We start from the raw sequence: 144,179 nt of genomic DNA, 5'->3' as shown, positions 1-144,179 counted from the left end.
CACGGAGAACACCCACGGAGAACATACAAACTCCTTGCAGATGTTGTCCTTGGTGGGATTTGAACCCAGGACCCCAGCGCTGCTGCAATGCTAACCACTGAGCCACCGTGCTTACATTATCTAAATTGCCAACCACAGTTGATGGCTGCAGAACGCTCTGTGTGTCCATAGCTTAGGCACTTTCAGCAGAATTCTGGATTCAGAAAAGATATATATATATATATATATATATATATATATATATATATATATACACTCACCGGCCACTTTATTAGGTACACCATGCTAGTAACGGGTTGGACCCCCTTTTGCCTTCAGAACTGCCTCAATTCTTCGTGGCATAGATTCAACAAGGTGCTGGAAGCATTCCTCAGAGATTTTGGTCCATATTGACATGATGGCATCACACAGTTGCCGCAGATTTGTCGGCTGCACATCCCAAAGATGCTCCATACAAGGCAGGATGGATCCATGCTTTCATGTTGTTTACACCAAATTCTGACCCTACCATCCGAATGTCGCAGCAGAAATCGAGACTCATCAGACCAAGCAACGTTTTTCCAATCTTCTACTGTCCAATTTCGATGAGCTTGTACAAATTGTAGCCTCAGTTTCCTGTTCTTAGCTGAAAGGAGTGGTACCCGGTGTGGTCTTCTGCTGCTGTAGCCCATCTGCCTCAAAGTTCGACGCACTGTGCGTTCAGAGATGCTCTTAGGCCTACCTTGGTTGTAACGGGTGGCGATTTGAGTCACTGTTGCCTTTCTATCAGCTCGAACCAGTCTGCCCATTCTCCTCTGACCTCTGGCATCAACAAGGCATTTCCGCCCACAGAACTGCCGCTCACTGGATTTTTTTTCTTTTTCGGACCATTCTCTGTAAACCCTAGAGATGGTTGTGCGTGAAAATCCCAGTAGATCAGCAGTTTCTGAAATACTCAGACCAGCCCTTCTGGCACCAACAACCATGCCACGTTCAAAGGCACTCAAATCACCTTTCTTCCCCATACTGATGCTCGGTTTGAACTGCAGGAGATTGTCTTGACCATGTCTACATGCCTAAATGCACTGAGTTGCCGCCATGTGATTGGCTGATTAGAAATTAAGTGTTAACAAGAAGTTGGACAGGTGTACCTAATAAAGTGGCCAGTGAGTGTGTATATATATATATATATATATATATATATATATATATATATATATATAATTAAAGTTATACAACTTCTTGTACAAATTTTTCACAGATAGCTCTGCTTGCTGTCATGCAATAGCAAATTCATTAGTTCCAAGTCACTAATAATATGTCGTGTCCTGGTCATAAGACGGACACACTGGTGCAGTAAGCTATGCTTTGTAATAACCAACACATGATCAGAAGAGATTTTACCCTCTCAAGGTAAGTTATACATCGAGTACAATGAGAGATCTTGAAGAACTGATGCGGAAAGTACATAGGAAAATGTGATAACTTTTCATTATTTAAGAAAAATTTATTTAATAAAAATTATTTATTTGCTAAAAACTGGAAAATTTGGGATATGCATGTTACATTTTATTTGGAGGCCACTAGAGGGCAGCAAAAGATAACACTATGTTAATACATATCCCATCCGGTCCCTGGAATTTCGTCATCTGCAGTCCGTTATATTAAATAACAATAGTATGCGTCTGTATAATTCAAAATATATTGTTTTCTTCCCGTATTATTTTCCTTTCTGCTCTTATAATAGATAATTCCCTTTCAGAGTATTTTGCATTAATAACTGATTTACTGTTTGTCTGAAAACAGAATAATTCTAATCTATAATAGATGAAGCGAAATTAAAATGACTCGGTTTTCTTTTTTTTTTTTTTAATTTTAAATTACAAATTTAATTGATTTCACATTATTCCTCATTTCTGGCCATTTATCTAAATATAAAATTGTTTGTATTTAATATTTATTTCTGCAACATATTTTAACGCCGAGGAATTTATTATAAGATGTATGAAGATATTAAACTCATTTACAATGCAAATTATGCATCTGATTATAGCAAAAGCCGCCTGACGTTTGCAGGAGACGCATTGGATCTGCTTACTGAAGTGTGTGACATTTCCACATGCAGAAAAAAAAGGAGGCTAGATTTTAAAGGGGAAGTGGGAATAAAATTCATCCAGTATACACATGTACAGATGTGGAGGCATACGTTCTCTGTTTAACTCTTTGATCCATTCTTAGCGGAGAATGAAAATGGTTTTGTTAAAACCAAATTTAGCACATGGAAACTCAATATATATATATATATATATATATATATATATATATATATATATCTTATACAATGCCTCATGACAAACTGATTACAGCATTAATTACAGTTCTACACTACTGAGCATTTGCATATATCGTCATTATTAATGTTTTTTAATCATTATCTCAATCCAGTAGCCATTTCCAATGCAACTTCCACATTTTAGCACCATGTCATTATTTGGTTAAATATTCATTGCTGAATTAATTTATATATGACTTTATATCTTTATTGGAGCTCAGTTTTTTAGATAATGTTCCTAATAACCTAATTGGACACAGTTAACCCCTTAAGCAGGGCCGGACTGGGACTAAAATTCAGCCCTGGCATTTGAAGTTACACAGGCCCACTTGTCACATGGTGACTGTATAATATATTTGTACACTTGTAGGCAGGGCCGGTTTTAGGCAAAGTGGGGCCCTAGGCAAAGTTTAAAATGGGTCCCCAAATGCTAACATATTGCACATCACACAGAAGCCTTTCTGTTGTATTTACGTGCGCTGAGTTCAGGCCGCTAAACGAGTTTGATCGACAATACTGAAGTTGTTCAACGCTTGTTTCCCGGCCTCTTTCCACCAGCTGAGGAATAATGATGAGACAGAACGATCACTAATAGATCACTAACAGATCACCATACAGTATCATGTTTTCAGCAGCACATCTACAGTTTACACTGGCAATGTGCTGCTGACAACAAGGCTTTTTGTTCCAGCAAAAACAATCCGAATATGCAGCATTTTACTTGTTTAGTAAAATACACCCCATAGTCCTCCATATATTATAATGTGCTCCATAGTCCTCCATATAGTATAATACACTCCCTATAGTCCTCCATATATTAAAATACACTGCTCAGTCCTCCACATAGTATAATACACTCCTCATAGTCCTCCATATAGCATAATACAATCCTCATAGTCCTCCATATAGCATAATACAATCCTCATAGTGCTCCATATAGTATAATGCACCGCCACAGTCATCCATGTAGTACAATTCACTTCCCATAGTATAATGCACCCCATAGTTCTTCATATAGTATAACGTATTCCCCATAGTCCTCGATACAGTATAATGCAGCCCACATATAGTATAATGCAGCCACCCCAGAGTATAATGCAGCCACCCCAGAGTATAATGCAGCCACCCCAGAGTATAATGCAGCCACCCCACAGAGTATAATGCAGCCACCCCAGAGTATGTAACCCCCATAGAATATAATACAGCCCACCTCCCCATAATATATAATGTAGCCCCCCCATAGAATATAATGCAGCCCCCCATAGTATATAACGCAGCCTCCCCCATAGAATATAATATACCCCCACAATAGTATATAACACAGCCACATAGTACATAACATGGCCTCCCCCATAGAATATAATATACTCCCCATAGTATATAGCAAAGCCCGCATATTATATAGCACAAACCGCATAGTATACAGCACAGCCTGCATACTATAGCACAGCTCGCGTAGTAGATAACACAGCCCACACAGCAGTATTCAGCACAGACCACACAGTAGTATACAGCACAGACCACACAGTAGTATACAGCACAGCCCACGTAGAAGTATACAGCACAGTCCACACAGTAGTATACAGCACAGCCCACAGAGTAATATATACAGCACAGCCCACAAAGTAATATATACAGCACAGCCCACAAAGTAATATATACAGCACAGCCCACAGAGAACTATATACAGCACAGCCCACAGAGAACTATATACAGCACAGCCCACAGAGAACTATATAAAGCACAGCCCAGAGTACTATATACAGCACAGCCCAGAGTACTATATAAAGCACAGCCCAGAGAGTACTATATACAGCACAGCCCAGAGAGTACTATATACAGCACAGCCCAGAGAGTACTATATACAGCACAGCCCACAGAGTACTATATACAGCACAGCCCACAGAGTACTATACACAGCACAGCCCACAGAGTACTATATACAGCACAGCCCACAGAGTACTATATACAGCACAGCCCACAGAGTACTATATACAGCACAGCCCACAGAGTACTATATACAGCACAGCCCACAGAGAACTATATACAGCACACAGTAGTATACAGCACAGAGCACAGCCCACAGAGAACTATATACAGCCCACAGCAGTATACAGCACAGAGCACAGCCCACAGAGAACTATATATAGCACAGAGCACACAGTAGTATACAGCACAGAGCACAGCCCACAGAGAGCTATAAACAGCCCACAGCAGTATACAGCACAGAGCACAGCCCACAGAGAACTATATACAGCCCACAGCAGTATACAGCACAGAGCACAGCCCACAGAGAACTATATATAGCACAGAGCACACAGTAGTATACAGCACAGAGCACAGCCCACAGAGAGCTATATACAGCCCACAGCAGTATACAGCACAGAGCACAGCCCACAGAGAACTATATATAGCACAGAGCAGTATACAGCACAGAGCACAGCCCACAGAGAGCTATATACAGCCCACAGCAGTATACAGCACAGAGCACAGCCCACAGAGAACTATATACAGCCCACAGTAGTATACAGCACAGAGCACAGCCCAAAGAGAGCTATATACAGCCCACAGTAGTATACAGCACAGAGCACAGCCCACAGAGAACTATATACAGCCCACAGCAGTATACAGCACAGAGCACAGCCCACAGAGAACTATATACAGCCCACAGCAGTATACAGCACAGAGCACAGCCCACAGAGAACTATATATAGCACAGAGCACACAGTAGTATACAGCACAGAGCACAGCCCACAGAGAGCTATATACAGCCCACAGCAGTATACAGCACAGAGCACAGCCCACAGAGAACTATATACAGCCCACAGTAGTATACAGCACAGAGCACAGCCCACAGAGAACTATATACAGCCCACAGCAGTATACAGCACAGAGCACAGCCCACAGAGAACTATATACAGCCCACAGCAGTATACAGCACAGAGCACAGCCCACAGAGAACTATATACAGCCCACAGCAGTATACAGCACAGAGCACAGCCCACAGAGAACTATATATAGCACAGAGCACACAGTAGTATACAGCACAGAGCACAGCCCACAGAGAGCTATATACAGCCCACAGCAGTATACAGCACAGAGCACAGCCCACAGAGAACTATATACAGCCCACAGTAGTATACAGCACAGAGCACAGCCCACAGAGAGCTATATACAGCCCACAGTAGTATACAGCACAGAGCACAGCCCACAGAGAACTATATACAGCCCACAGCAGTATACAGCACAGAGCACAGCCCACAGAGAACTATATACAGCCCACAGTAGTATACAGCACAGAGCACAGCCCACAGAGAACTATATACAGCCCACAGCAGTATACAGCACAGAGCACAGCCCACAGAGAACTATATACAGCCCACAGCAGTATACAGCACAGAGCACAGCCCACAGAGAACTATATACAGCCCACAGCAGTATACAGCACAGAGCACAGCCCACAGAGAACTATATACAGCCCACAGCAGTATACAGCACAGAGCACAGCCCACAGAGAACTATATACAGCCCACAGCAGTATACAGCACAGAGCACAGCCCACAGAGAACTATATACAGCCCACAGTAGTATACAGCACAGAGCACAGCCCACAGAGAACTATATATAGCACAGAGCACACAGTAGTATACAGCACAGAGCACAGCCCACAGAGAGCTATATACAGCCCACAGCAGTATACAGCACAGAGCACAGCCCACAGAGAACTATATACAGCCCACAGCAGTATACAGCACAGAGCACAGCCCACAGAGAACTATATACAGCCCACAGCAGTATACAGCACAGAGCACAGCCCACAGAGAGCTATATACAGCCCACAGCAGTATACAGCACAGAGCACAGCCCACAGAGAACTATATATAGCACAGAGCACACAGTAGTATACAGCACAGAGCACAGCCCACAGAGAACTATATACAGCCCACAGCAGTATACAGCACAGAGCACAGCCCACAGAGAGCTATATACAGCCCACAGTAGTATACAGCACAGAACACAGCCCACAGAGAACTATATACAGCCCACAGTAGTATACAGCACAGAGCACAGCCCACAGAGAACTATATACAGCCCACAGCAGTATACAGCACAGAGCACAGCCCACAGAGAACTATATACAGCCCACATCTCTTCTCTTCCTCCCCTCACCTCCTCCGAGAATGGCCCCACAGTCCAGAAAAAAAAAAAACTCTCCTCACCTCTCCTCATGCCCAGCGTTGCTTCCTGGTTCCTGCTCCTGTCTCAGCAGCTGCAGTCTGCCCGGGACACAGCAGGTGCGCGATGATATGATGTCATCGCGCACCCGCAGTGTCAGAGGCAGAGCGGGGAATGATGGGAGAGGAGCGTCTGTAGACGCTCTCTCCTCCATCATTGCATTCAACTGTACCGGCGTCTATACGCCGGTATAGTTGAATGCGACGGCGGGGGCGGCGGATTGAGCGGCCCACCACTGGCACCGGCCCTTCTGGCATTTGCCAGAAGTGCCCTATGGCCAGTCCGGCCCTGCCCTTAAGCCCCGAGGGTTGTTTGCACGTTAATGACCGGGCCAATTTTTACAATTCTGACCACTGTCCCTTTATGAGGTTATAACTCTGGAACGCTTCAACGGATCCCGGTGATTCTGACATTGTTTTCTCGAGACATATTGTACGCCATGATAGTGGTAACATTTCTTTGATATTACCTGCGTTTATTTGTGAAAAAAACGGAAATTTGGCTAAAATTTTAAAAATTTCGCAATTTTCCAACTTTGAATTTTTATGCCCTTAAATCACAGAGATATGTCACACAAAATACTTCACAAGTAACATTTCCCACATGTCTACTTTACATCAGCACAATTTTGGAAACACATTATTTTTTGTTAGGGAGTTATAAGGGTTAAAAGTTGATCAGCAATTTCTCATTTTTACAACACCATTTTTTTTAGGGACCCCGTCACATTTGAAGTCATTTTGAGGGGTCTATATGATAGAAAATACCCAAGTGTGACACCATTCTAAAAACTGCACCCCTCAAGGTGCTCAATAACCACATTCAAGAAGTTTATTAACCCTTCAGGTGTTTCACAGGAGTTTTTGGAATGTTTTACAAAAAAATGAACATTTATTTTTTTTTCACACAAAATTTACTTCAGCTCCAATTTGTTTTACTTTAACAAGGGTAACAGGAGAAAATGGACCCCAAAAGTTGTTGTACAATTTGTCCAGAGTACGCTGATATCCCATATGTGGGGGTAAACCACTGTTTGGGCGCATGGCAGAGCTTGGAAGGGAAGGAGCGCCATTTGACTTTTCAATGCAAAATTGGCTGGAATTGAGATGGGACGCCATGTTGCGTTTGGAAAGCCCCTGATGTGCCTAAACATTGAAACCCCCCACAAGTGACACCATTTTGGAAAGTAGACCCCCTAAAGAACTTATCTAGATGTGTTGTGAGAACTTTGAGCGCCCAAGTATTTCACTACAGTTTATAACGCAGATCCATGAAAATAAAAAATAATTTTTTTCCCTACAAAAATGTTTTTTTAGCCCCCCAAATTTTTATTTTCCCAAGGGTAACAAGAGAAATTGGACCCCAGAAGCTGTTGTCCAATTTGACCTGAGTACGCTGATACCCCATATGTGGGGGGGGGAACCATCGTTTGGGCGCATGGCAGAGCTCGGAAGGGAAGGAGCGCCATTTGGAATGCAGACTTAGATGGATTGGTCTGCAGGCATCACGTTGCATTTGCAGAGCCCCTGATGTACCTAAACAGTAGAAACCCCCCACAAGTGACCCCATATTGAAAACTAGACCCCTCATGGAACTTATCTAGATGTGTTGTGAGAACTTTGAACCCCCAAGTATTTCACTACAGTTTATAACGCAGAGCCGTGAAACTAAAAAATCATTTTTTTCCTACAAAAATGTTTTTTTAGCCCCCCAAATTTTTATTTTCCCAAGGGTAACAAGAGAAATTGGACCACAGAAGTTGTTGTCCAATTTATCCTGAGTACGCTGATACCCAACATGTTGGGGTAAACCCCTGTTTGGCCGCACGGGATAGCTCGGAAGGGAAGGAGCACTGTTTTACTTTTTCAACGCAGAATTGGCTGGAATTGAGATCGGACGCCATGTCACGTTTGGAGAACCCTGATGTGCCTAAACAGTGGAAACCCCCAATTCTAACTGAAACTCTAACCCAAACACTCCCCTAGCCCTAATCCCAACCACACTCCTAACCCCAACTCCAACACATCTCTAACCCTAATCCCAACCATAACCCCAACCACACCCCTAACCCTGACACACCCTTAACCCTAATCCCAACCATAAATGTAATCCTAACCCTAGCCCTAACCCTAACCCTAGCCCTAACCCTAACCCTAGCCTTAACCCTAGCCCTAACCCTAGGCCTAACCCTAGCCCTAACCCTAGTGTCGTGAATTCTGTTGCAGGTTCTGCTCTTGGGCTCCCTCCGGTGGTTATAAGTGGTAATGCTGCTGTTTGTCCTTCACAACAGTCATCATGTGCTTCCACTTTGGACGGGGCTATTTAGTCTGGCTTCACCCTTTAGTGAGTGCCAGTTGCCCATTGTTTTCTGGGGGATTCACATCTCTGCTTGGTTTCTCCTGCTGGATTGTCCAAATCATCAAAGATAAGTCCGGCTTTGTTTTTGCAGTCCACATGCGGTGGACTTTATAGTTGAGTGAATTGCTATGTTTTTTCTTGTCCAGCTTTGCCTGTGTAAGGATTTATTCAGCCAAGCTGGAAGCTCTGGAGTCGCAGAGTTACCCTCCATGCCTTTAGTTAGGTGTGGAGATTTTTGTATTCTCTGTGGTGGATTTTTGTAGTATTTTAATACTGACCGCACAGTACTCTGTCCTGTCTTTTCTTTCTAGGTAGCGTGGCCTCCTTTGCTAAATTCTGTTTTCAGTCTGCGTTTGTAATTTCCCTCTCCTCTCACAGTCAATATTTGTGGGGGGCTGTCTTTCCTTTGGGAATTTTCTCTGAGGCAAGATAGTTTTCCTGTTTCTTTCTTTAGGGGTAATTAGTCCTCCGGCTGTGACGAGGTGTCTAGGGAATGACAGGAACATCCCACGGCTACTTCTAGTTGCGGTGTTAAGTTCAGGGTCTGTGTTCAGTATAGAGGCCACCTACTCCAGAGCTCGTCCATGCTGCTCCTAGGCCACTAGATCATAACAGTACAACTGGCCGACAATGAGTTAACCGCATCTCAAAAGAAGGGAAAGAAAGTGCTGAACCATTTTTTTTTCTGTACTCTGTTGTGTTTTTTTTCCCTCTTCACCTCTGGGTGGCTCAGGAGTTAGGCGCTGACATGGATGTTCAGGGACTTGCTTCTTGGGTGGATCAACTTGCTGCTAGAGTACAGGGTATTTCTGATTATATCGTGCAGACTCCTGTTTTAGAGCCTATAATTCCTACCCCCGATCTGTTTTTTGGGGACAGGTCCAAATTTTTGAGCTTTAAAAATAACTGTAAACTGTTTTTTGCTCTGATGCCCCGTTCCTCTGGTGATCCCATCCAGCAGGTAAAAATTGTAATTTCTCTGTTGCGTGGTGACCCGCAGGATTGGGCATTTTCCCTGGAATCTGGGAATCCGGCCTTGCTTAATGTAGACACCTTTTTTCAGGCGCTTGGGTTATTGTATGATGAACCTAATTCTGTGGATCATGCTGAGAAAACCTTGTTGGCCCTGTGTCAGGGTCAAAAAGTGGCAGAATCATATTGCCAGAAATTTAGAAAATGGTCTGTGCTTACTAAGTGGAATGAGGATGCTTTGGCGGCAATTTTCAGAAAGGGTCTTTCTGAATCTGTTAAAGATGTTATGGTGGGGTTCCCCACGCCTGCAGGTCTGAGTGATTCTATGACTCTGGCCATTCAAATTGATCGGCGCTTGCGTGAGCGCAGAGTTGTGCACACTATGGCGTTGTCTTCCGAGCGGAGTCCTGAGCCTATGCAGTGTGATAGGATTGTGTCTAGAGCTGAACGCCAAGGATTCAGACGTCAGAATAGGTTGTGCTTTACTGCGGCGATTCTGCTCATGTTGTTTCTGATTGCCCTAAGCGTGCCAAGAGAATTGCTAATTCCGTTACCATCAGTACTGTACAACCTAAATTTCTGTTATCTGTGACCCTGATCTGCTCATTATCGTCATTCTCTGTCATGGCATTTGTGGATTCAGGCGCCGCTTTAAATTTGATGGACTTAGAATTTGCCAGACGTTGTGGTTTTCCCTTACAGCCTTTGCGGAGTCCTATCCCTTTGAGGGGTATTGATGCTACACCATTGGCTAAAAATAAATCTCAGTTTTGGACACAGTTAACCATGTGCATGGCGCCAGCCCATCAGGAAGATTGTCGTTTCCTGGTGTTGCATAATTTGCATGATGCTATTGTGCTGGGGTTTCCATGGTTACAGGTACATAATCCGGTGTTGAATTGGAAATCTATGTCTGTGACTAGTTGGGGTTGTCAGGGGGTTCATGATGACGTTCCTCTGATGTCAATTTCCTCCTCCCCCTCTTCTGAAATTCCTGAGTTTCTGTCAGATTTCCAGGATGTTTTCGATGAGCCCAAGTCCAGTTCCCTTCCACCGCATAGGAACTGTGATTGTGCTATCGACTTGATTCCAGGCTGTAAGTTTCCTAAGGGCCGACTTTTCAACCTGTCTGTGCCTGAACATGCCGCCATGTGGAGCTATGTATAGGAAACTTTGGAGAAGGGGCATATTCGGCCATCTTCTTCTCCATTGGGAGCAGGTTTTTTTTTTGTTGCCAAGAAGGATGGCTCCTTGAGACCCTGTATTGATTATCGCCTCTTGAATAAGATCACGGTCAAATTCCAATACCCTTTGCCTTTGCTTTCTGATTTGTTTGCCAGGATTAAGGGGGCTAGTTGGTTTACTAAGATTGACCTTCGTGGGGCATATAATCTGGTTCGTATTAAGCAGGGTGACGAATGGAAAACTGCGTTTAATACGCCCGAGGGCCATTTTGAATATCTTGTGATGCCATTCGGACTCTCTAATGCCCCATCTGTGTTTCAGTCCTTCATGCATGATATTTTTCAGAATTATCTTGATAAATTCATGATTGTATATTTGGATGATATTTTGATTTTTTCAGATGATTGGGAGTCTCATGTGAAACAAGTCAGGATGGTATTTCTGGTCCTTCGTGATAATGCCTTGTTTGTGAAGGGGTCTAAGTGCCTCTTTGGAGTACAGAAGGTTTCTTTTTTGGGCTTCATTTTTTCTCCATCATCTATAGAAATGGATCCGGTTAAGGTTCAGGCCATTCATGATTGGATCCAGCCCACATCCGTGAAGAGCCTTCAGAAATTTTTGGGCATTGCTAATTTTTATCGCCGTTTCATTGCCAACTTCTCCAGTGTGGTTAAACCCCTGACCGATTTGACGAGGAAGGGCGCTGATGTAGCGAATTGGTCCTCTGTGGCTGTTTCTGCCTTTCAGGAGCTTAAGCGCCGATTTACTTCTGCCCCTGTGTTGCGTCAGCCGGATGTTTCTCTTCCTTTTCAGGTTGAGGTTGACGCTTCTGAGATTGGGGCAGGGGCCGTTTTGTCTCAGAGGAATTCTGATGGTTCCTTGATGAAACCGTGTGCCTTCTTTTCTCGAAAGTTTTCGCCTGCGGAACGCAATTATGATGTCGGCAATCGTGAGTTGTTGGCTATGAAGTGGGCATTTGAGGAGTGGCGACATTGGCTTGAGGGGGCCAAGCGCCGTATTGTGGTCTTGACCGATCATAAGAATCTGATTTACCTCGAGTCTGCCAAACGGCTGAATCCTAGACAGACCCGATGGTCCCTGTTTTTCTCCCATTTTGATTTTGTTGTCTCGTATCTTCCGGGTTCTAAGAATGTTAAGGCTGATGCCCTCTCTAGGAGTTTTTTGCCTGATTCCCCTGGGATTCTTGAGCCGATTGGTATTCTGAAGGAGGGGTGATTCTTTCTGCCATCTCCCCTGATTTGCGACGGGTTCTTCAGGAGTTTCAGGCTGATAAACCTGATCGCTGTCCAGCGGGGAAACTGTTTGTTCCTGACAGATGGACTAGTAAAGTGATTTCTGAGGTTCACTGTTCTGTGTTGGCTAGCCATCCTGGGATTTTTGGTACCAGAGATTTGGTTAGTAGGTCCTTTTGGTGGCCTTCTTTGTCACGGGATGTGCATTCTTTTGTGCAGTCCTGTGGGACTTGTGCGCGGGCCAAACCTTGCTGCTCCCGCGCCAGTGGGTTGCTTCTGCCTTTGCCAGTCCCTGAGAGGCCTTGGAAGCATATTTCTATGGATTTTATTTCGGATCTTCCTGTTTCCCAGAGGATGTCTGGGTGGTCTGTGACCGGTTTTCTAAGATGGTTCATTTGGTACCTTTGCCTAAATTGCCTTCCTCTTCTGAGTTGGTTCCGTTGTTTTTTCAGCATGTGGTTCGTTTGCATGGCATTCCGGAGAATATTGTGTCCGATAGAGGTTCCCAGTTTGTTTCTAGGTTTTGGCGGTCCTTTGTGCTAAGCTGGGCATTGATTTGTCTTTTTCTTCCGCATTTCATCCTCAGACAAACGGCCAAACCGAGCGAACTAACCAGACTTTGGAAACTTATTTGAGATGCTTTGTGTCTGCCAATCAGGATGATTGGGTGGCTTTCTTGCCATTGGCCGAGTTTGCCCTTAATAATCGGGCCAGTTCTGCTACCTTGGTTTCACCATTCTTTTGTAATTCTGGGTTTCATCCTCGTTTTTCTTCAGGGCAGGTTGAGTCTTCTGATTGTACTGGGGTGGACTCTGTGGCTGACAGGTTGCAGCAGATTTGGGCTCATGTTGTGGACAATTTGGTGTTGTCTCAGGAGGAGGCTCAGCGTTTTGCCAACCGTCGTCGGCGTGTGGGTTCCCGGCTTCGGGATTTGGTCTGGTTGTCTTCTCGTCATGTTCCTATGAAGGTTTCTTCCCCGAAGTTCAAGCCTCGGTTTATTGGTCCTTATAGGATTTCTGAGATTATCAATCCAGTGTCTTTTCGTTTGGCCCTTCCAGACTCTTTTTCCATCCATAATGTTTTTCATAGATCTTTGTTGCGGAAATATGTGGTGCCCGTGGTTCCTGTTATGATCCTTAGTGGCTGAGGATCACAGAACTGACGAGCTAAGTAACTGAACATAGAACGAGCTCTAGGGAGGTGGTAACTGGACTGACCGCAATCCTGATCCTAACCAAACACACTAAAGGTAGCCGGTGAACGTGCCTGAATTCCTAGACGTCACGACGCAGCCTGAGAAACTAGCTACCCCTAGAGATAGAAAGTAAGACCTCACTTGCCTCAGAGAAATAACCCCAAAGATATAGAAAGCCCCCAACAAATAATAACGGTGAGGTAAGGGGAAAATACAAACGTAGAAATGAAAACAGATTCAGCAAATGAGGCCCGCTAGTACTAGATAGCAGAAGACAGATAGGAAACTGTGCGGTCAGTAGAAAACCCTATACAAAATATCCACGCTGAGAATTCAAGAACCCCCACACCAACTAACGGTGTGAGGGGAGAAACTCAGCCCTCTAGAGCTACCAGCAAGCAAGGAAATCACATATTGGCAAGCTGGACAAGGACAGATAATAAACCAAGAAACATATTGAACACTGATGATCAAAAAATGAACAAACAGAAACTTAGCTTCTCTTGGAGAGACTGATAACGAAGGTAGTCAGGAGAGATCAAAATAGCACTGAATACATCGACAGCAGGCAACAACTGAAAGTCCAGGTGAGCTAAATAGGAAACCAACTAGCAGATAACGAGACAGCTGATCCCAGCCACAGACCTGCAGAATGACAAAAAGAGCCACCAGAGGGAGCCCAAAGATAGCACTCACACAGTACCACTTGTGACCACAAGAGGGAGCCCAAAAACAGAGTTCACAACAGTACCCCCCCCTTGAGGAGGGGTCACCGAACCCTCATCAAAACCCCCAGGGCGATCAGGATGAGCAACATGGAAGGCATGAACCAAATCGGCCGCATGAACATCAGAGGCGACAACCCAGGAATTATCCTCCTGACCATAGCCCTTCCACTTAACCAAATACTGAAGCCTCCGTCTAGAAATACGAGAATCCAAGATCTTCTCCACTATGTACTCCAATTCTCCCTCAACCAGCACCGGAGCAGGGGGCTCAACAGAAGGAACCACAGGCACCACATACCTCCGCAACAAAGACCTAAGGAACACATTATGAATGGCAAACGACGCTGGGAGGTCCAAACGAAATGACACAGGGTTAAGGATTTCCAAAATCTTATAAGGACCGATGAAGCGAGGCTTGAACTTAGGAGAGGAGACCTTCATAGGAACATACCGAGAAGACAGCCATACCAAATCCCCAACACGAAGTCGGGGACCCACACCGCGACGGCGGTTGGCAAAGCGCTGAGCCTTCTCCTGTGACAACTTCAAATTGTCCACCACATGGTTCCAAATCTGCTGCAACCTATCCACCACAGAATCCACCCCAGGACAGTCAGACGGCTCCACCTGACCCGAGGAAAAATGAGGATGAAAGCCAGAATTACAAAAAAAAGGCGAAACCAAAGTAGCAGAACTAGCCCGATTATTAAGGGCAAACTCGGCCAATGGCAAAAAAGTAACCCAATCATCCTGATCAGCAGAAACAAAACATCTTAAATAAGTTTCGAAGGTCTGATTAGTTCGCTCGGTTTGGCCATTCGTCTGAGAACGGAAGGCAGACGAAAAAGACAAATCAATGCCCATCTTAGCACAAAAGATCCGCCAAAATCTGGACACAAACTGGGATCCTCTGTCAGACACAATATTGTCAGGGATGCCGTGCAAGCGAACCACATTCTGAAAAAATAGAGGAACCAAATCGGAGGAGGAAGGCAACTTAGGCAAGGGCACCAAATGGACCATTTTAGAAAAACGATCACACACCACCCAGATGACAGACATTCTATGAGAGACTGGAAGATCCGAAATAAAATCCATGGAAATGTGCGTCCAAGGCCTCTTCGGGACAGGCAAAGGCAAAAGCAAACCGCTGGCACGAGAACAGCAAGGCTTAGCCCGAGCACAAATCCCACAGGACTGCACAAAGGAATGCACATCCCGCGACAAGGAAGGCCACCAGAAGGATCTAGCCACCAAATCTCTGGTACCAAAAATCCCAGGATGACCTGCCAACACCGAAGAATGAACCTCGGAAATAACTCTGCTGGTCCAGCTATCTGGGACAAACAGTCTCTCTGGTGGACAACGGTCAGGTCTATCTGCCTGAAATTCCTGCAGCACTCGTCGCAAATCTGGGGAAATGGCAGACAAAATCACTCCCTCTCTGAGGATACCAGCCGGCTCTGAAACTCCCAGAGAGTCAGGCACAAAACTCCTAGAAAGAGCATCAGCCTTCACGTTCTTCGAACCAGGCAGGTACGAGACCACGAAATCGAAACGGGAGAAAAACAACGACCAACGAGCCTGTCTAGGATTCAGCCGCTTGGCAGACTCGAGATAGATCAGATTCTTGTGATCAGTCAAGACCACCACACGATGCTTAGCTCCCTCGAGCCAATGTCGCCACTCCTCAAATGCCCACTTCATAGCCAACAACTCCCGATTACCAACATCATAATTCCGCTCGGCAGGCGAAAACTTTCTTGAAAAGAAAGCACAAGGCTTCATCACAGAGCAATCAGAGCTTCTCTGCGACAAAACAGCCCCTGCTCCAATCTCAGAAGCATCAACCTCGACCTGAAAAGGAAGAGAGATATCAGGCTGACACAAAACTGGAGCCGAAGAAAACCGGCGCTTCAGCTCCTAAAAGGCTTCCACGGCCGCAGAAGACCAATTAGTCACATCAGAACCCTTCTTGGTCAAATCCGTCAAGGGTTTAACCACGCCAGAAAAATTAGCAATGAAGCGACGGTAAAAATTAGCAAAACCCAAGAACTTCTGAAGACTCTTAGCAGATGTAGGCCGAGTCCAGTCATGAATAGCCTGGACCTTGACTGGGTCCATCTCAATAGTAGAAGGAGAAAAAATAAAACCCAAAAAGGAAACCTTCTGTACTCCGAAGAGACATTTTGAGCCCTTCACAAATAAGGCATTAGCACGCAGGACCTGAAATACCATCCTGACCTGCTTCACATGGGACTCCCAATCCTCAGAAAAGACCAAAATGTCATCCAGATACACAATCATAAATTTATCCAGATATTCTCGGAAGATGTCATGCATGAAGGACTGAAACACAGAAGGAGCATTAGAGAGTCCAAAAGGCATCACCAAGTACTCAAAATGGCCTTCGGGCGTATTAAATGCTGTTTTCCATTCATCCCCCTGCTTAATACGCACAAGGTTATACGCACCACGAAGATCTATCTTGGTGAACCAACTGGACCCCTTAATCCGAGCAAACAGATCAGACAATAATGGCAAAGGATACTGAAATTTGACCGTGATTTTATTTAGAAGACGATAATCTATACAAGGTCTCAGAGAACCATCCTTCTTGGCCACAAAAAAGAATCCTGCACCAAGAGGGGATGAGGACGGCCGAATATGTCCCTTCTCCAAAGACTCCTTTATATAACTCCGCATAGCGGCATGTTCTGGTACAGACAAATTAAAAAGTCGTCCCTTAGGGAACTTACTACCAGGAATCAAATTTATAGCACAATCACAATCCCTATGAGGAGGCAGGGCACCGGATCTGGGCTCATCAAATACATCCTGGTAGTCCGACAAAAACTCAGGGACCTCAGAAGGAGTGGAAGAAGCAATTGACACCAAAGGAGCATCGCCATGAATCCCCTGGCAACCCCAACTTGACACAGACATAGCTTTCCAATCCAGAACTGGATTATGGGCCTGCAACCATGGCAGACCCAAAACGACAACATCATGCAAATTATGCAGCACAAGAAAGCGAATCACCTCCTGATGCACAGGAGTCATGCACATGGTCACTTGAGTCCAATACTGAGGCTTATTCTCAGCCAATGGTGTAGCATCAATTCCCCTCAGTGGAATAGGGAATTTTAAAGGCTCCAGGACCAAACCACAGCGCCTGGCAAACGACAAATCCATCAGATTCAGGGCAGCACCTGAATCCACAAAAGCCATAACCGAGTAGGATGACAAATAACAAATTAAAGTAACAGACAAAATGAATTTAGGCTGTATAGTACCAACGGTGACAGATTTAGCGATTTTTTTTAAGCGCTTAGAGCATGCTGAGATAACATGAGTAGAATCACCACAGTAAAAGCACAACCCATTTTGACGTCTATGACTTTGCTGCTCAATTCTGGTCAGAATTCTGTCACATTGCATAGACTCAGGTCTCTGTTCAGAAAACACCGCCAGATGGTGCGCAGATTTGCGCTCCCGCAAACGCCGATCAATCTGAATGGCCAAAGCCATTGAGTCATTCAGACTTGCAGGCGTGGGGAACCCCACCATAACATTCTTAATGGCTTCAGAAATACCTTCTCTGAAATTTGCAGCCAGGGCACACTCATTCCATTGAGTAAGCACTGACCATTTCCTAAATTTTTGACAATACACCTCTGCTTCATCCTGTCCCTAAGATAGGGCCAGCAAAGCCTTTTCTGCCTGGTTCTCAAGATTAGGTTCCTCATAAAGCAGTCCAAGCGCCAGAAAAAATTCATCCACATTCAGCAATGCAGGATCTCCTGGCGCCAGGGAGATAGCCCAATCTTGAGGGTCGCCACGTAACAAGGAGATAACAATTTTAACTTGCTGAGCGGAATCACCAGAGGAACGAGGTCTCAAGGAAAGAAATAATTTACAATTATTCTTAAAATTCAGAAACCTAGATCTATCTCCAGAAAACAACTCAGGAATAGGTATTTTTGGCTCTGACATAGGACTGTGAACAACAAAATCCTGAATGCTTTGCACCCTTGTAGCAAGATGATCCACACTAGAAGTCAGACTCTGAATATCCATGTCTGCAGCTGAACTCAAAGCCACCCAGAGATTAAGGGGATGAGAGAAGCTGGACAGACTGCAGCAAAGGGAGAAAAAAAAAAATTGCACTCAGGACTTCTCTTATCCCACTTCTGCGATGCATTAAACACTCTTTGGCCTGCTGTACTGTTATGATCCTTAGTGGCTGAGGATCACAGAACTGACGAGCTAAGTAACTGAACATAGAACGAGCTTTAGGGAGGTGGTAACTGGACTGACCGCAATCCTGATCCTAACCAAACACACTAAAGGTAGCCGGTGAACGTGCCTGAATTCCTAGACGTCACGACGCAGCCTGAGAAACTAGCTACCCCTAGAGATAGAAAGTAAGACCTCACTTGCCTCAGAGAAATAACCCCAAAGATATAGAAAGCCCCCAACAAATAATAACGGTGAGGTAAGGGGAAAATACAAACGTAGAAATGAAAACAGATTCAGCAAATGAGGCCCGCTAGTACTAGATAGCAGAAGACAGATAGGAAAATGTGCGGTCAGTAGAAAACCCTATACAAAATATCCACGCTGAGAATTCAAGAACCCCCACACCAACTAACGGTGTGAGGGGAGAAACTCAGCCCTCTAGAGCTACCAGCAAGCAAGGAAATCACATATTAGCAAGCTGGACAAGGACAGATAATAAACCAAGAAACATATTGAACACTGATGATCAAAAAATGAACAAACAGAAACTTAGCTTCTCTTGGAGAGACTGATAACGAAGGTAGTCAGGAGAGATCAAAATAGCACTGAATACATCGACAGCAGGCAACAACTGAAAGTCCAGGTGAGCTAAATAGGAAACCAACTAGCAGATAACGAGACAGCTGATCCCAGCCACAGACCTGCAGAATGACAAAAAGAGCCACCAGAGGGAGCCCAAAGATAGCACTCACACAGTACCACTTGTGACCACAAGAGGGAGCCCAAAAACAGAGTTCACAACAGGTTCCCTCTCTTGATCCTCCTGCCCCGGTGTTGATTGATGGGGAGTTGGAGTATGTTGTGGAGAAGATCTTGGATTCTCATTTTTCAAGACGGAGGCTTCAGTATCTTGTCAAGTGGAAGGGTTATGGCCAGGAGGATAATTCTTGGGTTGTTGCCTCCGATGTTCATGCTGACGATTTGGTTCGTGCCTTCCATTTGGCTCGTCCGGATCGGCCTGGGGGCTCTGGTGAGGGTTCGGTGACCCTTCCTCAAGGGGGGGGTACTGTTGTGAATTCTGTTGTGGGTTCTGCTCTTGGGCTCCCTCCGGTGGTTATAAGTGGTAGTGCTGCTGTTTGTCCTTCACAGCAGTCATCAGGTGCTTCCACTTTGGACGGGGCTATTTAGTCTGGCTTCACCCTTTAGTGAGTGCCAGTTACCCATTGTTTTCTGGGGGATTCACATCTCTGCTTGGTTTCTCCTGCTGGATTGTCCAAATCATCAAAGATAAGTCCTGGCTTTGTTTTTGCAGTCCACATGCGGTGGACTTTATAGTTCAGTGAATTGCTATGTTTTTTCTTGTCCAGCTTTGTCTGTGTAAGGATTTATTCAGCCAAGCTGGAAGCTCTGGAGTCGCAGAGTTACCCTCCATGCCTTTAGTTAGGTGTGGAGATTTTTGTATTCTCTGTGGTGGATTTTTGTAGTATTTTAATACTGACCGCACAGTACTCTGTCCTGTCTTTTCTTTCTAGGTAGCGTGGCCTCCTTTGCTAAATTCTGTTTTCAGTCTGCATTTGTAATTTCCCTCTCCTCTCACAGTCAATATTTGTGGGGGGCTGTCTTTCCTTTGGGAATTTTCTCTAAGGCAAGATAGTTTTCCTGTTTCGCGACCAATCACAGCAAGCCGTGACGTAATTTCAGGTCCTGTATGCCTAATTCTGCATTCAGGACCTGAAAATTACGTCACGGCTTGCTGTGATTGGTTGCGTCGCGGTCACATGAGCGGCACGCAACCAATCACAAGCCGTGACGTAATTTTAAAATGCGCGCGTTTCCTGCCTCCCGTGACGTCACGGCTTGTGATTGGTCGCGTCGCCCATGTGACCGCGATGCGACCAATCACAAGCCGGAACGTAATTTTAAAATCCTGAATGCCTAGAATTAGGCATTGAGGACCTGAAATTTACGTCACGGCTTGCTGTGATTGGTCGCGTCGCGGCCACATGGGCGGCACGTGACCAATCACAAGCCGTGACGTCACGGAAGGAAGTAAACGCGCGCATTTTAAGCAAAAAACGCTGCCGGTTCCCTCGGTGAGGTCCAGGCTGCGTCGGAGAGGTGAGTATAGCAATATTTTTTATTTTAATTCTTTCTTTTACACATTAATATGGATCCCAGGGCCTGAAGGAGAGTTTCCTCTCCTTCAGACCCTGGGAACCATCAGGGATACCGTCCGATACTTGAGTCCCATTGACTTGTATTGGTATCGGGTATCGGTATCGGATTAGATCCGATACTTTGCCGGTATCGGCCGATACTTTCCGATACCGATACTTTCAAGTATCGGACGGTATCGCTCAACACTATTCAGCAGTATGATAATAAAGCGTTTTTTGCCTCTTTTTTTTGTTAACGGTGTTCACTGAAGGGGTTAACTAGTGGGACAGTTTTATAGGTCAGGTCGTTACGGACACGGCAATAATAAATATGTGTACTTTTATTGTTTGTTTTTTTATTTAGATAAAGAAATGTATTTATGGGAATAATATATATATTTTTTTCTTTATTTAGGAATTTTTTTTTCTCACACAACTAAATATATTTTTTTTACTTTATAACATTACCCCAGGGGGGGCATCATGTTATAACGTCAGATCGCTGATCTGACACTTTGCACAGCACTGTGTCAGATCAGCGATCTGACATGCAGGGCTGCAGGCTTACCAGCGCTGCTCTGAGCAGGCGCTTGGTAAGCCACCTCCCTGCAGGACCCGGATGCAGTCCCGCAGCCATTTTGGATCTGGGCCTGCAGGTAAAAGAAGGTAGGAGACCCGATCACGTTGCTCCGAGGGTCTCAGGGAAGCACGCAGGGAGCCCCCTCCCTGCGCGATGCTTCCCTATTCCGCCGGAACACTGCGATCATGTTTGATCGCAGTGTGCCGGGGTTTAATGTGCCGGGGGGCAGTCCGTGATTGCTCCTGGCACATAGTGCCGTATGTCAGCTGCGATAGCTGACACCCGGCCGCGATCTCCTCGTGAGCGCAGATGATCGCGCTGAACGTACTATCCCATCACTAGGAATTAAGTCCCAGGTCACCTTGACAGGATAGTACATCCGATGGGATTAAGGGGTTAAGGAGACTTGTCGCTTGCTCACAAAAATTAAGTTACATACCTTGTAAAAATCTCTGAGCTCCCCTGCTTCTGCCGCTTTTTTCCGGCTTGCTCGACGTCGCTCCATTGCAGAGATATTCACATTTGTTGCTTTTGAAGTGCAATATGTGAAATCTTTGCTTGTAGTTCAACTGAATTTTCTTTTGAGGTTCATGCATTTTCATCACCCTGTCCCACAGTTGTATGCGATTTCCAAAATTTGGCACTTGCAATCCGGCGCTAATACAACTCTATGAGAAAAAAACAGATCCGGCGGAAAAAAAGATCCTTTTTTTTTCAAAACTCGCCGGATTGTGCCTGATGGCAAAAACCTGATGTGTGAAAGAAGCCAGATAGATATATGGATAGATATATCTATGTATCTATAGATATAACTATCTATCTATAAATATATCTATAGATAGATATATCCATAGTTATATCTATAGATATATTTATAGATATATTCATAGATATCCATCTATAGATATATAGATTTATCCATAGATATATAATAGCAAGGCCGATGTTGATTAACCCCTTTCTGACATCTGACGTACTATCCCGTCGAGGTGGGGTGGGCCCGTATGACCACCGACGGGATAGTACGTCATACGCGATCGGCCGCGCTCACGGGGGGAGCGCGGCCGATCGCGGCCGGGTGTCAGCTGCATATCGCAGCTGACATCTGGCACTATGTGCCAGGAGCGGTCACGGACCGCCCCCGGCACATTAACCCCCGGCACACCGCGATCAAACATGATCGCGGTGTACCGGCGGTATAGGGAAGCATCGCGCAGGGAGGGGGCTCCCTGCGGGCTTCCCTGAGACCCCCGCAGCAACGCGATGTGATCGCGTTGCTCCGAGGGTCTCCTACCTCCCTCCTCGCCGCAGGTCCCGGATCCAAGATGGCCGCAGCATCCGGGTCCTGCAGGGAGGGAGGTGGCTTACCGAGTGCCTGCTCAGAGCAGGCGCTGGTAAGCCTGCAGCCCTGCACAGCAGATCGTCGATCTGACAGAGTGCTGTGCACACTGTCAGATCACCGATCTGTAATGTCCCCCCCTGGGACAAAGTAAAAAAGTTAAAAATTTTTTTTTCGACATGTGTAAAAAAATAAATAAAAAATAAATTCCTAAATAAAGAAAAAAAAAAAATATTATTCCCATAAATACATTTCTTTAGCTAAATAAAAAAAACAAAATAATAAAAGTACACATATTTAGTATCGCCGCGTCCGTAACGACCCAACCTATAAAACTGTCCCACTAGTTAACCCCTTCAGTAAACACCGTGAGGAAAAAAAAACGAGGCAAAAAACAACGCTTTATTACCATACCGCCGAACAAAAAGTGGAATAACACGCGATCAAAAGGACAGATATAAATAACCATGGTGCCGCTGAAAACGTCATCTTGTCCCGCAAAAAACGAGCCACCATACAGCATCATCAGCAAAAAAATAAAAAAGTTATAGTCCTGAGAATAAAGCGATACCAAAATAATTATTTTTTCTATAAAATAGCTTTTATCGTATAAAAGCGCCAAAACATTAAAAAATGATATAAATGAGGTATCGCTGTAATCGTACTGACCCAAAGAATAAAACTGCTTTATCAATTTTACCAAACGCGGTACGGTATAAACGCCTCCCCCAAAAGAAATTCATGAATAGCTGGTTTTTGATCATTCTGCCTCACAAAAATCGGAATAAAAAGCGATCAAAAAATGTCATGTGCCCGAAAATGTTACCAATAAAGACGTCAACTCGTCCCGCAAAAAACAAGACCTCACATGACTTTGTGGACTCAAATATGGAAAAATTATAGCTTTCAAAATGTGGTAACGCAAAAAATATTTTTTGCAATAAAAAGCGTCTTTCAGTGTGTGACGGCTGCCAATCATAAAAATCCGCTAAATAACCCGCTGTAAAAGTAAATCAAACCCCCCTTCATCACCCTCTTAGTTAGGGAAAAATAAAAAAATAAAAAAAATGTATTTATTTCCATTTTCCCATTAGGGTTAGGGTTAGGGCTAGGGTTAGGGTTAGGGCTAGGGTTAGGGCTAGGGTTAGGGTTAAGGCTAGGGTTAGGGCTAGGGTTATTGCTAGGGTTAGGGTTAGGGCTAGGGTTAGGGCTAGGGTTATTGCTAGGGTTAGGGCTAGGGTTAGGGCTAGGGTTATTACTAGGGTTAGGGCTAGGGTTATTGCTAGGGTTAGGGTTATTGCTAGGGTTAGGGCTAGGGTTAGGGCTAGGGTTAAGGCTACATTTAGGGTTGGGGCTAAAGTTAGGGCTAGGGTTTGGATTACATTTACGGTTGGGATTAGGGTTAGGGGTGTGTCAGGGTTAGGGGTGTGGTTAGGGTTACCGTTTGGATTAGGGTAAGGGGTGTGTTTGGATTAGGGTTTCAGTTATAATTGGGGGGTTTCCACTGTTTAGGCACATCAGGGGCTCTCCAAACGGGACATGGCATCCGATCTCAATTCCAGACAATTCTGCGTTGAAAAAGTAAAACAGTGCTCCTTCCCTTCAGAGCTCTCCCGTGTACCCAAACAGGGGTTTACCCCAACATATGGGGTATCGGCGTACTCAGGACAAATTGGACAACATCTTTTGGGGTCCAATTTCTCCTGTTACCCTTGGGAAAATACAAAACTGGGGGCTAAAAAATAAGTTTTGTGGGAAAAAAAGGATTTTTTATTTTCACGGCTCTGCGTTGTAAACTGTAGTGAAACACTTGGGGGTTCAAAGTTTTCACAACACATCTAGATAAGTTCCTTGGGGGGTCTAATTTCCAATTTGGGGTCACTTGTGGGGGGTTTCTACTGTTTGGGTACATCAGGGGCTCTGCAAATGCAACGTGACGCCTGCAGACCAATCCATTTAAGTCTGCATTCCAAATGGCGCTCCTTCCCTTCCGAGCTCTGTCATGCGCCCAAACAGTGGTTCCCCCCCACATATGGGGCATCAGCGTACTCAGGACAAATTGGACAACAACTTTTGGGGTCCAATTTATTATGTTACCCTTGTAAAAATACAAAGCTGGGGGCTAAAATATCATTTCTGTGAAAAAAAAGAGGAATTTTTATTTTCACGGCTCTGCGTTATAAACTGTAGTGAAACACTTGGGGGTTCAAAGCTCTCAAAACACATCTAGATAAGTTCCTTAGGGGGTCTACTTTCCAAAATGGTGTCACTTGTGGGGGGTTTTAATGTTTAGGCACATCAGGGGCTCTCCAAACGCAACATGGCGTCCCATCTTAATTCCAGTCAATTTTGCATTGAAAAGTAAAATAGCGCTCCTTCCTTTCCAAGCTCTGCTATGCGCCCAAACAGTGGTTTACCCCCACATATGGGGTATCGTCGTACTCAGGACAAATTGCACAACAACTTTTGTGGTCTAATTTCTTTTCTTACCCTTGGGAAAATAAAAAAATGGGGGCGAAAAAATCATTTTTGTGAACAAATATGATTTTTTATTTTTACGGCTCTGCATTATAAACTTCTGTGAAGCACTTGTTGGGTCAAAGTGCTCAACACACATCTAGATAAGTTCCTTAAGGGGTCTACTTTCCAAAATGGTGTCACTTGTGAGGGGTTTCAATGTTTCGGCACATCATGGGCTCTCCAAACGCAACATGGCGTCCCATCTCAATTCCAGTCAATTTTGCATTGAAAAGTCAAATGGCGCTCCTTCTCTTCCGAGCTCTGCCCTGCGCCCAAACAATGGTTTACACCCACATATGGGGTATCGTTGTACTCAGGACAAATTGCACAACAACTTTTGTGGTCTAATTTCTTCTCTTACCCTTCGGAAAATAAAAAAATGGGGGCGAAAAGATCATTTTTGTGAAAAAATATGATTTTTTATTTTTACGGCTCTGCATTATAAACTTCTGTGAAGCACTTGTTGGGTCAAAGTGCTCACCACACATCTAGATAAGTTCCTTAGGGGGTCTACTTTCCAAAATGGTGTCAGTTGTGGGGGGTTTCAATGTTTAGGCACATCAGGGGCTCTCCAAACGCAACATGGCGTCCCATGTCAATTCCAGTCAATTTTGCATTGAAAAGTCAAATGGCGCTCCTTTCCTTCCGAGCTCTGCCATGCGCCCAAACAGTGGTTTACCCCCACATATGGGGTATTAGCGTACTCAGGACAAATTGTACAACAACTTTTGGGGTCCATTTTCTCCTGTTACCCTTGGTAAAATAAAACAAATTGGAGCTGAAATAAATTTTGTGTAAATAAAAATGAACATTTAACTTTTTTTCAAACATTCCAAAAATTCCTGTGAAACACCTGAAGGGTTAATAAATTTCTTGAATGTGGTTTTGAGCACCTTGAGGGGTGCAGTTTTTAGAATGGTGTCACACTTGGGTATTTTCTGTCATATATAAAAAAATTTGGTTCCAAAATTGTGCTGATGTAAAGTAGACATGTGGGAAATGTTACTTTTTAAGTATTTTGCGTGACATATGTCTGTGATTTAAGGGCATAAAAATTCAAAGTTGGAAAATTGCAAAATTTTCAAAATTTTCGCCAAATATCCGTTTTTTTAACAAATAAACGCAAGTTATATCGAAGAAATTTTACCACTATCATGAAGTACAATATGTCACGAGAAAACAGTGTCAGAATCGCCAAGATCCGTTGAAACGTTCCAGAGTTATAACCTCATAAAGGGACAGTGGTCAGAATTGTAAAAATTGGCCTGGTCATTAACGTGCAAACCACCCTTGGGGGTGAAGGGGTTAATGAACATGTTTAACTTAAAAAAAAAAAAGGAAAAAAAATGGCGTGGCTCCCACGCAATTTTCTGCGTCAGAGGGGTAAAGCCGGGGGGGCCGGGGGGGCCAATATTTGTGGGCTGGGAAGGGGGTAATACCAATGGCCCCTTCCCAGGCTATGAATATCAGCCCGCAGCTGTCTGCGTAGCCTTTTCTGGCTAAAAAAAAAGAGGGACCCCCCAAAAATGACGTGGGGTCCCCCTATATTTTATAGGCAGAAAGGCTTTGGAGACAGCTGCGGGCTGATATTCATAGCCTAGAGAGGGGCCATGGATATTTGCCCCCTCGGCTACAAATACCAGCCCCAGCCACCCCAGAAATGGCGCATCTGTGAGATGAGCCAATTCCGGCACTTAGCCATCCCTTCCCACTCCCCTGTAGCAGTGGGATATGGGCTAATAAGGGGTTAATGTCACCTTGCTATTGTAAGGTGACATTAAGCCCGGTTAATAATGGAGAGGCGTCAATAAGACACCTATCCATTACTCATCCTATAGTAGTGAAAGAGTTAAAAAAAGACACAGCCAGAAAAAAGTATTTTAATATTCTTAATTTACACCCTTTAATAAGAAGGTGAAATGCTTCTAATCAGTGCAGGAGTAGGAGGACTCAGACACTGTGGTATTCTGGCTCCTCTCTGCCGCGATAAATGCGTGACATATGCGATTTGTATACTTCTGGCCATATTCCAACTAGACGTGTCTGGCCTTGCTCAATTCATTTTAATTGAGTGAGGCTACACATGTCTAGTCGATACATGACTGTATGTATGCAAAACGCCAGCATGAAAGAATCCTGACAGTGTGCGGTTCGCACTTTGAGAATTCAGAAGTCTACAGTCACATAGAAAGACTACAGACTCAGTACAAACTTGTACAACCCCTTTAATGCTCCTAACATAAATAAAAACATGAGAATTAGTCAGTATCGCAAATAGCATTTACATCCAGGTACCTGATAGATGATGTTGTCTCTGGAGTGGTTCTCTTTCTTTTCTTCATCTTGCCCAGACTCCATGATGAGTTTCCTCATCCACAGTTCGTCTCTGCAGACTTTCATCTTCTCTGGTCCTATGCAGCACATCCCGAGACTATACCCTTAAAGATAGCAGTGTCATTATAATGCTCCTGAAAAAAATGATCTGCCCTACGCTGAGCCCCTGAATAAATAATTCTCTTTCACTATATTTCCTGCACAAAATATGATCCCCACACTATCCTGTCCTTTCCTTACTGGGCCCCTTCTTCACACTAGGTCTGGCCTATAGGGCCCAGTCTCTATATTATGTCCCCTCACCACACTCCCACATCCTTGGTATAATGTCCCTTCTTGGCTGTGCCCTTACACTGTTCCCACATGCTACCCCCCCACACAGGGGTGGATTAAGGGTAGCCAGGGCCCCGGGCTGTTCAGACACTGTGGCCCCCCCCCGGTCATGTGACGGGGGTCATGTGACGGGGGTCATGTGATACCCGAACCAGATTATTCCGGAAAAATGGCTGGGCCCTACTCTACTGTAACCTATTAAATATTTGTTGAAATCTGCAATACAATTTAGGTATATTTTGACCAATAATATCACATACAAGGAACAAATACCACCGCGCCGTGACCAGACCACAAATTACAACCACAGTGATCGAATAATATCACATACAAGGAACAAATACCACCGCGCTATGACCAGATCACATATTACCACCACTTGGTAACCAAATAGCACATTCAAGGGACAAATACCACAACATTTCCAGACCAAATATTACCACCACATAGTGACTGAATACTACAATACTGATTAGTAATTAAAAAAACAAACAAACAATACTATCACCATAAGTGCCAGTATTCACAGGAGATCTGTACTTAGTATGCAGTGTCTGTGTAGAGGTAATACAGAGATCACTGGTGACATTATACACAGGAGCTCTGTATATAATGTATAGGTAATACAGTGATCACTGGTGACATTGTACACAGGACCTCTGTATATAGTATACAGTGTATAGTGTCAGTGTATAGGTAACACTGACTCACCAGTGACATCTCTGGGTGAAGTCCTCCATCTTTCATCCAGCACAGACCGCCATCATTTCTTCCAGCCAGGACTCATTTCTGCAGGAAATAACACAGTTATCTAGAGCTCGCAGAACACATTACTTAATTTTTCACAACTTCTACATTACACCACATGGAGAAAAAAAGGCGATATAATGTCACTCTGCACAGTAACAGGACCGCCCCCCCTCCCATTTAAAACAGTGTACTCAATAAATAAAATAAATACATCACTGCAGTAATAATATCCCTTAATTAGCCCCTATGGTAATAATAATATTCCCCACCCTGGCCCCGTGTGTCTCATTCCTGGCTCCAGCCATATGTTCTCCCATCCTGCACTCATGAGTATCCATTCTACACCATATGATCTCCCCATCCTGCCCCATCTGTCTCCATCGTATCCATCCTGCCCCATGATCCAATCCTGCCCCATGTCTTTCATTCTGCCCCGTGTCTCCAATCATGCCGCGTGTCTACATTCTGCCCATGCCTCCAGTCATGCGCCCAGTGTGTCCAGCAATCTGCCCCAGAGTGTCCAGCATATTACCCCCAGTGTGTCCAGCATATTACCCCCAGTGTGTCCAGCATTGCCCCCAGTGTGTCCAGCAATCTGCCCCAGTGTGTCTAGCATATTACCACCAGTGTGTCCAGCAATCTGCCCCAGTGTGTCCAATTGTCCAGCATTGCCCACAGTGTGTCCAGCATTGCCCCAGTGTCTCCACACATTGCCCCAGGGTCTCCAGCATTGCCCCCAGACAGTGTGTTCAACAATATGCCCCAGTATGTCCAGCATATTGCCCCAGAGTATCCAGCATTGCCCCAGAGTATCCAGCATTGCCCCCAGTGTGTCCAGCAATCTGCCCCAGTGTCTCCAGCAATCTGCCCCAGTGTCTCCAGCATTGCCCCCAGTGTCTCCAGCAATGTGCCCCAGTGTCTCCAGCATTGCCCCAGTGTCTCCAGCAATCTGCCCCCAGTGTCTCCAGCAATCTGCCCCAGTGTCTCCAGCATTGCCCCAGTGTCTCCAGCAATCTGCCCCAGTGTCTCCAGCAATCTGCCCCGTGTCTCCAGCAATCTGCCCCCAGTGTCTGCAGCAATCTGCCCCAGTGTCTCCAGCATTGCCCCCAGTGTCTACAGCAATGTGCCCCAGTGTCTCCAGCATTGCCCCAGTGTCTCCAGCAATCTGCCCCCAGTGTCTCCAGCAATCTGCCCCCAGTGTCTCCAGCATTGCCCCCAAGTGTCCAGCAATCTGCCCCAGTGTCTCCAGCATTGCCCCAGTGCCTCCAGCATTGCCCCCAGTGCCTCCAGCATTGCCCCCAGTGCCTCCAGCATTGCCGTTCGCAAAAAAAAAAAAAAAAAAAGGGTTCTCCTCACCTTACCAGCGCTCCAGCGGTGAGCAGCTCCCTCCAGCAGCGCACACTCGCCGGCGACTGACAATGACGTCAGACTCCGGCGACGTGTGCGCTGCGGCCGACTTCAGCTGCCAGCCTCCAATTGGCTGGCGGCTGTTGTTAACCGCCGCAGCGCCGGAAGGGGCCTGGTGAGCAGATGAGAAGGGGCCCGATGCCGGCCCCCTCTCTCTGCCCACCGGGTCCGGGGGCACATAAATGCCGGCGGCGGCGGGCATTCACAGTACTCGGGCGCTCAATCTGTGCGGTAGCCCAGGGCCCCCCCCACACCACTGGGCCCTGGGCTACCGCCCATATTGACCCTCTTATAATCCGCCCCTGCCCCCACACAACCCAGTCTCTATACTGTACCCACTCACACTTTTCTTCCCCTATACTATCTCCTCGCACTATTCACCTCAAAAGTCTCCTAACATGTCTCACTCCCTCCTCATATATTTACCCTTTGACTTTCCATACTGCCTCCTCACACATCCCTTCCGACTCCACATACTGTGTCCACATCCATCCCATTGCCTTTGCTACCCATACTGTGACTGCATACATTTTCACTTCATTCCTCATAATGTGTCTGCACCCATGCCACCACTCTCCATACTGTGTCTGCCTCCATCCCCACCATATATGCCTCTCATCTCACCCCTTCCTCCTCATATTGTGTGTTCAAATTTCTCCCGCTCCCCATATGGTGTCTGCACCTGTCCCTTCGTTTGCTCCCTAAACTTGTGTCCTCAAATCATCCCTCAATTACACTAAATCTCCCCCAGCTCCATTACATTAAATACCCCCATCACAGTAAATCTCCCCCAGCCCTGTCACAGTAAATCTCCCCTACACACAGTAAATACCCCCCATACACAGTAAATAACCTCACAAACAGTAAATATCTCCCACACACAGTAAATGCCCCACACAAACAGTAAATACCTCCCACACACAGTAAATACACCCATACACCCTCCACCAGGGCCGGACTGGGACTAAAATTCAGCCCTGGCATTTGAAGTCACACAGGCCCACTTGTCGCATGGTGACTGTATAATATCTTTGTACACTTGTAGGCTACAAGAAGTGAGGGGAGTGTAACACGACTATATAACATATAATTACAGCTGTATCCAGCATTACAGCTCAGCCCCCATAGAATGTAATGCAGCCAGCCCCCATAGAATGTAATACAGCCAGCCCCCATAGACTATAATACAGCACAGCCCCATAGAATGTAATGCTGCACAGCCCCCATAGAATGTAATGCAGCACAGCCCCCATAGAATGTAATGCAGCACAGCCCCCATAGAATGTAATGCAGCACAGCCCCCATAGAATGTAATGCAGCACAGCCCCATAGAATGTAATACGGCCAGCCCCCATAGAATGTAATACAGCCAGCCCCCATAGAATGTAATGCAGCACAGCCCCCATAGAATATAATGCAGCACAGCCCCCATAGAATGTAATGCAGCCAGCCACCATAGAATGTAATGCAGCCAGCCACCATACAATATAATGCAGCACAGCCCCATAGAATGTAATGCAGCACAGCCCCATAGAATGTAATGCAGCACAGCCCCCATACAATATAATGCAGCACAGGCCCATAGAATGGAATGCAGCACAGCCCCATAGAATATAATGCAGCACAGGCCCATAGAATATAATGCAGCACAGGCCCATAGAACGGAATGCAGCACAGCCCCATAGAATATAATGCAGCACAGCCCCATAGAATATAATGCAGCAGAGGCCCATAGAATGGAATGCAGCCAGCCCCATAGAATATAATGCAGCAGAGGCCCATAGAATGGAATGCAGCCAGCCCCATAGAATATAATGCAGCAGAGGCCCATAGAATGGAATGCAGCCAGCCCCATAGTATGGAATGCAGCAGAGGCCCATAGAATGGAATGCAGCCAGCCCCATAGTATGGAATGCAGCAGAGGCCCATAGAATGGAATGCAGCCAGCCCCATAGTATGGAATGCAGCAGAGGCCCATAGAATGGAATGCAGCCAGCCCCATAGTATGGAATGCAGCAGAGGCCCATAGAATGGAATGCAGCCAGCCCCATAGTATGGAATGCAGCAGAGGCCCCCCCCCCATAGCTCCACAATCCAGTCAGACTCATCACTCATTGATAAAAAAAAAATTAAAAAAACCACTCTACTCACCTTTCCTCCTGCCCCGCGCTGCTCTGGCTCTGGTCTCAGCAGTCGCAGTCTGCCCGCCCGGTCACACAGCAGGTGCGCGATGATATGACGTCATCGCGCACCCGCAGTGTCAGCGGCAGGCAGAGTGGGGAATGATGGGAGAGGGGGCGTCAGCAGACGCTCTCTCCTCCATCATTGCATTCAACTGTACCGGCGTCTATGACGCCGGTATAGTTGAATGCGGGGCCGGGAGTGCGCCGACAGCGGGGAGAGTGTGCCGACAGCGGCACACTCGAGCGGCCCACTACTGCCACCGGCCCTTCTGGCATTTGCCAGAACTGCCCGATGGCCAGTCCGGCCCTGCCCTCCACACAGTAAATACTCCCCTCAAGCAGTGAATGCAACCAACTATGTGGAGCACTTACCACCAATGCTCTCCGCACCGACGAGTGATGTCAGCAGCATGATCACATAACCTGGTCACGCTGCTGACATCGCTCCGACCCGGCAGTCAGAGCTGTACTCGATTCTAAAAGACACAAATACAATTGTTCACTGGGAATCGGTGCACGCTGCGGCTTCTCTGTCAGCTTGACAGCTGGTTCAGAGACCTGCCGACTCCCAGTCCGGGCGGCGGCAGAATGCAGCTGCCTTGGAAGATACTTCGTACTGCTGCAATAGGTGTCCCGACTGCGCCCCCTGCTGGCTGCCCTGGCTGCTTCCCCCAGATACTCTGCCTCATACACAATATGATGGTTTCAACAGTACATTGTCCCTTACACAGTATGATTTCCACAACAACCACTTATACACAGTATTAGACCCCATAGCACCTCTACATACAGTATGATGCCCCATAGACCCCCCCGCACACAGTATAATGCCTCATATAAACAGTATGTTGTCTCCATAGCTCCATATACATACTATGATGCCCAATAGCACCTCTATAAATAGGTTTATGGATCATAGAACCATTACACACAGTATAAAACCCCCATAGCCCCTCTACACACAGTATAATGGTTCTTAACCCTCTATAAACAGTATGGGACCCCATAATTCCCTGTGCACAGTTTGATGCCCCATTTCACCCCTATGTATGGCTTGATGTCCCATATAACCCCTATACACAGTGTAACACTCTCATAGTTCCCCATAAGTGGCCACCTAAGTGTAGCAATTGATGCGGCAAATGTACCTTAAGACTTGGGGAGGCATAATGTAACAAGAAGAACCAGGGGTTATTAGTCAGTGCCAGTCACTACTAACATATAGAGAAGAAAAGCCAAATATTGTAATACTGGATCAGCAATCTTACACATAAAATATGCATACATTTGTACATTTTACTTCAAATATGCAATCAACAAAGTTGACTGTAGGAATTTATCATATTATGAAAATGGTATAATAAAATAATTTAATGGAAATTATATGAAATTGTGTGATCGCGGCTGGAAAGCACCTGGATTCAGATGAATAAATCATCCAAGCTTTAAATAATCCACCTGGTCTCCAAGCTCAGTGTAAACACATATGCAACTTATAATAGGAAATTACTATTTAATGTGTTTTTCAATTAGAAAAGGTTCTTTAGAAGAGGATCAAGTGATGAAATAATCTTAATATGTTTTATTAGGAAATCTTAATGTCATTATAGGGAATGCTTTCTCTATTTGCAAGAGGACCCAAAACTAAGGACATGGTCACACATTCATTTGAATACCATATTAATGTAATACCACAGTTCTCCTATAGTGGCCGCCTGCAGAAAAGTAATAATTACTATCCTCCGGGGGTCTGATCTCCCAGCAATCCTGAGAAAGGGCAACCTGTCATTTGACTCATGCTCACCAAACCACGGGCAGCATGAATCAGAGCCTGGTTGCACAATTGCAGTCAGGTATGTTTCTCTCTGAAACACTGCAGAGTTTCAGCGAAAATTAGTTTAAAGATCCAGGGACCATAGGCGGAGACAAGACTAATCCATCAACACCCCTGGATGACCTTTCCCAGTGCCACTAGAAGTGATTGACAGGTCTCTTCCATAGCGAGAGACCTGCCAATCATCTAGAGTGATACAGGGAGGAGCTGGGTGAAGATGGCGCCAGATTAGTCCTGTTGTCAGCTGTGGACCCCTTTACTGATTAACTTAATTTTTTATGAAATGCTGGAATGTTTAGGAAGAAATAAACTGTCTGCAATTGTGCAGCAATGCTCTGATTCATACTGCCTGTGGTTTGGCCAGAACTGATTAATTACCATGGCAGCCAGCGGCCTAATGAAAGCCCCCTGTAATTGCCATGTTTGTCCTCTCATGAAGCCCAGCCACAGGCTGAGCTCATAGGAGAAATGTGATTTATCAATATACGGTAATATTGTGGCATTGCATCATACACTGTATACAGAACTATTAGGCAGTGGGTAATTTGCCCACATCATTATTTTTATGCAGATTTTCCCACTCTGCGCTGTATAACCATGAATGCTTATTGGTGGAAGCAGATCAGGTGATGTGCATTTGTGTAATGAGGAGGATGAGGCCTAAGGAAACAATGCCATTTATCAAGGCGTGCAGAATTATGAGACAGCTTGTTATTCTTTGGCCAAATGGGCCAAAAACGAGATTTAACGGACTCCAAAAAGTCTTACAGGGGGGATACATCACTCTTGAATTGCTAAAATATTGGGGCGCGATCACAGGACATTCAAAAGTTTTGTTGCAAATAGTCAACAAGGCCACAAAAAACTCGAAGAAAACAAGAAAAAACGACGCACAGTAACTGAAGAATCAAAATCTGAAGCCATTATCCTCCAGTGCTGTCATATTCCAGAACCTCAGCCTCGCTGGAGGCCCAGAAGTACAAGGTGTTCAGCGCTCAGAGACATGGCCAAAGTAAGGAAGACTGAAACCTGACCACCACTGAACAAGACACAGAAGGTGAAATGTCAAGACTGGGCCGATGTTAGGAATTGTGGTTCTGTGCACCCACCTGGTTTGGGTCCCGTGCAACACTGCTCCAGTCGCAAGCGCCTCCATTGTCCTGACCCTGGTGGTGAAGGGACCACGCTCGCAGGGAAACTGTTCCAATTTCTTGGAGTGTTGTGTTCTGGAGTATTTGGATGTGTGGGGATGCGTGACACCATATCGCCCACGGATTTTATTGCAAGGGGAACATGGGACGCTGTGTTCCCCGCTTGCCAGGCAATGTCTAGTACTAGGCAGTGGTGGGATTGTGTCCATTCTGCTGTACAATTAGTAGGGAGTGATTATCCTGGGATGATTGGGAGGTATCAGGTGGGCTATTTAACTCTGCTCCCTGCTCAGGCCTTTGCTGCTTATTGCAGTTCTTATGTGCTTTGGAGGTGAGTTCTGGCAATACTGGTAGCTATCATTTCATGGTTTTCCTTAGGGTTCTTCCCCCGGTCTCTTTGTGCTACACTCCCAGGGGTTCTTGCAGAGGTACCCACCTGGTTCTCGACTAGGCACCGGCCGCGTCACCGGACACCAGCTGCCAGGCAACAGTGGGCTTGGGAAGGGCTCTGCGTCAGTCCCCATTCCATCTCTGGCAGCTGGGTGAAGGGTATTCCCGGCCCTCAAGGGCAAGTCTAGCTGGGCGTCTGAGGCTGCGTCTTTGCTGGCTTGGTGCCGGTCTTACTGGATCTTTCCGCGTAGCGCATAATAGCCAAGAAATATCTGAAGGCAGATTTTTCAAAGTTTTTATGGACTGATGAGATGAGAGTGACTCTTGATGGACCAGACGGATGGGCCTGTGACTGAATCAGTATCGGCACAGACCTCCACTTCCACTCAGCCACCAGCATGGTGGAGGTGGGGAACTGCTTTGGGCTGGTATTATTAAAGATGAGCTAGTTGGACCTTTTCGGTTTGAAGATGGACTTAAAATAAACTCCCAAACCTATTGCTAGTTTTAGAAGACATTTTTTATTAGCCAGGACAGGGCTCCATCACAGCATCAAAGTCTCCACTGCTCGGCTGCTAGTAAAGACCTTAAAGATGAAAGAATAATGACACGGCCCCTTCCTCATCTGGACCTAAACCCTATTGAGAATTTGTGGGACCTAACAAACTGGTAATCCCTGCATGTGTTGCGTCTGTCAAACAGCCGCGAGACATGCAGCTGCAGGGACTCGAGCATTTTTTCGAGCACGCCGAACATACTCTATTAGGACACAAGCATGCTCAGATAACACCTTATCCAGGCACGCTCGCTCATCTCTAGCTTTGATCAGACTGGATTTGGTCCATAAGCTGATATCCATCTGTCAGGGCGAAGGGTAGAAGTCTTGAAAAATAAGGGACAACACTAGAAAAATTGAGACTTTACATAAATTTGATGCATTTGCCAAGAAAAGTTTCAAAACTTATGAAATGCCAAGAATTGTATTTCAGTAACCAAAGAAGCATCCGACTAAAAGAGCAAAAACAATGAAGCATTAAACTGTAAAAAACTAAAATTGCATCAGTCACAAAATGTTTGCCCATGACTGTACATTTAGATCTCATCTTCCAGAGCCATATTGCAATGTAGTTGGTGACTCTAATGTAGATGGGGACTGATTTCTGAGGTAAGGATGGTTTTCAATTCTTAAACAAATAGATTGGGTTAACAGAAGCTATAAGATGGAGAACTAAGGTTCTTGTGACTGAAAAACCAAATCACTGTTTTTTTTGTAAGAAAACATAAATTCCCTTAAAAACATCCTATCGCTTGCCAAAAATATGTATTGTTTTATTTGGTCTAAATGATGCTTTCTTCCGGAATATGGATTTGTTTTCCTTTTATTTTCTTGTGTCCCTCCAGATATGGTCACCTCTTCCTTGCATGTAAATCTACTGTTGTTAGCCAAGGGGGTGTGGTCAAATATACTATGAGGTTGTTTTCATGAGGAGCGCACCCATTTGGATAGGATAAAGCTGCCGTCACACTAGCAGTATTTGGTCAGTATTTTACCTCAGTATCTGTAAGCCAAAACCAGGAGTGGGTGATAAATCCTGAAGTGGTGCACAGGTTTCTATCATACTTTTCCTCTGATTGTTCCACTCCTGGTTTTGGCTTACAAATACTGAGGTAAAATACTGACCAAATACTGCTAGTGTGATGGCAGCCTAACAATACTGAGAAGATGGGGTCATATCTCAGGAAAGTAGAGGCACAGAACAAGAAAAAAAAATGTCGCCAGATTCAGGAGAGCAGAGGCATCTAGACTAAATAAAACAGCTTCATATTTATTAGAAAAAAGGAGTTAGAAGGAAAGCACTGCTGTAACATATGCACACCACACCAATGTGAGCAAAATAGCGTACAAAAAATATTTATTATGAACATGAACACAGCACAATAATGAAAACATAATTAAAACCGAAATACATGAAAACAATCACCCCTCATAGTATTCCCAATGTAATGATACCATATGCTAAGCCTATGTAAAACATAAAACTGTTGGCTCATGAGGCCAGAAAAGGCCCTAAATCAGTAGTTAATACGGAGCAAAAATGGCCCCCATGGTCCAAAGCACAGGACCGCATATAATGAGAAATATGTCAAATAAACCCCATAAAGTGGCTCATGGAAGATCCTATGTGCATCTATATGGGGAGACAATAGACCCCATAGGGCTCAGAACAACCAAGGGTTATATTACCTGAAGTGTGGCATATGAAGAAGGCAGAGGATCGGAATCCAGGTCCCGAGAGGGTGGCAGTGGTGACCCACGCGTATCGCTCCCACAAGAGGAGCTTCATCAGGGTAGGATTCCGATCCTCTAAACTCTTCATATGCCACCCTTCGGGTAATATAACCCTGTGTTCATGTTCATAATAAATATTTTTTGTACGTTATTTTGCTCACATCGGTGTGGTGTGCATATGTTACAGCAGTGCTTTCCTTCTAACTCCTTTTTTGCATATGTCCTTATTGCTGATATTGCACTCCCATTTGATTTATAATATATATAGTAGTGCGCTGAGTTGTTTTTCATATTTATTGGAAGTGACGGGTCCTCTATAAAGGGGTTGTCTCATGAAGACAACTTCATATGGACATAATATCCTTCGGGTCCTTGGCTCTGGGCCACCCATTATGAATCATAATGGAGAGTTGTTGCCAGTTTCCTACAATAAACTAAGTGTGGAACACAACACAACCCTTTAGGGATGAACATTCATAATAACAAATTACCCAAAGGGTACATTTATCCAATGTAAGGGATATTTTAATTAAAACTTGACTTTTATTAGAATTATTTAATAAAGATGGTCTAACAACATTAAAAACACTAAATTCTTATTGCTATATTAGATTTCTTTAGGATTCCTATCCTATAGCTGACAATTCTACCTAGATTAATGGCTGAAGTCCCCTGGCCAGGGTAGCTAAGGATAATTCATAGATATCAATTGCAAGACCAATAAAGCTAATTTAAGATTTGCTCATAACCTCCCAGACATGTTTCGCCTTGATAGGCTTCATCTAGCCTCAGTCCCCTGATGAAGCCTGTCAAGGCGAAACATGTCAGGAAGGTTTTGAACAAATCTTAAATTAGTTTTAGTTATTGTAATCGCAATATCTCTTACATTATGTTCATTTATCCTTTGGGAAATCTATTGTTGCGAGTTTGGCACATGGGCAGCCATTTATTTGAATGGCCAGAATACAATGTTACAGGGAAAATCTATAGCCAAATGTGTCTTCATAAAGCAACCATGGTATTGTCAGTATAGAGAGCCCTAATGTAATAAGTGAGTAATATCTCTGATAGTAAAGCACCTTTAAATATTCAATTTTGGAGGGTGCAGCTTTTACATAATCGAAATGACTTGATCCTTAGCGATTCATTTACTGAAGATCATCGCACCCTATTACAATTCATGATTTACCAACATGACATCTTTAAACCGAGAGGGTTTGTCATTGAAAGAGATATTTACATTGTATAAATTCATGAGAATGACATAAACATGTACATGGTGTTCAGGACTGTGAAACAGCTGTGCCGCTTTATTCAGAAAAAAAGCTTGTTTTGGCTTTTGATAACTTGTCCTTGTATAATTGAAATTTCCTTTTTTTATCAAGATCTGCAGACTTCATATGAAACAATACTGTACTAGTCTGCTTTTCATGTGCCATTGTGTATTGCCTAAGATAGCACAAATACATCAGGTGCCTATTCACAATCAATCTGGGTTCCATTCACTACAATCTCTGCATATATTGGAGAAGTGAATACATTTAGCAGAGCTCCACACTGTACGCCCTCTGTCTATAGCATTTTTATTATTATTATTATTATTTATTTATATAGCACCATTAATTCCATGGTGCTGTACATGAGAAGGGGTTACATCAAAATACAAATATCACTTACAGTAAACAAAACTAACAATGACAGACTGGTACAGAGGGAAGAGGACCCTGCCCTTGCTGGCTTACATTCTACAGGATTATGAGGAAGGAGACAGTAGGTTGAGGGTTGCAGTAGCTCCAATGGTGTTGAGGTGGCCGTGTGGTCTTTACAGGCTGTAAGCTTCTTTGAAGAGGTGGGTTTTCAGGTTTCTTTTGAAGGATCCAAAAGTAGTGGATAACCGGATGTGTTGGGGCACTGAATTCCAGAGAATGGGTGATATTCGGGAGAAGTCTTGGATGCGATTGGGTGAGGAGCGAATAAGTGTGGAGGAGAGGAGGAGGTCTTGGGAGGACCGGAGATTACGTGAGGGAAGATATTGAGAGATTAGTGTGGAAATATACGGAGGAGAAAGGTTATGGATGGCTTTGTAGGTCAGTGTTAGTAATTTAAACTGGATACGCTGGGAAATTGGGAGCCAGTGAAGGGATTTGCAAAGAGGGGAAGCAGGAGTGTAGTGAGGAGAGAGATTAATTAGTCGGGCAGCAGCGTTAAGGATGGACTGGAGGGGTGTGAGAGTGTTAGCAGGTAGGCCACAGAGGAGTATGTTGCAGTAGTCGAGGCGGGAGATGATTAGGGCATGCACGAGCATTTTGGTAGAGTGTGGGTTGAGGAAAGGACGGATTCTGGAAATATTTTGAGCTGGAGGCGACAGGAGGTGGCGAGAGCTTGGATGTGCGGTTTGAAGGACAGGGCAGAGTCAAGGGTTACTCCGAGGCAGCATATTTTGGGGACAGGGGAAAGTGTGATTTCATTTATTTTGATAGATAGATCAGCATTACAAGCATAAGAGGATCTGAGAATGCCATATATGAGGCATGGTTATAGGACAAGTACACACGCAATGAAAAAACTACATTATATACAGTGGGTTCGGGAAGTATTCAGACCCCTTTAAATTTTTCACTCTTTTGTTTCCTTGCAGCCATTTGGTAAATTCAAAAAAGTTCATTTTTTCTCATTAATGTACACTCTGCACCCCATCTTGACTGATATAAAACAGAAATGTAGAAATTTTTGCAAATTTATTAAAAAATAAAAACTGAAATATCACATGGTCATAAGTATTCAGACCACTAGCGTAGCTATCGGGGGGGCAGGGGGGGCAATCGCCCCGGGCCCGGTGCTCAGAGGGGGCCCACCCGGAGCTACGCTACTGTAACTGTATCGGCGCACGCAGCACGCCGATACAGTTACCTTCTGTGGCAGAGCAGGGAGAATCGATCTCCCTGCTCTGCCGCCCGCTATAAGGCCCCTGAGCAGGGCAGGGGGGGCCCTGTACCAGTAGTGGGCCCCCCGCCCGTGACCGCACTGATGAGAGAAGGAGCGCAGCGCTCCTTCTCTCATCATCCCCTTGTCAGCCTCTGGCATCACCAACACTGACAGTGGGCGCGATGACGTCACCACCCGGCGCCCGCTGTCAGAAGATGAGCGGGAGGTCGGAGCACCGCTGGAACAAGGAGGAAGAGAGGTGAGTATTTATTGTTTTTTTTTATGTGGGCTGCCTTATACTTCGGGATCTGGCTATAAGGGTGCTGCCTTAAACTTCAGGATCTGCCTATAGGGGGGCTGCCTTATACTTTAGGATCTGCCTATAGGGGGGCTGCCTTATACTTCAGGATCTGCCTATAGGGGAGCTGCCATACTTCAGGATCTGCCTATAGGGTGGCTGCCTTACACTTCAAGATCTGCCTATAGGGGGGCTGCCTTATACTTCAGGATCTTACACTTCAGGATCTGCCTGTACGGGGGATGCTTTATACTTCAAGATCTGCCTATAGGGGGGCTGCCTTATACTTCAGGATCTGCCTATAGGGGAGCTGCCTTATACTTCAGGATCTGCCTATAGGGGAGCTGCCTTATACTTCAGGATCTGCCTATAGGGGGGCTGCCTTATACTTTAGGATCTGCCTATAGGGGGGCTGCCTTATACTTCAGGATCTGCCTATAGGGGGGGCTGCCTTATACTTCAGGATCTGCCTATAGGGGGGCTGCCTTATACCTCAGGATCTGCCTATAGGGGGCTGCCTTATACTTCAGGATCTGCCTATAGGGGGGCTGCCTTACACTTCAGGATCTGCCAAAGGGGGTACTGCCTTTTACTACAGGGTCTGCCTATGGGGTGCTGCCTTATACTTCAGGATCTGCCTGTAGGGGGGGCTGCCTTATACTTCAGGATCTGCCTATAGGGGTACTGCCTTATACTTCAGGATCTGCCTATAGGGGGCTGCCTTATACTTCAGGATCTGCCTATGGGGGTACTGCCTTTTACTACAGGGTCTGCCTATGGGGGTGCTGCTTATACTTCAGGATCTGCCTATAGGGGGGCTGCCTTATACTTCAGGATCTGCCTATATTTTGGTGACAAATCTTACAGACAACATGAGTTGGGTCATCCTTTGCAATCTCAAAAAATGCCCAGGCTATGCAAGGCTTAGAGCCCTTGCGACCTGAAGAGCCACCACGACTTGTGCTCAGAGGCACAGTTGAGGTTGAGGATGCAGTTGTTGATGTGCTTCCAGGACTCCATCTCTGTCCAGGAAGGCGCAACCTAACCTCGTCGTCAGACTCGTCACTAGCATCCTCCTCCACCTCCTCTGCTGACCTCATGGACTGGCGGACTGTGGGTTGACAGTAAGTGGGGTCTCCATCCTCATCATCATCACTCTGTGTGTTCTCACACCCGTTGTCCTCAGAGCCAACCTCTTCCTGCCCTAACCGAAAAGTCAAGTTTTTGTTCCCATCAGGTATCTCAGTCTCATCATCATCTTCCTTATTGTCTCCACCAACAGGAGTTACAATCTGGGAACTAGGGTCTACATTATGCTCGGAACCTTCTTCATCTGTGCCTGGATCCGGCTCACAAAGATTCTGGGCATCAGTGCAGATCATTTCCTCATCTGGAATCACAGAAGCTCTGGAGCAGACCTCTGATTCCCAGGCTATAGTATAAGTAAACAGCTATGCAGACTCAACCATCTGTGTTACCCCATACTCAGATGGGCGGCTGGAGACTTGGGAGCTGTGAGGAAGCAAGTGCGATTGGGGTGACACCTCTGAGGACTGGAGTATTTGTGATGTTGAAGTTGAGGTGGAGGACAGCCCACTTGAACGAGCACTTCATATCCGTTCAAGCACCTGCTGTTTTTGTGCCTCATCTGGAATTTGTAGCGATGCTCGTAGCGATGGTCGTAAGAAAGGGATCATATCAGATTGTCCACGAAAAGAAGTAGACATCTTACTTTGGCTGGAAGATGGTCTTTCTTCTGCAGATGTTACTGTTGCTTTACCACCTACCCCACAGACACAACCTTTTTTTCCCTTTCCAACACGCCAATTCCCCTTTCCACCAGCAGCAGGCCTTTTGCCACTCATTTTGGTGCTTTACTAATTGGCAACTCTGTATCTGTAGTTGTTGGCACAAAAAACGATGGATGGAAACCGAGCAGAACTGAGTGACCAAACTGTGCTCCTAGGCCCAAAACGATTTACTGGGTTAGATGCAGTAAAAATTTAGATACACAGGCAGTGTAGCTTCACAGGTGGGCTACTCCGCTGACGTGCAGACACTGCTCCTAGGCCCAAAACTATTTACTGGGTTAGATGCAGTAAAAATTTAGATACACAGGCAGTGTAGCTTCACAGGTGGGCTACTCCGCTGACGTGCAGACACTGCTCCTAGGCCCAAAACGATTTACTGGGTTAGATGCAGTAAAAATTTAGATACACAGGCGGTGTAGCTTCACAGGCGGCCTACTCCGCTGACGTGCAGACACTGCTCCTAGGCCCAAAACGATTTACTGGGTTAGATGCACTAAAAATTTAGATACACAGGCGGTGTAGCTTCACAGGCGGGCTACTCCGCTGACGTGCAGACACTGCTCCTAGGCCCAAAATGATTTACTGGGTTAGATGCAGTAAAAAGTTAGATACACAGGCGGTGTAGCTTCACAGGCGGGCTACTCCGCTGATGTGCAGACACTGCTCCTAGGCCCAAAACGATTTACTGGGTTAGATGCAGTAAAAATTTGGATACACAGGCGGTGTAGTTAGCTTCACAGGTGGGCTACTCCGCTGACGTGCAGACACTGCTACTAAGCCCAAAATTATTTACTGGGTTAGATGCAGTGAAAATTTAGATACACAGGCGGTGTCGCTAGCTTCTCAGGCGGGCTACTCAGATGACCATCAGACAATGCTACTAGCCCAAAAGGATTTGCTGAGCTAGATTACACCAAATGCTGTGACAAACACTTGCACAGCACTGGCACAGACCTGCCTGGCAAAAGTGATATGAACTGCTGTAACTGTAATAGAGTGCAAGGTAGACTATGTCACCACAGAACAGACAGACCAACTCCACAACATGACATCGCTCCCCGAGAATTTTGGCAGGTTAGCTAACATGGCTCCCAGGGAGATGCTAGACCTGGGGCCTCCCCCAACTGCTTGGTCTGCTCTTTCTGCGCTACCATGTGACATCCTGCCGACTACGCCAAGTGTAATAGAGTGCAGGGTAGCCTATGTCACCACGGAACAGACAGACCAACTGTTGAGGGGAATTTATTAACAGGAGTAAGATTCTCCTCGCAGGGAGTAAATAGGGGTTTAATAGCGATAAAGCAAACAATAAACATTTAAGCGGAATCAAAATGGTTAACGAGTGTTCTTGTAACTTATCAGTCCAGGGAGGTCCTGACTGAAGGGTCCTTATTCCAACGTGGGTACAGTCACCAGCAGCGTTTGAGATCCTGAAATCTCTCCTCTGTCTCCTGGTAACTGGAGACTCCGAGGTTAAGTCTTTGCAGTCTTTTCTCCCAGTGAAGCTGGAAGCAGGAAGTAACACAGCCACTCTGCTGCACAGTCTCTGTATATTAACCTGGCAGTTTTTCTGCAGTAGCAATGCTACACACACACACTGAGCAGTATACTTGTCACACTCAGGGGTCCTGGCTAGTCACTGCAGTCACCGGGGCTGCGCGCTCAGGTCACTGTCAGGGGATACGTCTTCTCTGATTACTGAGGCTCCCAAGTCCACACTCTCACATCCAGCCTTCACTACGGCTGGTATCTCAGCCTCAGTGCTTTCACAGGGAGCCCTCTCTCATGGTGAGCGCGGCGCTGCAGCCTGCTTTCTCTCTGTCACACTGTCCCCTCTGTCTCTTGTGCTCTGCTCTCCCGTTCTTTTCTGACCACACCCCTCTCTCTTCCTCTCTGCCCCCAGCAGTCACATGGTCCCCTCTGTCCAGGGCAGAAAGTCCTCCCCCAACAACCCAGCTGTCCGACTAAGTGGTTCCAGGTAAGGAGCAGGGAAAGCAACCTCCTTACATAACCCACCCTGAAAAGGGCTGATATTACAACTAGTCCCGACTCCCAACTCCCTAAACCTATCTCTCAGAAAATTCGCTACCAAAAAAGACTCTTAGTCTGTATAGTGCCCACAGCAGCAGCGGTGCCGTCTAACACTAAGCTGCAGCAGTGAGGAAATGGTGGCGACAGGGAAAATGGCTGGTTCTTATAGGGCAAGGACATGTGACATACACAACCAATGACACATGCCCTGCACCGCCCCACTGTAAATGCGGGAAAGAAAAAAATGGAGATCGGCATTATTTCAGCACAGATGTATCCCCCGCCCCCCCGCCCACTATACACTGAAACCGTCTATTAACAATGATAAACAGTTATAATGTGCAAATCAAGTTAGGCTTTTGGTGAACTCGACCAGCCGAATTTTAAGCAAATTGTTCGAGTTCGTCGAACGACTGGAACACTGCCCAAAAGAGCTCGAATTTGAAATTGGCAAACAGTTCGACTCGAACACCGCTCATCTCTAGTAGGAAATGAAGGCCCCGTCTCACATAGCGAGGTCGCTAGCGAGATCGCTGCTGAGTCACAAGTTTTGTGACGCAACAGCGACCTCAGTAGCGATCTCGCTATGTGTGACACGTACCAGCGACCAGGCCCCTGCTGTGAGATCGCTGGTCGTGTCGGAATGGCCTGGACTTTTTTTTGGTCGTTGAGGTCCCGCTTACATCGCTGAATCGGTGTGTGTGACACCGATCCAGCGATGTCTTCACTGGTAACCAGGGTAAACATCGGGTTACTAAGCGCAGGGCCGGGCTTAGTAACCCGATGTTTACCCTGGTTACCAGCGTAAATGTAAAAAAAAATCAAACAGTACATACTCACCTTTCGGTGTCCGTCAGGTCCCTTGCCGTCTGCTTCCTGCTCTGACTGAGTGCCGCCGTACAGTGAGAGCTCAGCACAGCAGTGACGTCACCGCTGCGCTCTGCTCTCACTGTACGGCGGCACTCAGTCAGAGCAGGAAGTAGACGGCAAGGGACCTGACGGACACCGAAAGGCGAGTATGTACTGTTTGTTTTTTTTGGTAACCAGGGTAAACATCGGGTTACTAAGCGCGGCCCTGCGCTTAGTAACCCGATGTTTACCCTGGTTACCCGGGTGCTGCAGGGGGACTTCGGCATCGTTGAAGACAGTTTCAACGATGCCGAAGTCGTTCCCCTGATCGTTGGTCGCTGGAGAGAGCTGTCTGTGTGACAGCTCCCCAGCGACCACACAACGACTTACCAACGATCACGGCCAGGTCGTATCGCTGGTCGTGATCGTTGGTAAATCGCTATGTGAGACGGGGCATTTAGGTATAGTTGGGATGTGAAAAAAAAACCCAGTACACAGGCAGAGATGCTTACCTGTCCAAGGCCTCCAAACAATTGCACTAACAAAGGTGCAGCGGACCCAAGTTAAGATGGCAAACGCACAGGTGCAATAATACCGATAATGCAACCACCCTACAATCAGGAATTGGCCGCTTGGTGCACCTGTGCAAACAAATAGTCTGTATGTGGCATGTTCACACAGGAATGCAAAGTATATGGCTCCAAGCCTATTAATGACGCCATGTAGCGGGCTCACCATAATGCATCCTGTGTGAACAGAGGTGTTGTGAATTTGGATTCTGGGCTCCCCCGGTGGCTACTGGTGGAATTGAACTTGTGACATCATCTTCCCTGTTCACCTGTTCTGATTAGATCTGGGTGTCGCTATATAACCTGGCTTCTCTGTTAGATGCTTGCCGGTCAACAATGTTATCAGAAGCCTCTCTGTGCTTGTTCCTGCTCCCAGACATCTATTAGATAAGTTGGACATTCGTCCATGTTTTGTTTTTGTATTTTGGTTCCAGTTCACAGCTGCAGTTTCGTTACTGTGTCTGGAAAGCTCTTGTTGATCAGGAATTGCCACTCTGGTATTATGAGTTAATGCCAGAGTCCTAAAGTAATTTCTGGATGTGTTTTGTTAGGGTTTTCTACTGACCATGAAAGTATGCTTTCTGTCTTCTGCTATCTAGAAAGCGGACCTCAAATTTGCTAAAACTATTTTCCTGCTGCGTTTGTTGTTTCATCTCATATCACCGCCAATATATGTGGGGGGCTTCTGTCTCCTTTTGGGCATTTCTCTAGAGGTGAGTCAGGTCTTATATTTCCCTCTGCTAGCATTATTTAGTTCTCCGGCCGGCGCTGGGCATATAGGGATAAAAAGTAGGACATGCTACCTGGCTACTTCTAGATGATGCGGTAGGTTTAGTTCATGGTCAGTACAGTTACATCTTCCAAGAGCTTGTTCCTATAGAGGCTTATGCTAGTTCTCTGGCCATGGAGATCATGACAGTTTGACCGGCCCACTAAAGGGTTAAAATCCTTGGCTGAGAAAGGAGAGAAATAAGAAGTCTGCTGAGAGTTTTTTTTTTTTTTTTTTTCCTCTGTGCTCTTAATTGGATCACTTGCCAGTCTGTCTATGCTGCAGTCTTTCTTTTTTTTCTCTCTCCTTATAATCTTTGAATGGCTTTGTGTTCACCTGTTAATAATGGATCTTCAGAGTGTAACTGCAGGTTTGAATAATCTCACCACGAAAGTACAAAATTTGCAAGATTTTATTATTCATGCTCCGGTATCTGAGCCGAGAATTCCTTTGCCGGAATTCTTCTCAGGGAATAGATCTAGCTTTCAGAATTTTAGAAATAATTGTAAGCTATTTTTGTCCCTGAAATCTCGTTCTGCTGGAGACTCTGCACAGCAGGTTGGGATTGTGATTTCCTTGCTCCGCGGCGACCCTCAAGACTGGGCTTTTGCATTGGCACCAGGGGATCCTGCGTTGCGCAATGTGGATGCGTTTTTTTTGGCCTTGGGCTTGCTGTATGAGGAACCTCATTTGGAACTTCAGGCAGAAAAAACTTTGATGTCCCTATCGCAGGGGCAAGATGAAGCTGAAATTTACTGCCAAAGATTCCGTAAATGGTCTGTGCTTACTCAGTGGAATGAGTGTGCCTTGGCGGCTACTTTCAGAGAGGGTCTCTCTGATGCCATTAAGGATGTTATGGTGGGGTTCCCTGTGCCTGCGGGTCTGAATGAGTCCATGACAATGGCCATTCAGATCGATAGGCGTCTGCGGGAGCGCAAACCTGTGCACCATCTGGCGGTGTCCACTGAGAAGACGCCAGAAAGCATGCAGTGTGATAGAATTCTGTCCAGAAGCGAGCGGCAGAATTTTAGACGGAAAAATGGGTTGTGTTTCTATTGTGGGGATTCTACTCATGTTATATCAGCGTGCTCTAAGCGTACTAAAAAGCTTGATAAATCTGTTTCCATTGGCACTTTACAGTCTAAATTTATTTTGTCTGTGACCCTGATTTGCTCTTTGTCATCTATTACTACTGACGCCTATATCGACTCTGGCGCCGCTTTGAGTCTTATGGATTGGTCCTTTGCCAATCGTTGTGGGTATGATTTAGAGCCTTTGGAAACTCTTATTCCTCTGAAGGGGATTGACTCCACCCCATTGGCTAATAATAAACCACAATACTGGACACAAGTGACTATGTGTATTAATCCGGATCACCAGGAGACTATTCGTTTTCTAGTGCTGTATAATCTACATGAGGATTTGGTGCTGGGATTGCCATGGCTGCAGTCTCACAACCCAGTCCTTGACTGGAGAGCTATGTCTGTGTTGAGCTGGGGATGTAAGGGGACTCATGGGGACGTACCTTTGGTTTCCATTTCATCATCTATTCCCTCTGAAATCCCTGAGTTCCTGTCTGATTATCGTGACGTCTTTGAAGAACCCAAGCTGGGTTCACTACCTCCGCACCGTGAGTGCGATTGTGCTATAGATTTAATTCCGGGTAGTAAATACCCAAAGGGTCGTTTATTTAATCTGTCTGTGCCTGAACATACTGCTATGCGAGAATATATAAAGGAGTCCTTGGAAAAGGGACATATTCGTCCATCGTCATCTCCCTTAGGAGCCGGTTTTTTCTTTGTGTCAAAAAAAGACGGCTCTTTGAGACCATGTATTGATTATCGGCTTTTGAATAAAATCACGGTTAAATATCAATACCCATTGCCGTTGCTGACTGATTTGTTTGCTCGCATAAAGGGGGCCAAGTGGTTCTCTAAGATTGATCTCCGTGGGGCGTATAATTTGGTGCGGATCAGGCAGGGGGATGAGTGGAAAACCGCATTTAATACGCCCGAGGGCCACTTTGAGTATTTGGTGATGCCTTTTGGTCTTTCTAATGCCCCTTCAGTCTTCCAGTCCTTTATGCATGATATTTTCCGCGATTTTTTGGATAAATTTATGATAGTGTATCTGGATGATATTCTGATTTTTTCGGATGACTGGGACTCTCATGTCCGGCAAGTTAAGAGGGTTTTTCAGGTTTTGCGGTCTAATTCTCTGTGTGTCAAGGGTTCTAAGTGCGTTTTTGGGGTTCAGAGAATTTCCTTTTTGGGATATATTTTTTCTCCCTCTTCCATTGAGATGGATCCTGTCAAGGTTCAAGCTATTTGTGATTGGACGCAGCCCTCTTCTCTGAAAAGTCTTCAGAAATTTTTGGGCTTTGCCAACTTTTATCGTCGATTTATTTCTGGTTTTTCGGATGTCGTTAAGCCATTGACCGATTTGACTAGACAGGGTGCTGATGTTGCTAATTGGTCCCCTGATGCTGTGGAGGCCTTTCAGGAGCTTAAGCGCCGTTTTTCTTCTGCCCCTGTGTTGCGTCAGCCTGATGTGACTCTTCCTTTTCAGGTTGAGGTCGACGCTTCTGAGATCGGAGCTGGGGCAGTGTTGTCGCAGAAAAGTTCTGACTGCGCCGTGATGAGGCCTTGTGCCTTCTTTTCCCGTAAATTTTCGCCCGCTGAGCGGAATTATGATGTTGGGAATCGGGAGCTTTTGGCCATGAAGTGGGCGTTTGAGGAGTGGCGCCATTGGCTCGAGGGGGCCAGACATCAGGTGGTGGTATTGACTGACCACAAAAATTTGATTTATCTTGAGACCGCCAGGCGCCTGAATCCTAGACAGGCGCGCTGGTCATTATTTTTTTCTCGGTTTAATTTTGTGGCATCGTACCTACCAGGTTCTAAGAATGTTAGGGCGGATGCCCTTTCTAGGAGTTTTGAGCCTGATTCACCTGGCAACTCTGACCCCACAGGTATTCTTAAGGAGGGAGTTATCTTGTCAGCTGTTTCTCCAGACCTGCGGCGGGCCTTGCAGGAGTTTCAGGCGGATAGACCGGATCGTTGTCCGCCTGATAGGCTGTTTGTTCCTGATGATTGGACCAGTAAAGTCATCTCTGAGGTGCATTCTTCTGCGTTGGCAGGTCATCCTGGAATTTTTGGTACCAGGGATTTGGTGGCAAGATCCTTCTGGTGGCCTTCCCTGTCACGAGATGTGCGAGGCTTTGTGCAGTCTTGTGACGTTTGTGCTCGGGCCAAGCCTTGTTGTTCTCGGGCTAGTGGATTATTGTTGCCCTTGCCTATTCCTAAGAGGCCTTGGACACACATCTCGATGGATTTTATTTCAGATCTGCCTGTTTCTCAGAAGATGTCTGTCATCTGGGTGGTGTGTGACCGTTTTTCTAAGATGGTTCATTTGGTTCCCCTGCCCAAATTGCCTTCTTCTTCCGAGTTGGTGCCCCTGTTTTTTCAAAATGTTGTTCGTTTGCATGGTATTCCTGAGAATATCGTTTCTGACAGAGGAACCCAATTTGTGTCTAGATTTTGGCGGGCATTTTGTGCTAGGATGGGCATAGATTTGTCTTTTTCGTCTGCTTTTCACCCTCAGACTAATGGCCAGACCGAGCGGACTAATCAGACCCTGGAGACATATCTGAGGTGTTTTGTGTCTGCTGACCAGGATGATTGGGTTGCTTTTTTGCCATTGGCGGAGTTCGCCCTCAATAATCGGGCCAGCTCTGCCACCTTGGTTTCCCCGTTTTTCTGTAATTCGGGGTTCCATCCTCGATTTTCCTCCGGTCAGATGGAATCCTCGGATTGTCCTGGAGTGGATGCGGTGGTGGAGAGATTGCATCATATCTGGGGGCAGGTGATGGACAATTTAAAGTTGTCCCAGGAGAAGACTCAGCTTTTTGCCAACCGTCACCGTCGTGTTGGTCCTCGGCTTTGTGTTGGAGATTTGGTGTGGTTGTCTTCTCGTTTTGTCCCTATGAGGGTCTCATCTCCTAAGTTTAAGCCTCGGTTCATCGGTCCGTATAAAATATTGGAGATTCTTAACCCTGTTTCCTTCCGTTTGGACCTCCCTGCATCCTTTTCTATTCATAACGTTTTTCATCGGTCGTTATTGCGCAGGTATGAGGCACCGGTTGTGCCTTCCGTTGAGCCTCCTGCTCCGGTGTTGGTTGAGGGTGAGTTGGAGTACGTTGTGGAAAAAATCCTAGACTCCCGTGTTTCCAGACGGAGACTCCAGTATCTGGTCAAGTGGAAGGGATACGGCCAGGAGGATAATTCTTGGGTCACTGCATCTGATGTTCATGCCTCTGATCTGGTTCGTGCCTTTCATAGGGCCCATCCTGATCGCCCTGGTGGTTCTGGTGAGGGTTCGGTGCCCCCTCCTTGAGGGGGGGGTACTGTTGTGAATTTGGATTCTGGGCTCCCCCGGTGGCTACTGGTGGAATTGAACTTGTGACATCATCTTCCCTGTTCACCTGTTCTGATTAGATCTGGGTGTCGCTATATAACCTGGCTTCTCTGTTAGATGCTTGCCGGTCAACAATGTTATCAGAAGCCTCTCTGTGCTTGTTCCTGCTCCCAGACATCTATTAGATAAGTTGGACATTCGTCCATGTTTTGTTTTTGTATTTTGGTTCCAGTTCACAGCTGCAGTTTCGTTACTGTGTCTGGAAAGCTCTTGTTGATCAGGAATTGCCACTCTGGTATTATGAGTTAATGCCAGAGTCCTAAAGTAATTTCTGGATGTGTTTTGTTAGGGTTTTCTACTGACCATGAAAGTATGCTTTCTGTCTTCTGCTATCTAGAAAGCGGACCTCAAATTTGCTAAAACTATTTTCCTGCTGCGTTTGTTGTTTCATCTCATATCACCGCCAATATATGTGGGGGGCTTCTGTCTCCTTTTGGGCATTTCTCTAGAGGTGAGTCAGGTCTTATATTTCCCTCTGCTAGCATTATTTAGTTCTCCGGCCGGCGCTGGGCATATAGGGATAAAAAGTAGGACATGCTACCTGGCTACTTCTAGATGATGCGGTAGGTTTAGTTCATGGTCAGTACAGTTACATCTTCCAAGAGCTTGTTCCTATAGAGGCTTATGCTAGTTCTCTGGCCATGGAGATCATGACACAGAGGCCACAGTGTACAGAGCCATCTAGGGCCCAGCCGCACCCAGGAAAAATATACAGTGCACCAAAAACATAACAATGTATGCAAGGTATCGGTCGATATTATGGCCACCATATTTAAGCTGCCAACCCGCGTCAAGGGTCCTTACATATTGGCAGTCCTAATCTAAAAAAACACCATAAGAGGAAAGACCTCCACTATTCTAGACAAAAAACACCAGTACACAGGCAGAGATGCTTACCTGTCCAAGGCCTCCAAACAATTGCACTAACCAAGGTGCAGCAGACCCAACCCCTTGGTTAGTGCAATTGGGACACATGCCTGGCATAAAGGAGAGAGAGCAACTGAGGGTTCCCCCCAACACCTCCTTACATATGCATGAATCTCCTTCAGTGAACTCCTCCAATTGAAGTGCTCTCCTTCGCTAAACTGAATCATCTCTTTGACCGTTCTAATAAGTTTCTTTTGTCAATCCTGTTTCATTTTATGTAATTGTATATGCTGTAGTATTGTTTCGGCCCCTTTGTAAAATATTTTGTATATTTTTTGATAAACATTGCCCTTTGTTCTGGATTAAATATAAAATGTTATAGTTCTGTTCCTTTTGTTCTGTAAACTGCACGCGAAGCCATAAGCTGCAAGAACCAGACCTGCGGTCAGTGTTATGAACTATACTTTTGGGCTCCCTCTTGTGGTCACTCGCGGTATGGCTCTTGGATACTCTTTCCCCAGGTTTGTAGTCACCTGCTTCGTTAAGACTCTGGGTGTTTCTATTTAAACTTCCTGGAGTCTTAGTCCATTGCCTGGCATCCATGTAATCAGTCCTTGTCTGGTTGCTCTTGTCTACTGGTCCTGATTTTTGCAACATAAGCTAAGTCCTGCTTTCTTGTTTTTTTGTTTATTTGTATTATTCTGTTTTTGTCCAGCTTGTTCATAATGTGATTCCTGATTTTGCTGGAAGCTCTTAGGGGGCTGATATTCTCCCCCCATACCGTTAGTCAGTACGGGGGTTCTTGGATATTCAGCGTGGATATTTTGGTAGGGTTTTTCGCTGACCACATAAGTCCGCTTTCTATATTTCTGCTATTATTTAGTGGGCCTCTCTTTGCTGAATCTAGTTCATACTTACGTTTGTCCTTTCCTCTTACCTCACCATTATTATTTGTTGGGGGCCTGTATCTACTTTGGGGTATCTTTCTCTGGAGGCAAGTGAGGTTTGTATTTTCTCTGAAAGGGTTAGTTAGATCTCCGGCTGGCGCGAGACGTCTAGAACCAACGTAGGCATGTTCCCCGACTGCTATTATTTGTGGGCTAGGATCAGGTATGTGGTCAGCTCAGTTACCACCTCCCTAAGAGCTAGTTTTTATGTTTGCAGACTTTGCTGAAGACCCTGAGATCCTCTGCCATTAGGATCACAACAGTATGCCAGGCCACTGAATAGTTAATGCATTGCAGAAGTGGGATTAAAAGAAAAAGAAAGAAGTTCTGAGTTTTTTTTTTTTTTTCTTCCTTCCCCTTTACCTCTGAATGGCTTGAAACTCTGCTGCAGACATGAATGTGCAAACTCTGATTACTAGTGTGGATCAGCTTGCTGCTCGTGTGCAGGACATTCAAGATTTTGTTATTGGCAGTCCTATGTCAGAGCCTAAGATTCCTGTTGTGAATTTGGATTCTGGCTCCCCCGGTGGCCGCTTGTGGAATTGGACTTGTCATCCTCTTTCCTGTTTCACCTGGTTCCATCAGTAGTGGGTGTCGCTATTTAAGCTCATTTCTCTGGTGGTTTCTTGCCGGTCAACAATGTTATCTGATGCCTCTCAGTGCTTGTTCCTGCTTCTAGACTACTACTAGATAAGTTGGACTTTTGTCCATGTTTTGTTTTGCCTATTTGTTCCAGTTCACAGCTGAAGTTTTGTTACTGTGTTTGGAAAGCTCTCGTTGATCAGGGATTGCTACTCTGGCGTTATGAGTTAATGCCAGAGTTTAAGGTAATCTCTGGATGGTGTTTTGTTAGTGTTTTTCTGCTGACCATGAAAGTATACTATCTGTCTTCTGCTATCTAGTAAGCGGACCTCAAATTTGCTAAGACTATTTTCCTGCTGCGTTTGTTGTTTCATCTGAACTCACCGTCATTATATGTGGGGGGCTACTGTCTTCTTTGGTATATTTCTCTAGAGGTGAGCCAGGTCTTATATTTCCCTCTGCTAGCTATTTAGGTCTTAGGCCAGAGCTGGGCATCTAGCTATAAATAGGAAATGCTACCTGGCTATTTCTAGTTGCGCGGCAGGCTTAGTTCATGGTCAGTATAGTTCCATCTTCCGAGAGCTTGTCCCTCTATAGGCTTGCTATGATCTCTGCCTGCAGAGATCATGACAGTTTGACCGGCCCACTAAAGTGTTAAAGACCCAGGTTGAGAAAGGAGAGTTATAAGAAGTCTGCTGGAATTTTTTTTTTTTTTTTTTTTTTTTTTTTTCCTCCAGTCTGCCTTGCTGCAGTCTTTTTTCTCTCTCTCCTCCTAATCTCTGTATGCTCTGTGTGCACCTGACAATAATGGATCTCCAGAGTGTAACTGCGGGTTTGAATAATCTCATCACGAAAGTACAAAACTTACAAGATTCTGTGGTACATGCTCCGGTATCTGAGCCGAGAATTCCTTTGCCGGAGTTCTTCACAGGGAATAGAGCTAGCTTCCAGAATTTCCGAAATAATTGTAAGCTTTATTTGTCCCTGAAGTCTCGTTCAGCTGGAGACCCTGCTCAGCAGGTTAGGATTGTGATTTCCTTGCTCAGGGGTGACCCTCAAGATTGGGCCTTCTCATTGCCAGCAGGGGATCCTGCGTTACGCGATGTGGATGCGTTTTTTCTGGCCTTGGGCTTGCTTTATGAGGAACCTCATTTGGAACTTCAGGCAGAAAAAACTTTGATGGCACTATCTCAGGGGCAAGACGAAGCTGAAGTTTTCTGCCAAAAATTCCGTAAATGGTCTGTGCTTACTCAGTGGAATGAGTGCGCCTTGGCGGCAACTTTCAGAGAAGGTCTCTCTGATGCCGTTAAGGATGTTATGGTGGGGTTCCCTGTGCCTGCAGGTCTGAATGAGTCCATGACAATGGCTATTCAGATTGATAGGCGTCTGCGGGAGCGCAAACCGGTGCACCATCTGGCGGTGTCTATGGAAAAGACGCCAGAGAGTATGCAGTGTGATAGAATTCTGTCCAGGAGCGAGCGACAGAATTTTAGACGGAAGAATGGATTGTGTTTCTATTGTGGGGATTCTACTCATGTTATATCAGCATGCTCTAGGCGTACAAAGAAGCTTGATAAGTCTGTTTCCATTGGCACCATTCAGTCTAAGTTTATTTTGTCTGTAACCCTGATTTGCTCTTTGTCATCCATTGCCACGGACGCCTATGTTGACTCTGGCGCCGCTCTGAGTCTTATGGATTGGTCCTTTGCCAATCGTTGTGGTTTTGATTTAGAGCCTTTGGAGACTCTTATTCCTCTGAAGGGGATTGACTCCACCCCATTGGCTAATAATAAACCACAATACTGGACACAAGTAACCATGCGTATCAATCCGGATCACCAGGAGATTATTCGTTTCCTGGTGCTGTATAATTTACATGACGATTTGGTACTGGGATTGCCATGGTTGCAGTCTCACAACCCAGTCTTGGACTGGAGAGCAATGTCTGTGTTGAGCTGGGGATGTAAGGGTATTCATGGGGACTTACCTTTGGTTTCTATTTCGTCGTCCATTCCCTCTGAAGTCCCTGAGTTCCTCTCTGATTATCAAGACGTCTTTGACGAACCCAAGCTTGGGTCGTTACCTCCGCACCGTGAGTGCGATTGTGCCATAGATTTGATACCGGGTTGTAAATATCCCAAGGGTCGTTTGTTTAATCTGTCTGTGCCGGAACATGCTGCTATGCGGGAATATATAAAGGAGTCTTTGGAAAAGGGACATATTCGTCCATCTTCTTCTCCCTTGGGAGCTGGGTTTTTCTTTGTCTCAAAAAAAGACGGCTCTTTGAGACCATGTATTGATTATCGGCTTCTGAATAAGATCACTGTTAAGTATCAATACCCATTGCCATTGCTTACTGATTTGTTTGCTCGTATAGAGGGTGCTAAGTGGTTCTCTAAAATTGATCTTCGTGGGGCGTATAATTTGGTGCGGATCAGGCAGGGGGATGAGTGGAAGACCGCATTTAATACGCCCGAGGGCCACTTTGAGTATTTGGTCATGCCTTTTGGTCTTTCTAATGCCCCTTCAGTTTTCCAGTCTTTTATGCATGATATTTTCCGCGATTTTCTGGATAAATTTATGATAATATATCTGGATGATATTCTGATTTTTTCTGATGACTGGGACTCTCATGTCCAGCAGGTCAGGAGAGTTTTTCAGGTTCTGCGGTCTAATTCTTTATGTGTGAAGGGGTCTAAGTGCGTTTTTGGGGTCCAGAAAATTTCCTTTTTGGGGTATATTTTTTCTCCCTCTTCCATTGAGATGGATCCCGTCAAGGTGCAAGCTATTTGTGACTGGACTCAGCCCTCCTCTCTTAAGGGTCTTCAGAGATTTTTGGGCTTTGCCAACTTTTACCGCCGATTTATTGCTGGTTTTTCGGATGTCGTTAAACCACTGACTGATTTGACCAGACAAGGCGCTGATGTTGCTAATTGGTCCCCTCATGCTGTAGAGGCCTTTCAGGAGCTTAAGCGCCGTTTTGCCTCTGCCCCTGTGTTGCGTCAGCCTGATGTGAACCTGCCTGTTTCCCAGAAGATGTCTGTCATCTGGGTGGTCTGTGACCGTTTCTCTAAAATGGTCCATTTGGTTCCTCTGCCCAAGTTGCCTTCTTCTTCTGAGTTGGTTCCTCTGTTTTTTCAGAATGTTGTCCGATTGCACGGTATTCCTGAGAATATTGTTTCTGACAGAGGTACCCAATTTGTGTCTAGATTTTGGCGGGCATTCTGTGCTAGGATGGGCATAGATTTGTCTTTTTCATCTGCTTTTCACCCTCAGACTAATGGCCAGACCGAGCGGACTAATCAGACCCTGGAGACATATCTGAGGTGTTTTGTCTCTGCTGACCAGGATGATTGGGTTGCTTTTTTGCCATTGGCAGAGTTCGCCCTCAATAATCGGGCCAGCTCTTCCACCTTGGTGTCCCCGTTTTTCTGTAATTCGGGGTTTCACCCTCGATTTTCCTCCGGTCAGGTGGAATCCTCGGATTGTCCTGGAGTGGATGCGGTGGTGGAGAGATTGCATCACATCTGGGGGCAGGTTATGGACAATTTGAAGTTGTCCCAGGAGAAGACTCAGCGTTTTGCCAACCGTCATCGTCGTGTTGGTTCTCGGCTTTGTGTTGGAGATTTGGTGTGGTTGTCTTCTCGTTTTGTCCCTATGAGGGTCTCTTCTCCTAAGTTTAAACCTCGGTTCATCGGCCCTTATAGAATATTGGAGATTCTTAATCCTGTTTCTTTCCGTTTGGACCTCCCTGCGTCCTTTTCCATTCATAACGTTTTTCATCGGTCGTTATTGCGCAGGTATGAGGTACCTGTGGTACCTTCAGTTGAGCCTCCTGCTCCGGTGTTGGTTGAGGGTGAGTTGGAGTACGTTGTGGAGAAAATTTTGGACTCTCGTGTTTCCAGACGGAGACTCCAGTATCTGGTCAACTGGAAGGGTTACGGCCAGGAGGATAATTCTTGGGTCAATGCATCTGATGTTCATGCTTCTGATCTTGTTCGTGCCTTCCATAGGGCTCATCCTGGTCGCCCTGGTGGATCTGGTGAGGGTTCGGTGCCCCCTCCTTGAGGGGGGGGTACTGTTGTGAATTTGGATTCTGGCTCCCCCGGTGGCCGCTTGTGGAATTGGACTTGTCATCCTCTTTCCTGTTTCACCTGGTTCCATCAGTAGTGGGTGTCGCTATTTAAGCTCATTTCTCTGGTGGTTTCTTGCCGGTCAACAATGTTATCTGATGCCTCTCAGTGCTTGTTCCTGCTTCTAGACTACTACTAGATAAGTTGGACTTTTGTCCATGTTTTGTTTTGCCTATTTGTTCCAGTTCACAGCTGAAGTTTTGTTACTGTGTTTGGAAAGCTCTCGTTGATCAGGGATTGCTACTCTGGCGTTATGAGTTAATGCCAGAGTTTAAGGTAATCTCTGGATGGTGTTTTGTTAGTGTTTTTCTGCTGACCATGAAAGTATACTATCTGTCTTCTGCTATCTAGTAAGCGGACCTCAAATTTGCTAAGACTATTTTCCTGCTGCGTTTGTTGTTTCATCTGAACTCACCGTCATTATATGTGGGGGGCTACTGTCTTCTTTGGTATATTTCTCTAGAGGTGAGCCAGGTCTTATATTTCCCTCTGCTAGCTATTTAGGTCTTAGGCCAGAGCTGGGCATCTAGCTATAAATAGGAAATGCTACCTGGCTATTTCTAGTTGCGCGGCAGGCTTAGTTCATGGTCAGTATAGTTCCATCTTCCGAGAGCTTGTCCCTCTATAGGCTTGCTATGATCTCTGCCTGCAGAGATCATGACAGATTCCTATTCCTGAGCTGTTCTCTGGAGATCGATTTAAATTTAGGAATTTTAGGAATAATTGTAAATTGTTTCTATCTTTGAGACCTCGTTCGTCTGGAGACTCAGCTCAGCAAGTTAAAATTGTTATCTCCTTCTTGCGGGGCGACCCTCAGGATTGGGCTTTCTCATTGGCGCCAGGAGATCCGGCATTGGCGAATATTGATGCGTTTTTTCTGGCGCTCGGATTGCTTTATGAGGAGCCCAATCTTGAAATTCAGGCAGAGAAGGCTTTGCTGGCTATTTCTCAGGGCCAGGATGAAGCCGAAGTGTATTGCCAAAAATTTCGGAAATGGTCCATGCTTACTCAGTGGAATGAGTGTGCTCTGGCCGCAAATTTCAGAAATGGCCTTTCTGAAACCATTAAGAATGTGATGGTGGGCTTTCCCATTCCTACAAGTCTGAATGATTCTATGACGCTGGCCATTCAGATTGATCGGCGTTTGCGGGAGCGCAAATCCGCTAATCCTTTGGCGGTGTTGTCTGAACAGACGCCTGATTTAATGCAATGTGATAGAATTCAGACTAGAACTGAACGGCAAAATCATAGACGTCAGAATGGGTTGTGTTTTTACTGTGGTGATTCTACACATGTTATATCAGCATGCTCTAAACGCCTAACAAAGTTTGTTAGTCCTGTCGCCGTTGGTAACTTGCAGCCTAAATTTATTTTGTCTGTGACTTTAATTTGCTCATTGTCTTCCTACCCTGTTATGGCGTTTGTGGATTCAGGCGCTGCCCTGAGTCTTATGGACTTGTCGTTTGCCAGGCGCTGTGGTTTTGTCCTGGAGCCTTTAGAAAATCCTATTCCTCTTAGAGGAATTGATGCTACGCCATTGGCAGAGAATAAACCGCAGTATTGGACACAAGTGACCATGTGCATGACTCCTGAACATCGGGAGGTGATTCGTTTTCTTGTTCTGCATAAAATGCATGATTTGGTCGTTTTGGGTCTGCCATGGTTACAGGCTCATAATCCTGTTCTGGATTGGAGAGCTATGTCTGTGTCAAGTTGGGGTTGTCAGGGAATTCATTGCGATTCCCCGTCGGTGTCTATTGCTTCCTCCACTCCTTCAGAAGTTCCTGAGTTTTTGCTTGACTATCAGGATGTGTTCAGTGAGTCCAGGTCCAGTGCTCTTCCTCCTCATAGGGACTGTGACTGCGCTATAGATTTGATTCCTGGTAGCAAGTTTCCTAAGGGACGATTATTTAATCTGTCGGTACCTGAGCATGCCGCGATGCGTTCTTATATAAAGGAGTCTTTGGAGAAAGGACATATTCGTCCATCCTCTTCCCCTCTTGGTGCGGGATTCTTTTTTGTGGCCAAGAAAGACGGATCTTTGAGACCTTGTATAGACTATCGGCTTCTGAATAAAATCACGGTTAAATTTCAGTACCCTCTGCCACTATTGTCGGACTTGTTTGCTCGGATTAAGGGTGCCTGTTGGTTCACCAAGATAGATCTTCGTGGTGCGTACAACCTTGTGCGCATTAGGCAGGGAGATGAATGGAAAACTGCATTTAATACGCCCGAAGGTCATTTTGAGTACTTGGTGATGCCTTTTGGGCTCTCTAATGCTCCTTCAGTGTTTCAATCCTTTATGCATGACATCTTCCGGAAGTATCTGGATAAATTTGTGATTGTTTACCTGGATGACATTTTAGTTTTTTCTGATGATTGGGATTCTCATGTAAAGCAGGTAAGGATGGTGTTTCAGGTTTTGCGTGATAATGCTTTGTTTGTGAAGGGCTCAAAGTGTCTCTTTGGAGTGCAGAAGGTTTCCTTTTTGGGTTTTATCTTTTCCCCTTCTGCTGTGGAGATGGACCCAGTCAAGGTCCGAGCTATTCATGATTGGACTCAACCCACGTCTGTTAAGAGTCTTCAAAAGTTTTTGGGTTTTGCTAATTTCTACCGTCGTTTTATTGCTAACTTTTCTAGCGTTGTTAAACCTCTGACAGATATGACCAAGAAAGGTTCTGATGTCACTAATTGGGCTCCTGCGGCCATTGAGGCCTTCCGGGAGCTGAAGCGCCGGTTTACTTCGGCGCCTGTTTTGTGCCAGCCTGATGTCTCACTTCCCTTTCAGGTTGAAGTGGATGCTTCTGAGATTGGTGCAGGAGCTGTTTTGTCGCAGAGAGGCTCTGGTTGCTCTATGATGAAACCATGTGCTTTCTTTTCCAGGAAGTTTTCGCCGGCTGAGCGGAACTATGATGTTGGTAATCGGGAGTTGTTGGCCATGAAGTGGGCATTTGAGGAGTGGCGTCATTGGCTCGAGGGAGCTAAGCATCGTGTGGTGGTCTTGACTGATCACAAAAACCTGATGCATCTCGAGTCTGCTAAACGCCTGAATCCTAGACAGGCTCGTTGGTCATTGTTTTTCTCCCGTTTTGACTTTGTGGTCTCATACCTGCCTGGTTCGAAAAATGTGAAGGCTGATGCTCTCTCTAGGAGCTTTGTGCCTGATTCTCCTGGAGTCTCAGCGCCGGCTGGTATTCTTAAAGAGGGAGTGATTTTGTCGGCCATTTCTCCTGATTTGCGACGTGTGTTGCAGAGATTTCAGGCTGGTAGACCTGACTCTTGCCCACCTGATAGACTGTTTGTTCCTGATAAATGGACCAGCAGAGTTATTTCCGAGGTTCATTCCTCAGTGTTGGCAGGGCATCCTGGGATTTTTGGTACCAGAGATTTGGTGGCTAGGTCCTTTTGGTGGCCTTCCTTGTCACGGGATGTGCGTGCTTTTGTGCAGTCCTGTGGGACTTGTGCTCGGGCTAAGCCTTGCTGTTCTCGTGCCAGCGGGTTGCTTTTGCCCTTGCCCGTCCCGAAGAGGCCTTGGACACACATTTCCATGGATTTCATTTCAGATCTTCCGGTATCTCAGGGAATGTCTGTCATCTGGGTGGTGTGTGATCGTTTTTCCAAGATGGTCCATTTGGTGCCCTTGCCTAAGTTGCCTTCCTCTTCCGATCTGGTTCCTTTGTTTTTTCAGAATGTGGTTCGTTTGCACGGCATTCCTGAGAATATCGTGTCTGACAGAGGATCCCAGTTTGTGTCCAGATTCTGGCGATCTTTTTGTGCTAAGATGGGCATTGATCTGTCGTTCTCGTCTGCCTTTCATCCTCAGACTAATGGCCAAACGGAGCGAACTAATCAGACACTGGAGGCTTATTTGAGATGTTTTGTTTCTGCGGATCAGGATGATTGGGTGACCTTCTTGCCATTGGCTGAGTTTGCCCTCAATAATCGGGCTAGTTCCGCTACTTTGGTTTCGCCATTTTTCTGCAACTCTGGTTTTCATCCTCGTTTCTCCTCGGGTCATGTTGAGCCTTCTGACTGTCCTGGGGTGGATTCTGTGGTTGATAGGTTGCAGCGGACTTGGAATCATGTGGTGGACAACTTGAAGTTGTCACAGGAGAAGGCTCAGCGTTTTGCCAACCGCTGCCGCGGTGTGGGTCCCCGACTTCGTGTTGGGGATTTGGTTTGGTTGTCTTCTCGGTATGTCCCTCTGAAGGTTTCCTCTCCAAAGTTTAAGCCTCGCTTCATTGGTCCTTATAGAATATTGGAGGTCCTTAATCCGGTGTCTTTTCGTTTGGTTCTTCCTGTGTCGTTTGCCATCCACAATGTGTTCCATAGGTCTTTGTTGCGGCGGTACATTGTGCCTGTGGTTCCTGCTGTTGACCCTCCTGCTCCGGTCTTGGTTGAGGGCGAGTTGGAGTACGTGGTGGAGAAGATCTTAGATTCTCGTCTCTCTAGACGGAGGCTTCAGTATCTGGTCAAATGGAAGGGCTATGGTCAGGAGGATAATTCCTGGGTGGTCGCTTCTGATGTTCATGCGGCTGATTTGGTTCGTGCCTTTCACGCTGCCCATCCTGATCGCCCTGGTGGTCGTAGTGAGGGTTCGGTGACCCCTCCTTAAAGGGGGGGTACTGTTATGAACTATACTTTTGGGCTCCCTCTTGTGGTCACTCGCGGTATGGCTCTTGGATACTCTTTCCCCAGGTTTGTAGTCACCTGCTTCGTTAAGACTCTGGGTGTTTCTATTTAAACTTCCTGGAGTCTTAGTCCATTGCCTGGCATCCATGTAATCAGTCCTTGTCTGGTTGCTCTTGTCTACTGGTCCTGATTTTTGCAACATAAGCTAAGTCCTGCTTTCTTGTTTTTTTGTTTATTTGTATTATTCTGTTTTTGTCCAGCTTGTTCATAATGTGATTCCTGATTTTGCTGGAAGCTCTTAGGGGGCTGATATTCTCCCCCCATACCCTTAGTCGGTACGGGGGTTCTTGGATATTCAGCGTGGATATTTTGGTAGGGTTTTTCGCTGACCACATAAGTCCGCTTTCTATATTTCTGCTATTATTTAGTGGGCCTCTCTTTGCTGAATCTAGTTCATACTTACATTTGTCCTTTCCTCTTACCTCACCGTTATTATTTGTTGGGGGCCTGTATCTACTTTGGGGTATCTTTCTCTGGAGGCAAGTGAGGTCTGTATTTTCTCTGAAAGGGTTAGTTAGATCTCCGGCTGGCGCGAGACGTCTAGAACCAACGTAGGCACGTTCCCCGGCTGCTATTATTTGTGGGCTAGGATCAGGTATGTGGTCAGCTCAGTTACCACCTCCCTAAGAGCTAGTTTTTATGTTTGCAGACTTTGCTGAAGACCCTGAGATCCTCTGCCATTAGGATCACAACAGGTCAGCCTGTATAAAAAAAAATGACTGGTGGTGACAGCGAGTAAGTCTGGGGTTGTTGTGGAGATCGCAGTGACAGTGTTGGGGGTATACACATATATTCCATGCATTGGGATTGGAGGTGTAAATAAAATACGCTCACTGTTAGTTTTTCGATAATCAGCCTATTAGTGGAAACAGCCTACAGCCTTCTCTGTTAATCATCGGTCAATCGCGTATTTTTCCAGACAATAGGGGGCAGTAGAAAGCTGTTCGCTCCAAAGATAACAGTGGGTGGGTTCAAGTTACGACCCCCCTGGCTGCGATCTTTGACAATATATATTTTTAAAAATGTCTAAAAATATATTTATCATAAAAATCTGATTTGAACAATGTCAATTTTTGATAACACATTTCCATTAACTTGTAACAAGCATAGAAGAATGTCAGTCTGCCAATCAATCTGGCAGTTGCAGTCCCCAAAGATTAGCTGTTATCATGAAGGGAAACTGGTGACTGCACAACCATGACCAGATAAATGTGGCATTATAGTTATAGTGTAAGGGAAGCACTGTTCGTGGTCACCTGATAGCTCTAAAGATGGCTACCATGAATGGGCTTGATCCTAGCTACTCTGTTTTCCAGGTCCAGTGGTTGTCCTGGCCTTGACCCTTTTAACCTGTATACAGGATTCTTAACAGAAACTTAACAGGACTTAACAGGGACTCCTAGTTTGGGGCCATGAAGTTAGCTGCTGTTCGGTGGAGTGATCTGGCAAGAAAAATGGTCTAGTAGCTGGGTCAAAACCAGGAGGTCAGTGCAGGAACTAAATTGTAAGGCAGGAGAGTAGTCAAATAATGAGCCAAAGTCAAAATCAGGAATGTCTACTTTAAATTACAGATGTTCACTCGAGCTGGTAAATTATAACTGCTATGGACAGTAGGCTTTCAGGAGCTTAAATAGCTTGCAGCCCCGCTCAGGCCAAATAGGAGCAAGCAAACACTGTCAAAAGTTAACTCTTGATCTCATCTCCCATCATAAATGGAAAGACAAGTCCCAGGGGACAGAGAAAGAGAATTGTCTCCTCGCATCACCTTCAAATAGTGTTCTGCACGCCTGTCGACAGAAGCAGAGACACAAAGGGTAGGCACCAATTAAGATGTCACAGAAAGTCATTTAAATAAGTTAAATGCTATCTGAGTGCCAGCAGATCTTTTCAGTAGCTTCCTGGTATTGCTAATAGGGGGTCCTTGTAGGGTATGTAGATAATAGTAACATAGTTATTAAGGTTGAAGGAAGACTTTAAGTCCATCTAGTTCAACCCATAGCCTAACCTAACATGCCCCAACATGTTGATCCAGAGGAAGGCAAGAAAACCCCATGTGGAAAAAAGTAAGCTCCACATTGGGGAAAAAAATTTCTTCCCGACTGCACATACGGCAATCAGACTAGTTCCCTGGATCAACACCCTATCAAGGAATCTAGTATATATAACCTGTAACATTATACTTTTCAAGAAAGGCATCCAGTCCCCTCTTAAATTTTAGTACTGAATCACTCAATACAACATCATACGGCAGAGAGTTCCATAGTCTCACTGCTCTTACAGCAAAGAATCCGCGTCTGTTATTATGCTTAAACCTTCTTTCCTCCAGACGTAGAGGATGCCCCCTTGTCCCTGTCTCAGATCTATGATTAATGTTTCAATCTTACAAATGACCATATTAAAAAATATGCCAATGTATAATATATATTAGCGACATCATAATATCCTTTGCTTACTCGTTCCAGCTTAAAAATGCAAGATGGAAAACTTTTGCAAAATAAAAAGATTGCAAAGTAAAAAAGTAGGCTAGAGCTACTAGGCGACACTGGTTGGATGACATAAAGATTTCGGTGCAACATTGCATCTGATGGTTGTCAATAGACTTGTCAATAGACTTGCATTGTGGCTCATTAACAATTATGTATGCAACATGACATCGAAAGAAATCCCATACTTTTCGAATTTTGCTTGCACTTTTGACTTACAAACTTTGTTGCAAGCTGCATGCTACTTTTAGACTTGTTTTCAGTTTTTTTTAGTATATCTCAATTTGCCACAAGTGATACTTGTGTGTGACTTGCTGTCATGCATGCACCCTATAGATTTGGTACTTCCATTAATCTCATTATATGCTCACACACATTCCTGTCTGTCTGCACTTAGAACTCAGATCCTAGTTTTTATATCAAAAACTGGGCGTAGGAACAGGTTTCCTTGGAAGCCTGATGGAAGAACCAAACACCAAGTTTTAATCCTCAGATACGGAGATAAGTTTTAGTCCTAACACTAAGAAAGTTGACACCGATCAACTAATTTTTATTTTTTTTATCCAAACATATTTAAAAGAAATATAGTTGTTTTTGTAGCTTTGGATTTTAATAGTTGCAGAGTAAGAGTAACATGATTAGGAAACATCTGGTTCCTAATAAACTTGCATATTCATACATTAATGAATATGTCTTTTATGGTAATCACAATGTCTTCTTTTTATTTCCTTATGGTACATAAAAACCTTGGACATATTTCTTAGACCTCTAAAATGAAATATGCTGGAATAATGACTCTGTCTCTCCTGTGTAGAAGATTGAGTCATTCCGCTCATAAATGAAAAGTGCAATAGCATTTGCATCAATCAAAATCATAATATGTTTACTCCTACTCAAATGTGATCTGAATATTTATTGTAAGCAAATAAGAGTCTAGAGGACTTGTCCATCCATAATATAAACCAACTCAATGCTATGTGTCCTTCTACTATAATATACAACCTACAACCAGAAAACTTATTGCATGGTGTCGCTTAAGTTGTTTTTTTTTCTTTTTTACTTCTGTGCACCTATGGACATGATAAGTTCCCTTTGGTTAGACAAATCATTTAGTAACACCAAAAACTATTTTTCAACGAAAGACTAAGATTGGGACATTCTTCACCTATGTGCAAAAATGTGCACAAAAATACAGTGACCTCCTTTAGAGCTCATTCACATATGAGTTTATTGGATGTGTTTTGTCCATGGACAACATGGATACATTTATTTCAATAGATACATTCACCAATAGTATAAAATAAGAGGCAGCTCCTATTTTGATCTGATTTCCGAATCAGAGTCACCCATTCAGGAAAAGGGGATCTGTCAACTAATGAATAGTACTCCTATCCCGTCCTTGCCTTATCCAAGTGCTAACTGTTTTTTAGCAGTTGGTAGGAGAAGCTTTGAAACTTTTTTTTTCATTTGAGAAAAATGGATTATGCGCAGAATGTAAAAATGTACACCTGGATCAAAAAAGGATCTAGCATATTGAAAAAAAAGTGTGTCTATTTTTCAAACATGAGAAAAAATGTTAAATGGGGTTGTTCCCTTTCAAATATAATTCTCACCTCGCTGCATTTTATTTTAAAGAAACAATCGGCACTGTACTCAACTTTCTTGAGTCAACCGGCAAGTCTCCATTGCTGCTCCTGGTATGTGTCATCAGCTGTGGCTCTGATGACATGTCAATAGGGCGGTAACTAATTTGTGAACTCAGTGGCTCTCAGGTGGGCGTTCTGTCTACACTAGAATGACCCACTCAGAGTCGCACAGCTTGCTGATTGGATCCGGCACTGTAAAGGTGACGTCAGCATTGCAGCCAATGCTACATACCGGGAGTAATGGTGGAGGACCTGGGAAAGGTGAGTATAGTCAGTTTGCATTTTTTTAAACATAATACAGAAAGTGATGAATTAATTATTTTTTAAATGGAAACACCACTTTAAATACAGATGAGCACTAAACTTTGCACATGGGTCACATCCACAAATTGGAGATGTGACTGGCTCCATGTGCAGTCCCATGTGCTTGTCCACATAGTGTACAGATGCAAGAGCTGCCTAATAATTACTTACACTAGTTTGTTCCGTAAATCAAGCCAGACTAACTCATGCCGTGATTTTTTTCCAGGCAGACCTGAGGTCCATGTGGAAAACAGCCTGTCACGATTCAAGTTTGGATTTGTGGCAGCTCTGGTTCCTCTATAATTTAAATGTAGCTTTTTTTTTCAGGCCCACAAGGGTTAATGTCTGTTTCCTTGCTGGCAGCTGCTGTGTTGCTGGTCAGCTGATGTGGGTGGTGACCACTCCCACCAATCTTTATATAGTCACCTGATGCATCATCTGACTGTTGATAGAATTTTCTATGTAGACCAGCCTTGGAGTTGCAGGTATCTGGTGTCAACGCTGAATCTGCTTCTTCTGTGGATTTTGGAGTCATGTTTCCGTATCCTCTGCGGTGTGGAGCTTGGCAGCAGCGCCTGGAGCTACGTTTTGTGTATTTACCTTGTCTGACTCGTGCTTGTCACTATCCCTTGTGTTTGTATCATCTGCAGTAGTAAAGCTTCCATCTTTGCCAGCCAGTGCACTAGCCAGGGTATTGTGAGTTTACAGTTAGGGACGAGGTATGTGACAGTGGTGTAAGGAAGGACCCGCTTAGAGCGTTAGGAGAGTTCAGGGAGAGGCTCAGGTTGGAGCTAAGGAGGTGTCCCATCCCTTCTTCCCTATCATTATGGCCTTCCTCTCCCCATTCCATTTTTGTGTCGTCTGTTTGGGGCTGTCAGTTCATGACAGCCCCAAAGCACTAGCACTAGTGATGAGCGAACATGCATAGATAAGGTGTTATTTGAGCACACTCAGGTGCTAACCGAGTGACTTTGGCGTGCTCGAAAAATATGTTTGAGTCCCCGCGGCTACATGTCTCACGGCTGTTCGACAGTCGTAACACATGCAGGGATTGCCTGTTTGTTAGGTAATCCTTGCATGTGTTGTGGCTGTCAAACAGCCATGAGACATGCAACCGCAGGGTCTTGAACATATTTTTTGAGCTCGCCAAAACCTAAAATCTGCTCATCTGATCTTGGCCTTAGGAGGAACCCATCTTGGTCCTGGTTTCTATCTTTGCTGCCAATCCAGTGCCCACCACAAGCCACAGTTGAATCTCGCTCCGCCATTAAAGGGAGCACAACTGAATAGACATCCCATAAGGGCACCACACTCTACAAAAACCTTTGCGACAGCCACACATAAAAATTAAACACATGGTAACAAAAAGGAAATAAATAGACATGTGTATCTTGAAATTGACCCAGATATCTGACCAAAAATATAAATACCTCTTGTACTATCTTATCTGTGAGGTCTGAGCAAATAACAGTAAATGTGTTCAAATTAATGAAAATAAAGTGTGTACAAATGTGTCATCACTTGGTTCCCACACCTGGTGACTTTTGGCATCGCAAGGTTTCTTCACCAGGGGAACTTCTTCCTCTGGTTTTCCAAGCGGTCTGTTTCCTTTTCTCCAGAATAGAGGAATTTCAGTCCCATGGGCAGAGCATACAGTAGTATTGCATTAAAGGAAATGAGATTGAGCTGCAATACCAGATGCAGTCAATAGAAAAAAGTGGCACTGTTTCTGTAAAACTTTATATTATCAGACAAGCTCATTAAAGGGGTTAAAAAAAAAAATATTGGTCCTGGACACCTTTAGTATTAAAATAATGTGCAGATACACAAATACACTATGTGGACAATAATAAAACATATACTTACACGAGGCGCCAGCACACTGCGGCTAATGAATACCTGCACACCCTTACTGTACACGTTAAATGTAAGGTACTTTGCGTTTTTTGATCAAATAGTACAAAAGCCATCCAACCAAGGTGCACCTAAGCATGGATGGTCCCAAAGAATGAAAAAAACTAAGTTCCTTACGTTTTAGTTTAATACTAAAGGTGTGCGGGCCCTATTTTTCCACTTTTGTGGTACATATTGTTGGGGGGATGTGGCCACCTCCAGGGCCCAGCACCCTTGTACCCTTGAACCCATACACACCTCTTTCCTACACAAGGTTTTGCTTGCGAGCTACGCCTGGTTCCTTTTCATTCTTCAATCTGATGAGGCCTGGCCTGGTGCGTAGAGGTAAAACAATAGTGTTTAGGACCCATTCATATTTAGGTACACCTTGACGTGGTTGGATGGCTTTTGTGCTCTTTGATCAGAAAGTAGGTACCTTATGTTTTTAGCATCTACAGAAATATTGGAGTTCAATATAGTGCGCTGGGAGGATTCTTCTGTGTCAGTGCAGCACGTGGCAGTCATATGACTGCTAGTGTGTGATATGCATAATCCCAGCCACGTTCCGACTTGAGCGAGGCCAGAAATAGTCTAGTTGGAATGTGGCCAAGAGTATGCATATCGCAGAGAATCCTAAAATGTGAGAATTCACAAGTCTGCAGTCAAACAGAGTGAGTGCAGACTTGTAGCTTTAGACTTTAGGCCGGACAACCTCGTTAAAGGGAATCTGTCAGCAGGTTTTTGCTATGCAATCTGAAGACAGTATGTGGGTTAAAACACAGATTTCATTGATGCCTCTTTTATCAAGCTCTGAGGTTTTGTTGGCTTACAATGATTGTTTTAGCACCAGGAGCTTATCATTGCTGTGACTATCTGGTCTGTGAACCTTAGTCCAACACGCCCCCTCCTGTGATAGGCACCGCACTGTCTATGGACATTGTATATACAGAGCCTGGTGTGGTCGGGGTTCGCTTTCTCAGCTCTGCTTCAGGCTAAATCTAAAAACTCTGAGCGTATCAGAACGGCAGCACCCAGTAACCTAAATGATACACTGTTGGATTCAGCTTCTCTTTGCCTACATCAGGCTGATCTCAGATGAGGTAGCAAAAACCTGCTGACATATTCCCTTTAAGTAAATTACTAAACGCTTCCAGGAACTATGATCTAAATCTCAGGATGAAAAATCTGCATAATAATAATAATAATGTATATATAACATGTAATGCACAATGCACCATTATATGTGTAAAACTCATCCAGTGGTCAATAATATAATACAGGAAAAAAACTAAAACATCCTTAACCCCTTCAGCCCCGAGCCTGTTTTCACCTTCCTGGTCAGGCCAAATCTTACAATTCGGACGGTTATCACTTTATGTGGTAATAGTTCTGGAACGCTTCAACATATCCCAGTGATTCTGAGACTGTTTGTTCGTGACACATTGTACTTCATGTTAGTGGTAAATTTTGGTCGATATGATTTGCGTTTATTTATGAAAATATCAAAAATTTTACAAAAAATTTGAATGTTTTGCAATTTTCAAACTTTGAATTTTTATTAAACCAAATAGATGCACCACACAAAAAAGATAATAAATAACATTTACCACATGTCTATTTTAAATCAGCATAATTTTTGAAACATGAGTAAGTTTTTTGTTAGTAAGAATTAAAAGTTAATCAACAATTTTTAATTTTTCCAACAAAGTTTACAAAACTAATTTTTTTAGTGACCACATTACGTTTAAAATGACTATGAGGAGCCGATATAGGGGCCAATATGACAGTCAATACCCAAAGTGACAATTTTAAAAATGGCACAGCTCAAAGTGTTCAAAACCATATTCAAGATGTTTATTGGCTCTTTCTTTAGGTGTGTCACAGGTATTAAAGCAATGTGGAAGAAAATAAATAAAAATGTTACTTTTTCCCACAAAAATGTTTTTGCTCCAAAGTTTTAATTTTCATAAGGGTAACAGGAGAAAATGGACCATAAAATTTGTTGTGCAATTTCTTCTGAGTACACGTATATGCCATATTTGGTGGAAAACTATTATTTAGGCTCATGTCAGGGCTCAGAAGGAGCACCGTTTAACTTGTTGAGTGCAAAAATCACTGAAATAAATAGCAGACACCATGTTGCGTTTGTAGAGCCACTGATGTGCCTACCGAGTAGAAACCCGACATGTGACCCCGTTTTGGAAACTACTCCCCTCAAGGAATTTATTTAGAGGTGTGGTGAGAACCTGGAGCCCAAAAGTGCTTCACAGAATTTTATAATGTTGAGCCGTGAAAATGCAAAAATGTTTCTTTAGCACCAAAATTTTTATTTTCACAAGCATAACAGGAGAAAATGGACTTTACATTTTGTTGTGCAGTTGCTTCTGAGTACACTGATACCCTAAATGTGGAAAATGACTGGGCACTCGGCAGGCTAGGAAAGAAAAGTGCGCCAATTGATTTCTGGAGCGCAATCTTGGCTGAAATAGATAGTGGATTTGAAGAGCCCCTGACATGCCAAAACAGCAGAAACCCCTATATGTGATGCCATTTCCATCTACAGTCAGCTCTGATGGCATTGTACATACTGTATGTTACATTAGCATTTGGGGGTTTTAAAATGGGGATAACAATAGTGTGGGTGCATTTGGATATTTATATGGTTTTTAAAAAAATCATATGGATGGACTCTTTAAAAATCTTTTTATTTGTGTTGTTTTTGGCACATAGCTTGTATGTCAAGAATCCGTTTTGTTTGTTGAGTTCATTTTGTATGGGTAGGATTGCTATATGCAGGTTCACTTGGCCACCTTTTTTCACAGCACTTAGGTCACTATTGTAAGATAGTAATTTTGGCACATTGACATATTTAATGGGTAAAAATGTTCTGTGGGAACCTTATTTCGTTTATCCCTATTAAATATTATTCCTTAATTGCACTTTGATTAATATCGTATTTATTTACACTGTTATCTTCATTGTATAGTCACTAACATTGCCGGCACATCACGTTATACCTAAGTTTTTTCACAGAATCGGTCACTATATCACAGTATCCTATAGGCCCCCATGCTTCCTTCTCCTTGTTTTCCTTTTTTGGCGCCGCACAACGATATTATTTCTCCTCTGTTCCACACTAGGCATGTGCGCATGCGCAGTGTGTCCAGCCCTCTGTCGCTCCCTGGAACGCTCAAACACTGACACGCATAGCTGTTGCTTGCGTGTCACTGAGCGTCGAAGGGAAGCGCGTCAGTATGGGGGCGGAGCCACATGCAATGCGCCGTTACCTGCCAATGTTTGGGATATCCACCTCTCATATAAATAGCACGGTTGCCCCTCACCTCGGCACGCCCCCGGAAGAAGCAGGAGGCGAAACGCGCGTCGGGGTGAGGGGACGCCATCAGCACAAGGTAATACCATCTCCTCAATACTTTATGGATTCAGCGGTCTGTTAGTTCGCCCCCATGTGTGCATTTTTATTGCCTATAACTTCTGTATCTGATAATGTAACTACCGTGTGCATTACTATTTAGGTTGTCCTTTGATAGGTAGATGGGATCATCTGATACCGCTATTTGCATTGGATATATTAAGCCACTGAGCTAATTATTTGGGGGTTTTTCAGCCACTGTTATTATCCTTATTTCTATGAGTATGGTTTGTTAATTTTTCCCTTGTCTCTTGGTGTCCCCTATGGTATTTTTGCTTTTTTATTCTGTTAAGTTTAAACTAATACCAATAAACATGTGGTTTTAATCATGGGATCTCTTTGTTCTTCCCACTGAAATTGTGTGGGATTAGTTGAATATACTGATGGCATTGTTGTCAGAATGGAGGAGGGGATTTGGATTTGAGACAAAGATTTAACTGGATTTCTTTTGGGGGCTATGAACCATGCACTTTTCCAATGCCTTTGTGCTACCAGTAACATGGAAGCCCCCTATATTTCTATTGACAAAAGATGGACCTGAGTGGTGACTTGCTTTTTTTGTGGATTGATTTTGATTGATAGGCAGCAGAGTTACTCTGGACTCCATCTGTTCAGTGGCGTCCTTCATTTCAGAGGTGCATAAAACAGTGGACAACGGCAATTTATGTACGCTTAAATGATGTACACTGCCAGATCATAGGCGGTCAGACTGCGTCCACAGGGCCTCACTATAGGGAATCTTCCATCAGGGGTTCTGAATCACTTGTTTCAGAGATTTACACGGAAACCCCGGTGTAAGCGCTCAGGATAAATGTAAGCCGAGTCTTACTGCGATCTTTGGGAGGCAGAATGAACAAATCAATAGTAGGTGAAGAATTATTTTTATTTATTCTTTACGTTGTTTCTCGTATGGTATATGTGATTAGATCACTTTATTCTTCGGGTCCGTGCAATTACAGCGACACCAGATTGTTATAGATTTTTTTTATGTTTGGCTGCTGTCACACACTAAAAAGCACTTTTTTTTACAAAACAAGGTTTTTGCATCGTCATGTCTTGAGAGCTATAATTTTTCTACATTTTCTCTATTTCTTCAGTCATGTGAGGGCTTTTTCTTTGTAACGAGTTGACGTTTTTATTGGTAAAATTTTTGGGCACATAACATATTTTGATCACTTTCTATTCTGATTTTTGGGAGGCAGAATGAAAAAAAAAACAACAATTCAGGATTTTATTTTTAATGTCAATCACCGTGTGGTTAAAGTGATAAGACAGCTCTATTCTTAGGGTCAGAACGATTAAACGATTACAACGATACCACATCTATATAATTTTTTATGTTTTGCCGCTTTTACAGAATTACTATTTTTTTTTAAATAATTGTTTTAGCATCGCTATATTCTGAAAGTTATACGTTTTTTATTTCTTCACCGATGGAGCTGTATGGCTACTTCCACACTAGCGTCGTACGACGCACAACGAATTGCGTCGTTGCGACGTATCGACGCAAGCAGTGAAAGCGCCGCACAACGGGGGCAGCGGATGCTGTTTTTCAACGCATCCGCTGCCCCATTGTGATGTGCGGGGAGGCGGGGGGCGGAGTTCCAGCCACGCATGCGCGGTCGGAAAAGACGGTCTCGACGCACCAAAAAACGTTACATGCAACGTTTTTTGGTGGCGACAGTCCGACGCAACACGACGCAACCGTCGCACGACGGTTGTGACGTGTGGCAATGCATCGCACTGCGTCGCTAATGCAAGTCTATGGAGAAAAAACGCATCCTGCAAGCACTTTTGCAGGATGCGTTTTTTCTACAAAACGACGCATAGCGACGTGCAGTGCACGATGCTAGTGTGAAAGTAGCCTATGGCGGCTTGCTTTTTGTGGGACAAGATGACATTTTCAGTAAGACCAATTTTATTTACATTTGTCTTTTTAATCTTGTTTTATTCCACTTTTTGTTTGTCATTTTGATGAAAAACCATAGTTTCTTGCCATGTTTTTTAAATTTTTATTACAGTGCTGACTGAAAGGGGTTAATTAGTGTGAGTTTAATAGCTCGGGTTGTTCCGGACTTGGCGATACCAAATTAGAGTACTTTTTTTGTTTATTTTTGTTTTTACATAAATATTCGTATTTATTGGTATAATATCTTTTTTCATTTTTTTGTTCTTTGGTTGGTTAGTTTTTGAATATTTTTTTAAACTTTTTTACTCTGATCGCTGGTATAATGCATTACACCAGCACTGCAATGCAATGCTGCAATTGATCACAGCATTTAGGGTGTAAAATGGCCTGGGGAGGTGCATGCACCACTCCTGACAGAGATTGCCAGGTCCTTGCTATCACTTAAGCTGAGCTCCCGGCGTTGACCGTGCATGCACCGCTGCAGTGCCCGTACAATCGCCAGGACACACCGGTACATCAATTTTCAGAAACACACTGCAAAATTGGACTCACTGGTGCGACCAATGTTGGGAAGAGTTTAAGACTGCTTTTACACATCTGTGAAACATGGACCGGTCTCACTTCAGAAGACTCGGCTTGAACTGAGAGCTTCATAGGCTCATATCAAGCAGATACAGTGCCTTGAAAAAGTATTCATACACTGTGAACTTTTTCACATTACACCAACAAATTACATTTTTTTTAATTTTGAGTTTATGTAATATACTAACCCAAAGTAGCAAGTAAAGTGACGTGTACAGGAAACTCTACATGGTTTTCTAATTAGTTAAAAAATATAATTATCTTAACATTGTGATTTGCATTTCTTTTCAGCCCCCCCCAAGTCAATACTTTTTAGGACCACCTTTCTAAGCAATTACTGCTGCAAGTGTTTTGGGGGTATATCTCTACCAGCTTTGCACATCTAGAGGCCGACATTTTTGCCCGCTCTTCTTTGCACACTCACTCTCTCAGTGAGATTGGATGGAGACGTTGGTGAACAACAATTTTCAAGTCTTTCCACAGATTCTCATTGGGATTTTGGTCTGGACTGTGTCTGGGTCATTCACACACATGAATATGCTTTGCTCCAAACTATCAATGGTATCTCTGGCAGGATGTTTAGGGCCTTTGTCCCGCTGGAAGGTGAACTTATACCCCAGTCTCAAGTCTTTTGTAGCCTCTAACAGGTTTTTATCCAGGATTGTCCTGTATTTAGCTCATCCATCTTCCTAATAACTCTGACCAGCTTCCCTGCCCCTGCTGAAGAAAAGCATCCTGACCATGACGCTGCCACCACCATGTCATGTTTTATGGTAGAGTTGGTGTTTTCAGGGTGATGTGCAGTGTTAGTTTTATGCCATACATAGTGTTTTGCGTTTAACCTAAAAACTGCTGCTTTGGTCTCATCTGACTATAGCAACATCTTCCATATGTTAGCTCTGTCCTCTATATTGCATGTGGAAGAAGGTGCTCTGGTCAGATGAGACCAAATTAGAACTTGAATACTTCACTTCTCCCATTTTCATAACCATCCTTCCTGCCTGCACCTGTGGCATGGAACGGTGACCCCAATACTTCAAAAATTGTGTTAATACTATGATAAACTTCTTCCCTACAAAAAGTGGTACACAGACAGGGTGTTGGATAGAGAGTGATAATAATAATAATAATAATAATGATAATACTAGTACTCTGTAGAAAGGAATAATTCCTCCATAGTGCTACCTAGAAAGTAATAAAGCCCTTTTTTAGTCTTGGACAGTCATAATGTCCTGTATGCTCCTTTGACGGTTATGACATCCCAAGTGCACCTTCAGGTAATAAAAACCTGTGAGGTTTCCCTTAAAGACAAACAACAACAAAATTAATAATTCCCCAAGTGCCCCTTCAAGTAATAATTACTAAAGTGCTGCCTTAAAAATTAATAATACCTGAGCAACCCATGAAAAAACTCATAATGCCCCTGAGTGCCCTAATTAAAACTAATAATGCCCCCTTTAAAACAAATATTATCCCCTGAGAGCCCCATATGATGGGCATTATTATTTTTTAATTGGGCCTATTGGAGAATAATTACTTTTTTCGGGAACGTTGGTATTTTAAGGTCACAGTCATGGGTCCCTATTACTTCAAGGGGGCCCTTCAAGCCTTATAACACTGAAAAGACCATACAAAGAATTATATTACTCAGAGGAAAAAAGGGCCTAATTACTTTCTAGGTAGCACAGTGGAGACATTATTATTTTCAATGGGGCAATATTATTTTTACAGGTCCTAGCTTCTCTATCTGGCACACGATCTATGTAGGATTTTAAGAGGAAGGGGATAATTTTAATAGCTACATTTTTTTTTATTATTGGGGTCACTTTTCTACGCTGCAGGCTCAGAATTGAGTGTAGCACCAGGATGGTGAGTTTGTGCTGTTTGAAATATGTGCCTTTTCAGTAAACTCTGCAAATGAGTCGTGTCTGGAAGAAGTTGTCATGGCAGTCTGGGCCAGATGGAAAAGACGAGAAAGGTGAACAAACGTCACCTGTAAATCACCATACCCTATATACCTATACTGTAACCTTTTACATAGTTGGCAAAACTAGTATCACCCCTATAGGATCAATGTATGAGAGTAATATCAGTCATTTCAATTTTTTTTTTTCAATGGGGGTGTCTACTTTTTCTCCCTGTGTGAGGTGCCCAATTATAAGCAAGTAACAACACAGCAAAAAAAGAACACAGTCCAATAATAGCTCAGGTTTCTAGATCTGCAGCAGAAAAAGCAGTGATTTTATTGTAAGAGGAAGAACAAGATCGGGTATACCTTTGTCACACCGGTTCCGGAACTACTGAAACTGTCACCAATGTTGCAGGGGGGAAGATTTTCAGACAAGGACCGACCTTTGCATGTGACTGCGGTAGGCGGGGCCTTGTTAAAAAGCGCTGCGCGTGGGAAAAGAGACTGTGCCCATGCGGGAAAGCTAAGTGGACAGTCGGGTGCACTGTTGGCTGTGAAAGCAGAGCACCCCTTGAGCACAGGCCGACTTGACAGATCCCCTGCATACCGGTCCACTGTAGGTGGACGACAGGCTGCCAGTTCTCCGCTAACTTCAGTGTCAGGAGGTGACTGTAACATGTGCGCAGCGCAGTGAGAAGCAGGTGGTTAGGCCAGAGCCTCTTAGCCAAGTACCTGTATACACTGCGGAGCAAAGCCTTGTTCCGGCGGTTGTTCGTACTGGACTGAGCACAGTGTTTGGCGTTCATGAGAACAGGAACTCCCCGCGCCCTGCAAAGACTCTTCACCCGCTCCGTGGATTGGAACCCCCGTCCTCTACAGACACCTCCCAGACGTCACGTGCCGCTGTTGTCGGTGCCACCATTGGAGAACCAAGACGCTGCAATTAAGAAGACTACGGACTGGTAAGTTTTATTGCCTTTGTTTCTTCTTATTGAACTATCATTTGTTCCTGCCCTACCCCGTTCTAGCTCCCAGTTCTGCCCTTCTCCCTAACACACCTCACGTGTCCTGCCACTCCCTGTGCGGAGAATACATGTTGTTAATAAACCTGTTAACTCTCGATCTGCCTCCTGTCCTTGATGACATCTCACGTTCCTGCGATTTCTACATTATCAAAGCCACAGCAAGCAGCCCAGTAAGCGACACTTTGCTGGAATCAGGATCTTCGCCTCTGCTTTCAGATAGGGTAACGAAATCCTGGTAACAGATTCCCTTTAAAGGGTTAAATGAGAAATGCCTCCCATCTGTATTAATGCATTAATATTCATCATATCTAGGCCTTGACACGCAACATCAAATATATGCAATTTATGCGTTTTTATAAGCAGAAACTGCAGCGATAACGTCCTCTCTGGTTATTTTTACTGTACATCCAGAACACAAGCAGAGGAATCTCACCTTATGATAACCCCTCATGTAATGACTTTACGTCCGCACACTGCAGAGCAAACTGCAAATAGTCAATAATTTAGAATTTAGCAGACCCTTGAGGGGACAGGGCTTGTGTCCTGAGGGTGATGTGTGTAGCACGCTGCAGACAGGTACGTGTACACTACAATGGTCATTAGACTTGGCAGATGTGCCCGACTAATGGCTGACAGCAGAGATGGTTGCAGGGGGAATTACTGTGATGAGAATGTGCAGAATTAGGCACTGGGGTATCAATGTGGAAGCTTTTATGACTTTTCTATTTGACATCCACTGTACAAAGAAAGAAAGCAATCAGAAAAGTCAGATAGATATTCCAGTAAAAAAACAAATATTGATATTCTTTAGATATACAAGTTAGCAACCAATACTGTAAATGATTTTGACATTTAACTAGATTATTAACGGTGTAACAATAAGTTTGCCTCCGTCTCATTTACCATTTGACTCCAAAGGCCTCATTATGAAAGACAAAGGGTCCTTTCCATCATTTGCATTTTTTCAACGTCGCTTTTCTTTTCTTGTCTTATGGTATTCGTTGATGTTTTCAAATTCTTCAAAATGGCTCCTGCAGCTAATGAATTTTTTGCAAAATAAAAAAAATACTTTTTTATTGCCTTTAACCTAATTTGCATTTTTTTGGAAGAAAAAGTCACACGTTTCTCTAAAATGTGGCTAAATATGTGGCGTACATAAAATAACTCCAGACTGATGACCAGAGTACATTTGCGCAAATATTTTTTAAAAAGTTGCAATTGATAAATCAGCTGAAAACATCAAAGAAACCTCAAATTCCACCAATAATGGCAAGCATGAAAAAAAGGGTTGATCACATATAAAATAGGCTTTAAAAAATATGCAAATTAAAAGAATGAGGTGTAAATGAAAAACGGGTGAGAAACAACAAAAAAATGGCACAAATGCAACAATGAATCTGGCTCAAAATGGTCACATGTAGCGTAAATGCTGCATTTTTTTTTTACTGCTTTTTTTTTCCAAGGTGACGTCACCTCATGACACAATAACAATATTGTCTGATTATTATATGTTTGCTGTGTTTCTTTTATGCGTGTTCCTCCATATTTAGGCTGTGTGCACACGTTGCTGATTTTTCGCGTTTTTTTCGCGATAAAAATGCTATAAAACCACAAAAAAACAGCATACAATATGCATCCCATCATTTAGAATGAATTCCGCATGTTTTGTGCACATGATGCGTTTTTTTCCGCAAAAAAAAAACGCATCGCGGTAAAATACGCAGCATGTTCATTAATTTTGCGTTTTTTTTGCGGATTTCTCACTATAAAATGCATTGGGAAATGTCCGGAAAAAACGCGGCAAAAACGCGTCAAAACCGCGGCAAAAACGCATGCAGATTTCCTGCAGAAAATTTCAGGTTTTTCTCAGGAATTTTCTGCATGAAATCCTGATGTGTGCACATAGCCTTAGGCTATGTGCACACGTAGCAGAATTGCCGCGGAAATTTCCGCGGCAATTCTGCGCCTCCTGCTGCGGATATATCGCATGCAGAATTTGCATGCATATACCCGCAGAAAACTAGCGTTTTGCAAGCATAATTAGCTTGCAGAATGCTAGCGTTTCCCAAGCGATCTGTAGCATCGCTTGGAAAACTGACTGACAGGTTGGTCACACTTGTCAAACATAGCGTTTGACAAGTGTGACCAACTTTTTACTATAGATGCAGCTTATGCCGCATCTATAGTAAAAGAGAGAATGTTTAAAAATAATAAAAAAAATAAAAAAAAAGGTTATACTCACCTCAGCGGCATCCGTTCCTAATGCTGTGTGTTCAGGACCTTCCATTGACGTAGCGGTCACGTGACCCGCGGTCATGTGACCGTGACGTCATCGCAGGTCCTTCACACACACCACAGAAGCCGTTGAGAAGGTCGGGCCGCCCGAAGGTGAGTATATCGCTATTTTTTATTTTAATTCTTTTTTTTTACCACTTATATGGTGCCCAGTCCGTGGAGGAGAGTCTCCTCTCCTCCACCCTGGGTACCAACCGCACTTGATCTGCTTACTTCCCGCATGGTGTGCACAGCCCCGTGCGGGAAGTAAGCAGATCAATGCATTCCTATGTGTGCAGAATCGCCGCGATTCCGCAATTTTAATGAACATGCTGCGTTTTTTTCTGGATTGCGATTCCGCTCAGGAAAAAAATGCAGCATGTGCACAAAAAATGCGGATTGCATCCTGTTACATAGGATGCTTAATGTTAGCGTTTTTTTCGCGGTTTTATAGCGTTTTTATAGCGAAAAACCGCGAAAAAAAAGCAAAAAATCTGCTACGTGTGCACACAGCCTTAATGTGTTTTTAGTGCAGATGTGAAGCCATGTTTTTAATACTACTGAAAAGCTTTGATTCTACGTCTAAAAATGCAACACCATTTTTTTTTTTGTCGCTTTTTTTCCAGAAGAAGATATACAGAAAAAATGCACAAAAACAGCATATTTCAGCAGAGTTTTTAGATGCAACAATTTAAGCCCTTGAACCTCAAGCCTATTTGTATCTTATGATCAGGCTCAGACTGGCCCGTAGGGGAACAGATATGGGCCCTCAACCCCACTGTATGAGCAATACTTGGCCTAACTCACTTGATTTACTCTGTACAGAAAAAGCAGCATATCAACACTCAATAACCAAATTATTCAGTTTACTATTATATAGAATCATAGGTAAATTTGTGAACGAGGGAAATGTAATATTTGCATGCAGGTGAAAAGTGGGCCCCCCAAAGTCAGTTACTGGCGGGCCCTTGGCACCCCAGTCCGACACTGCTTATGATGCAATGTATCCCACCGATTGTGAGACTGTTTTTAGTGACATATTGTACTTCATGACAGTGGTGACATTTCTTCGATTTGACTTGTGCTTATTTGTGAAAAATGTGGAAATTTGGCGAAAATTTTGAAAATTTTTCAATTTTCAAACTTTTAATTTTTATGCCCTTAAATCAGAGAGTTATGTCCACAAAACAGTTAATAAATAACATTTCCCACATGTCTACTTTACATCAGTACAATTTTTGAAACATTGTTTTTTTGTTATGAACTTAGAAGGGTTAAACATTGACCAGCAATTTCTAATTTTTCCAACAAAATGTACAAAACCATTTTTTTTAGGGACCACCTGACATTTGAAGTGAGTTTGGGGGGTCAATGACAGAAAATACCCCAAAGTGACACCATTCTAAAAACTGCACCTCTCAAGGTGCTCAAAACCACATTCAAGAAGTTTATCAACCCTTCAGGTGCTTCATGAGAACTAAAGCAATGTGGAAGGAAAAAATGAACATTTTACTTTTTTCACAAAAAAATTATGTTGGAACCAAACTTTTTTATCTTCACAAGGGTACCAGGAGGAAATGATATAATTCTAAAAACTGCACCCCACAACGAACTAATGGAATATGGAAGGAAAAAATGAACAGTTAACTTTTATTCACAAACATTTTGCTTTAGACCCAAATTTCTTTATTTTCACAAGGGAAACAGGAGAAACAGGACCCCAAAATTTGTTTTTCCTGAGCACACTGAAACCTCATTATATAGGGAAAAGTACTCTTTTGGCGCCCACCAGGGTTTGGAGGGGAAGGAGCACTGATTGACTTTTTGAATGCAAAATTGGCTGGAATCAAAAGAGGACGCCAGTGGAAACCCCCCACAATTGACCCCATTTTTTAAACTAAAACCCTCAAGGAACTTATCTAGTTGTGGTGAGCACTTTGAACCCCCAGGTGCTTTACAGAAATTTATAATATTGAGCTGTGAAAACAAAACATCAATTTTTTCCCACAAAAATGTTATTTTAGCCTCATTTTTTTATTTTCACAAGGGTAACATGAAAAAATGGACCCCAAATTGTTGTGCAACTTCTACGAGTATACTGATCCCCATATGTGGGAGAAAAGTATCGTTTGGGAGCATAGCAGGGTTGGAAGGGAAGGAGCAGCGTTTGACTTTTTGAACTCAAAATTGTCTGGAATCATTAGCGGGTTCCATGTCGCTCTTGGAGAGCCCTTAATGTGCCTAAACAGTGGAAACTCATCACAAGTGGTGCCATTTTGGAAACTAGACCCCTCAAGGAATGTATCTAGATGTGTGGTGAGCATCTTGAACTCCCAGGTGCTTCACAGAAGTTTATAACGGTGAGCTGTGAAAATAAAAAAAATTACATTTTTCCCACAAAAAAGTTATTTTAGCCCCAATTCTTTTGTTTTCACATGGGTAACATCAGAAATTGCACCATACAATTTGTTGTGTAACTTCTCTTGATTGTGCTGATACCCTATAATGGGGGTAAACTACTGTTTGGACACACGGCAGGGCTTGAAAGGGAAGGATCACCATTTGATATTTTGGATGCAAAATTTACTGGAAACCTTAGTGAATGCCTTGTCCCATTTCAATAGCCCCTGATATGCCTAAACAGTGGAAACCTCTCACAAGTGAACCCATTTTGGAAACTAATCCCCTCAATTAATATATCCAGAAGTGTGGTTAGCACTTTTAAAACCTAGTGCTTCACAGAAATTTATAACGTTAAGCTGTGAAAATAAAAAATCTAATTTTTCCCACAAAAAAAGTTATTTTTGCCCCATTTTTTTTTTTTATTTTCACAAGTTTGCCAATATCGCCTATGTGGGGGAAAACTATTGTTTGGGTGCACGGCAGGGCTCTGAAAGGAAGGAGTGATGTTTTGGAAAGCAGACTTTGAAGGAATTGTGTTCGGGTGTCATGTCATGTTTGGAGAGCCACTGATATGCCTAAACAGTGGAAAAACCCACAAATTTACCCAATTTTAGAAATTAGACCCCTCATGGAATTTACAGTATCTCGACATGTGGTAAGCACCTTTAACCCCAGGTGCTTCACAGAATTTTACAATGTTGATCTGTGAAAATTAAAAAAAATCTTTTTTAGCCTCAGATTTTTTCATACCCAATATGTGTCCAAAAACTACTTTTGAGGCCCAGTACAAAGCTCAGAAGGGAAGAAGTGCCATATTGGAGTTCAAATTTTGCTGGAATGGTTTGAGGGTGCCATGTCACATTGGCAAAACCCTTGAAGTCCCAGAACAGCTGAAACCCCCCATATATGACCTCATTTTACAAACTACACTCCTCAATTAATTAATTTAGGGGTGTAGTCAGTGATCAAATTGACACCATATGTGCCTCACAGTATTATACTATTGGGCGGTGAAGAAAGAATAATTATATTTTTACCACTAAAATGTTGTTTTACCTCCAAGTTTTTAATTTTTCTAAGGGCTATTAGTAAAAATGGACCTTTATGTTGTAAAAATTTCTCTTGAGTAAGTCAATACTCTACATGTAAATGAGCAATATTTTCCAGGCATAGTGCAAAGCTCAGAAGGGAAGGAGTGCCATAATATAATGGAGATTTTACTTTACTAGATTTTATGGTTTGCGGGTGCCATGATCAACTGGGAGAGCTCCTGAGGTGCCGGAACAGCATGACTCTCCATAAGTGACCCCATTTTAAAAACCACACTTTTTGATGAATTCATTAAGGGTTGAATTGATCATATTGACATCACAGGTGTGTCTCAGAATTTCATACCATTGGACAGTGAAGAAAAAATAATTATATCATGCTACAAAAATTACGTTTTAGTCCCAGATTTTACATTTTCGCAAGTAGAAATAGGTAAAAATGGCACCAAAATTTGTCTCACAATTTCTGCTGAATGTACAAATACCCCATATGTGTCTGTACCATACTGCTTAGCCATACGGGAGGGAGGCAGTGCTATTTGCCTCCTGGAGCCCAGATTTTCCTGGATTAGGATTAAATTAAGATTAGTTTGCGTACTCCATATACAGAGCCCTTAAGTGCTAAAAGAGCAGAATCCTCCCTCAATTGACCCCATTTTGGAAATTTATCTTCAGGTGTAGTGTCCATTTTGACTCAATGGGTGTTTCCAGGAACAAGAAGAAGTGAATGTTAAAATGTAAATTGCAAACTGTGGTTGTAAGTAACCAGTACGTTGTAGTGACCAGTACGTTATGCCCAGCTCATACTTCTGGAGACACACACCCGTAAATTAGGTCTCTCATTACTATAGAATTGCCAAACATATGGAAGCTAAATGTGGTTTAGGCACTCTGGGGCTCAGAAGGGAGAATGGCATTTGGATTTGGAAGAGCAGAATTCGCTGGATTTCTTTTGGGGTGCGAAGAGCTATAAATATTTTCCAGAGCTTTTGTACTACCAGTAATGTTGAAGCCCCTATATTTCCATTGACAGATGTTGGACCTGAGTGGGGTCTTGCCAGTACGGACGAAATTCAGCCCTGGCATTTGAAATCATACATGCCCATGTTGTCCCCGTCTCCATGAACCAGATAAGATATATTACTAATATGAGCCTGGATGGAGGAAAGGAAGATTTTCTACAAGGCCAATATTTCTAATGATATCCGTGGCCTGCTGACAAGCGACTTTGTGCTCCGTCACAACACTTACCAGTATGGGTGTCTTGAGAACACCGATTCTGTTAACAATGTAGCAGACAAAGCAGCCCATGAGCAGACAGGCCCTTCTGGCATTTGCCAGAATTGCCAGATGGCCAGTCCGGCACTGGGTCTTGCTATTTTTGTGCATTGAGTTCAAGCTTTTATTGGGAACTTTTTTTCATAATGTTTGGTATCACATTTATTTGGCGCCCCATGATGAGCACTTATATTATTATTATTATTATTTATTTATATAGCACCATTAATTCCATGGTGCTGTACATGAGAAAGGGGTTACGCACAGAGTTATAGACATCGTTTACAGTAAACAAGTTTACAGTGACAGACTGGTACAGAGGGGAGAGGACCCTGTCCTTGCGGACTTACATTCTATGTTGGGTTTTCCATCTAAATCTCCAAGTGATGTGATTCAGACAAAACCCCCAAGGGATCCATTCGCTATAATGAGGCAGCAGAGATACTTTGGACTCCATTTGGCCTCTGTTAAGCAATTTCCTTCTTTTCAGAAGTGCACAAAACTGTGGCGGACTGCACTTTTATGCATGACTAAAAAGACGGACACCGCGGGATCACAGGCTACCATCCATCTCAATATAGGGAATCTTCCTCATGAGGTTCTGCCTGAATCACGGATTTCAGAGATTTAAACAGAAACACCGGTGTAAGCGCTCAGCGCAGAGAGCAGAATAAAAGTGAACCGAGCTTTGCTGTGATCTTTGGGAGGCAGAATAAAAAAATCAACAGCAGGTGAAGAATTGATTTTATTTATTTTTTACACCTTTCCTCATGCGGTAGACTACTTTATTTTTCAGTCTGGTGCAATTACAGTGATACCAGATTTTTATTGTTTTTTGGTGTTTGGCTGCTGTCACATACTAAAAAATGCTTTAAATTGCACATTTTTTTTTTTTTGCATAGCCATATTATGATAGCTATAATTTTTACATATTTTTACATCCCGAGAGTCATTTGACGGCTGTTATTTTGTGGGACAAGTTGATGTTTTTAGTCTATGGAAAAGGGAAAAAACCCTGCACCAGACACCAACCCAGCATCAAGACCGGGACGCATAGAAGAGCATGCAGCGCGAAATGGCTGTAGTCCAACTCCTGTCTCCACCTCTTCTCCCTTCCGCTATGTTTTAAACATTTGTTATGAATAAAGGATTGACATTTCTTTCTTCACTTTGAACAAGTTGATGTTTTTATTGGTAACAGTTTTGGTCACAACGTTTTTTGATCACTTTCTATTTCGATTTTTGGGAGGCAGAATGAACAAAATCTAGCAATTCAGGAAATGTTTTTCTGTTTTTTTCTGTTGTTCCGTGTGATGTAAAATTGATAAGGCAGCTTTATTTTTCAAATTAGTATGATTACAGCGATACCACATTTGTATATATTTTTTAATGTTTTGACTTTTTTCACACAATATAAACTATTTTATAGAAGAAATAACTATTTTTGCATCACTTCATTCTGAGAGCTTTAACTTTTTTACAGCTGATAGAGCTGTATAGAAGATTGTTTTTTGCTGGGCAAGATGACATTGTCAGTGACACCACTTTTATTTGCATTTGTCTTTGTGATCACATTTTATTCCAGTGCTGCACTGACACAAGCCCTTGAGCCCATGCTCTGCACATGACCTCATGGGCTTGCCATAGCCTGATGTCATGACAACATCAGGTCACCATTGCAACGATCGCAGTATTTAGGGGGTTAAAATGCCAGGAACAGTGCGGTCACTGCTCCTACACTGAGTGCCGGGTGAAAGCTGTCAATCAGCTGACACCTGGCAGCAATCGCCCGCACACAGCCTCTGTGCACGTAAAATTACCTGGATGTACTCAGTATTTCTAAGGTTAAATACCAGCCGATCAAGACACACTACGTACGTCCAAAGTAGTGAAGGGGTTAATGGAATCATATCCACTTTGTGTAGACATTTAGACCATATTTACATGTAACGTAAATGCTGTTTTTTCTTCTGCTTTTTTTTTTGCACAGAAATTTTGCTGTGTTTTTCTGTTCGGGGAGAGTGGATGTGTTTTAATGAAAACTGCGCCCCCTGTGGTCTTAAAATGTTGCTACACTGTGCAGTTTTGTTGCTTTTTTTCTGTAGAGACTTTTATGTGGAGCCTTAAAAAAAGGAAAAAAACAAAGCTTTTCAGTACTATGAAAAAGGAATGTGGCTTCACATCTGTACTTCCCCAGCCTCTTCCTGTTGTTGTGCACCTAACTTCTCCCTCACCCAGTGTGACACACATTTTACCACCACATAGTGACTAAATAATATCACATACAGGGGACAAATACAGCCACACCATGGCCGGACAACATATTGCCTCCACATAGTGACTGAATAATACCACATAAAAGAGACAAATACCACCACACCATGGCCGGACCACATGTTACCACCATATAGTGACCGAATACCACACAGAAGGGACAAATATGGCCACAGCATGGCCGGACCACATGTTACTGTATATAGTGTCAGTGTACAGGTAATACAGTGATCACAATTGACATTACACACAGGAGGTCTGTATATAGAGTACAGGTAGTACAGTGATCACCAGTGACATTATACACAGGAGCTATGTATATAGTGTCAGTGTACAAGTAATACGGTGATCACCAGGGACATTATACACAGGAGATCTGTATATAGTGTCACTGCACAGGTAATACAGTGATCACCAGTGACATTATACACCGGACCTCTATATATTATACAGTGTATAGTGTCAGTGTACAGGTATCACACTGACTCACCGGTGATGTCTCTAGTTGAAGTCCTTCATCTTCATCCAGCCCAGACCGCCATCACATCTTCCAGCCTGCACTCGTCTCTGCAGAAAATAACACAGTTAGAGCACATTCCGCAACTTTTCCCCAATCTCTACACTACACCAAATGAAGAAAAAAGCAGCTGTGTTGCCCTGCACAGTAACAGGACCTCTCCTCCCCCACACTGAAAACAGTATCCTCAAAAATAATATCCTTTAATTAGCCCCTACAGTAATAATATCCCACATCCTGCTCTCAAATGTCCTCCCATTCTGGACTCCACATGTCCTCCCATTCTGGAACCCATGTGTCCTCCCTTTCTGCCTCATGTCTCTTCATATTACCCCCATGTCTCTCCATACTGCACCCAAAGTCATCCATAGCAGTATAATGCACCCTATAGTCATATATAGTAGCATAATTCACCCCCATAGTCATAAATAATAGTACAATGCAACCCCATAGTCATAAAATATAATGTACCCCCATAACTATATATATACTAGCTTAATGCACCCCATAGTGATATATATAGCAGTATAATGCACCCCATAGTAGTATAATGCACACCATAGTCATATATAGCAGTATAATGCACCCCCATAGTAGTATAATGTACCCCCATAATAGTATAATGCACTCCCATAGTTATATATACTAGTATAATGCACCACCATAGTAGTATAATGCACCCCCATAGTAGTATAATGCACCTCCATAGTCATATATAGTAGTATAATGCACCCCATAGTCATATATAGTAGCATAATTCACCCCCATAGTCATAAATAATAGTACAATGCAACCCCATAGTCATAAAGTATAATGTACCCCCATATTTATATATACTAGCTTAATGCACCCCATAGTGATATATATAGCAGTATAATGCACCCCATAGTAGTATAATGCACACCATAGTCATATATAGCAGTATAATGTACCCCCATAATAGTATAATGCACTCCCATAGTTATATATATACTAGTATAATGCACCACCATAGTAGTATAATGCACCCCCCATAGTAGTATAATGCACCTCCATAGTCATATATAGTAGTATAATGCACCCCCATTGCAGTATATTGCACCCCATAGTACTATAATGCACCCCCATAGTCATATATAGTAGTATAATGCACCCCCATAGTACTATAATGCAGCCCCAAAGTCATATATAGTAGTATAATGCACCCCATAGTAGTATAATGCACCCCTATAGTAGTATCATTCCCCCCCTTAGTAGTATAATGCACCTTGATAGTAGTATATTGTACCCCATAGTAATATAATGCACCCCCATAGTCATATATAGTAGTATAATGTACCCCATAGCAGTATAATGCACCCCCATAGTAGTATAATGTGCCACCCTAGTACTGTAATGCACCTCATAGTAATATAATGCACCCCCATAGTAGTATAATGCACCCCATAGTCATATAGAGTAGTCTAATGCACCTCATAGTAGTATAATGCACCCCCATAGTAGTGTAATGCACCTCCATAGTCATATAGAGTAGTATAATGCACCTCATAGTAGTATAATGCACCCCCATAGTACTATAATGCAGCCCCAAAGTCATATATAGTAGTATAATGCACCCCATAGTAGTATAATGCACCTCCATAGTAGTATAACGGATCCCCATAGTCATATATAGCAGTATAATGCACCCCCATAGCAGTATAATGCACCCCCTAGGGGGCCGAGACAATTGATAATTTTTTTTTCAGTTACATACAGTGGGGAAAAAAAGTATTTTGTCAGCCACCAATTGTGCAAGTTGTCTGATTTGGCAAGATTTATTTTGCAAATTGTAAATATATCTATATATATAATTGTCTAAGGGTTTTTCCGTCTGTCTGTCTGTCTTTCTGTCTGTCTGTCTTTCTGTCTGTCTGTCTGTCTTTCTGTCTGTCTGTCTGTCCTGGAAATCCCGCGTCTCTGATTGGTCGAGGCCTCCAGGCCTCGACCAATCAGCGACGGGCACAGCATGGCGACGATGATGTCATAATGGAAATCCCGCGTCTCTGATTGGTCGAGGCCTGGCGGCCTCGACCAATCAGCGACGGGCACAGTGTCGACGTAGATGTCATAATGGTTGCCATGGCGACGATGATGTCATAAAGGTTGCCTCGACCAATCAGCGACGGGCACAGCCTGCCGCGAATTCTGGAATCATCATTGCCCATATACTACGGGCACATGCATATTCTAGAATACCCGATGTGTTAGAATCGGGCCACAGTCTAGTATATATATATATATATATATAATTGTCTAAGGTCCACTTTTGTCTGTTTGTTTGTCTGTCTGTAACGGAAATCCCACATCGCTGATTGGTTGCGGCCGGCTGGGCACAACCAATCAGCGACAGGCACAGTCCGGCCGCGAATTGGCCCTTCCCTACTCCCCTCCAGTCAGTGCCCACTCCATACTCCCCTCCAGTCAGCGCCCACATAGCGTTTTAGCAGTCCGTTAAACAGACTGCGTTACACCGTGACATAACGCGGTGTAACGCAGTCCGTTAACGCTGCCATTAACCCTGTAAGTGTGACCAACTTTTTACTATTGATTCTGCCTATGCAGCATCAATAATAAAAACATATAATGTTAAAAATAATAATTAAAAAAATCATTATATTCTCACCTTCCGGTGTCCGCGCCAGCCTTTCCCGCTCCTCGCGACGCTCCAGTCCCAATAATGCATTGCGGCAATGACCCCAGATGACGTAGCGGTCTCGCGAGACCGCTACATCATCACGGGTTATTGCCGCAAGGCATTAATGGGAACGGGGCGTCGCGAGGAGCATCGCTAAAGGCCTGGGCTGGATCCGGAGGCCGACGGAAGGTGAGTATATTACTATTTTTTATTTTAATTCTTTTTTTAACAGGGATATGGTGCCCACATTGCTATAAACTACATGGGCTGTGTTATATACTATGTTGGCTGTGTTATATACTGCGTGGGCTGTGTTATATACTGCGTGGCTGTGCAATATACTACGTGGCTGTGCAATATACTACGTGGCTGTGTTATATACTATGTGGGCTGTGTTATATACTACGTGGGCTGTGCTATATACTACATGGCTGTGTTATATACAACGTGGCTGTGCAATATACTACGTGGCTGTGCTATATACTACGTGGCTGTATTATATACTACATGGGCTGTGTTATGTTCTGCGTGGGCTGTGCTATATACTACGTGGGCTGTGCTATATACTACGTGGCTGTGCTATATACTACGTGGCTGTGCTATATACTATGTGGCTGTGCAACATACTACGTGGGCTGTGCTATATACTACGTGGGTGTGCGATAAACTATGTGGCTGTGCAATATACTACGTGGCTGTGCAACATACTATGTGTCTGTGCTATATACTACGTAGCTGTGCTATATACTACGTAGCTGTGCTATATACTACGTGGCTGTGCAATATACTACGTGGCTGTGCTATATACTACGTGGCTGTGTTATATACTACGTAGCTGTGCAATATACTACGTGGCTGAGCTATATACTACGTGGCAGTGCTATATACTATGTGGGCTGTGCTATATGATACGTGGGCTGTGAGACTCTTTCGCCCGGGGCCCTCAAAAACCTGCAGCTCGCCCTGGCTTCACTGATTGGTCGCGCCCAGCTGGGCGCAAACAATCAGCGACAGATGCAGTCCGGACGCGAATTGGCACGGGATTTGAACCACGCTTCGCTAATTAGTCGCGCCCGGCCGGCCGAATCCTGTGTATTCATTGCATTATTCTGAAATCTTCATAAATAAACTACATACATATTCTAGAATACCCGATGCGTTAGAATCAGGCCACCATCTAGTATATATATATATATATATATATATATATATATATATATACTAGCTATTGAACCCGTTCTACGCCCGGGTGGCGAGCATTTATATTGGTATATGGTCTCCATCCTGGTATGTGCTGCTCCCATCTTGCTCTCCCATCCTGTCATGTGCTGCTCCATCCTGCGCCCCCATCCTGTCATGTGCTGCTCCATCCTGCACCCCCATCCTATCATGTGCTGCTCCATCCTGCGTCCCCATCCTGTCATGTGCTCCCATCCTGCGCCCCCATCCTATCATATGCTGCTCCATCCTACACCCCCATTCTGTCATGTGTGTGCCCCCATTCTGACATGTGCTGCTCCCATCCGGTTCCCCCATTCTGTCATGTGCTGCTCCCATTCTGTCATGTGCTGCTCCCATCCTGTCATGTGCTCCCATCCTGTGCCCCATCCTGTCATGTGCTCCCATCCTGCACCCCCATCCTGTCATGTGTGGGCCCCCATTATGTCATGTGCTGCTCCCATCGTGCGCAATCATTCTGTCATGTGCTGCTCCCATCCCGCGCCCCCATTCTGTCATGTGCTGCTCCCATCCCATGCCCCCATTCTATCATGTGCTGCTCCCATCCTGTGCCCCCATTCTGTTGTAATGTGCTGCACCCATTCTGCCTGTTCCTGTTTCCATTCTGCCATATGTTGCTCCCATCTTTCTCTCTCCGGCTCTACTGCCCGAGTGCGGCTGTGCTGAGTGCGGGCGGCTGTGCTGAGTGCGGGCGGCTGTGCTGAGTGCGGGCGGCTGTGCATGGCGGTGCTGAGTGCGGGCGGCTGTGCGTGGCGGTGCTGAGTGCGGGCGGCTGTGCGTGGCGATGCTGAGTGCGGGCGGCTGTGCGTGGCGGTGCTGAGTGCGGGCAGCTGTGCGTGGCGGTGCTGAGTGCGGGCAGCTGTGTGTGGCGGTGCTGAGTGCGGGCGGCTGTGCGTGGCGGTGCTGAGTGCGGGTGACTGTGCGTGGCGGTGCTGAGTGCGGGCGGCTGTGCGTGGCTGTGCTGAGTGCGGGCGGCTGTGCGTGGCTGTGCTGAGTGCGGGTGGCTGTGCTGAGTGCGGGCGGCTGTGCGTGGCAGTGCTGAGTGCGGGCGGCTGTGCGGGTGGCTGTGCTGAGTGCGGGCGGCTGTGCTGAGTGCGGGTGGCTGTGCGTGGCTGTGCTGAGTGCGGGCGGCAGTGCTGAGTGCGGGCGCTGTGCGTGGCGGTGCTGAGTGCGGGCGGCTGTGCGTGGCGGTGCTGAGTGCGGGCGGCTGTGCTGTGCGCCGAGTGCTGGGGGCCTGAGCAGGCGGGGACACCGGCGTGCTGTGGGGGTCAGGTGCCGGAGTCACCGCTAGCTCAGGCCCCCGGCACTTGCTATATTCACCTGTCCCCCATTCCATCGATGCGCGCTGCTCCATCCTCCACATCCTCTGGCTGTGACTGTTCAGTCAGAGGGCGGCGCGCATTAAGCGTGTCATCGTGCCCTCTGAACTGAACGTCACAGGCAGAGGATGTGGAGGATGGAGCAGCGCGCATCGGTGGAACGGGGGACATGTAAATATTGCATACTCACCCTCCTGGCTCGTCCCTGCTTCTCCGTTGGAGATCGCGGTGTGCGTTCAGTGCTTAACCATACCGCGATCTCCTGGGAGCGTCACTCTGTGGGGTCCAGACTGCGCCGGCGCTTGCGCTTGCGCAGTCTATAAAGGCTTCGGACAGAGTGACGCTCCCAGCGTTATATTATAGATAGATATATATATATATATATATATATATATTTACAGTATACAGTTATATGAAAAAGTTTGGGCACCCCTATTAATCTTAAGCTTAATGTTTTATAAAAATTGTTTTTTTTTTACAACAGCTATTTCAGTTTCATATATCTAATAACTGTTGGACACAGTATTGTTTCTGCCTTGAAATGAGGTTTATTGTACTAACAGAAAATGTGCAATCTGCATTCAAACAAAATTTGACAGGTGCATAATTATGGGCACCCTTATCATTTTCTTGTTTTAAATACTCCTACCTACTTTTTACTGACTTACTAAAGCACTTTTTTTGGTTTTGTAACCTCATTGAGCTTTGAACTTCATAGCCAGGTGTATGCAATCATGAGGAAAGCTACTTAAAGTGGCCACTTGCAAGTTGTTCTCCTGTTTGAATCTCCTCTGAAGAGTGGCATCATGGGCTCCTCAAAACAACTGTCAAATGATCTGAAAACAAAGATTATTCAACATAGTTGTTCAGGGGAAGGATACAAAAAGCTGTCTCAGAGATTTAACCTGTCAATTTCCACTGTGAGGAACATAGTAAGGAAATGGAAGAACACAGGTACAGTTCTTGTTAAGGCCAGAAGTGGCAGGCCAAGAAAAACATCAGAAAGGCAGAGAAGAAGAATGGTGAGATCAGTCAAGGACAATCCTCAGACCACCTCCAGAGAGCTGCAGCATCAACTTGCTGCAGATGGTGTCACTGTGCATCGGTCAACTATACAGCGCACTGTGTTTTTTTGCCACCATGCATAACGCCTTTTTGTATGACCAAACAACTCAATCTTGGTTTCATCAGTCCACAGGACCTTCTTCCAAAAAGAAATTGGCTTCTCCAAATGTGCTTTTGCATACCTCAGCCGACTCTGTTTGTGGCGTGCTTGGAGAAACGGCTTCTTTCGCATCACTCTCCCATACAGCTTCTCCTTGTTCAAAGTGCGTTGTATAGTTGACTGATGCACAGTGACACCATCTGCAGCAAGTTGATGCTGCAGATCTCTGGAGGTGGTCTGAGGATTGTCCTCGACTGATCTCACCATTCTTCTTCTCTGCCTTTCTGATGTTTTTCTTGGCCTGCCACTTCTGGCCTTAACAAGAACTGTACCTGTGTTCTTCCGCTTCCTTACTATGTTCCTCACAGTGGAAATTGACAGGTTAAATCTCTGAGACAGCTATTTGTATCCTTCCCCTGAACAACTATGTTGAATAATCTTTGTTTTCAGATCATTTGACAGTTGTTTTGACGAGCCCATGATGCCACTCTTCAGAGGAGATTCAAACAGGAGAACAACTTGCAAGTGGCCACTTTAAGTAGCTTTTCTCATGATTGCATACACCTGGCTGTGAAGTTCAAAGCTCAATGAGGATACAAAACAAAAAAAAGTGCTTTAGTAAGTCAGTAAAAAGTAGGTAGGAGTATTTAAAGCAAGAAAATGATAAGGGTGCCCATACTTATGCACCTGTCAAATTTTGTTTGAATGCAGATTGCACATTTTCTGTTAGTACAATAAACCTCATTTCAAGGCAGAAACATTACTGTGTCCAACAGTTATTAGATATATGAAACTGAAATAGCTGTTGCAAAAAAAAACAATTTTTATAAAACATTAAGCTTAAGATTAATAGGGGCGCCCAAACTTTTTCATATAACTGTGTGTATATATATATATATATATATATATATATATATATATATATATATATATATATATATATACTGTATATATACTGTATATATTTATATATAATACACAGTGGGGGGAAAAAGTATTTAGTCAGCCACCAATTGTGCAAGTTCTCCCACTTAAAAAGATGAGAGAGGCCTGTAATTGACATCGTAGGTAGACTACAACTATGAGAGTCAAAATTGAGAAAACAAATCCAGAAAATCACCTTGTCTGATTTGGCAAGATTTATTTTGCAAATTATGGTGGAAAATAAGTTTTTGGTCACCTAAAAACATGCAATATTTCTGGCTCTCATAGACCTGTAACAACTCCTTTAAGAGGCTCATCTGTCCTTCAATTGTTGCCTGTAGTAATGGCACTTGTTTGAACGTGTTATTTAAAGTTGTAACGAATGGAAATGGAGGCACAGATGGTGAAGTTCACATTTACTTTTATTGTAATTAAACGTGGAACCTCTGGACCACGGTCCGGGGGGCTCTGAAGGGGCCGTGACTACGTGAGCCCCAGACACCCGTGGTAAGACCCCTCGAACAGGGTCAGAATGGGATACCTGGGGGACACGGGTGCTACCTCCAGTTAGACCCCGGACCCGTGGTAGCTGACCCAGCGGGACAGACGGACAAGCAGGGTTAGCAGGTGACGTAGAGCTAACCGGTGGGTCCCGGGGGTACTGGTAGAAGCAGGTTCCAGCGGTACTGACGTTGTCCTGAGGTTCAGGTGACAGAATAGCGGGAAGAGATGGAAATAGAGTAAGCAGATTGGAGATCGTCCAGGAAAGCCAGGTAATGGGTAGCAGATAGTCTGTGGAGACAAACAGTGTAAGCGGAGCACTAACAGAGACTTCAGAAACAGAAGCACATGCTAGCAGGAACTGGAAGTTAGCAACTGAGGATACTTGTTGCTCCAGCACCTTCCCTATGGTGGAGGGGCTAGAAATAGTAATCATTAACACGCCATTGGTCAGAAGCACCTTCTGGAAAATGCACGCTGTCTCTTTAAGAGATATATCCAAAAGCTTTTTTTTTTCTTTATTAGGCTGCTAAAACAGTCTGACACAGTGTCGGGTATGTGGTCAATGATTGATAGTTTCAGAGATTGTACATTTTTTTGGTGCATCATTAGAAAATGTTTGGAGAGGCTATGCAAAAGAAAGCCATCTCTAATGTTCTGGTGATGTTTATTCAACCTGACGTGCATGGTTTGTATGGTGCGGCCCACATATTGTAGACCACAACCACATTCAATCAAGTATATCACATAGATGGATTGGCAGTTAACGTGAATTAATTCTAAAAATGGTGCCTGTTGTGTTAGATTTAAATTCCCGTGCTGCGTTCACAATAGAGGTACAACAAAGACACTTGGCATTTCCACATGCGAAGCAGCCAGAATTCAAGGGTATCAAGGGTATCTGGGGGCCTGGGTGAACCGGACCTATTACAGTATTACTAGGTGCAATATAGTTGCGTAACATACGGTTCCTACGAAATATCGTTCTAGGGTGAGGAGGTATATGTCTCGAAAGTACTGGGTCTCCTTTAACCCCTTCACCCCAAGGGTGGTTTGCACGTTAATGACCGGGCCAATTTTTACAATTCTGACCACTGTCCCTTTATGAGGTTATAACTCTGGAACGCTTCAACGGATCTTGGCGATTCTGACATTGTTTTCTCGTGACATATTGTACTTCATGTTAGTGGTAAAATTTCTTCGATATAACTTGCGTTTATTTGTGAAAAAAACGAATATTTGGCGAAAATTTTGAAAATTTCGCAATTTTCCAACTTTGAATTTTTATGCCCTTAAATCACAGACATATGTCACACAAAATACTTAATAAATAACATTTCCCACATGCCTACTTTACATCAGCACAATTTTGGAACCAAAAATTTTTTTTGTGACGGAGTTATAAGGGTTAAAAGTTGACCAGCAATTTCTCATTTTTACAACACCATTTTTTTTTAGGGACCACATCTCATTTTAAGTCATTTTGACGGGTCTATATGATAGAAAATACCCAAGTGTGACACCATTCTAAAAACTGCACCCCTCAAGGTACTCAAAACCACTTTCAAGAAGTTTATTAACCCTTCAGGTGTTTCACAGGAATTTTTGGAATGTTTAAATAAAAATGAACATTTAACTTTTTTTCACACAAAATTTATTTCAGCTCCAATTTGTTTTATTTTACCAAGGGTAACAGGAGAAAATAGACCCCAAAAGTTGTTGTACAATTTGTCCTGAGTACGCTGATACCCCATATGTGGGGGTAAACCACAGTTTGGGCGCATGGCAGAGCTTGGAAGCAAAGGAGCGCCATTTGACTTTTCAATGCAAAATTGACTGGAATTGAGATGGGACGCCATGTTGCATTTGGAGAGCCCCTGATGTGCCTAAACATTGAAACCCCTAACAAGTGACACCATTTTGGAAAGTAGACCCCCTAAGGAACTTATCTAGATGTGTGGTGAGCACTTTGACCCAACAAGTGCTTTACAGAAGTTTATAATGCAGAGCCGTAAAAATAAAAAATCATATTTTTTCACAAAAATGATCTTTTCACCCCCAATTTTTTATTTTCCCAAGGGTGAGAGAAGAAATTGGACCCCAAAAATTGTTGTGCAATTTGTCCTGAGTACGCTGATACCCCATATGTGGGTGTAAACCATTGTTTGGGCGCAGGGCAGAGCTCAGAAGGGAAGGAGCGCCATTTGACTTTTCAATGCAAAATTGACTGGAATTGAGATGGGACGCCATGTTGCGTTTGGAGAGCCCCTAATGTGCCTAAACATTGAAACCCCCCACGAGTGACACCATTTTGGAAAGTAGACCCCTTAAGGAACTTATCTAGATGTGTGTTGAGCACTTTGACCCAACAAGTGCTTCACAGAAGTTTATAATGCAGAGCCGTAAAAATAAAAAATCATATTTTTTCACAAAAATGATCTTTTCACCCCCATTTTTTTATTTCCCCAAGGGTAAGAGAAGAAATTAGACCACAAAAGTTGTTGTGCAATTTGTCCTGAGTACGACGATACCCCATATGTGGGTGTAAACCATTGTTTGGGCGCATAGCAGAGCTCAGAAGGGAAGAAGCGCTATTTTACTTTTCAATGCAAAATTGACTGGAATTAAGATGGGATGCCATGTTGCGTTTGGAGAGCCCCTGATGTGCCTAAACATTAAACCCCCCCACAAGTGACACCATTTTGGAAAGTAGACCCCCTAAGGAACTTATCTAGATGTGTTTTGAGAGCTTTGAACCCCCAAGTGTTTCACTACAGTTTATAACGCAGAGCCGTGAAAATAAAAATTATTTTTTTTTTTCACAAAAATGATTTTTTAGCCCCCAGTTTTGTATTTTCACAAGGGTATCAGGATAAATTGGACCCTAAAAGTTGTTGTCCAATTTGTCCTGAGTATGCTGATACCCCCTATGTGGGGGGGAACCACTGTTTGGGCGCATGACAGAGCTCGGAAGGGAAGGAGCACCATTTGGAATGCAGACTTAAATGGATTGGTCTGCAGGCGTCACGTTGCATTTGCAGAGCCCCTGATGTACCCAAATAGTACAAACCCCCCACAAGTGACCCCATATTGGAAACTAGACCTCCCAAGGAACTTATCTAGATGTGTTGTGAGAACTTTGAACCCCCAAGTGTTTCACTACAGTTTACAACGCAGAGCCGTGAAAATAAAACATATTTTTTTTCCCACAAAAATGATTTTTAGCCCCCCAAATTTTTATTTTCCCAAGGATAACAAGAGAACTTGGACCCCAGAAGTTGTTGTTCAATTTGTCCCTAGTACGCTGATACCCCATATGTTGGGGTAAACCCCTTTTTGGACGCACGGGAGAGCTCGGAAGGGAAGGAGCACTGTTTTACTTTTTCAACGCAGAATTGGCTGGAATTGAGATTGGACGCCATGTCGCGTTTGGAGAGCCCCTGATGTGCCTGAACAGTGGAAACTCCCCAATTCTACCTGAAACCCTACCCCTAACCTCACCCCTAATCGTTTACTGAACATTTTCTGACAGTCATAAGTGCCACGTATATAAGTGCCACGTATATAAGTGCCACGTATTTAAGAGCCACGTATTTAAGTGCCACATATTTAAGTGCCACGTATTTAAGTGCCACGTATTTCAGTGCCACGATATTTCAGTGCCACGATATTTCAGTGCCACGTATTTCAGTGCCACGTATTTCAGGCACTGAAAAATACATGGCACGTAAATACTTCAGTGCCACGATATTTCAGTGCCACGATATTTCAGTGCCACGATATTTCAGTGCCACGTATTTCAGGCACTGAAAAATACGTTGCACGTAAATACGTGGCACTTAAATACGTGGCACTTAAATACGTGGCACTTAAATACGTGGCACTTAAATACGTGGCACTTAAATACGTGGCACTTAAATACGTGGCACTTAAATACGTGGCCACTGAAATATCGTGGCACTTATATATGTATATACGTATATAAACGTATATTTCAGTGCCACGTATTTCAGTGCCACATATTTCAGTGCCACGTATTTCAGTGCCACGTATTTCAGGCGCTGAAAAATACGTGGCACGTAAATACGTGGCACGTAAATACGTGGCACGTAAATACGTGGCACTTAAATACGTGGCACTTAAATACGTGGCACTTAAATACGTGGCACTTATATACGTGGCCACTGAAATATCGTGGCACTTATATACGTATATAAACGTATATTTCAGTGCCACGTATTTCAGTGCCACGTATTTCAGGTTAGGGGTAGGGTTAGGGTTTTTTGTTTTTTTCTTGTTTTCTTGTGTTTTTCTATAAAAACGCTTGCGTTTTACCGCGTTTACATGCATTTTTTCACACATGTGGTTTTTTTAAAAAACGCATGCAGATAAAAACGCAAGTGTGAAACCAGACTAAAAGACGCTTTTTATAGCAAAAAAGTTTTTGCGTCTCCACATTTTGAGACCTATAATTTTTCCACATTTTGGTCCACAGAGTCATGTGAGGTCTTGTTTTTTGCGGGACGAGTTGACGTTTTTATTGGTAACATTTTCGGACACGTGACATTTTTTGATCGCTTTTTATTCCGATTTTTGTGAGGCAGAATGACCAAAAACCTGCTATTCATGAATTTCTTTTGGGAGAGGCGTTTATACCGTTCTGCGCTTGGTAAAATTGATAAAGCAGTTTTATTCGTCGGGTCAGTACGATTACAGCGATACCTCATTTATATCATTTTTTTATGTTTTGACGCTTTTATACGATAAAAACTATTTTATAGAAAAAAATAATTATTTTGGCATCGCTTTATTCTGAGGACTATAACTTTTTTATTTTTTTGCTGATGATGCTGTATGGCGGCTCGTTTTTTGCGGGACAAGATGACGTTTTCAGCGGTAACATGGTTATTTATATCCGTCTTTTTGATCGCGTGTTATTCCACTTTTTGTTCGGCGGTATGGTAATAAAGCGTTGTTTTTTGACTCGTTTTTTTTTTTTTTCTTACGGTGTTTACTGAAGGGGTTAACTAGTGGGCCAGTTTTATAGGTTGGGTCGTTACGGACGCGGCGATACTAAATATGTGTACTTTTATTGTTTTTGTTTGTTTTTTTTAGATAAAGAAATGTATTTATGGGAATAATATTTTTTTTTTTATTATTATTCATTTAGGAATTTTTTTTTTTTTTTTTACACATGTGGAAATTTTTTTTTTTACTTTTTTACTTTGTCCCAGGGGGGGACATCACAGATCGCAGATCTGATAGTGTGCACAGCACTCTATCAGATCGGCGATCATACTTTCATCGGAGCAGGCTGCAGCTTTCATCTGCAGCCTGCTCCGACCCGGAAGTGCTCCCTGCAGGACCCGGATACAGCCCCTCGGCCATTTTGGATCCGGGGCCTGCAGGGAGAAGACGTTCGGTACGAGGTGAGTACATCACCTTGTACCGATCGTCTCAGGGAAGCACGCAGGGAGCCCCCTCCCTGCGCGATGCTTCCCTGTACCGCCGGTACACCGCGATCATGTTTGATCGCGGTGTGCCGGGGGTTAATGTGCCGGGGGCGGTCCGTGACCGCTCCTGGCACATAGTGCCGGATGTCAGCTGCGATATGCAGCCGACACCCGGCCGCGATCGGCCGCGCTCCCCCCGTGAGCGCGGCCGATCGCGTATGACGTACTATCCCGTCGGCGGTCATGGGGGCCCACCCCACCTCGACGGGATAGTACGTCTGATGTCAGGAAGGGGTTAAGGATAAACCAGTACTTTGAGAGAAGCTTCTTAATCATTCCATGAGACCACATACCCGACACTGTGTCAGACCGTTTTAGAAGCCTAATAAACAAAGAAAGCTTTTGGATATTTAAGCTCGGCACTTTGGCCCCCGAGTGACTGAATCTTATGATAGAAAAAGTGACCAGATAAACATTATTTTATTTCTTCTATTTATTTTTTTATTTTCCTTTATTATTCTTATTTTTTACTATTTATTTATTCATTTTTATTATTTTTTATATTGCTTTGTTTATATTTCTTTGATTATTTAGGATTCCACTGCATTTACCTTACAGGTTTCCAAATGTGTTCAATACAAGTTCATGGCCATATTTTGTGACAGGCTGTGTTATATGTGACTGTTGTTTTAAATACTTTGCATATGTAATTTTAATAGTGTTGTGATTGGTTGTTTTGTATTTATATACTGCCTCCTTATTGTTACCAATAAATGTCCACCTGATGAAGACGGTGCTTCTGTTGAAACGTGTTGTGGCTTAACCCCATTCTGGTGTCAGAGTTTCCTTTCGGCGCTACTTTGACCGAGTTTCACCCTTTTCCACTCTCAGGTGAAAGGCTTCCATCTGACAGCATGGCATTTGAGAGGGTGTTACTGAGTCGCTAGGGGTTCTCTCCAGGGCTAGTCTCCACCCTGTTGAAGAGTAGGAAGCCGATTACATCTAGAATCTATGGTAGAACATGGAGAGAATTTTTGGAATTCTTGGGTCATCCTCTGGGGCAGGCGCCAGTGGGGCCTATTCTAGAATTTCTACAGACAGGATTACAACTTGGGTTAGCAACTAGTACACTCAAGGCTCAACTTTCAGCCTTGGGGGCATTATATAATTGTAACCTAGCATCCAATAGGTGGGTGTCCCATTCCAAGTCCTGTAGTAGACCTAGATCGGTTATAGTATCAAAAATTCCTCCCTGGGATCTAAATCTAGTCTTAGAGGCGTTAACCAAAGACCCATTTGAGCCCTTACAGGAATTGTCACCAAAATTCCTCACGCTTAAAACAGTGTTGCTAGTGGCCCTAACATCAGCCCATAGGGTAAGCGACTTACAAGCCTTGTCTATATGCCCTCCATGCACTCAGGTTTTTGAGGACAGAGTAATTCTAAGACCAGATCCTGCCTATCTCCCCAACGTAGTTCTTAAGTTCCATAGGAGCCAGGAGATCACCTTGCCATCTTTTTGTAGTAACACTACAAATCCAGGGGAGGAAAAATTCCATACGTTAGACGTAAGAAGGTCCATGTTACATTACATGTCTATGACTAGTCAGTGGAGGAAAGATCAGTCTCTATTTGTAGCCTTCCAGGGTAGCAGAAAGGGGTACAGTGTATCTAAATGTACCATTGCCAGATGGATCAGGGAGGCCATTAGTTTATCCTATTCTGCGAGTGGCGCTCCGGTTCCTGAAGGCATCAAGGCTCACTCCACCAGAGCTGTGGCTACTTCCTGGGCAGAAAAGGCAGAGGTATCGATTGATCAGATATATAAGGCTGCTACCTGGTCCTCACCATCTACCTTCTTTAAGCATTACCGACTAGATCTGTCCTCCTCTGCTAATCTAACCTTTGTTAGAAGGGTGCTGCAAGCGGTGGTCCCTCCCTAAGGTTTTTCATTCTCCAAAAGTCTCTCAGGTGTGCTGTCATGGGGGAAGGGAAAACACCAAAGTTACTTACCGGTAGCCGGTGTTTCCGGAACCCATCACAGCACCCGTATATTCCCCCCCTTTTCACTCCTTTGCTGTGCACTATAGTTTGGGTGTTTTAGTTGATATGATGTGGTGATGGTTTTGTCATGTGTACTAAACAGGGGGGCCTCTCATGTTCTGTAAACCAACTGAAGCGAGGGAGAGGTACTGCCCTTTTATTTTCAGCAGGGTTCCTGTCCTGACTGGACGGATCCCCTCTCTCAGGTGTCCTGTCATGGGTTGCAGAAAAAATGGCAACCGGTAAGTAACCTTGGTGTTTTCCACCTATTCCTATACATCAGTCAGCAAAAAAACAGACAGCACACAGATGGCATCCAAGTTCTGTCCAATATTTTCAAGTACCCATAGACTTTAATTGCTGAGTTTGATCCAACACTTGGGGCACAAGGAGAAGAGTTGGCTGGCCCATCTTCACATCCTTCCAGCGACATCCCTCCTGCAACATCTTCAGTTGCACCTCAAGATCCGGCAACAACTGGACAAGATGCTGCACCACCACCCACAGCAGCACCACATCCAGTATGCTAGGAGGAAGCAGGAAACAGTAGCAGCCCTACTGTTCCTCCGGAGACATCCCCAGAGCCTGCTGTCATTTCCCGCCATGGCCGCAGGAGGAGAGAGCTACAAGAAAGTCGCAGGAATGTGGACACTGAGATCCTAAATTATTTGGCCAGGGCTGCACAGGATGATGGTGAGGAGGTTTTTGCGAGGAGCCTGGCCCGATACCTCCGTCCCATACCTCGTGAGGCAAGGCTACGTGTGAGAGGGTGTATTCAAATACTTATTGATTCATGCACCCCCCAAATGATCCATATGAATTGTTTGAGATCATTGAGAGGTGGCAGCTCTCATCACGTAACCTCCTGCGCATTCCATCATCTCGCCAGGTGCATGATCAACAAGTATTTGAAGCACCCCCTCCACGTGTGCCTACACCTCTACCCCTTCCCACCCAAAACCAACCAAGGCCATCACATTACCATAATCAGACATTCCATCAACCTTCCCAATATTGCCTCTTGTCCAGACCCAGTGCTGGAGGCTGGTCCCAACCTGGTTTTGGACGACATGGCCATATTGGGGGGGTTATGAGCTAAGGCCTTTTTTTCCACCTCATGAGGGCCATACTCAAAACACTTATTATTCTAGCCAATACCCAACTGCCCAATATGATCAAGGGCATCATTTTGAGCATGGTCAAACATCCAACACACAGGATGATGTACAATTGGCCCAGCAAAGGCCACTTGACCAGGACCCTGAGCTTCCACCATCTCCTCCACCATCTCCTCCACCAACTTACAGAAATCTGTAATGCTTTTTTGTTTAAATTTTGTTACTTTTTTACATTTCATTTTCTTACAATTTTATTTTTTACTCTGCTGTGATAGCACTTGGATATATATTTTTATTTTTTTTTATTTTTTTTATAATGGAAAAAAAACCCATGATAATAATATGGTGTTTAAACACAAAAAGTGGCTTGGGCTACAAATGAAAAATAGCGTCCAAAATCATTTACAGTTTGTTTGACCAATCATTCTAACATCATACTCAATTACTCGGTTGTTGAACATCTGGTACATAAGTCAAAGAAACACACATAGTTAAGTAATGTTTTTTTTTAAAGTTTTTAACTTTGCAAAACATATATAGATATATATTAAAACCTTACAACATAGAAACAGCATTATCTTGCCAGGGAATAGCTCCATGAGTTGACACAAAATAATTTGTAAATATATCCCTAACTTTTATGCCAGATAGGGGACGCCGCTGAGGAAGGACTTGTGTTGTAGGCCTACCCACATTAGGCGACATGCCTTCACCACTGTCAGTTGAGGAGCACTCATGAATTCTTGTGAATTTGTGTAGAACAACACAAGCTTTATAACTTCATTAACATTTGTCTCACTCAGCTGAATGGCCATTTTGATGCCATAATGCCAAAGGCGCACTCCACCAGTTGCCTTGCCCGTGAAAGTCTGACATTAAATTCACGCTGCCGGTGCTCCAGGTTGCGCCGGGGATAAGGCCTCATGACATGCCTGGTCAATTGGAAGGCCTCATCTGCCACAAGTACATATGGGACTGCTTCAGCATTGGAGCCTGGGAGTTGTGGTGGTGGGAGGTCCAACAGGTTTTCACGTAGCCGCCGACCCATAATAGACGCATTGAAAACTCTAGAGTCTCCAGTTCGCCCATAGGCCCCAATATCTACAATTATAAACCTGTAATTACTGTCAACTACAGCTAACAGAACTACAGAGAAAAACTGCTAATAATTATAGAATTGGGTGCCCGAGTTTGGCGGCTTACGCACCCTGATATGTCTCCCATCCAGTCACTTTCTTTTTTTCTACTACTAGTTGGCCTGTGCGAAATATTTGCACATTGGTTGTCGGGGCACAGGCAATTTCAGGAAAATCAAGCTGGTCAAATGTAAATACATTTAATGAGATAATGAACACAGAGAGGTATGTGTGTCACTGACATACTTTTATATATATATATATATATATATATATATATATATATATATATAGTCTATATATATATATATATATATATATATACATATATATATATATATATATATAGTATATATGTTTTCACGAATATTCGGGCCCATGGAGCCATTATATGTCCATTTTGCAAGCCGGCGAGAAAATCTCGCCATACGGATGTCATACGGATGTCACACGGATGCTTACATGCGAGAAAGTCGCATCCTCGCACTGCACACGGATGACATACGGATCACTGTTCAGTTCAGGGAACATTTCTGCGATTCTCGTCCGTTTAAAAAAACCGATTTTTTTTATATGTTGTGTGTGATTCCAGCCTAAAGGAGATCCCCCAACATTAGATATAATGGTATTTTACTTACTGATCAGAAGGGGTCTGATTGTCAGGACCTTGCAATAGAACAGGGGCAGCAGCATTTTTTTCCCCTCCACAGCAGCTCTCTGTACAGCAGTGCCACTTTGACAGTAAAAATGATGATGGAGAATTGACCCCATAACTGAGCGTATTTACACCATTGTATAAGAATTGGGAATATCCCTTTAAAAAAAGGAATATCTGCAGATTATTTTACCTTTTTTTTCCCCCTACGGTTGGATTTTTTTCAATTTTTGCAAGGTTGTTTCCACCAATCTCTCCCATCAGGAAACAATGTACAGTCTGGGTTATGTCAACGCTGCAGTTTTTTACTTGGAACCAGAGGTGACTCCAGGTTACCAATAAGGTGCAACCTTAGAAGGAAGATAGACTTTTCAATGACTGTCTAATAATACGGAACATCTGATGGTTCAGAACCTGTCCGGTCCCTTTTAGGCTGCATTCATTTATATCTTCAGTTTTAAAGCTGAAGTCTTAAATGGGTAAAGTTTTACTTTTATTCTATTTCCACATATGTAACAAATATTTTATATGTACCTGCCTGAAATTGGCTGGGCAAGGAGTTCAGCAAGCTGGAAAGCCCCCAAGGCAAATGTTAGGATTTGATTCAGCTTTGTGGTATTGTGCTTTGGGGTAGTGCGGTGCCACCTGCAGGTCATTTTTCCTTACTGCAGTTTTATGAAAATTAATGTTTTAAATGTATTTTGTGATAACTGTTGTGAATTCCATTTCTCGGACTCCCTCCTGTGGTCATGAATGGTACTTTGGTTAGTTTCGCTCTTGGACTCCCTCTGGTGGCTTTGAGCGGAACTGCTGGTCTCTGAGGTTTGCTTTCTCAGCTGCCCTCGTTTATTGTTATGCTGGCTTCCCTATTTAACTCTACTCAGATCGTTACTTCATGCCAGCTGTCAATGTTTCAGTATTGGTTCAGATCTCTCTTGGACTTCTCTGAGGACCTGTCTACTCCAGCAGAAGCTAAGTCCCTGCTAGTTCATTTGTTGTTACTGCTGCCTGAATATATTTCTTAGTACTGCTAAATTCTAGTCCAGCTTGCTATCATGATATTTCCTTGCTAGCTGGAAGCTCTGGGGGTGCAGTGTTGCACCTCCACACCGTGAGTCGGTGTGGGGGTCTTTTTGCATACTCTGCGTGGTTTTTGTAGTTTTTTGTGCTGACCGCATAGTTTCCTTTTCTTTCCTCTGACTGTTTAGTGAAGTCTGGCCTCCTTTGCTAAAACCTGTTTCATTCCTGTGTTTGTGACTTTCCTCTTAACTCACAGTCAATATATGTGGGGGGCTGCCTTTACCTTTGGGGAATTTCTCTGAGGCAAGGTTAGGCTTCTATTTCTATCTTTAGGGGTAGTTAGCTCTTAGGCTGTGAAGAGGCGTCTAGGGAGCGTTAGGTACGCTCCACGGCTATTTCTAGTGTATGTGATAGTAGGGTTTGCGGTCAGCAGAGTTCCCACTTTCTCAGAGCTTGTTCCGATTACTAGTTTACTCATCAGGTCATTCCGGGTGCTCCTAACCACCAGGTCCATAACAGTACAGCTGGCCAACAAAGTGTTAATGCATCTCAAAAGAGGGATAAGAGAAGTTCTGAACCCATTTTTTTTTCTTTTCAGTGTGTTTTGTCTCTCTTTTCCCCTTAATCTCTGGGTGGTTCAGGACTCAGGTGTAGATATGGATATTCAAGGTCTGTCCTCTTGTGTGAATCAACTCGCTGCAAGGGTCCAAAGCATTCAAGATTATGTAGTTCAGAATCCGATGTTAGAGCCTAGAATTCCAATTCCTGATTTGTTTTCTGGGGATAGATCTAAGTTTCTGAATTTCAAAAATAATTGTAGACTGTTTCTTGCTTTGAAACCCCGCTCCTCTGGTGACCCCATTCAGCAAGTAATAATTATTATTTCTTTGTTACGTGGCGACCCTCAAGACTGGGCATTTTCCCTTGCGCCAGGAGATCCCGCATGTTGTGAATTCTGTTCTCGAGCTCCCTCCTGTGGTTATGAATGGTACTTCGGCGAGTTTTGTTCATGGACTCCCTCTGGAGCTGCTGGTTCTGTGAGTGGAGCTGCTGGTTCTGAGATTCCTTCTCCAGCTGATCTCGTTCAGGCCTTGGCTGGCTGCTCTATTTAACTCCACTCAGATCGTTACTTGATGCCAGCTGTCAATGTCCTAGTACTGGTTCAGTTCTCTTGGATCTTTCAGATGACCTGTCTACTTCAGCAAAAGTTAAGTCCCTGCTAGCTTATTTGTTACCACTGTTTTCTGTCCAGCTTGCTATCATGATTTTGTCCTGTTAGCTGGAAGCTCTGGGATGCAGAGTGGCACCACCGCGCCGTGAGTCGGTGCGGTGGTTTCTTTTGCACACTCTGCGTGGTTTTTTGTTAGTTTTTATGCTGACCGCAAAGATACCTTTTCTATCCTCAGTCTGTTTAGTTAAGTCTGGCCTCCTATGCTGAAACCTATTTCATTCCTGTGTTTGTGACTTCCATCTTAACTCACAGTCAATATATGTAGGGGTCTGCCTATTTCTTTGGGGAATTTCTCTGAGGCAAGGTAGGCTGTATTTTCTATCTTTAGGGGTAGTTAGCTCTTAGGCTGTGAAGAGGCATCTAGGCAGAGTCAGGAACACTCCACGGCTATTTCTAGTTGTTGTGATAGTATTAGGGGCTGCGGTCAGCAGAGCTCCCACTTCCCAGAGCTCGTCCTGTATTACTAGTTTGCTCATCTGGTCATTTCTAGTGCTCCTAACCACCAATTCAATCATAACAGTACAGCTGGCCCACAAAGTGTTAATGCATCTCAATAGAGGGATAAGAGAATTTCTGAGACCATTTTTTTTTTCTGCAGTATGTTTTGTTTCTCTTTTCCCTTAAATCTCTGGGTGGTTCAGGACACAGGTGTTGATATGGACATTCAAGGTCTGTCCTCTTGTGTAGATCAACTCACTGCAAGAGTACAAGGCATTCAAGATTATGTAGTTCAGAACCCGATGTTAGAACCCAGAATTCCAATTCCTGATTTGTTTTCTGGGGATAGATCTAAGTTCCTGAATTTCAAAAATAATTGTAGACTGTTTTTTGCTTTGAAACCCCGCTCCTCTGGTGACCCCATTCAGCAAGTAAAAATCATTATTTCTTTGCTGCGTGGCGATCCTCAAGACTGGGCATTTTCCCTTGCGCCAGGAGATCCTGCATTGCGTAATGTAGATGCGTTTTTTCTGGCGCTTGGATTGCTTTATGATGAACCAGATTCAGTGGATCAGGCAGAGAAAATTTTGCTGGCTTTGTGTCAGGGTCAGGATGAAGCGGAGGTATATTGTCAGAAGTTTAGAAAGTGGTCTGTGCTTACTCAGTGGAATGAATGTGCCCTTGCGGCAATTTTCAGAAAGGGTCTTTCTGAAGCCCTTAAGGATGTTATGGTGGGATTCCCCACGCCTGCTGGTCTGAATGAGTCTATGTCCTTGGCCATTCAGATCGATCGACGCTTACGTGAGCGCAAAAATGTGCACCATTTGGCGGTGTTTTCTGAGCAGAAGCCTGAGCCTATGCAATGTGATAGGACCTTGACCAGAGCTGAACGGCAAGAATACAGACGTCAGAATGGGCTGTGTTTTTACTGTGGTGACTCCACTCATGCTATCTCTGATTGTCCTAAGCGCACTAAACGGTTCGCTAGGTCTGCCACCATTGGTACGGTACAGCCAAAATTTCTTTTGTCCGTTACTCTGATTTGCTCTTTGTCGTCCTATTCTGTTATGGCATTTGTGGATTCGGGCGCTGCCCTGAATTTGATGGACTTGGAGTTTGCCAGGCGCTGTGGTTTTTTTCTTGGAGCCCTTACAGTATCCTATTCCATTGAGAGGAATTGATACTACACCTTTGGCCAAGAATAAGCCTCAGTACTGGACTCAATTGACCATGTGCATGGCTCCTGCACATCAGGAGGATATTCGCTTTTTGGTGTTGCATAATCTGCATGATGTTGTCGTTTTGGGTTTGCCATGGCTACAGGTCCATAATCCAGTATTGGATTGGAAATCAATGTCTGTATCCAGTTGGGGTTGTCAAGGGGTACATGGGGATGGCCCATTGTTGTCTATTTCGTCTTCCCATCCTTCTGAATTCCCTGAGTTCTTGTCAGATTACCGGGACGTATTTGATGAGCCCAAATCCAGTGCCCTACCTCCTCATAGGGATTGTGATTGTGCTATTAATTTGATTCCTGGTAGTAAGTTTCTGAAGGGCCGACTGTTCAATTTATCTGTGCCAGAACACGCTGCAATGCTGAGTTATATAAAGGAGTCCTTGGAGAAAGGGCATATTCACCCGTCGTTGTCACCGTTGGGAGCAGGGTTCTTTTTTGTGGCCAAGAAGGATGGTTCTCTGAGACCTTGTATAGATTACCGCCTTCTTAATAAAATCACCGTCAAATTTCAGTACCCTTTGCCGCTACTGTCTGATTTGTTTGCTCGGGTTAAAGGAGTTAGCTGGTTCACCAAGATAGATCTTCGAGGGGCGTATAATCTTGTGCGCATTAAACGGGGCGACGAATGGAAAACAGCATTTAATACGCCCGAGGGCCATTTTGAGTACTTGGTGATGCCATTCGGGCTTTCTAATGCTCCATCTGTGTTTCAGTCCTTTCTGCATGACATCTTCCGAAAGTACCTGGATAGATTCATGATTGTATATTTGGATGATATTTTGGTCTTCTCGGACGATTGGGAGTCTCATGTGAAGCAGGTCAGAATGGTGTTCCAGGTCCTTCGTGCTCATTCCTTGTTTGTGAAGGGGTCTAAATGTCTCTTTGGAGTTCAGAAGGTTTCATTTTTGGGCTTCATTTTTTCCCCTTCTACTATCGAGATGGACCCTGTTAAAGTTCAGGCCATTTATGATTGGACTCAGCCTACTTCTGTGAAGAGCCTTCAGAAATTTCTGGGCTTTGCTAATTTTTACCGTCGCTTCATCACTAATTTTTCTAGTGTTGTTAAACCATTGACTGATTTAACCAAGAAAGGTGCTGATGTGGTCAATTGGTCCTCTGCGGCCGTTGAGGCTTTTCAGGAGCTGAAGCGTCGTTTTTCTTCTGCCCCTATGTTGTGTCAGCCAGATGTTTCGCTCCCGTTTCAGGTCGAGGTGGATGCTTCTGAGATTGGAGCAGGGGCTGTTTTGTCTCAAAGAGGTTCTGACGGCTCTGTAATGAAACCATGTGCTTTCTTTTCTAGAAAGTTTTCGCCTGCTGAGCGCAATTATGATGTGGGTAATCGAGAGTTGTTGGCTATGAAGTGGGCGTTTGAGGAGTGACGACATTGGCTTGAAGGAGCCAAACATCGCGTGGTGGTCTTGACGGATCACAAGAATCTGACTTATCTCGAGTCTGCCAAGCGGTTGAACCCTAGACAGGCTCGATGGTCGCTGTTTTTCTCCCGCTTCAATTTTGTGGTTTCGTACCTTCCGGGTTATAAGAATGTGAAGGCTGATGCCCTTTCAAGGAGTTTTGTGCCTGATTCTCCGGGAGTTCCTGAGCCGGCTGGTATTCTCAAAGAGGGGGTAATTTTGTCTGCCATCTCCCCTGACTTGCGGCAGGTGCTGCAGGAGTTTCAGGCTGATAGACCTGACCGTTGCCCAGCGGAGAAGCTGTTTGTCCCTGATAGATGGACTAGTAGAGTTATCTCTGAGGTTCATTGCTCGGTGTTGGCTGGTCATCCTGGAATCTTTGGTACCAGAGATTTGGTGGCTAGATCCTTTTGGTGGCCTTCCTTGTCACGGGATGTGCGTTCTTTTGTGCAGTCCTGTGGGACTTGTGCTCGGGCTAAGCCCTGCTGTTCTCGTGCCAGTGGGTTGCTTTTGCCCTTGCCGGTCCCGAAAAGGCCCTGGACGCATATTTCCATGGATTTTATTTCAGATCTCCCTGTCTCTCAGAGGATGTCAGTTATCTGGGTGGTTTGTGATCGCTTCTCTAAGATGGTCCATTTGGTACCTTTGCCTAAATTGCCTTTCTCCTCTGATTTGGTTCCATTGTTTTTCCAGCATGTGGTTCGTTTACATGGCATTCCGGAGAACATCGTGTCGGACAGAGGTTCCCAGTTTGTTTCAAGATTTTGGCGGTCCTTTTGTGCTAAGATGGGCATTGATTTGTCTTTTTCTTCAGCTTTCCATCCTCAGACAAATGGCCAAACCGAACGAACCAATCAGACTTTGGGAACATATCTGAGATGCTTTGTTTCTGCTGATCAGGATGATTGGGTGTCCTTCTTGCTTTTGGCTGAGTTCGCCCTTAATAATCGGGCCAGCTCGGCCACTTTGGTTTCGCCTTTTTTCTGTAATTCTGGTTTCCACCCTTGTTTTTCTTCAGGGCAGGTTGAGCCTTCGGACTGTCCTGGTGTGGATTCTGTGGTGGACAGGTTGCAGCAAATTTGGACTCACGTAGTGGACAGTTTGACATTGTCCCAGGAGAAGGCTCAACGTTTCGCTAACCGCCGTCGCTGTGTTGGTCCCCGACTTCGTGTTGGGGATTTGGTTTGGTTGTCGTCTCGTTTTGTTCCTATGAAGGTTTCGTCTCCTAAGTTTAAGCCTCGTTTCATTGGTCCTTATAAGATTTCTGAAATTCTTAATCCTGTGTCATTTCGTTTGGACCTTCCAGCTTCTTTCGCCATCCATAATGTGTTCCATAGGTCGTTGTTGCAGAGATATGTGGCTCCTATGGTTCCCTCCGTTGATCCTCCTGCCCCGGTGTTGGTTGAGGGGGAGTTGGAGTATGTGGTGGAGAAGATTTTGGATTCTCGTATTTCGAGACGGAAACTTCAGTACCTGGTCAGGAGGATAATTCCTGGGTGGTTGCCTCTGATGTTCATGCTGCCGATCTTGTTCGTGCCTTTCATTTGGCCCGTCCGGAGCGGCCTGGAGGCTCTGGTGAGGGTTTGGTGACCCCTCCTCAAGGGGGGGTTGTCATGGTTCTCAATGGCAAGAGAACGTAATTAAGCATACAAAAGGACTAGCTCTTGGAAGATGGGAACTCGAGCTGACCATGAGCTAAACCTACCGCACAACTAACAGTGGCCGGGTAGCGTGCCTACGTTTTATCCCTAGACGCCCAGCGCCAGCCGGAGAACTGACTGACCCTAGCAGAGGAAAATACAGACCTGGCTTACCTCTAGAGAAATTTTCCCCAAAAGGCAGACAGTAGCCCCCACATATATTGGCGGTGATTTTAGAGGAAAATGACATACGAAGTATGAAGATAGGTTTAGCAAATTGAGGTCCGCTTACTAGATAGTAGGAAGACAGAAAAGGGAACTTCACGGTCAGCTGAAAACCCCTTCAAAATACCATCCTGAAATTACTTTAAGACTCTAATATCAACTCATGACACCAGAGTGGCAATTTCAGCTCACAAGAGCTTTCAGCCTCAGAAATATTCAATCACAGAGAACTGGAACAAAAATGCAAAACAAACTTAGGACAACAAGTCCAACTTAGCTGATAGTAGTCTAGGAGCAGGAACATGCAACAGAAAGGCTTCTGGTAACATTGTTGGCCGGCATAGAAATGACTGAGGAGCAAGGCTAAATAGAAAACTCCCACATACTGATGGAAAACAGGTGAACAGAGGAGATGAAGCACACAAGTGCAGTACCACCAGAAACCACCGGGGGAGTCCAGAAACCAAATTCACAACAGTACCCCCCCCCTCAAGGAGGGGGCACTGAACCCTCACCAGAACCACCAGGGCGATCAGGATGAGCCCTATGAAAGGCACGGACCAAATCGGAGGCATGAACATCAGAGGCTGTCACCCAAGAGTTATCCTCCTGACCGTAGCCCTTCCACTTGACCAGATACTGAAGTCTCCGTCTGGAAACACGGGAGTCCAAGATCTTCTCGACAACGTACTCCAACTCACCCTCAACCAACACCGGAGCAGGAGGCTCAACGGAAGGCACAACCGGTACCTCATACCTGCGTAACAATGACCGATGGAAGACATTATGAATAGAAAAAGATGCAGGGAGGTCCAAACGAAAGGACACAGGGTTAAGAATCTCCAATATCTTGTACGGGCCGATGAACCGAGGCTTAAACTTAGGAGAAGAAACCTTCATAGGGACAAAACGAGAAGATAACCACACCAAGTCCCCAACACAAAGACGAGGACCAACACGACGACGGCGGTTGGCAAAATGCTGAGTCTTCTCCTGGGACAACTTCAAATTGTCCACCACATGCCCCCAAATCTGATGCAACCTCTCCACCACAGCATCCACTCCAGGACAATCCGAAGACTCCACCTGACCGGAAGAGAAACGAGGATGAAACCCCGAATTACAGAAGAAAGGAGAAACCAAGGTGGCAGAACTAGCCCGATTATTGAGGGCAAACTCCGCCAAGGGCAAAAAGGCAACCCAATCATCCTGATCCGCAGACACAAAACACCTCAAATAAGTCTCCAAGGTCTGATTAGTTCGCTCGGTCTGGCCATTAGTCTGAGGATGGAAAGCAGACGAAAAAGACAAATCAATGCCCATCCTAGCACAGAACGCTCGCCAAAATCTAGACACGAATTGGGTTCCCCTGTCAGAAACGATATTCTCCGGAATACCATGCAAGCGCACCACATTTTGAAAAAACAGAGGAACCAGCTCGGATGAGGAAGGCAATTTGGGCAAGGGAACCAAATGAACCATCTTAGAGAAACGGTCACACACCACCCAGATGACAGACATCTTCTGAGAAACAGGGAGATCAGAAATAAAATCCATGGAGATGTGAGTCCAAGGCCTCTTCGGAATAGGCAAAGATAACAACAATCCACTAGCCCGAGAACAACAAGGCTTGGCCCGAGCACAAACATCACAAGACTGCACAAAACCTCGCACATCTCGCGACAGGGAAGGCCACCAGAAGGACCTAGCCACCAAATCCCTGGTACCAAAGATTCCAGGATGACCTGCTAACGCAGAAGAATGGACCTCCGAGATGACTCTACTGGTCCAATCATCAGGAACAAACATTCTACCAGGCGGGCAACGATCAGGTCTATTTGCCTGAAACTCCTGCAAGACCCGTCGCAAGTCTGGGGAAACAGCAGATAATATCACTCCATCCTTAAGGATACCTGTAGGTTCAGAATTACCAGGGGAATCAGGCTCAAAACTCCTAGAAAGGGCATCCGCCTTCACATTTTTAGAACCTGGTAGGTAAGAAACCACAAAATTAAACCGAGAGAAAAATAACGACCAGCGCGCCTGTCTAGGATTCAGGCGCCTGGCAGACTCAAGATAAATCAAATTCTTGTGGTCGGTCAATACCACCACCTGATGTCTAGCCCCCCCAAGCCAATGACGCCACTCCTCAAAAGCCCACTTCATAGCCAAGAGCTCCCGATTATCAATATCATAATTTCGCTCAGCGGGCGAAAATTTACGAGAAAAGAACGCACAAGGTCTCATCACGGAGCAGTCGGAACTTTTCTGCGACAAAACCGCCCCAGCTCCGATTTCTGAAGCGTCAACCTCAACCTGAAAAGGAAGAGTAACATCAGACTGACGCAATACAGGGGCGGAAGAAAAGCGGCGCTTAAGCTCCCAAAAGGCCTCCACAGCAGCAGGGGACCAATCAGCAACATCAGCACCCTTCTTAGTCAAATCAGTCAACGGTTTAGCAACCTCAGAAAAACCAGTTATAAATCGACGATAAAAATTAGCAAAGCCCAAAAACTTCTGAAGGCTCTTAAGAGAAGAGGGTTGCGTCCAATCACAAATAGCCTGAACCTTGACAGGGTCCATCTCAATGGAAGAGGGGGAAAAAATGTACCCCAAAAACGAAATCTTTTGAACCCCAAAAACGCACTTAGAACCCTTTACACACAAGGAATTAGCGCGCAAAACCTGAAAAACCCTCCTGACCTGTTGGACATGAGAGTCCCAGTCATCCGAAAAAATCAAAATATCATCAAGATACACAATCAAAAATTTATCCAAATAATCACGGAAAATGTCATGCATAAAGGACTGAAAGACTGAAGGGGCATTTGAAAGACCAAAAGGCATTACTAAATACTCAAAATGGCCCTCAGGCGTATTAAATGCGGTTTTCCACTCATCCCCCTGCTTAATTCGCACCAAATTATACGCCCCACGAAGATCAATCTTAGAGAACCACTTGGCCCCCTTTATTCGAGCAAACAAATCAGTAAGCAGTGGCAAAGGATACTGATATTTAACCGTGATTTTATTCAAAAGCCGATAATCAATACACGGCCTCAAAGAGCCATCTTTTTTAGATACAAAGAAAAAACCGGCTCCTAAGGGAGATGACGAAGGACGAATATGTCCCTTTTCCAAGGACTCCTTAATATATTCCCGCATAGCAGCATGTTCAGGCACAGATAGATTAAATAAACGACCCTTTGGAAACTTACTGCCCGGAATCAGATCTATAGTACAATCGCAATCTCTGTGCGGAGGTAGTGAACCAAGTTTAGGCTCCTCAAAAACGTCACGATAATCAGATAAAAATTCCGGAATCTCAGAGGGAATAGATGACGAAATGGAAACCAAAGGTACGTCCCCATGAGTCCCCTGACATCCCCAGCTTAACACAGACATTGCTTTCCAGTCGAGGACTGGGTTATGAGATTGCAGCCATGGCAATCCAAGCACCAACACATCATGTAGATTATACAACACAAGGAAGCGAATAATCTCCTGGTGATCCGGATTAATACGCATAGTTACTTGTGTCCAGTATTGTGGTTTGTTACTAGCCAATGGCGTGGAGTCAATACCCTTCAGAGGTATAGGAACTTCCAGAGGCTCTAAATCAAACCCACAGCGTTTGGCAAAGGACCAATCCATAAGACTCAAAGCGGCGCCAGAGTCGACATAGGCGTCCGCGGTAATAGACGATAAAGAGCAAATCAGGGTCACAGATAGAATAAACTTAGACTGTAAAGTGCCAATTGAAACAGACTTATCAACCTTCTTAGTACGTTTAGAGCATGCTGATATAACATGAGTTGAATCACCACAAATGAAGCATAACCCATTTTTTCGCCTAAAATTCTGTCGTTCGCTTCTGGACAGAATTCTATCACATTGCATAATCTCTGGCGCCTTCTCAGTAGACACCGCCAAATGGTGCACAGGTTTGCGCTCCCGCAAACGCCGATCAATCTGAATAGCCATTGTCATGGACTCATTCAGACCTGTAGGCACAGGGAACCCCACCATAACATCTTTAATGGCATCAGAGAGACCCTCTCTGAATTTCGCCGCCAGGGCGCACTCATTCCACTGAGTAAGCACAGACCACTTACGAAATTTTTGGCAGTATATTTCAGCCTCATCTTGCCCTTGAGACAGGGCCATTAAGGCTTTTTCAGCCTGAATCTCTAAATGAGGTTCCTCATAAAGCAACCCCAAAGCCAGGAAAAACGCATCCACATTGAGCAACGCAGGATCCCCTGGTGCCAAAGCAAATGCCCAATCCTGAGGGTCGCCCCGGAGCAAGGAAATTACAATCCTGACCTGCTGTGCAGGATCTCCAGCGGAGCGAGATCTCAGAGACAAAAATAATTTACAATTATGTTTGAAATTCTGGAAGCGAGATCTATCCCCAGAGAAAAATTCAGGTAAAGGAATTCTAGGTTCAGATGTAGGAGCATGAATAACGAAATCCTGTAAGCTTTGAACCTTCATAGTGAGATTATTCAAACCTGTAGCTAAACTCTGAGGATCCATATTTAATCAGGTGAAATCAGAACCATTCAAGGATTAGAAGGAGAGAGAGACGAAGGCTGCAGTAAGCAGAGATGCTAGTGAATCAACTAATGAGCAAACTCAGGAGAAAAAAAAAATTCTCTGCAGACTTCTTTTCTCTCCTTTCTTCTGCCAATTATTTTAACCCTTGGCCGGCCAAACTGTCATGGTTCTCAATGGCAAGAGAACGTAATTAAGCATACAAAAGGACTAGCTCTTGGAAGATGGGAACTCGAGCTGACCATGAGCTAAACCTACCGCACAACTAACAGTGGCCGGGTAGCGTGCCTACGTTTTATCCCTAGACGCCCAGCGCCAGCCGGAGAACTGACTGACCCTAGCAGAGGAAAATACAGACCTGGCTTACCTCTAGAGAAATTTTCCCCAAAAGGCAGACAGTAGCCCCCACATATATTGGCGGTGATTTTAGAGGAAAATGACATACGAAGTATGAAGATAGGTTTAGCAAATTGAGGTCCGCTTACTAGATAGTAGGAAGACAGAAAAGGGAACTTCACGGTCAGCTGAAAACCCCTTCAAAATACCATCCTGAAATTACTTTAAGACTCTAATATCAACTCATGACACCAGAGTGGCAATTTCAGCTCACAAGAGCTTCCAGCCTCAGAAATATTCAATCACAGAGAACTGGAACAAAAATGCAAAACAAACTTAGGACAACAAGTCCAACTTAGCTGATAGTAGTCTAGGAGCAGGAACATGCAACAGAAAGGCTTCTGGTAACATTGTTGGCCGGCATAGAAATGACTGAGGAGCAAGGCTAAATAGAAAACTCCCACATACTGATGGAAAACAGGTGAACAGAGGAGATGAAGCACACAAGTGCAGTACCACCAGAAACCACCGGGGGAGTCCAGAAACCAAATTCACAACAGGGGGTACTGTTGTGAATTCTGTTCTCGAGCTCCCTCCTGTGGTTATGAATGGTACTTCGGCGAGTTCTGTTCATGGACTCCCTCTGGTGGCTGTGAGTGGAGCTGCTGGTTCTGAGATTCCTTCTCCAGCTGATCTCGTTCAGGCCTTGGCTGGCTGCTCTATTTAACTCCACTCAGATCGTTACTTGATGCCAGCTGTCAATGTCCTAGTACTGGTTCAGTTCTCTTGGATCTTTCAGATGACCTGTCTACTTCAGCAAAAGCTAAGTCCCTGCTAGCTTATTTGTTACCACTGTTTTCTGTCCAGCTTGCTATCATGATTTTGTCCTGTTAGCTGGAAGCTCTGGGATGCAGAGTGGCACCACCGCGCCGTGAGTCGGTGCGGTGGTTTCTTTTGCACACTCTGCGTGGTTTTTTGTTAGTTTTTATGCTGACCGCAAAGATACCTTTTCTATCCTCAGTCTGTTTAGTTAAGTCTGGCCTCCTATGCTGAAACCTATTTCATTCCTGTGTTTGTGACTTCCATCTTAACTCACAGTCAATATATGTGGGGGTCTGCCTATTTCTTTGGGGAATTTCTCTGAGGCAAGGTAGGCTGTATTTTCTATCTTTAGGGGTAGTTAGCTCTTAGGCTGTGAAGAGGCGTCTAGGCAGAGTCAGGAACGCTCCACGGCTATTTCTAGTTGTTGTGATAGTATTAGGGGCTGCGGTCAGCAGAGCTCCCACTTCCCAGAGCTCGTCCTGTATTACTAGTTTGCTCATCTGGTCATTTCTAGTGCTCCTAACCACCAGTTCAATCATAACACCGCATTGCTTAATGTAGATGCGTTTTTTCTGGCGCTTGGATTGCTTTATGACGAACCGAATTCAGTGGATCAGGCAGAGAAAACCTTGCTGGCTTTGTGTCAGGGTCAGGATGAAGCGGAGGTATAGTGTCAGAAGTTTAGAAAGTGGTCTGTGCTTACTCCATGGAATGAGTGTGCCCTGGCAGCAATTTTTAGAAAGGGTCTCTCTGAGGCCCTTAAGGATGTTATGGTGGGCTTCCCCACGCCTGCTGGTCTGAATGAATCAATGTCCTTGGCCATTCAAATTGATCGGCGTTTGCGTGAGCGCAAAGTTGTGCACCATTTGGCGGTGTCCTCTGAGCAGAGGCCTGAGCTTATGCAATGTGATAGAACTTTGACCAGAACTGAACGGCAAGAACACAGACGTCAGAATCGGCTGTGTTTTTACTGTGGTGACCCTACTCATGCTATCTCTGATTGTCCTAAGCGCACTAAGCGGTTCGCTAGGTCTGTCACCATTGCTACTGTACAGCCTAAATTTCTTTTGTCTGTTACTTTGATTTGCTCTCTGTCGTCCTACTCGGTTATGGCATTTGTGGATTCAGGCGCTGCCGTGAATTTGATGGACTTGGAGTTTGCCAGGCATTGTGGTTTTATCCTGGAGCCTTTGCAGTATCCTATTCCATTAAGGGGAATTGATGCTAAGCCTTTGGCCAGGAATAAACCTCAGTACTGGACTCAGTTGACCATGTGCATGGCTCCTGCACATCAGGAAGATATTCGCTTTTTGGTGTTGCATAATTTGCATGATGTGGTCGTGTTGGGTTTGCCATGGCTACAGGTTCATAATCCAGTATTGGATTGGAAATCAATGTCTGTGTCTAGTTGGGGTTGTCAAGGGGTACATGGCGATGTTCCGATGATGTCAATTTCTTCATCCATTCCTTCTGATGTCCCTGAGTTTCTGTCGGATTACCGGGATGTATTTGATGAGCCTAAATCCAGTATCCTACCCCCTCATAGGGATTGTGATTGTGCTATAAATTTGATCCCTGGTAGTAAGTTTCCTAAGGGCCGACTTTTCAATTTATCCGTGCCAGAACACGCCGCTATGCGGAGTTATATAAAGGAGTCCTTGGAGAAAGGGCATATTCGCCCGTCTTCATCACCGTTGGGAGCAGGGTTCTTTTTTGTGGCCAAGAAGGATGGTTCTCTGAGACCCTGTATAGACTACCGCCTTCTCAATAAAATCACGGTTAAATTTCAGTACCCTTTGCCTCTGCTGTCTGATTTGTTTGCTCGGATTAAGGGAGCTAGTTGGTTCACAAAGATAGATCTTCGAGGGGCGTATAACCTTGTGCGTATTAAACAGGGTGATGAATGGAAAACAGTATTTAATACGCCCGAGGGCCATTTTGAGTACCTGGTGATGCCATTCGGGCTTTCTAACGCTCCATCTGTGTTTCAGTCCTTTATGCATGACATCTTCCGAAAGTATCTGGATAGATTCATGATTGTATATTTGGATGATATTTTGGTCTTTTCAGATGATTGGGAGTCTCATGTGAAGCAGGTCAGAATGGTATTCCAGGTCCTTCGTGCTAATTCCTTGTTTGTGAAGGGGTCTAAATGTCTCTTCGGAGTTCAGAAGGTTTCCTTTTTGGGCTTCATTTTTTCCCCTTCTACTATCGAGATGGATCCTGATTGGACTCAACCTACATCTGTGAAGAGTCTTCAGAAATTCCTGGGCTTTGCTAGTTTTTACCGTCGCTTCATCGCTAATTTTTCTAGTGTGGTTAAATCTTTGACTGATTTGACAAAGAAAGGTGCTGATGTGGTGAATTGGTCCTCTGCTGCCGTGGAGGCTTTTCAGGAGCTGAAACGTCGTTTTTCTTCGGCCCCTGTGTTGTGTCAGCCAGATGTTTCGCTCCCTTTTCAGGTTGAGGTTGATGCTTCTGAGATTGGAGCAGGGGCTGTTTTGTCTCAAAGAAGTTCTGATGGCTCTGTGATGAAGCCATGTGCCTTCTTTTCTAGAAAGTTTTCGCCTGCTGAGCGTAATTATGATGTTGGCAATCGGGAGCTGCTGGCTATGAAGTGGGCATTCGAGGAGTGGAGACATTGGCTTGAGGGAGCCAAGCACCGCGTGGTGGTCTTGACGGATCACAAGAATTTGACTTATCTCGAGTCTGCCAAGCGGTTGAATCCTAGACAGGCTCGATGGTCACTGTTTTTCTCCCGTTTCGATTTTGTGGTTTCATACCTTCAGGGTTCTAAGAATGTGAAGGCTGATGCCCTTTCTAGGAGTTTTGTGCCTGATTCTCCGGGAGTCCCTGAGCCGGCTGGTATTCTCAAAGAGGGGGTAATTCTGTCTGCCATCTCCCCTGATTTGCGGCGGGTGCTGCAGGAGTTTCAGGCTGATAGACCTGACCGTTGTCCAGCAGAGAAACTGTTTCTCCCTGATAGATGGACTAGCAGAGTTATTTCTGAGGTTCATTGCTCGGTGTTGGCTGGTCATCCTGGGATTTTTGGTACCAGGGATTTGGTGGCTAGGTCCTTTTGGTGGCCTTCCTTGTCACGGGATGTGCATTCTTTTGTGCAGTCTTGTGGGACTTGTGCTCGGGCCAAGCCCTGCTGTTCTCGTGCCAGTGGGTTGCTTTTGCCCTTGCCGGTCCCGAAAAGGCCATGGACACATGTTTCCATGGATTTTATTTCAGATCTTCCTGTCTCTCAAAGGATGTCTGTCATCTGGGTGGTTTGTGATCGCTTTTCTAAGATGGTCCATTTGGTACCCTTGCCTAAATTACCTTCCTCCTCTGATTTGGTGCCATTGTTCTTTCAGCATGTGGTTCGTTTGCATGGCATTCCGGAGAACATTGTGTCGGACAGAGGGTCCCAGTTTGTCTCTAGGTTTTGGCGGTCCTTTTGTGCTAAGATGGGCATTGATTTGTCTTTTTCTTCGGCTTTCCATCCTCAGACAAATGGCCAAACCGAACGAACCAACCAGACTTTGGAGGCCTATCTGAGATGCTTTGTTTCTGCTGATCAGGATGATTGGGTGACCTTTCTGCCATTGGCTGAGTTCGCCCTTAATAATCGGGCTAGTTCCGCTGCTTTGGTTTCGCCTTTTGTTTACAATTCTGGTTTTCATCCTCGTTTTTCTTCAGGGCAGGTTGAGCCTTCTGACTGTCCTGGTGTGGATTCTGTGGTGGACATGCAGCGCCCCCACTGCCGCAGGGCCGAGGGGTACCTGGTACCGGGCCTCTGAGTCTCTGCTCTGGGGTTGTCACGGTGGCTAGGCCCCGGTCCGTGACCCTGCCGAAGGGCGTACAGTGATAGATATGATGGATGATGGTAGTGGTGAGGCTGTAGTGGTGCGGTGCAGTAAATAACGAGGACACCAGGTTGCAGTCTCTTTACCTCTTTACTGAAGATCTCTGGGTCCTCAGTCCAGAATCTGGATAACCAGGCTGCGCAAGTCCGGCCGGTCCAATGGCCCCTCCAGAGTTCTCTTAACAGGTGGAAATCTGTGCCTTCCTTCTAGCGCTATGTGTTGCGGTCCTTCCCTTCTGTGCTTACAGAAAGTCCCCACAACTGTTGTGTCTGTTTCTTAAGTTCCCTCACAACTCGATTAGATGATGTTCTGCTAATCCTCCGTCCCTCCCTGATGTTCTGGTTGGGACGGCACCCGTTTGACGGGTAGGCTCGGAGCTCTTCCGGGACCCTAGAGTCGCCCCTCTCCACAAGTTGCCCCCCAAGACTGCATAGGTGATTTAAGTTAGACAGCCCGCCTTAGACTGACTGTCCTGCCGCTGTTTGGAGTATTGCTTGAAGCTGAATGTTATTATACTCCCTCGGCGTTCCGGCCACCGGTAGTGCGCCTCAGTAGGGTGTTGCTTCGGTCTTACAGCACGACCCCTACTGGTATTTCTCCTTTTGCTTGATCTCGTTTCTCACTCAGCACAATCTATCTCGCTTCTAATCCTTCCTTGGGCACCGCCGCTATCCTGAGCAGGCACGGTCCCGTTACGTTCGTTCAAGTTGCCAAGCCTCTGTCAGGATCCCACCCCTGACAGAGACCCTACTGTATCTTCCCCCACAACACCCTCTGCCACAAGGTGTTGCCTGGTTCCAACCCAGTCAGCTTTCTGATCTAACTTCCTGCCTGACCCCCAGTTTACCCACTATGGTGGGGAGTGGCCTAGTGAATAGAACCCTTAGCTCCCCCCGGAGGCCCGACTGTGAAATGTATTGATGTCTGTGATACCTGATCCGATGAACTCTTTCAGTGCCATCAGACGCACCATAGCTCCCCATAGTGGCGGAGCCACAGTACTGCAACGACCAGGACTCTGGGGCGCTGCAGACAGATTACAGCAAATTTGGACTCACGTAGTGGACAATCTGACATTGTCCCAGGAGAAGGCTCAACGTTTCGCTAACCGCCATCGTTGTGTTGGTCCTCGACTTCGTGTTGGGGATTTGGTTTGGTTATCTTCTCGTTATGTTCCTATGAAGGTTTCTTCTCCTAAGTTTAAGCCTCATTTCATTGGTCCTTATAAGATTTCTGAAATTCTCAACCCTGTGTCATTTCGTTTGGTCCTTCCAGCTTCCTTTGCCATCCATAATGTGTTCCATAGGTCGTTGTTGCGGAGGTATGTGGCGCCTATGGTTCCCTCCGTTGATCCTCCTGCTCCGGTGTTGGTTGAGGGGGAGTTGGAGTATGTGGTGGAAAAAATTTTGGATTCTCGTATTTCAAGACGGAAGCTGCAGTACCTGGTTAAGTGGAAGGGCTATGGTCAGGAGGATAATTCCTGGGTTGTTGCCTCCGATGTCCATGCTGCCGATTTAGTTCGTGCCTTTCATTTGGCTCGTCCTGATCAGCCTGGGGGCCCTGGTGAGGGTTCGGTGACCCCTCCTCAAGGGGGGGGTACTGTTGTGAATTCCATTTCTCGGACTCCCTCCTGTGGTCATGAATGGTACTTTGGTTAGTTCCGCTCTTGGACTCCCTCTGGTGGCTTTGAGCGGAACTGCTGGTCTCTGAGGTTTGCTTTCTCAGCTGCCCTCATTTATTGTTATGCTGGCTTCCCTATTTAACTCTACTCAGATCGTTACTTCATGCCAGCTGTCAATGTTTCAGTATTGGTTCAGATCTCTCTTGGACTTCTCTGAGGACCTGTCTACTCCAGCAGAAGCTAAGTCCCTGCTAGTTCATTTGTTGTTACTGCTGCCTGAATATATTTCTTAGTACTGCTAAATTCTAGTCCAGCTTGCTATCATGATATTTCCTTGCTAGCTGGAAGCTCTGGGGGTGCAGTGTTGCACCTCCACACCGTGAGTCGGTGTGGGGGTCTTTTTGCATACTCTGCGTGGTTTTTGTAGTTTTTTGTGCTGACCGCATAGTTTCCTTTTCTTTCCTCTGACTGTTTAGTGAAGTCTGGCCTCCTTTGCTAAAACCTGTTTCATTCCTGTGTTTGTGACTTTCCTCTTAACTCACAGTCAATATATGTGGGGGGCTGCCTTTACCTTTGGGGAATTTCTCTGAGGCAAGGTTAGGCTTCTATTTCTATCTTTAGGGGTAGTTAGCTCTTAGGCTGTGAAGAGGCGTCTAGGGAGAGTTAGGTACGCTCCACGGCTATTTCTAGTGTATGTGATAGGAGTAGGGTTTGCGGTCAGCAGAGTTCCCACTTTCCCAGAGCTTGTTCCGATTACTAGTTTACTCATCAGGTCATTCCGGGTGCTCCTAACCACCAGGTCCATAACAGATAACATCGTGGATATGTGGTTTGTTTGGCTATTTTCTTGCTGAAAGGGGCAAGTTTACCTTTCAAATGGTGTATCATTTGTGTGTGTGGGAGCAGTATGAACAGATATACAAAGTAATCACCAAAAAAGAGTGTTTTGAAATAATATAGAAGGATGGTACTCGCAGACTTTTTTGCACCAGATTCTTCAAAATAATAAATGCGGTACATGAATTTTGCCCAAAATAAAACATGCTCTTTATTTTTGTCTTCAACCTTTTTTCCGACTTTCTGTGTGGCTGCAGACTTATGAATTCTCCGGTTTCTGAGCTGGAACCGTATGAATGAGTTACATATACTCCCAGTCCAGTGGGCATGGCCTCGCTCCAAAAAACTTGTATGGAGCAAGGCAGTGCTCTCTAGTCGGCCTTGCTCACTGGACGGCAGTGTCACTAGACAGGACTCAGCCTTGCTCTACACAAGTTTGTGGAGCGAGGCCTCGTTCACTGGACAGACTCTAGCCGAGAGTATGTATCCTCACAGTGCACAACGCGTGGGGGGATTCATAAGTCTGCATTCACACAGTGTCTATTCATACCCTACAATCCCTTTAAGGTAAACTGAAAATTATGCCTCATTCAGACTTCAGTAATTTTTTACATATGCAAACAAATGGTCATAGTGTCATCAGTGTTTTGGATCTGATTTTCGTCAGTGATTGGAAAAATAAATAATTTACAAATCTTCTCCTATACATTACAATGTGAATCACGGACTGTGCTCAGACTACACTCTGATGTGATCTGTGTGCTGTCAGTAACTTTTATGAAGCTGTAGAATTGTATGACTAATTTTCATCATTACAATATGCAAGGTTGCAGCCGGAAAGGTCCTCAGTGGGAGATATGTATCACTGAAGTCGTTATCCAAAATGATATAATGCCCGGAGAAGCAGGCTTCAGCACTGTCAGTCCTGAAAGTTTTTTTAATAGGGCATCATGGGTCCAGGTTTTTAGGAGCAGTCAGAAGAGATGGGAGGGACTGGCTGCTTCCGTATCTCCACCCTGAAAGCTGAATGGCCTAGCTATGGTAGCTCAGCTATCTGTGTTGACAGGTGGAAACACCTGTTGTGTTGGTCAGTCTTGATCAAAGTTGGCTTAAGCCCTGTGATATCTGAACAACTGAGCCATATTGTTGTATAGTCTTTTTATGTTTTGTTTTTGCTTTATGTTAGAAGACAGTACATTTGTTTATGGTGAAGACTTATTAACTTTGTTAAATCTACCGGTTTAGACAAAGATACCTCGAGCCTATGTGAACGCTACCGTATGCCAAGGAGTGCGAATCCTCACAGCTAATAAAAAATGGACATGTCTCAGTGATTTTGTTTGCCGAGACATGGTCCGAAAAAAAATAGAGACACGTGTACAGCCCCATAGATTATAATGGGAATTTGTTCTACCCCTATATATCACAGAGAGAACATGTACATGAAAACATCTGAATTGAGCCTTATCTATACTCTGGAAATATCTAGTACTAAAGGGGTTTTTCAGTTGAGCTCTTCCTTCTCCATTCACTGTTTACATCCACTGGCCACCAAAGATGACAATAGCTGATTGGTAGGGGTGTTGGGTGTTCGGCTTCCACTTTTCGGATAATGATGATATCATAAATCTGGAAAACACTTTTAAGCATAAACCTTTTATTATTTATGTTTATTTATTTCAAATAATATATTAATTGCTTCCATAGATTGGAAAGATTTATGGGTGTCAACTTTCATTAGTAAAAATTAAATAAAATAAATAATAATTTAAAAAATCATGCCTGGTTTAATACAAGTTTGAGCTTCCTCAGGAACTTCCACAGGGAGAAAAATAGACTATTAATTCAGAAGAGCACTACAGAGAGATCATCCAGAATAATGGAAAAAGATATCATTGCCAACAAGCCAGACTTATCTGCATTGTGGATGGGATGTGTGCACTATAGATGCATCAGTAACATTTTACTAATCCTTTACTTACACCATTGATTCCTTTAGTACTGCCTCCCAGCTACAGCCGCTTTAACAACATAACCCATAGATTTACCATTAAACATAATGCATCCATTTGCAGGGTTAAGAATGCTGTTTTAAATCCTCCTAACACATAAATTATGTATTTCTTTGGTCATTACCATAAGGAGTTATGCATCGCTATAATTCAAGGTCTGCCATGTATGAAGGGACTTGCTCTTGCTTCATTACTGAATACATACTATTCTTCTCTATAGCATTTACAGTATTTATGCATTTTAATATGTTTTATTCATAGGGCTACACATAATTGCATTTAATGGGATGTGATGTGTTTAAAAGTAACTAATGCTATATAAATGCTTAATTTGGCATTGTTAAAGGTTACAATGAAATCAATGCGATAAATTAAATTCTGTGGTGGTATTGAAGCAGCACAATTTAGATTTGCTTTTGTAGCGTCCATTAGAAGCGTATTCGCCCTTTTGCTTAGAAGTGTTCAATTAAATAAAGTGGATTTCTTAGGGATAGAAGAGTTAATATGCTTTTTGTAGCCAATGGGGAGGAGTGTATAAACTCCAACTTTTTAAAATGCTCCAGCGCCTTCTTCACATTGTTATTCATTGTGGATATCATATGGAATATTGTGGACCTCTATAGTCCTTGGAATCTTCTCTTATCATTTTGTACCCCATTGTGTACATTTAATTTCCATGTAGAAAAGAGCTGGTTCTTATGTAACATTTAGGACACAGGCTGCAATGTTGTCTGTAGGAGGATTTTCTCTGTCTAAATACCTCAGAGGCATAATGTTCTGCTTATATATTGTGATCTATATTTACATGGCAGGGCATTCTCTCATTTCCTCCTCGTGTAGTTTCAGAACAATTACAAGCTTTCTAGTATTGAGATTTGCACAAATTTATTCTTTGCAAATCAAATTTTGGGGGAAGATTTGGTCAATGCTGGCGAGTTCAAAATTCAAAAGATTAGCTCATCTCTACTTTGTATGTATTATTTTTTGTGAGATCACCTAGCCAAAATAACACTCTGCCTTACGTTTGGCTGGTAGAAGTCTATAGGTACATGGGGCTTGTCATGATTTGCAGATATATTTAAGTTACATTTCTATTCTTTGTCCTGTGGTTTTCAATAACTTTTTTTTACACCAAATCCTTCAAAATGGAAAACGTGGTTCATGAATTTTGCTCTTTATTTTTGTCTTCAACTTTTTTCCCAAATGTCACATATTAAATTACCAATCTCTTACACCATCTATTGAGACAGGATGTGTCATCCTCATACTGAACATAGAAACATGGCTTCAGTATAAATTGTAAATGAAAAAAGAACGTACGCTCTATTTTGACCCCTTTGTTCTACGACTCCCTACTGTGAACAGATTAGTGAAGTAGGTTATCTGATGGAGAGCAGCCATGGAGTCTGTACACCAATGAAATAACAGGCTGTGGGGATCTCTTAAAATTTGGTACCTAAGCTGCATCTAATTTACTGGCTCCATCTGAGGTCATAAGGGGAGTGACTGATACCGGGTAATAAGGAAAATACACACGGCACTCAAGGTTCCTATGTGGTGCTCAAGTCGGGTTTCCAGCCCGTCAGTCCAATAATCAAAATAACTTGGCACTCAGGAGATTGTTTGCAAGATGATTATTCCATTTTATTTGTGCATCCAGTTAAAGAATAAACGTTTTCGGTCCACACATCAGACCTTCATCAGAAATTCCTTCTTATCAAACTGAAATACAGGCAGATCATAGAATAAAATAAACAACAATATATATACGGTGCACAATGTAAACAACAATGGAATTGCAGTTATAATTTTCAGACCAAATCCATCATGTGACGAAAAGGATGTGCGCAATCGTGGCGGCTGGAGCGAATCTGGTTTCGTGATCCGTGAACTGTAAGTGCTTCCTATTATCAGGAGTTAAAAGAGGCTATATAGCTGTAGGTAAAGGTAAGGAAAAGAACAGATGGCATGGGAACAAAGAGTTATGGCACAAGACGGTAAATCCTGTAACGAGACTCCATATATGATCGAGGACAATGCTACCTCAAAGGATACTAGGTGGAGAAATGATCCGGGTGTTTGAGGAAGGTGCTGTGCACTACAACAAATTAGTGATAACCTATGAAGGAAGTGTGACAACATATGTTAATTAGGAAATTATTGGTGTCTGTTTAGCTGTCCGGCTGTAAGGAAAATATTAACATTAGTAACTAGTATGCGTGATATTGGAGTCAAGGTTGTGGTATGAGGCACAGGGAAAAGAAAAATAGGACTGGAAACAGTGGAAGATGGTATAGGAACCGTGTGACCACCATGCGGTAAACACTAAATCAATTAAACCATACTATGGACTCTGAAAACCTGACGGGGCCCTAAGATAAATACTGAAGCAAGTATAGTAATATTACCTGAAAAACTGCACGTAGCTGTATCAAGGCCAATTAGGCCTGCGCTGGGTGCCCCGGGACCAAGAGGAGAGAGGCAGAACGCCTATGACATATAAGGGAAGGTATATAGGCTTATGCTAGTTCTCTGGCCATGGAGATCATGACAGGATTGTCTCGGATAACAGCAGAAAGAAAATCAGACTAACAGAGATGGAAGGGAAATTTTCTAATAGAGGCTATCCACGAGAGATACTCTCCAAGGCCAAATTAGATACATCACATAGAAGGTCCAATAGTGGTACAAAAAGAATTCCTTTTGTTACAACCTTTCACCCGTTTTCAGGCCTGGTACAATCCACTATCAGGAGACATTGGAACATCTTGTCTAAAAGCTATCCACTTATCCCTGAATTTAAATCTCCATTTCTGTCATGCTTCAGACGCGCTACAAATTTAAAAGACAGGTTGGTCAAAGCTGATATAGGCCCTGAGACAACTGTGGCCAGACAAACTTTTCTCCAAACGCAGAGAAAGGGTACCTTCCCATGCCTCAATTGCCTACAGTGCAGCAATGTCCAAAAGGGCCCTGTAGTCTTCCATCCCCAAACGGGTAAAGCCCTACCCATCAAAGGTTTTTACACTTGCGAATCCACGTACGTCATTTATGTCATTAAATGTCCTTGCGGCCTAGCATACGTGGGGGAAACCACGCAAACTGTTCGGGACAGAGTTTCCCAACACAAATCCACCATTCGGTGTAAGAAAACACATTTACCTCTCCCCCACCACTTTATTGAAAAAAATCACAATATTTCCCAACTCCGATTTCAGGTACTGGAGCAGATAGATCCCCAAAGGAGAGGCCAGAATCGCATAAATTTACTCAAAAAACGGGAAGCATTCTGGATCTTTACATTGCAGACCCTAGAACCTAAGGGACTTAATAGGGACTATGACGTAGCAGCATTTCTCTAGTCTTAATAATATGTACATAGCTCCTCAATATGGCAAAATGTTTATAGAGTTTTCTCAATAATGCTTTTAAATTGTTTGTATATGTTGGTCTAATTCTGTTATTCTCCTCTTTTTTCCTCAGAATCGTTAGTCTCACTACTCACATATGGCACTGACGGTCGTATACGGCACTGTAGATGGTAGGATATATGAACACTGGCTCTGAACCACTCAAGTGTCACCATCTGCCTACTCACTTCTAACTTTTCTATGCTTTTCTTCCCTCATGGAAACCACCATGTAAGCCTTCCCTCTCTGTACTAGATCTAAGCAAGCTCTGGCCCCAACGCATGCGCAGTTCTAGAGGATATTTCCCCCTGCAGTAACCGCTGCTTAGCTCCAATGTAGCGCCGGGCACGCATGCGCAGTTAGGTGTTTCATGCCGCGGTCACATGACCGGCATGACGCGGCGGGTCACATGACCCAGTCACACAGGGCATTTATACCCGGAAGTACCGCCATAGCATAGCGGTCTCCGGGAACTTCTGCCTCCACGCCACATAGCCGGCATTATAAGGTAATTTACTGGTCCCTACGATATAGCGCCCACCGCTGGCAATCGTTGTACTTAATACTTAGGCAAGTCTGTATCTTTTTCCCAGCGCCATCCATAGTGGCGGTTTTGCGCCAGCACCCAGCACAGCCTCTTCAGGAATACAGAGGTAACTGGGGGTATACCTACTATTATGATCTTTTGTACCTGGATTGGGGTTATTACATGGATATACCTTCCCTTATATGTCATAGGCGTTCTGCCTCTCTCCTCTTGGTCCCGGGGCACCCAGCGCAGGCCTAATTGGCCTTGATACAGCTACGTGCAGTTTTTCAGGTAATATTACTATACTTGCTTCAGTATTTATCTTAGGGCCCCGTCAGGTTTTCAGAGTCCATAGTATGGTTTAATTGATTTAGTGTTTACCGCATGGTGGTCACACGGTTCCTATACCATCTTCCACTGTTTCCAGTCCTATTTTTCTTTTCCCTGTGCCTCATACCACAACCTTGACTCCAATATCACGCATGCTAGTTACTAATGTTAATATTTTCCTTACAGCCGGACAGCTAAACAGACACCAATAATTTCCTAATTAACATATGTTGTCAGTCACACTTCCTTCATAGGTTATCACTAATTTGTTGTAGTGCACAGCACCTTCCTCAAACACCCGGATCATTTCTCCACCTAGTATCCTTTGAGGTAGCATTGTCCTCGATCATATATGGAGTCTCGTTACAGGATTTACCGTCTTGTGCCATAACTCTTTGTTCCCATGCCATCTGTTCTTTTCCTTACCTTTACCTACAGCTATATAGCCTCTTTTAACTCCTGATAATAGGAAGCACTTACAGTTCACGGATCACGAAACCAGATTCGCTCCAGCCGCCACGATTGCGCACATCCTTTTCGTCACATGATGGATTTGGTCTGAAAATTATAACTGCAATTCCATTGTTGTTTACATTGTGCACCGTATATATATTGTTGTTTATTTTATTCTATGATCTGCCTGTATTTCAGTTTGATAAGAAGGAATTTCTGATGAAGGTCTGATGTGTGGACCGAAAACGTTTATTCTTTAACTGGATGCACAAATAAAATGGAATAATCATCTTGCAAACAATCTCCTGAGTGCCAAGTTATTTTGATTATTGATACCGGGTAATAGCAGTCTCTGACATAGAGCCAGTGTTCAGTACTGGGAGATTCATTTGTAAGACTGCACCATTTCCTAATTGCAGTGCTCCCTTTTGCAAGATCTGCGCCATTCCTTTGGCATCAGGTCTAGTAATTTTCTTTTGTTTATGTCTTTTATTTTTATGTGACTGTATACACTGTATTTTTTTGTCCCTTTCTCTCTTTTTGCTCTATAAACTGCACCAATGAAGACTCGTGAGGTGCCACGTTATCAGTAACAGGTGTCTAATCAGCCTGTTATAAACAATTGGTTGTGGCTGCTAGTTTTTCTTTGGTTTTAGCGGAGCATCCTTCTGTCCAAAGCCGGGATGGGTGGCACCTGCACAGTGCAGTGCCAGACTACCATAGTACAAAGAAGGAGCAACGATCCAATATTTTTGTAAATAATAGTAATAATAATAAAATTTTATTCCAGAAAACAACAATTAAATGCACAATTGTACAAAATATGGATAACATAATTATGGGACATGGTACAAAGATCTATTGGTCGCACATACACACAGCTCCCTCTATGAAAAGGACATATAAATTGCATACCATGGAGGTTAGTGAAGTGTGTTTATATGAGTGGATATTTAAATAAAATCCCCACTCCACAGTCCTGCCTAGGTAAGTTCAAATAACAAATTTGTCCTATATTGACACAGTCTTTTAAAGGTACAGCAGGCTAAGTATACAAAGGCCCATCTATAATAATAGCCATCCACACTGATTGCACTAATATATAATCAATATATAGCTAAATGCTAGCAGATATACCCAACTGAAACTGTACCTGTCGACATGACGAGAGAAGTGTGTGTGTACCAAAACACCTCGACGCGCGTTTCACCGCCTCATGCAGCGCAAGAGTCAGCGCCTGCGCAAACCTCACTACGGCCCCATTTTATTGAAGACCCTGTGTATGTGAGTTCCCAGACACAGTGTTTTCAACAATATGGTGCTGGATATTGCAGGATACGTACACGTTGACTCCGGCGCCTATTTATTGAAGGATTGTACTACAACATCAACACAACAGTGCACACGAGCCGGTCATCATCATTATCCCTTTGGCCGTCGCGTATGCACTACCATGTTGATGTTGTAGTACATTACTTCAATAACATGGCGCCGGAGTCAGCGCGTGGGCATACTGCGATCTCTGGCGCCATTTTATTGAAGACACTGTATAAATGTACCAATAAAATACTCACCACCCAGGCATAGAAGGGGTTCAGTAGCTAGTATATATATATATATATATATATATATATATATATATATATATACCCAAATGGTGGAATCAGATGTGTATATGCTATACATGCACTGAGAAGCGTTCAATAACCTGCCTCTTAGCGAAAACTGCAGTGATCTCATCCATCAATCGTCAATTGTGTGACTGCCCTGAAGATTGTTGGCAAGAGAAGTGTTGTTCATGACAAATTGGTGGTAAGCGGTGGGATATAGAGCATTAGTGATCTTGTTTGAGCAATTATTCCAGTCACTAAAAACTGGCACGGTCCCTGCAAGATGTGTGTGCAGAGATGTGAGAATCAGACTCAGTGTTTAATTACATCTGGGATATTAATGTATGTGTAGCAGTTACCCTTCTCCCCTCTCTTGTTTTTCTGTTCTATCTTTTATTTGGAGAGTGACTGCCAAGATGGCAGCTGCCTGTAAAAAGCACGATAAAGCGTGCTGATTCATCTTTGTGTAGAGCAAGGACTCAATGGGACAGATAAAACCAAAGAAATGTTGATCTGTACATTGGTTGTGGATGATACCAGGCACGAACACAATATGGCACCAGAGGCGTGGACCAGTGGGGCACCAGGATACTAAGTTAGGGATCTGGTTACAGAACCGTCTGACTCTGAGGGGGTCAGCAGCAACCATAGCTTCCAAAGTGGATTGAACTCTTGCGTGCCACTCATTCTGCAACAAATGGGAGAATGTTACCCTCAAATGCGGATGCAGCTGGTACTATGAGAATGCCAAGCAGTATGCAAGTTTGTGAAAGGTCCAGGATGAGCAAGAGGCTTCAGAGTGAGAGTGAGAGATTTTAGAGCAAGAGGCTGCAGTGCGACAAGCCGAGCGAGAGGCTGCAGTGTGAGAGCGACTAAAGTATCAGCTGGAGATAACCTAACTCCAGATGCAGGGATCTACCTCACTGAGCAGTAAGTCCAGTAATGCCAACACCTTAAAACCTGGAGCACTTTCCTGTGGTCACGGGTTTACTGCAACAGAGAGAGGCCAGAAGACCGAGTCTGATTTCATGTACTCCTGCAGTAATTAAAAGAATTTTACCATCATATTAAAGAGTGTAGGTTTCTGCTAGCAGCACAGGGGCTATTCTGTTCAGTTGGCAGCTCCTGGTTCTTTCCTGCTTTGATGGTCTCAGTTCTTCAGTATTGGCCATACCCCTCTGAGATATATACTCTCCTCTGTCAATCAGGGATTACCAGTGTTAGTTTGATACTGCCTTGTTCTGGAGTTGGAGGTGTTAGTTGTTTGAGGAGGTGTTTGGAGTGTTGTTCAGAAGACTGTTGCTTGGAGATTGCATGTCCTCATCCTCTCCTATTTGTTTTTTCCTTCCTTTACTTCCTGGTGTTCCACTCTGTTGTTTGTGAGTGCATAGTTGAATGATTGGTATTTTCATTTATATCTGAACGTCTTACCTTGTTAGTCTGGTTTGTGTATTCTTATACACTAAAACTCCCCACTTCCCTGCGTTGGGGAGGGTAAACATAAGGGTTGATATAGGAGCTCAGCAACGCTCATGGCTGAGAAGTGACCATCAGAAGTAATCTGAGTAGCAGGAAAAGCTCTGACGCCCCTAGCTTTAGGGATAGGGAAGATGCCCTGGGAAATCATGCAACAGTGTCAGGACACCTGTCATGAAAAACATGGAAACATGAACATTGGACACATTTTTTAAGGGATTTAAAAAGATATACAGACACAAGATTAGCGAAATTAGGATTATTTAGTCTAGAAAAAAGACGACTGAGGGGCGATCTAATAACCATGTATAAGTATATAAGGGGACAATACAAATATCTCGCTGAGGATCTGTTTATACCAAGGAAGGTGACGGGCACAAGGGGGCATTCTTTGCGTCTGGAGGAGAGAAGGTTTTTCCACCAACATAGAAGAGGATTCTTTACTGTTAGCGCAGTGAGAATCTGGAATTGCTTGCCTGAGGAGGTGGTTATGGCGAACTCAGTCGAGGGGTTCAAGAGAGGCCTGGATGTCTTCCTGGAGCAGAACAATATTGTATCATACAATTATTAGGTTCTGTAGAAGGATGTAGATCTGGGGATTTATTATGATGGAATATATGAATATAGGCTGAACTGGATGGACAAATGTCTTTTTTCGGCCTTACTAACTATGTTACTATGTTACTACTAGTTGCCCAGTGAGCAATAGGCTTCATACTTAACCCCAGGGATATGAGGCAAAACTCTGGAAGTGTTGACCACTCTCACTCAAAACAAAGATGGATTCTATGAGGCTATCAAACAGGCCTTGATAAGAAAGTATCAGCTGACCCCAGAAGTGTATCACCAGAGATTTTGGACCCTTCAACATGGATCTAATGCTGCTGTAGGGATGTGGTAGATGGGCTTAGAAGTAACTTTGAGCAGTGGGTTCATGGATTGTTGATTGCCACCTTTGATGAATTGAAGAACGTGATGATGAAGGACCAATTTTTGTATCTTTTCCCTGTATGTGTACAACAATTTGTGATGGGTCAGAAGCAAAAGGAGGCAGCCACATTATACCAGATCATGGATGCCTATGTGGCCAACCATACACTTGAGGTGTAGAAGTCGGCAGTTGCCAGCTGGAAAGGGGGTAAGCTGACAACCACTATCAATATCCCTGCCAGTCAATCCTAGTAAAAGATCCTGAAGGTCACCGGGATTAGGGGTGTTCACTGTCCATTACCAATGGCTTGGGTTTTCCTAGACTGAGGTGCTGAGAGAGGGTTGAGGGAAATGGCGTGTACATGGGTACAGGGGCCAGATGAGTCATTATCTGTTTATTCTTCATCTGGCACCTGTACCATGCTGCATTTTTGCCAGGTTCAATCTCTAATACTCCTCTTTCTTTCCCCATATTCATATATAACATCGCTCTATGTTTGGCCCCTTTTGGTCAGTATGCATGCCCGGGCCTCACTTCTCCTGGGTTTTTCCGATTTGCTCCATTGGTACACGTGCGATCCCTGCTGCTAAGCAGCATTGGATCGCTTGCGTTCCACGGGCGCATGAAGAAGTACCCCCACGTGGTGCGGCGACGTCCGCGAATGCGCCACCCAATAACCTATGTCACTAAACGGCGGACACTTCTGATTGGTACATCTTCACTACATATACTGGCACACATGATTACAGGCCACGCCTCCTGACAAAGACCGGGAAACGCGCGTTGAGGCGACAGGCTGGGGTCCATCTTATTAATACCATGTGAGTTATAGCCTATGCACACGCACTTTAATTCTTTTTTGCTTACCTTGCACACTACGCACAACTGCAGCTTCTAAGATACCGCTAGTGCATTTAAGGTTCCATCTCTCCAGAGTATGATTTTGTATTGGACAACTTGGAACGCTTATGCAGCTGTGATCTTTTCTATGGTGCCTTATGCATAACCTGGTACTATTTCTCTATGTGGAAGTTCAGTTTGAACTGTGATTCTTAGCTATACCTTGGTTTATCATTCCCCAAACTTTTTCTGCTTTTGTTAGTGCTACTCTGATTTGATATAATTTTAAATTTGTTTGTATCAATAAACTGGATAATTTTTGTGAATATACTCTATGACCTTTTTCTGTGATTTTATTCTCAGGGTTTTTTTTGTGGTATCTTTCATAAACAGCTGCTTTACAGTTCTGCAAAAAAAGTCTACAGAATATTTAAAAATATTTTTAAACAATCCTGATGTCGAGATTATTGGATGCAGCACGGTGGCGCAGTGGATAGCACTGCAGCCTTGCAGCGCTGGAGTCCTGGGTTCAAACCCCACCAAGGACAACATCTACAAAGAGTTTGTATGTTCTCTCCGTGTTTGCGTGGGTTTCCTCCGGGTACTCCGGTTTCCTCCCACATTCCAAAGACATACTGATAGGGAATTTAGATTGTGATCCCCAACGGGGACAGCGACAATAATGTGTGCAACCTGTAAAGCTCTGCGGAATATGTTAGCGCTATATAAAAATAAAGATTATTATTATTATGCCTTCTGAAAAAATTAAAAATACTGCATTTTTCTGTTTATCAGTCAAAAACCCCGATTTTCCATAATGGCAACCTCTTACTGGCTCATTCAAACGTCTGTTTTTTTCATGTATGAAAAAATTGGACCAATTATTGTTATTAGACTCTGATCAGAGTTTGATTAGAATGTGGTACAAGTGTCATCCCATTTTCTCATATGTGGAGAAATTAAAAAAGAAAACAATTCTCCAACTTCTTCCTTCTGGCAGTTCATGAAAATTGTCCATCATCTGAGTGCAGTCTGAAATTTTCACGTACCCTTTGACTTACATCGTTAATTTTGATCTGACACTCAGTTCAAAATCGGACATGTCTCCACAATTTTCCATGGACCTCTTTATCCTAGAAAAGAATCGGTCATATGAATAGTCCCATAGACTGTCGCAGGTACCAGAGATATACTGTATGTGAAAACCATGGATAGTATGAGAAAATCCGATGTCTGAATGAGCCCTACCACTGCTAGCATCAATTCCACGAAAAGGTTTAAAAATCCGCCCTAACATGAAGGCTATACATCAGTACAAATGTTTCTGTACAGTAATGAAGCATAGATGATTGGTCCACACGACCATCACACTTGATAATCTAATGATAAAGACTAAGCAGATTTGGAATTTTCAGAAAGGGGGTTAATCATTTTTAGAGGTTATTAAAAATTTTAGCACCTAAGAGAAAGACTGTGCAGAAAAACAGAAGATACATGATTTATCGCTCCCCTCACAAATAAAATTTATTCATTGCATCCACCAGCCATCACACAGATGGTCAGAAAATTGGCTTTGTGTAGGGATGTGGATTCAGGCATGAATATTAATGCGAGACAGATGTAAAAGCATATTAATATGCATTTCCTTTGCAGGGACTAACATTAGAATATTTTCCTTAACTGTTCTGAAGCAAGAAAGTCCCCGGACTCGACACATTGCAAACATATAAGGTGAACTTTCTGCAGCAGTAGTGTAATTATCAATTTATGGCATGCTTGTAAGTACACTATTACATTTTATTAAATATGTTTTATATTTATCTCAATCAGCTCTTAGTGAACCACATAAATATTAATTGTGTCCACGCAAAAACTAATTCCATTGTGCTAGACCTTACCTTGCAACAATAAGGGCATATGAGCGCTATAGAGGGGCTCAATCTTGTATTCCATTCACTGGGAAATGTGTAACTACCAAGAATTTCCATTGGTAATATCTCATATTTACAGGGGGTCCCTAGAGCCACATGCATGGATTTTTTTGTTAAGGGCATAGTCCATACTGAGACAGCCCCTTCTGTCTACCAGTTTTTTCTATCTCATATCAGAGCTGCATAATGTAATGGTAGAGACCCTGATTCCAGCAATGTATCACTTACTTGGCTGCTTGCTGTACTTTTGATAAAATTACTCTTCTATCTGCTGCACATCTGCCATTTCTTTATCTGCTGAGCCCTGTATAACCTCGCTAATAAAGCTGCCAGGTAGTGATGGGGATGAGGTTGTACAGAGCTCATACATATGGAGGACTACATGACAGCAGGTTCACTAGTCCTCCAGTGATAATCTCCTGCTAATAAAACAGTGATTTCTTTTTAAATTGCACTGGTTACCCATTTGCTACAGAGTACAATATAAACTCATCTCCTCCCTCATCTCTGTCTATTACCCTACCTGTGCGGGCTCTGCTTTCTGCAACTCATCCAAGACTAACATCCCCCGTAATCCAAACCTTCCACTTCCGTCTCCAAGATTTCTCTCGTGCTGAGTCAGGTTTCTGGAGTGCACTACCCAGAAAGATCAGAATAATACCTAGCCCCTATATTTTTAGGCATGCTTTAAAAACACATCTCATTACAGGCCCATCACCTCACTTTACTATTTAATTCTTCCCTGTTCCCCTTTCTAATTTTTGCTCATAATCTGGTCCCTCCTATTTATCCTCCATTCACCCAATAGACCTTGGTAACTTTTGCTTAGACAGATACCGGATGATGACCGTTACATGAAGCTTTATATCATAACACCTATTCATAATAATGATGGCTGGACCATACCTGACAAGCACGTTCCATTTATTGTGTCCCCCTATTTCCTTATAGATTGTAATCTTGTGAGCCGGGCTCTCTCTCTTCCTGTAACTGTTGAACTGTCTATTACTTTGTATTGTCTTTATTGTCTGCATATATCCCCACTTAATTGTAAAGTGCTGTGGAATATATTGGCGCTATATAAAATTATTATTATTTTTATTAAAACAACAGCAAGCAGCCGAGTAAGTGACCCATCCCTAGAATCAGGGTCTTTATTTCTTCATTATGCTGCCCTCAGATTAGGTGTCAAAAATTTGGTGACAGATTCCCTTTAAAACTATTTTAGATTCTACTCAAAAGAATGCAGACACTTTGCTTACTTAGACTCGACCGATCTTACTTTATATTCGGACTTCTGCTGGGTCAAACTGTAAAGCTCAGTGCTGTATATACAGCAATATATTTGTGTAATATATTTGTATAATATTGGAAAATGTCGGTCTACTGGCACCTACATAGAAGGAAGTTGAAGTCAGTGCCTATAGAAGGGCAGAACACCGAGCAGAAGCGAGGACAGTGGCGATCTTCGTACACCTGAGCTTTCATGAGCAGAGCCTAACGTCACGCTTTCAACATGGGGATCAGTTTACATAGAGAGGAGTCACTATTCATTAAAATAATATAAGAAGGCAGACTCTCGGAAAGATCTTCGCGCCACCAAGAGATCTTAACGTTACAATTACATAATAAGAAAAACATGGCTTTCTGTGCAATAAGTCATCATATGACAAACATCAAGGTCTCAGTATATTCAACTTTCTATGACCTACTTGGCCATATACACCGTGTTCCAAATTATTATGCAAATTATATTTTTGGTTTGTGCAAATGACAGTCAGTCTAATAAAAGTCATTATACATCGAATTTTATTGAAGAAACCTCCCAATGATAACAGTATAATCTCCAAAATGAATAAAAACTCAAAATGCACTGTTCCAAATTATTAGGCACAGTAGAATTTCTAAACATCTGATATGTTTTAAAGAACTGAAAATCCTCATTTGTGGAGTTTGCAGCATTAGGAGGTCACATCCACTGAACAAAAAAATCTATTTAACTCCAAAACATCCTAACAGGCCAAGTTACATGTTACCATAGCAACCCTTCTTTGATATCACCTTCACAATTCTTGCATCCAACTTTGCATTGAACTTGTGAGTTTTTGGAGAGTTTCTGCTTGTATTTCTTTGCATGAAGTCAGAATTGCCTCCCAGAGCTGCTGTTTTGATGTGAACGGCCTCCCACCCTCATAGATCTTTTGCTTGATGATACTCCAAAGGTTTTCTATACGGTTGAGGTCAGGGGAAGATGGTGGCCACACCATGAGTTTATCTCCTTTTATGCCCACCCATAGCAGCCAATGACTCAGCGGTATTCTTTGCAGCATGAGATGGTGCATTGTCAGCATGAAGATGATTTTGCTCCTGAAGGCACATTTTTGCTTTTTATACCATGGAAGAAAGTTGTCAGTCAGAAACTCTATATACTTTGCAGAGGTCATTTTCACACCTTAAGGGACCTTAAAGGGCCCTACCAGCTGTTTCCCCATGATTCCGGCCCAAAACATGACTCCTCTACCTCCTTGCTGACGTCGCAGCCTTGTTGGGACATGGTGGCCATCCACCAAGAATCCACTAATCCATCCATCTGGACCATCCAGGGTTGCTTGACACTCATCAGTAAACAAGACTGTTTGAAAATTAGTCTTCATGTATGTCTGGGCCCACTAGAACCATTTCTGCTTGTGAACACTGTTTAGGGGTGGCTGAATTGTAGGTTTATGCACCACAGCAAGCCTTTGAAGGATCCTACACCTTGAGGTTCGAGGGACTCCAGAGGCACTAGCAGCTTCAAATAACTGTTTGCTGCTTTGTAATGGTATTTTGGCAGCTGCTCTCTTAATCCAATGAATTTGTCTGGCAGAAACGTTCCTCATTATGCCTTTATCTGCATGAACTCTGTCTGTGCTCTGTTTCAGTCACAAATCTCTTCACAGTATGATGATCACTCTTAAGTTTTCGTGAAATATCTAATGTTTTCATACCTTGACCAAGGCATTGCACTATTTTAAGCTTTTCAGCAGCAGAGAGATCCTTTTTATTTCCCATATTGCTTGAAACCTGTGGCCTGCTTAATAATGTGGAACATAATTTTTAAGTAGTTTTCCTTTAATTAGAATCACCTGGAAAACTAATTATCACATGTGTTTATTGATTTCAGTGATCCATTGAGCCCTGAGACACAATACAATCCACAAGTTTATTTGAAAAACAAAACAATTAAATCTTTATGACACTTAAATCCAATTTGCATAATAATTTGGAGCACACTGTAGACTGCTTAGGACTGGTGATCCTACCAACAGATTCCCACTGAGTCTCAATCCTAAAGGTACCTTCACACTAAACAACTTTACAACGAGAACGACAACGATCCGTGACGTTGCAGCGTCCTGGATAGCGATCTCGTTGTGTTTGACACGCAGCAGCGATCTGGATCCCGCTGTGATATCGCTGGTCGGAGCTAGAAGTCCAGAACTTTATTTGGTCGTCAGATCGGCGTGTATCGTCGTGTTTGACAGCAAAAGCAACGATGTCAGCAATGTTAAACATGGAGCTAACGACCTGTGAGAAAAATAAGTGAGTCACCGCTACGTCACAGGATCGCTCCTGCATCGTTGTGGAGCTGCTGTGTTTGACATCTCTACAGCGACCTAAACAGCGACGCTGCAGCGATTGGCTCGTTGTCTATATCGCTGCAGCGTCGCTGAGTGTGACGGTACCTTAACGAACATGTGTGTGTCCTAATGAACCTTAAATAGGATTAAGGAGATGACATCACTGAGCAACTCCAGTCAAAACCCAACGTGGAGCACAACAGAGGGCATTGGATGGAGATGAAGGAAGCAGAGCGCAGGATACCTGGGACAGGTGTATAACACCTATCTAGGTCATTTTATATATTTTGGCAAAAGATAATGGAACCTACTTCACATGAAAGTAAAATAACCAACTTCTCTGGAGTGAAAAAGGGTTTAATGGCTCCATTCCGTATTTAGTTTTGGGGTACCAGGGGTATTTTTTATTGCACTGATCCCATGCTGTAATATCGACCCCATTAATATTCCTACAAAAAAACATGTACAGCAGTATTAGGGCTCCGTGTCACTTGCGAGAAACACGTCTGAGTCTCGCAGGTTAAAACCCTGCTCTGGCGCCGGCACTCCAGAGCGGAGCGTGCAGCTCCATGTATTGCTGTGCGGCCGCACGCTCCGCTCTGGAGTGCCGGCGCCAGAGCAGGGTTTTAACCTGCGAGACTCGGATGTATTTCTCACAAGTGAGAAGGAGCCCTTAATGTATGTAGATGGATACATGTTCAGCTGCAGAAACATAAACTTATAAATAATATTTGTTCTTGTTAGCTTGTTTTGTAAAGTGACTTTTAAAAATCTGTTTTTTTTTTTGCTCTCATTTTCAGCTTTATCATAGCATGAAACTTTCTGTGAGCGAGTAGGCGCAGTTGGACTCTCCAGTTTCCTGAAAGTATATAAATTTACCTGTGCGTCCATATCTAATAATATAGTAACAACGCTCCCATTTAAACCATAATAATCTAAAATTGTACCGATTGAAGTTAAGAGTTCAGCGGCAGAATTGGCCACTGTGGAGTTGTTACAAGTTGTCTATCCATTTACCTCGAGTCAGTTTTTTTTTTTTTTACGGTTTCTCAACAAAAGGTTAACCAGAGTAAAACCTTTTTAAGTACCGGAGAATTTGTGAAAATAGCAGTGCAAGGTGCCGTCAAATCAAGTGGTCCAGCTGCCCAAATGTACTGGCTTTTTCTAAGTACCTTTTACACAGTAGGCACCAAAGCAGTACGAGAGCGTTAAATAAAGATTTGGGGAGTAATGAATCTCCTTAACTTCAGTATAAATCAAAAATTACTTTATTCTCCCAACTCCATGGTATAGCAATTTAGGAAGTCAAGAGTCTTTATAAAACTCTTCTCCTGCTGACACAGCCATTACGGAGAGTAGGACCTGTTTGTCATGATGAAATACTTAAAGGGCTGGTTGTAGCTTGGCTTTTGATCCTTCGCGCTTTGTATCTACTGGGTGATACCGCTGGTTTTGCTCACTTGTGAGGTGATAATTACATAAAAACACACAAATTGCGGGCGGATAAGGACTGCTAGACCCAATTATTCCCCATCATTATTTACTCCCTGTGATTACATACACAACATACACTATTATTACTACAAGAACTCACTTTAAAATCCAGTTATATCTTCATCTTACAAATCTCCAACACTATAAGCTCTTGAAAATATATATATATTTTTGCAAGTTGATTTAACATTTATCAGTTTGCAAAATATTGTCGGCTATTTGTATTTTCATTTGTTTGGCTAATTTGGGGCCAATCTGTTGCATGTGTTCATTAAAGATGAGCGAATATTTCAATGTTCGGTTCGGATTACGATCACAGAATTTGTAATATTCGCTGATTAATTTGTCGAATATTCGCTGAACATAACCAAACGCCATTACAGTCAATGGGAGGCAAAAACAAACACATACACAATATCTTATAACAGCCCCA

Source organism: Ranitomeya variabilis, chromosome 6, assembly GCF_051348905.1.
Source record: "Ranitomeya variabilis isolate aRanVar5 chromosome 6, aRanVar5.hap1, whole genome shotgun sequence".
NCBI lineage: Eukaryota > Metazoa > Chordata > Amphibia > Anura > Dendrobatidae > Ranitomeya > Ranitomeya variabilis.
Note: the sequence above shows the minus strand (reverse complement) of the source record.